The sequence below is a fragment of the Stegastes partitus genome, unplaced genomic scaffold (assembly GCF_000690725.1).
Source record: "Stegastes partitus isolate 25-593 unplaced genomic scaffold, Stegastes_partitus-1.0.2 Scaffold3639, whole genome shotgun sequence".
In the NCBI taxonomy this organism is placed as follows: Eukaryota; Metazoa; Chordata; class Actinopteri; family Pomacentridae; genus Stegastes; species Stegastes partitus.
In genome coordinates, this window is record NW_007581370.1 from 1 (window position 1) to 126,460 (window position 126,460).

At 39.0% G+C, this 126,460-nt stretch overlaps 6 protein-coding genes and 1 long non-coding RNA gene across 10 annotated transcripts; 2 read left to right on the top strand and 5 right to left on the bottom strand.

The window, feature by feature from the left end:
* Nucleotides 1–3,779: 3,779 nt before the first annotated feature.
* LOC103375958 (E3 ubiquitin-protein ligase CBL-like) lies at nucleotides 3,780–32,294 on the bottom strand. Of its 2 annotated transcripts, none has more exons than XM_008306275.1 (15): nucleotides 31,744–32,294; nucleotides 28,710–28,957; nucleotides 24,940–25,086; nucleotides 24,191–24,347; nucleotides 22,030–22,151; nucleotides 21,764–21,901; nucleotides 19,997–20,084; nucleotides 19,513–19,644; nucleotides 16,572–16,781; nucleotides 16,307–16,423; nucleotides 13,351–13,640; nucleotides 12,000–12,167; nucleotides 9,922–10,025; nucleotides 9,467–9,643; nucleotides 3,780–8,328 (listed from the first exon to the last, which is right to left on the bottom strand). In XM_008306275.1, the coding sequence occupies exons 1-15, from the start codon at nucleotides 31,885–31,887 to the stop codon at nucleotides 7,952–7,954; spliced, it is 2,619 nt and encodes an 872-aa protein (XP_008304497.1). In that variant the 5' UTR covers nucleotides 31,888–32,294; the 3' UTR covers nucleotides 3,780–7,951. The 2 variants fall into 2 exon arrangements, with proteins under 2 accessions (XP_008304497.1, XP_008304496.1); XM_008306274.1 differs by having other exon boundaries at nucleotides 9,922–10,028; nucleotides 31,744–32,293.
* A 2,779-nt stretch (nucleotides 32,295–35,073) lies between these two features.
* Nucleotides 35,074–39,234, bottom strand: alkbh4 (alkB homolog 4, lysine demthylase). Its single transcript, XM_008306276.1, has 3 exons — nucleotides 39,103–39,234; nucleotides 38,634–38,822; nucleotides 35,074–37,321 (listed from the first exon to the last, which is right to left on the bottom strand). Exons 1-3 carry the CDS (start codon nucleotides 39,232–39,234, stop codon nucleotides 36,800–36,802), a joined length of 843 nt encoding a protein of 280 aa, XP_008304498.1. The 3' UTR covers nucleotides 35,074–36,799.
* Nucleotides 39,235–39,945: 711 nt separating this feature from the next.
* Nucleotides 39,946–54,330, top strand: lrwd1 (leucine-rich repeats and WD repeat domain containing 1). Of its 2 annotated transcripts, XR_521275.1 has the most exons (17): nucleotides 39,946–39,990; nucleotides 41,452–41,538; nucleotides 41,896–42,130; nucleotides 43,771–43,890; nucleotides 44,067–44,213; nucleotides 44,303–44,386; nucleotides 45,495–45,866; nucleotides 47,696–47,804; nucleotides 47,959–48,062; nucleotides 48,281–48,491; nucleotides 49,783–49,855; nucleotides 50,432–50,575; nucleotides 50,754–50,860; nucleotides 51,303–51,464; nucleotides 51,896–52,005; nucleotides 52,667–53,878; nucleotides 54,068–54,330. XR_521275.1 is itself a non-coding variant. In XM_008306277.1 (16 exons), exons 2-16 carry the CDS (start codon nucleotides 41,459–41,461, stop codon nucleotides 52,817–52,819), a joined length of 2,211 nt encoding a protein of 736 aa, XP_008304499.1. In that variant the 5' UTR covers nucleotides 39,946–39,986; nucleotides 41,452–41,458; the 3' UTR covers nucleotides 52,820–52,822. The 2 variants fall into 2 exon arrangements, 1 of the variants encoding a protein (XP_008304499.1); XM_008306277.1 differs by lacking the exon at nucleotides 54,068–54,330 and having other exon boundaries at nucleotides 39,946–39,986; nucleotides 52,667–52,822.
* A 3,622-nt stretch (nucleotides 54,331–57,952) lies between these two features.
* On the top strand, nucleotides 57,953–79,024 carry bckdk (branched chain ketoacid dehydrogenase kinase). The gene is given in 13 exon segments (XM_008306281.1): nucleotides 57,953–58,186; nucleotides 58,188–58,305; nucleotides 58,308–58,571; nucleotides 62,335–62,403; nucleotides 62,500–62,610; nucleotides 65,661–65,708; nucleotides 67,982–68,101; nucleotides 69,112–69,210; nucleotides 69,750–69,823; nucleotides 71,600–71,728; nucleotides 72,737–72,826; nucleotides 74,013–74,168; nucleotides 75,141–79,024. Coding segments are annotated over 13 exon segments (1,449 nt in total). The 5' UTR covers nucleotides 57,953–58,160; the 3' UTR covers nucleotides 75,286–79,024.
* Nucleotides 59,973–77,557, bottom strand: LOC103375963 (uncharacterized). The gene is made up of 4 exons (XR_521276.1): nucleotides 77,484–77,557; nucleotides 66,861–66,870; nucleotides 64,172–64,173; nucleotides 59,973–59,984 (listed from the first exon to the last, which is right to left on the bottom strand). It is a non-coding gene; the product is annotated as an uncharacterized LOC103375963 (long non-coding RNA).
* A 3,707-nt stretch (nucleotides 79,025–82,731) lies between the features above and the next one.
* orai2 (ORAI calcium release-activated calcium modulator 2) lies at nucleotides 82,732–93,757 on the bottom strand. 2 transcript variants are annotated; one of them, XM_008306280.1, is made up of 3 exons: nucleotides 93,632–93,757; nucleotides 87,037–87,272; nucleotides 82,732–85,643 (listed from the first exon to the last, which is right to left on the bottom strand). In XM_008306280.1, the coding sequence occupies exons 2-3, from the start codon at nucleotides 87,265–87,267 to the stop codon at nucleotides 85,062–85,064; spliced, it is 813 nt and encodes a 270-aa protein (XP_008304502.1). In that variant the 5' UTR covers nucleotides 87,268–87,272; nucleotides 93,632–93,757; the 3' UTR covers nucleotides 82,732–85,061. The 2 variants fall into 2 exon arrangements, with proteins under 2 accessions (XP_008304502.1, XP_008304501.1); XM_008306279.1 differs by having other exon boundaries at nucleotides 93,405–93,757.
* A 4,325-nt stretch (nucleotides 93,758–98,082) lies between these two features.
* cldn2 (claudin 2) lies at nucleotides 98,083–98,904 on the bottom strand. Its single transcript, XM_008306282.1, has one exon. The coding sequence runs from the start codon at nucleotides 98,902–98,904 to the stop codon at nucleotides 98,083–98,085; it is 822 nt and encodes a 273-aa protein (XP_008304504.1).
* Nucleotides 98,905–126,460: the final 27,556 nt, after the last annotated feature.

A 126,460-nucleotide genomic window follows, 5' to 3' on the forward strand; every position in this document is an offset into this window, starting at 1 on the left:
CAGGAAGTGGCTCTTAACTAGGCCGCACTTGCTCCGATCTGCCCCAAACTCGACATGCAGGATCACAGTCCCGCCCGGAGCAGGTTTGCGCCACACCCCGCCGTGCGCGAAGGCCGACAAGCGTAGGGCGAGGACCCGTCCATCGCCGCTTGCGGCTTTAGTTCGAAGAAGAATTTTCTCTCAGAATAAAAAACTGAAAAAGATGCAGTCTGTAGATTATCCAGAGTAACCAGAGGTTTGTTTAATTAGGTTTACCAAATAAGCCAGGCTTATTTCAGTAAGTCCAACTTACCTAGAAAGCAAATTCAGCATAGCTCAAGCTCGATTTCTCTGTAAACTTTCCATTTTTTATTGTTTATACGAAGAAGATTTTTCTCTCAGGACAAAAACTGAAAACAATGCGTTCTTAAGATTATCCAGTGGCCTGCTCCATGAAGTTAGCTTGCCAAATAAGCCAGACTTATTTCAGTAACTCCGACTTACCGTCAAAGCAAATTGAACTTGGTTCAAGCTCAGTTAATCTGTAAACTTGGGAAACTAAACTAACATCTTAATTCAGTATCTGTAGTAGCGTACAGAGATTTACAGTCGTGCGATTTTGAGCTACTTGTACTTTACTTAAGTACATTACTTTTACACAACTTTTTACTTCCACTTCATTTCATTTCAATATTCAATTTTCTGCTCCACTGCATTTATGTAGTTACTTAAAGCTGTAGATTTTGAACAATTGATAATATAACAAGCTTTAAAAATGTAAGAGTTAAAGATACAACCAGTGTTTTCCAACTTTTTTGGCTTCTTACAAAAAGCAGGGTGCAGTCTGACTCACATTTCAGGTGTCCAGCAAATAGTGATTTTCTCTTGAATTATTCCATCTCAAATCATCGGGTTCCTTCTGCTCGACCTTCTCTGGACTTTATTATTATGAACTTTGGATACTTAAAATGGTATCTGTGAAATTTTAGCTTAAAATATCAACTACTTTCTGAGACTTTTTTTTTTTGCACATGAAATCTGAGGCTGCGTTTGATTGATGATATCTCAGGAACTATTAAAGAGCCTGAAAATGTGACTGTTAGTTTTGATCATGATATTAAGTAAATCAGATATTCTTTAATGGGTGAGTTGAAAATGAAGGAAAGTCCCATTTCTGAGCTCATAAAACCTGCAGAAGTCAGCTAGTGATGTTATGTGAACCAGATGTAGCTGCACGTCATAATAATGTAAAATAAAACGTATACAATGTTGTTGGTTTTTTTTGTTTTTTTTTTTTAATCTTGAAATAATTGGTCATAAAAAATGAAAAAAGTTATTTCCATAAGTGATCGAGCAGCTATGACCAGTTGTACCACAAAAACAAAAAGTGCAAGAAAGCACCAAGAAAATGTTTTATCAAATATGACTAAATGTTATTTTTTTTCATGTGGGCATATTTTTCATAGAGTTCAGGCTTTTATTTTACAATAGTTCCTGAGATATTATCATCCAAACAGCCTTAAAATTCAATTTGAGAGAAAACGTGAAGAGAGTGGGTCGACGTGGAATTTAAAAAATATATTATCTTAGAAAGTATTTGAACTATGAAGCTAAAAATAAGTAATATCTATAAATATCCATATTTTATGCTATAAAACTTTCAAGCAAATCCGAGATGGTCCAGCAGAAGTTGTTGTAAAACTTTGATGATTTGAGACGGACTCACCGTCCTCTGAACTGCTCACATGCTTTAGTGAGACACAGAATCACAAACTGAAACAGGGTGAAGGACACAGATGGAAAGAAGTCATTTCAAAATGTCACTTTTTGCAACTTTAGCGAGTGGGAGAGAGTTTGTCAGAAGAATGTGACGGCAGCATGACCGTGAGAACTGCACCTTGACGTATCAAAAGTCCAGTTATTCTATTTGATAAGGACGAACAGAAAAGCGACTCTCACGCCAGGAGAGATAATGACCGAACGCTTCAGTGGCCTTTCCATTTGTCTGGCACAGAAAACCTCTCAAGACTGTATGTAAAGTAGTTCAGACCTGCAGATGATTCATTATTTATGATCTAATGATGCCAGATTAATAAAATATCAGTCAGAGGAGCTAAAAAAGGATTTTTACTTTAAAACTTAAACTATATTTTGATGCCAAAACTTTACCTCAATTCAGATTTTTAATGTAAGACTTGTACTGTTAAAGTGTTCACTGAGGAATCTGAATGCCACTGAACATTTCAGTGTCATAACGTCGTAGAAATTCACTGGGTGACACCTTCAAACATTAACAATCACATATTTACAGTGGACAATAATTATATGGCTTTTTCTTGCATCTTTCGGTTCTGTTTAAGTTTTAGGAGCCCTGACTTCACAGTTTAGATTTAGTCTCATTAAGCTCACTTTAGGGAGCAGTTTTTAAACAAACGAGTTCTGATAAACTCGCTGTATGTCTCAGCTGCAGCGCTCAGAAAGCAGGGAGACAAAGTTATCCACCAGCTGCTGAACACAGCGAAGCATTTAGCAGGTACAGTCCCAGATGTTTCCTCCACGAGTTGGTGGACAATATTGGAATTACATTCATCAGGTAGCCAGAAACTCAATTTCTAACTGGATGCTGAACAGTGTAGCAGCAAAAATAAGGTTTGGATAGGCTCTGAGCTGGAATGAATTGAAGTTTTACCTTTTATAAACAGTTTACTGCTATTTTACAGATTTTCCCAGTGTTGGTAAATTACTTTAGAAAAATAAATTACTTTTACTAATATTTAAAAAAAATGTTTTAAAAAGTGTTAAGATAATTGTTTACATTAAACATAAAATAAAAACACACTACATAAACTGTACATAATATCAGTGTCAAAAATCTGTGTCTTTTATAAATGCTAATTTATTCTTTTACAGTTTTTGGCACTAAAATTGCTTTTTTTCTGAATTTAGATCAGCAAAAGTATTATTTTATGGATATCTGCTGTTATTTGAAAGAAAAAATCTATATTAAGGATTGTAATGCTATAAAGTTCAATTCAATTCAATTTTATTTGTATAGCGCATATTTACAACAACAGTCATCTCATAGCGCTTCACAAAGGCAGAGACAGAAACACCCAACAATCCAAAACATCTGGATTCCCTACAAGCTTCAGCAGTCCGCAAGCAGTCTGCAACAGTGGGAAGGAACCGAGAACCCCCACAGGGGAAAAAAAACCTCCGACAGAACCAGGCTCAGGGAGGGACGGCCATCTGCCTCGACCGGTTGGGTGAGAGTGAGATGAATTACACAATTTAGTTTTGTTTTTTAGTTTGTTTTGGTTAAAAAAATAAATAAAATTTAAATTTAAAAATTAAACAACAGTCCAAAACTACAAATATGTCCACATCAAAAATCTGTATTTTACAACTTTTTGTTGTTTGTTTAAATTACTGATAATATCTTTTAAATGAGTTTGTTCTTTGACAAAGTTAACAATAAAACTACAGCGTTACTGTATATAACTGCTAAAAAAAAATCATCTTACAGACTTTTACCATTTTTACAACTTTCAACTTTACAGTACACAATTTTTAAAGTTTTTTGACACCTTTGCTGCCAGATTTTCAGGGTTTTTTTCTCCTTTTTTAGTGTAATTTGATAATATTTTCAAGTTTTTCAGCTCTTTAGTCGACAAAGTCAACCTGATGTGGATTGTAAAGGACTGTTACTGGATCTAAGCATGTGATAATATTTCTTGAAAGTCTTAAAACTTGATGAATATGGCTGTTTATAAAGTCATTATAGACAAACCACACAGATCAAATGTTAAAGAAAATACAGTTTAATTAAAAATCTTAATGGCTTAGGCATGAAAACATGGCAACACAATGAATGCTGAGGATATTAAAAAGACAATAAATAAAATCGTATCTACACAGGCAATAACGAAGCAATGAAGACAACTTTTTAGTAGGCAAGTTCCTGTTGAAAAGGCGAGTTAACATGATTACACCACACGGATTAATCAGCGGATCTGAACCGACGCGCCGGCTGAGCTTGTCGGCGGCTCTAAGAGGGGAAAGCGAGCGAGACGGCGGAGCCTCTGGCAGTGATTCAGGCCTCGAGTGGATCCTCGACACCTTCACGGTCCAGGAGTCCAAACGCTGAGATCAGGTGAAACACGAAGCCGAGGGACCTACGACACATTCTGTCACTGTCCGGGGGCGACACGAGGAGCAGCACAGCGCTTTAAAAATGCTTTTGGTTTTTTTTTTGGAGGGGGGTTAAAGCTGCAAAGATTTCTGTGGATTAACATTTGTACGACAATTTCAGGCTGGTCCGAGTGTCTTTAGAGGTTTTAACGACACTGGGCATGCTTTTGTTCTCCCAAGATCGTGGAGGCAAAACAGACAAAAAAAAACACAACAGGAAATTAAAATCAGCCTGATAAATACAGCAGTTATCTGTGCAGCCAAACACTGCGCTCAATAAAAGACAGAAATATGACTCAGTGCGTGATGGATCTTGTAAGAATTAATGACAATAAATCAAAACTGCAACATAAAGTCTCTACTTTGTGTCTTCAGTGAGCTACTGGGACAAAAAAAACACGTCCGAGGTCGCTCAAACTATCCCGTCGTTACGCAGTTTGTCCACCAGAGAGCGCTGAAGGTCGTTTTTCTAACTGTAAAAAGTCCCGCTTGGTGTATATTTGGTCACAAGATCTTTCATTACCAAATTTAAGGGCTCCTCAATAATAATATAAAATTAAAAACACAAACTTCAACTGATATACTTGTATTTTTTTTTAAACTTTCAAATGTCTATATTGGCCTTAATAAAAAAAAAAAACAACAAAAAATAAAACTATCTACCAAATGCCCCCGTGTGGAGTTAGTGAACATAAATATCTGAGAGAATCTGCTGTAATTTCCAGTTTGTTTTGGTTTGCTGGCGTGTGCAGGTTGTAATTGACAGAAGGCACATTTACTGTACATGTTACTGCAGAAAGTTAGACATTTAGTTTGGAAAGGGAAGATAATGAGAAATAGTGCTCATAATTAAACATTTCCACCACTTCTCTCTAAAGCAGAACTTCTGTTACTATGAATCCGCCTTGTTGCAGCGAATCGAGCATCTTGTACGCTTTAATTGCACCGTTTGCCTGCTGTGGCGTCTTTCAATGGTCGTTCTGATCCTCTTTTGGGATACTGAGCCTCGTGTAGATATGACAAAAGGTAGAAGGTGCCTGCGAGTGACTGCTGCTCATTTTTGGTCCACTGGAAAGAAACTAGAACCTGAGCGAAACCCACAACTTTAGACGACTGTTTAGTTGACTCAGTTTCATTTCTACACGCTGCTTTTGTGGGAGTGTGGCGGGACTTGAGACCAGCAGGTAATAAAAGTGATTTACTGGAAGAACGTTGAACTCACCGGATGGTCAACAATCTACTGAGCAACTTTCAAGAAAAATGAACAATACTGAGAGCTCACGCAGACGACACCGATGTTTACCAGAAGAACTGAGGTTTTGAGCAGATTATGGCGCTAGCGGTTTATCCTACGAGGATCCTGAAAAGTTAACAAAGCATTTTACGATGGCACCACAGGAAAAAAACAATCACTGAAGTCAGCAGGATTAAAGATGGAGTTTGGATTCTGGAGAAAGATTGTTGATATTTAGATAGTTAGCATATCTAAGTAGTTAGCACATGCTAGATTTACTGTTGCTCCCATTTTCCTTCATCTCCCAACTGAATTTGATGAAAATTGTGTTGGATTAGAGACACTTACTCCACCTTTAATCAAACATAAGTGCCTGTACGAAAGGTTTATGTCAACGTATCTGAAGGTTTTGGAGATATTTCCATGGTGGACCGAGCAACGTGGCATCAAAACACCGCCAGCTGAGTGTAAAGCAACAGTTTACGCTGTTAAAGACCTGTGACTTCCACTTATGTTGAGCCCTGTAAAAAGGTGGCACAAGAGTTCACTTTTTGTCTTATTGATTAAAGTAACGCCCTGCAGCCAGACTAAAGATAGAAACAATCTCATTTGAACAGAGCTGCAGCCAAAGATTATTTCATTATCAATTAACCTGCTGCAAATTTTCTCAATTAATTGTAACTGTGAATGTCAGAAAATCCTGAAAAGTGCCTGAGAAGTCCAAATGTCATGTTCTTACCCCTGAATTATCAACTTGCTACGTCGCATGAGAGCAAGAAACAGCAAATCGACACGACAGAAAATCTGGAACAACTGACTAGAAATGAAAAATCGATTCACAAACTAGTTGCAGATTATTTTTCTGTTTATCGACTGATTGATCTGCAAAAGCGCAATTTGGAACAACTGGTCCAGGTTTGAGGGTGGTGCTTAAATAACCTATAAAAGTGCACTGCAGAACATGAATGGCTCAGATATGTGTTGGTGCCACCTCTAGAAAAACTGAAAGTCCGGCTGAGTCGGCTCTCGTATCTTATGAAGTTGCTCAGGAGGTTGAGTACCAGCTGGTGACGTCCATCCCATAATGACTTCTATAGACTGCTGAGATGTTCATCCAGGACTTGTGGATTGTTTTAACCATGTTAAACGTATCCAGAGTTTAAATTAAGGAGCGAATGAGTTCTGGGAAGCGTCGCAACATCGATTTTAAAGATGTTAATTAATGCAGGCAACTTAAAAAAAAAAAAAAAAGAATCCAATCACTGGAATGTTTCTGCAAAAGCTGAGGGAGTGCTCGCTGTATTACCATCTCTGTGTCCTTTACATCTGTTCATTCATTACATACAACCCTGGCTTATTACACAGTACCTGAGTCCACATGACATTGCACCACCTTCAGTTTTTTTTTTTTTGCTTTAGAGCGGAGTGTAAATCCCTTCAGTCTGATTTCTGGTGAACCCTTTGAAGCTCTACTGGGCACAAATGCAGAGATAAATTCTGTGATGCTGAGCCGTTAGAATAAAAGCCCACAGCTCATGTTAAAGTTCTTTCGGTTCTTACTATGAAACTAGAAAAGTCTAGAGAAGCGTTCGACTAAATAAACCAGCCTTCAGTGTCGGACCACCACACGGTGGCGTGAAATCATGGAATTAAATGAGCCCATTGTTAGTACTACACACGGCACAACACGTTATGAGAGTACTTAAACATTAAACTTGTTATTTCGTTACAGAACCATCGTTGAACCAGGAGCCGAGAGAAGATAATGGAGTTATTATGTTCAACTTGTCGAATACCATCGAAACGGAGCGAGCCACGACGACGACGACGACACGAAGCCCTGCGATACTGCACTGCAACTGAACGTTCACATTCATCAGCATGAGCACACGCGTCACGGAGTTCATCACTAGTTTTTCCCACCGCGCCGGTGTCGCTACATATTTTCGTACGCCACGATTTGCAAAGAAGCCCGTAAAGCACCAAACTGAACGGCTGCCAGCAGCGGGAGTCGAAAAGCGACGGTCCGCACGGGGAACAAAGTCAGTGTAGCTTCAACACTTAGCTTAATGAGAGACCGTACTCGGACCGAGGCGAGTACAGCAGGGTCAAAGCTCGGCTACAGAGAGCTCACCGTAAAGGCTTCGATTCTCCATGTATGCTGCGTTCAGGTCACATCGGCCTCTCAGACGGAGCTTTAACCAAAGTTTAAATGATGGATACCAACATCCCTGTGCTCTTTCTGTTTGGGCTGAAACCCTCGATCTCCAAGTTGAGGCGTAACAATAGTCCATGTAACCAAAGTAATCTGTTTTCACACCAAAAATCCTCTCAGAAAAGTGAGTAAAGCCTGACGCAGTTTGTTCACTGTCGATTGCAACTGACCTTCCGGTTTCCGATATGACGTGAACGCAGCATTACGCCTCACATTAAAGCCTTTTGACAAGCACTCATGGCCCTGCAGGAAAGTGCTTGGTAAATGCTATCCATGGTAATGGCACAGAGTGGAGACAGGGGCGAGACAGAGGGGGAGCGAGACTGGAGTGACTATGTGGCGATGTGTGCCGTGGAGGGGATGGAGACAAACTCGCGCAGGATGTTCTTGGCCGTCTCGAGGTTGTTCTGGGCGATCATCAGGGCTTTCTGGATGTCCTGGATGGAGTAGCCTTGCGACATCAGGCATTCGATCTCCCCGTTTAGAGCCAGGCTTCCAGGGCCTGCAGCAGCAGCAGCAGCAGCAGCAGGAGGAGGAGCAGGAGCAGGAGCAGGAGCAGGGGAGGAAGAGGAGGCAGAGGAGGGACCAGGGAGTTCTGGCAACGGAGGAGGAAATTCACGGTTCAACGGTCGAGGCCGTCGGTCAGAGTTGGCTCTACGAGGGAGAGGTTTGGGGGGGCGTTCAGGGTCGACACTTGCTGCAAACATACCTGGAAACACAGGAAAAGAGATGAAAATCAGTTAAAGTGGTGCAGTCAAGTACCTGAGGAGGACTGGACTGATGAGCCCTGGAGCACAGTGATCACAATCAGTACATGCTTTGTTTGGAACCTGCATCAAAAAGGGACTTTCCTTACATAGTGTTGTACCCTGCAGTGTATTCATGCAGCTCTGTGGAGATTTTGTGTCTCTTTCTCTTTAAAAATGATTTTAGATCCTCCGGTTTGCGTCTCATTTAGGACACCTGGGATCTTTCTGCGTGGAGTTTTATGTTCTCCCCATGCAGCGTGGGTTCTCTCCGGGTTCTCCGGCTTCCTCCCACACAGTCCAAAAACTTGCTGAGATTAATTGGTGATTCTAAATTGTCCGTAGGTGTGAATGTGACTGTGCTTGTTTTCTATAGTCTTCTTACAGCTTTGTTTGATATATTGTTAATAACTTACTGCCTATTCAGGAGTTCACCTTTTCACTTTGTCCACCTTCTGGCAGTGACAGACGTTAGTTATTTTTTTTACTGGTGTGTTTTTATTCTTCTGAGAATGAACGATGACGTTGAATGAAAATACTTTTCCTGCCAACTTGAAAAGCTCTAAGCTACACAACTGTCTAACATTCTGACCTCCAAAACACACCAGCAGGTTTGAAAGGCACGTTGTTTTAAAAAAAAAAAAAAAAAGTTGCCATTTATTAGGGCCAGAAACTGTGAAAACAGAAAGAAGTGTTTTTCCCCTAGACAACTGGGCATAAATACATTTTAGAAAGAAACTAAAAAATATGTGCTCCACGATGCAACCTTGATGCCACAACGGATTCAGCTGTGCCACATGATAATTGATCCTGATACTTTCTGATAGTGATCATTTTTCCCTTAGAGGAGCTCAAACTACGACAACTCCAGAAAAATACTTAACAATGCTTTATGAAACACAGTTTGTACACGTCACAGAATGATGCATGAATTTAACACATATGTGCTCTGACATATTAACTGCTTGTTTGATATGATGCTGAGATCCACCGGGTAAACAACATGCATGTAGAATCCCACAACTCATCTTTGAATCTGGCTGTCGAGGTGTTTTACCAAAAGACAGAGGAGTATTTTAAAACAACAATACAAATACATACTGGCATCTACTGCAGCGTCCATGCTGAGAGTGCTGAAGGCCGCAGAGGGACCGCTGATCTCTGACAGGGTTCTCCTGGTGGGGGCCGGAGGGACGACCGGCCGGGGAGTATCGTACTCGTAAATGTCCTCCACACTCGTCTCCTCCTTCTTGTCCTGGGCTGGATGTTGAGGGTGGTCTGCAAAATATCACAATGATGAGCACATGTAGCCAACATGCAATACGCACTTACAAACTGAATGATGAGGGAAAAAGTAATGTATCATCAGTCATAAAAACTCTGCTGACCTGCTTGTGCTAGGTAAGAAAAAAAAACTGAGTTACAGAGACCACTTTGAAGTTCTCTTTGTTCTGGCTGCATGGAAGTGAAACTGATATTCTTAACTGACTCCCTGTATGACAGCCACCAATAACGACTTCAAAAAACACTTCTGCAAGAAACTTGAAGAGCGTTACCCGGGTCAGAGGCCTGTGTCGTCTCAGTGGAACCAGCCTGGTTCTGGATATTACACATGGACTCGTAAACCTGGGGGTCCTCAGAGTCGCTGTCGCCCACCTCACTGCTGGGATGAAGAGAAAGAGATCAATCATTTTAAAGTGCTTTTATCTGCAGTTCTTCATGTCTCATCTTCACCAGACTAATCCTCTCTGAGAGGGTCAGTCTATTGTTCCTTACATCTAAATCCACAGATTGTTATTGTACCGGAAATTTTTTTAAAAGTCTGAATCAGTAAGAATCCAAAGAGCCCCAAAGCAAATATGAGGAAAATGAAACTGAATAAATCATTGTTGCATGCAGTACAGCAAAATAAAAGCTACTCTTTTAATCTGCTTCTTTCCAATTCTACCTTAAAATCATCTCCACTAATAAAGACACTTGTGCTTAATCATTTTAAGCTGAATCGACTGTGCCTGAACCCATCACTGCCACTGCTTACATTTACAGGTTCACATTCAGCAGTCCGGTTTTATCATTTAAGCAGCAATTCTGGTTATTTCTCCTTTGGTGAGTGGATTTGTAGTCCTGCATTTTACACGCTGTCATCATTTCATCAAAGAGGCGAGTTTTGATGAAAAAAGAAGCCGCACACTTCTTGAGCACTGCGTTTGCTTCAATTCCTTTAAATTATTCAAGGAGGTGAAAAGCAGAAAGTAAGTGAAAGGGTGGCATTTCTGGGCATAGGAATGGGATATCCATGCTAAAAAAAATGTGAAGAATTAAAAATAGTGAAGCTGCAGAGCCCCCTGTTGGACATAAAAATACAGTTCCAGATAGACCGTTGCAGTATTTAGCCCAGTATGTACAAAACAATCCAAGTGTCAGGAGTCAGTGAACACCTCACAGCATGTTTTATAGTCCAGTTATCTCCCTAATCATCTCACCTAGTCCACAACCTCACTTGAGGAAGAGGACGTTTCTAAAGTGATTACACACTATAACAACATCCGTGAATCTAATTCCAGATTTTACGTTAGTTGGTATCACACATGAAAATATATTTTCATTTTATTTCCTCTATATGTCTGTACACAAGTCACATTTTGTTATATGTTGCATGTTCACATCTACAACTGTGTTATTCTGCCACCTGCTGGTAACTTGTAACCAGTTAAAGCAATTTTGTAAAATTGGGAAAGAGATTAGAATAATTTCCCAGATTACATTACAGCCCCAGTCCACTGCAAGAACTTAACACATAGAGGAAGCTTCCAGTTATCTGATCTGAACAGGACTTTACAACTCTTTGATACAAAGTTCTTCTTTTTCACGCTGCATTTTACAAATCAACATGTGTTGACAAATGCCATAAATAAGACAACAGAGGCACCAATTGTGCCATTTTTATGTTGCCTTTGGCACAGATTTAGGTCAAATCTAGAGACACTGCTGGGCCTGACGAGCTCTCTGTCAACAACAACCTGCTCAGGGATTTCTTTGTTGGGCTCACACTGTGGTCCTTTTTGTTCTGTAATTCTGTATCGTCTTTTTAAAATGATTTCCCTGCACATTCAACTTTAACTTAGAAATCTTCTGATTCACCTTCTAGTCTCTGATCACAGAGTGCAGTGACTCTGACATCCTGGTTGCTTCAGATACTAATGCAGGCCCAAGGTCTTACTTCGTCCACAAGTGTTTGCCGCTGTTTGCTGAAAAAATCTTGGTTGCCCAGTTTAGGGTAGACAGAGCAGTAAAATGAGCATTTCTGTTGCTGTGTTTGTTGTAATTGTCCCTTTTGTGATGTAAATATCTGTTTGACCTATTGTGATCAGCAATAGAAGTAACCTGGAACCTGCATGTTGGGTTCTGTTAGGCTCCAGCAGCGGAGAAGGTTGTTTTAAAATCATCTACCTGAGAAACTTGTACTGGACACTGGTCTAAAAAGCATATGACGAAAATCGCAGCAGTTACAATCCAACACCTTATTAACAAGCCTGACATATTTTAGGATTCATTAAACTCCCACATTTCATGATAATTGCTGTAGAAGGAAAATCCCTGGTAGCCCTGACATCACCCTCTTTCTCATATTCACCTGATGTCATTGTGGTTGTTCGTCTGGGTCGGTGCTGGAGGTACCAAAGAGCCTGTAATGACCCAGGGGGCACCAGAGGCCGGCAGGGAGGTGGGACTCATGTACTCGTTCTCCTCGCTGTCAGACGACAGCTTCTCGCCACTCGACACCGCTGACGCTGGCAGAGACCTGAACAAATGTAGACAGAACATGATTTTAATATTATAAAAATCACACTAATTTCTGAGAAATCCTTGTCCGAAAAGTATAAAAGTGTAAAATAAAAACCAGAACTGTTTACAAACACAGGAACATGAATATTAATTTTTCACGTCAGATTCATAAAGCTGCACAAAAACCTGATTCTGTTTTAAGAAACCTCAATCACTGTGGAACACATTAATGAGCCCTACTTCCACTGATACGGTTTGTTCTAAACGGATGCAGAAACACATCTAAAACAAGTATTTCACCAAATGCACTTCCTCCCATTACAGGAGACGCTGATACGAATCTGTCCACTACAAATCAATTACACAAGGACTTTAGAACAACTTAAGTATATTCTTTTCCCCAAAACTCACAGCAAACTGGGATTTACTTCATGCTAGTTAAGAGATAATGATAAATTGGAACAAAAGCCAGTGTGCCTGTTACCTCTTTGTGCAGTAATGATACCAAAAAGTCTAAATTGTGTCATGTATTGTCTTTATCTAATATTATCTCCATCTATTTTTCACTGTTTATCCTAAACAGATGTAGAAACATTCTTTAAACATCTGTTTGCATTGGATACTACGATTCCACTCGGTCTCTCTCGCCAGTATAAATTGGTTATAAAAATATATCTTTGTCCCACAACTAACGTTATTGGCCCACAGCGGAGTGGAAGCTACGTTGGCTAAGAGATAATGTTTATTAAGACAAAAGCCAGTATGCCTATTGCCTACCTTAGTATGTATATTATCTCTATCTATTGTTATCTCTATCTATCGTCAGCTACAGTTGTACCTAAATAGATGTAAAAACACCCCTAAAACATCTGTTTGCACATAGACGCTACAGTTTTACCATTTCCAGTAGATGCTGCTAAAATTCTCCCCAGTACAACTTGGTTAATGGTTATAAAATTATATGTCTCTCCCACAAACAACTTTATTGACCCACAGCAGAGTGGGAGCTACTTTATTGTGGTTAAGTGCTAATGTTCAATGGGACAAAAGCCAGTATACACAATACCGTTCACTGCAGTAATAAAAACAGAAAGGTTTGGATACGACAGCACTAAAGGCTTTAATTCATCCCTTACAGCCATTTGCTCTTCCTCACTTCCTGTCTACCTGCTGCTCTTCACAGCACCAGAGCTTCGTACCTCGCAGCCAGACAGTAAACAGCGTTGGTAGCTGCCTGGGGTTTGCTTCCTTCTCCGCCGGTCCCGTTGCTCTGAGAGGCAGAGGACAGTACTGACGGAGCCTTGGTGGCAGGACGTGGGATCATGTAGTTGGCGGCCCAGGCAGGCTGGTCGGGGGTGGAGGGCAGGGGTCTCCTCTGGAGTCGGGAGTCCTGACCGACCAGGGAGGGGCGCTCTGGAGGGGGAGGAGGGGGCAGCTCTCTCAGGGCTGGAGGCAGAGGTAGAGGCTTGTCTCGGTGTGTGGCTGCCATCTGGGTGGAGGTAGGAGGGGATGTTGGAGTTATTAGTCGACAGAGATGAGAAGGCACATGCATGCATAACCTCCTGAGTGTATTGTGAAGTTTTGATGAGTGGATTTGACCATTAATCTCTGTTAAGACCAATTCATGCCTTCCACATTCGCGTCTCTGCAAGAATCCACGCAAATTTCATCATCTACAAAAGTATGCAGACTCCTCTGTGGACATCTACACACTTCACATGCGCCAGGAAAACACGCTCAAAAGAAACGCTTATCACAAGGAGATTCTCTGTCATTTACACCTGTATAATGCATCATTTAAGGAGCTGTAATTGAAAAAGTTGCTGCTGGTGCTTTGATTTTGACATGCTTTTCATCTATGGTGCCCAAACACATAAAGAAGTTTCAGATTCTCCAGAAATCCTGTGCTATGTCTGCCAAAAGTGCTTGAGACAAAAGAACTGGGAAAAAACTCTGCCACTTACACTGTGCTACGGTTCAATCTCTAACTAACCAAAAGAGCACAAAGTCACAGCCAGCCTTCTAGAAATATCTATAGAAGCCCCGTGTGTATATTTCTGAATTTGATGTGAGGGAGTATGGGGTACGGGGCCCTCTGTTAAGGGCTGTCCGTTCCCTGTACGACTGCAGCAGAAGCATGGTTCGCATTGCCGGTTGTAAGTCAGACCTGTTCCCAGTGCGCGTTGGTCTCCACCACGGTTGCCCTTTGTCACCGGTTCTGTTCATTATTTTTATGGACAGAGTTTCTCAGCACAGCCAGGGGGAGGAAGGGGTTCGGTTTGGGAACCACAGAATTTCATCTCTGCTGTTTGCAGATGATGTTGTTCTGTTGGCTTCATCAAATCAGGACCTCCAGCGTGCACTGGGGCAGTTTGCAGCCGAGTGTGGTGCGAGCGGGATGAGGATCAGCACCTCCAAATCCGAGGCCATGGTTCTCGACTGGAAAAAGGTGGCTTGCCCTCTCCAGGTTGGTGGAGAGTCCTTGCCTCAAGTGGAGGAGTTCAAGTATCTCGGGGTCTTGTTCACGAGTGAGGGGCGGATGGAGCGTGAGATTGACAGACGGATCGGTGCAGCGTCTGCAGTATTGTGGTCGCTGTACCGGACCGTCGTGGTGAAGAGAGAGCTGAGCAAGGGAGCAAAGCTCTCGATTTACTGGTCAATCTACGTCCCAACCCTCACCTATGGTCATGAGATCTGGGTAATGGCCGAAAGAACGAGATCGCGGATACAAGCGGCCAAAATGAGTTTCCTCCGCAGGGTGACTGGGCGCTCCCTTAGAGATAGGGTGAGGAGCTCGGTCACACGGGGGGAGCTCGGAGTAGAGCCGCTGCTCCTCCACGTTGAAGGGAGCCAGCTGAGGTGGCTCGGGCATCAACTTCGGATGCCTCCTGGACGCCTCCCTGGGGGAGACCCAGGACACGTTGGAGAGATTATGTCTGTCAACTGGCCTGGGAATGCCTAGGCGTCCCCCCGGAAAAGCTGGAGGTGTGAGCGGCTCGGGAAGTCTGGGCGGCTCTGCTCAGGCTGCTGCCTCCGCGACCCGACTCCGGATAAGTGGGAGAAGATGGATGGATGGATGGATGGACAATGTGACTGCCTGCATGCATGGACGCTCACCCTGTAATGTGTACACAGTAGAGTGGATCGGACCACGCCTGCCGTCGGTGTTCAAAGTCCAAGACGCATAAGCCATGAATTGGCTACAGCTGACTACTGTGAGTACCAACACTTAAGCATTCACATGGTTTCCAGGAACTTCACTTTCACAGTAAAAGCATACTTGAGTGAGTTATTTGATAGTCAAATGGACATTTGACAGAATGTATGATGGCTAGAAGGGCAGCAGTAAATGTAAACCAAGTTATACTTAGGCTCAATACACATCCACACAGGTAAGAAGAGGCAGAGAACACCTGAGACACTCACATCTTGGCCAATTTAGAATATGAAAGTATACAAAAATCAAAAAAAAAAAAAACCCAAAAAAGCTTTTTGTATCTGCCAGTGGGCTCTCGATGAATAAAAGTATAAAAAAAAAAAATATTTCTACTTTGTGGGGTTTTTTGCATTTCGTCACATGCTCACATATACGTTACACTGTTTGCCTTCGTAATTTAGAAGTTGGGGACAAAGTCAAAACAGTCAGTTCCCTTCTAGTGCATAATGTTCTTCTGGAGTTCAGCTGATTATAGCGTATACAAGGCTTCATCTGTCTCACTTAGTCAAATGAAGTGTGCATTTTCTAAAGTTAGCCTTTTTATAAACTTAAACAAAATTCCCCCTTCTTTTTCCTGCACTGTGTTTCCTTGTTGAGCTGTGACATATGGAGAGTAACACAAAGTGGGAGTTGTGTACTAAAAAGACTTCCCTGTTTACATTAACCTCAGTTTAACTTTTGATTTGTATGCATGTTTGCACAGACTGAGGATGATGGATTTTGTTCACCATTTAGTCCACTTAATTCTCATTAGGAAGGCGTCCTTCCACAGCCAGTACAGAGAAAGAACATCACAGAGACACAATAACTCTAAAAATGTCTATGATGAATCCAAATATTGTTCTAGGACAGACTTGAAAACATTTGGATCAGTTCTTTTATCCTATTCCATCAATAAGAAGTCTGTTGCTCTGAAGTGCAGTCATACATGGACCTACTTTGGCTGTGGCTCCCTGACCCAGTGCACTATGGGAGCTGGAGGATCTCTGCTGCAGGAGGTCCAGTCGAGGAGGCACCGGAGGCAGCTGAGACACTGGAGAAGGTGGGCGCTCGACCTACACACATAAAAACAAACATGTAGAGATGTTGATTGAAACGTCAGTACTGCAACCTGAACTAAAACAGTTAAGAACATTCTGTCAGCCGTGACTAAAACGATCTTCCTCAATTGTAAATAAATAATCACAAAGGCTATCGTCTCACCTTGGTGCAGGCCAGCCTGCTCATGACAAGGTGCTGGTCTTCCAGACGATCGTCTTCTTCCTCCTCATTGCCAGCAGCTTCTGCTCTGCTGGACCCCTGGAAACCAGCGAAGGAAGCCCCGCTGGCCTTCGGGTGGAAGGGGTCCACGACGATGGGCTCTGTGCCTTTAATCTCACATCGGCAAAATGGGCAACCTTGACCCTCCGACTCCTGACACACAAACACAGGAAGGTTGAAATAAGAGGAAGCAGAAGAATACCTTTTACCATACAAGAGACACTTTACTTCTGCTCAAATGCAAATTCAAGCTCAAGCATCTCTCTGAAAGTGTGAGAGCTTAAAGGGAGAAACGGGGAACTACCGAGGATCACCTAGACAGGCTGCAGCAATAAAAGCGTTGTTGTAAACAAATAGCAGCAATGGTAAATATTGAACTTCTTTATAGTCTTCCGTATTTTTTGATATACCTTAATTTACACGGTTTAATCATATGAACCTCAAAGCCTGCCATCGAGTTTGAGAGCATGTTATCTGTAAACAAAAAAATTGGCAAAATTACACAAATGATCAGAGCCAGAAACTGCATCAACAGAAAGAAACGCCGATTTTCAAATTTCCGACAGTCCTTGCTTTTCTTTTATCCTGAAGAAAAAATTAAGCAAATGTAAGGTTACGATGAGGATAGTTTCTCAAAATCTGATTATTTTATATTTTCACCAAAAAAGATAATTAAAATCTACAAACTCATCTTTGAAATGTGGTTCCATCAAAAAAAAAAAAAAGAACCCAAATGTGAGTTTAAAATCGTGACATTTCATCAGAATCAGTTTTTTCGACAAGACTCATTTACAGATGGTGTCAAAATTAAATAATTTACCAACCAGATTCTGCAAAAAAGAAAACCATTTGTGACCAAAGGCAGAATGACAAAAATTCAGGGATTTTAAGGCTGCAAGTATGAAAACCAATTTGAAATGTAAATTGCACAATATCTCTTGGATGTAAAGACACATTTTTTTTTTCAGTATTGGTAACATCTGTAGGCACTTTGAGAAATGTAGATACCATTTTTTTCAAATTTTGAAAAATAAATAATACAAGACTTTTCTTTTTTCTTTTTTAAGATTATTTATTGTATTATAACTTTGTAATTCTGAAAAAAAGACATTTTTGAGTTCTGTTTCCTTCCAATCATGGTTGTACTGCTTCCTTAGAGGCACAGGATTTTATGTTGCAGTGAAAAATGAGCCCACGGGAAGCAAAAAACTGCTTGAGGTTCAGAGAGTTGAAAGGAAAAATCCATGATTAAAACATATAAAACTCATGAAATGGAAGTGAAGAGAATATTGACCACCAAACATCTGCAGAAACTGCTGAATTGCAGTAGATGAACAATAAAGAATTCTGAGCTTAAGAATGCTTAGAATTTTTAGGTAAGAATCATTTTTCTATGTTGAAACTCCGACCAACAGAGTGTAAGTTTTAATGTGTGTGTTTTAATTACTATGTTAAATTTATCATGAGCCACAATCAACAAATACAAAGTCCATCAGTGCAACAAGATTAATGCCAACTAATGCTCTGATAGACTCGTCAACACTTCCCTTTTCTTTATTTTCCATGGAAGTTAAGCGATTGCCAATGAAGCTCATCATTTCTTGGGTATATTTTAAACAAAGAGTCAACAAGATCACCTTTGCCCTCTGAGAAACTTTATGCTTCCGTTATGAAAAATATCTGCAGAAGTGCTTGAGTTTCATTTGCAGTGGTTTGAAGGTTATATTAAAAAAAACAACACGGAGGAAGTGTTCGAAAAGAAACATGAAACTGTGTTAGAGGTGAAGACACAACTGGCAAATATTCAATTAGGTTTAGTGCTATTGCAGCTGAATGACAAAGAGGTACTATTTATCCGCTTGAGGATTTGTGGTAATCACATAAACAGATACACAGTGTTCGGAGCCAGTACTGATTTGCAACAAATGTTAATATTTTAGAGAGAAATCTTACAGTAAGATTGAATCCAACACAAAACTTGATTCAACCCGCTGAACCCCAGCAGTATCTGAACGTTTATTTGCTCCTGACACATTTTTACTCACTGTGGGCTCATTTTTCACTACAACACAAAAACCTGCACCTCTATGGAAAGATTACAACTATGGCTAGAAGTAAAGAGAACTCAGACATGTCTACTGTGCAGGGTGACACAGGTAATAATGCCAAAAATTATTTAAAAAATGAAAAAATGGAAGCTGAATTTCATTTCTTTAACTTTACAAAAAATGAGAAAACCTGGAATCAACATGTCCAGCAATTTTCCAAGTTTCCAACTCTGGGGGAAAACTGGTGACTCTATGCTATATACTGTATTTCTACTTATATTTTTTAATTTGCTTCCATATTTATCTCCCTTCTGCTTCACGTACAGATACACAGCCTGCAGTTTGTGTAAAAAGACCCAGATTTTTTGTCAGGTGAGTATTAGTCACAGCCGAATCACTAATAACTTCCTGTTTGTGCCACGGATCAAAGAATATTTTGTTTTGTTTTGTTTTGTTTTACAGAATCTGATTAAAGTAGATAGTTTGTTTTTGGTTCATTGTGAAATGAGCCACATAGAATAATGTGATTTTAATAAAATAGAATGATCTCAAACTTAGATTTGCCAAATTTTTGGACAGAATGACACATCACAGATGAGTAGTTTAAGGTAGAAAGGTAAAAATCCAATGACTCTTTCTGTTTTTACAGTTTACTGCCATCGTGATTCTCAATAGAACTTTCAAAAGCCGTCTGGTTTTTGGGTTCAGAGGGTTAAATGAATGTTTATAGCAGGAAGCAAAGCACAGATGAACTTCCCTTCTGGGGCTATCAGGAATTACAGAGCTGCTACAAATCAACGTAATTAAAGTGTAAAGTGTGCAGTGGTGAGCCTCACCTGCCAGGCAGTCAGACAGGAGGTGCACATCAGGTGTCTGCAGGGCTCAATCTTCACATCCTTGTCGTTCTCTGCACAGATCTTACAAAGCTGAAACGTGGAGCCCATCTCACAGTACAGCTCATACTGCTCCTGCAGGGACGAGGGAAGAAGAGAAGGAAACGTTTAACACTTAACAGTCATCTCATTCTCAACCTAAAAGAGTTTTATTCATGCATTATTAGTCACTGTCATTATTTATTTATTTATCCATATATTTATAATGAATGTTGTTGTCTTTTATTCATCTGTTTACATCAAGCAGTACAATGTACATTTCCCCAGCGAGGAACCTATAAAGTTTATTGTATCTTAATGGTCTCCATACTGCAGCATAACATGGAGGCACTAAATTGTCTTCTTCTTCTTTTGTAGACTGACGATAGCACATGGGCACTTGGTACTAAAAACTACTGACTGGTCCGTACATGAAAAACAAACAAACCTGAGTAACTTTGATGTGGTCCTGTGGAGAAGGTTCACACAACCCTGTGAGGTCTGGATTCTGCGCACGGCCATCTGGGAAAAGATAGCTGGAGAAGCACCGAACATGTGAGCATAAAAAGGAACAACACAGTGATATTATTTTTAATAAACATAAAAAATAAATTTGGTATCAGTTGAGAGTGAGAAAACCGCCTCAGGTAAAAAGTCTCTTTAACCTGTAACTCTTATTTTTTTTAAACACTTGCTGACTTTTCAATTATGAAAAGTATATATATTTTTTTTAGTTTGACCAGCTTTGTCCTGTTTGTTACTCTACAAGAAGTGCAAAGTTTGTAGCTTTAGACTCTTTCAATCTGATGTTCTGATCTATGACAGAGGATGAAACATGGGAGAAAATCTGTCAAGCTGTCCTGATGCGTTTTCTGTGGCAAACTACTCAAATGATGACACAAATTGCAACCTAAGCTCTTTGCAGACACGCAACATTCAGTATGTTAATTAGGCGAAGGTCACTTTCACACATCTGTTCCTCATGGCTGCATTCAGACAGATCACAGTGAAGGAGGGGGCCACAGTGTGAAAATACTAACTATAATACCAACTATAACAACTAACAGCCTAGTTTATTTATGATTTGCTAAACACTGATAATTCTGTCCAGGTGTGATGATAATCTAACTACTACTTTATAATAAAAATATACAGACAGCTGTGACAAAGCTCAGACCTTAACCTGAGAACAGCAGCTATGCAACTGATGATTTCGCTGCAGCTGTGACTCTGTAACAGCTCACCTGTCTGAGGTGAATAAAAGTAGATCCTGACCAATCCTGTCACAGTGTCAGGGTTTATTTATAATTAGAAGTAATTAGCAAAGTTACTCTCTTGCTTTGGCAATGCTCATACGGATCCTGAAGCTGCAAATATTTAATGAACTCAGAGGAAAGACTCCAACAAACAAAACCTTGGCATCTGTCTTGGCTTTGTCAAAATAAAAACTACATTCAGCACTGGCGAGTCTTATTAGTCTCTGCTTTATCACACTACGTTTTATTTTTATGGACACTTCTTTTAATAATAGAAGTGAAACTGTAGGGGACAGTTGATTGAGAAAGGAGTTTTATGATACATAAACTGTTTGATGCTCTCTGTGAAGTTTTTGGACTAATACTGGAACTGAAATGTAGAAAAAAAAAAACTTCCTCAAGTCACTTCCACCAACTCAAGGCAGGCTGCTTGTGTTGCCTGTATGCAGTTCAAACAGGAGCTGCGTTGAGGAGATGTTAGTAGGTCCGACCTAATAGGAGTGCTGTCGCAACTCTTACTTTCATTTAGACATGAAGCTGACGCATTCAGTTGCTGTCAGATTAATGGAAAGGGCTGCATGTCTCAAAGGGGCTCAACATGCATTTCTCTGTCAAATCTGAAAGCTGTGCACTTTTGTTCTTTGTGCATAATCATCAAAAAGTGCAACTGACTTCAGCGACTCTGACCTTCTGTTCTTTTGCGCTTAAATTATTGAACCACATTAATAACCTCTGTGTTTTTTGCTTCGCTTCAGTGAGCAACCAAGGAAAAGGGAAAATAAAGACACACACTGAGTGAATAAACTTACTGCTGCTATTGTTCACATAGTAAGAAACAGTAACATGCCTTCATATGTTGGCTAAAAATACACATCCGCAGAGGCTTTTATACACTTTAACATAATGTACCTTAAAATGTATAAACTGCTGCATTGACACTATGTTGAAATGTGACTCACAATCCCTCTCTGTATCCATCAATGAGGGCTTGAAAGAGTGGTTTGTTATGGGGGATGGTCTGCAGGATGTTCCCATCAGCTGTCACGTAGCCGATCGCCCACTGGCCCAGCCGAGTGCAGCTCAGTCTGAAGATGTAGCTGAGAGAAAGACAATGATGTCAGCCAGAAGGTACATACTGGTACTGGTGACCTATCCATCATGGATTTATCTAAAACAGATTCAGTGACTGCATGTGCCAGTATGAAGATTTGTCTGTGGATCTTACCTGCCAGGTTTGTGGATGAACCTGTGCAGTCGAGCTTTGACCTCGTCGTAGGTCAGGAAGGCCATGTAACCAGGATGTGTGACTGCCAGACTGTTCCAGTTCCTTAAAAGAGACGACCACGGCTACAAAACACACACACACACACACAAAGGTTAAAAATACAAACTGCTTAGTTTCACTACGCAAATCAGCTTTTTGATATCCAGACAAGACTCTAAATCTTTCCTCAAGTCTGCAGTAACAGAACATTTGGTGAAGTGCAGGCGTTTTTTTGTTGTTGTTGAGAATGTCAAAAGTGTCTATGATTTGGCAATTTTTAAGTCAATTCATGCTTTCTTTGTGTCCCCAACCTGTGTGAAGTGAAAATATCCTCTTCCATGTAAGTCAGAGAGGGTCCACATAGACTCATCTCTGCAGCCAAAAATCTGAGACCACGAGGACTGTGTGCACTGCAAGCAAGTCAACTGCACATGCACAACAAGGACAGCATGTGCTTAAAACAATCGCTTGTTATGAGGAGAGATTGTACGAGAAAGTTCTGCATCATCCTAACTTTTCTAATTCACCATGTTGCAGATGAAAAAGTCACTACTGGACTTTGGAGGTGCTTTGATATGAACATGCTTTCCCTTGATGGCGCACAAACCAACAGGAGGTTCTAAATTCTCCAGATATCCTGTGTCTGCATACTACTGCGCTCAACACACCCCAGGATTATTTAAATTGACAGGATGTTGCAGCTGAATCTCTCACTTGTTGCTATATCCGGTAAAAACTGCAAATATACAGCCTTTCAGAAACATTCACAGAAGCCCTGAGAGTTCTCTATGTTTGGTATGAGGAGCAACGCACACCAGCACATTATAGCAGGGGAATCAAGCTTGTTCTCCACCTGTTACTTTAAAGATCATTTCCGTACTAATTAGGGGAAAGCCCGGAGAGCTTAAGAACTTCACGTAGACAAACAAAGCCATCAATTCACTTTCATTATTCAAATCAGGGTTATGTTACAAATCAAACTCAAACAATAATTTCTCACAGTGAATGGCTCATTAAGTCAATGATATCCCAACTAAAAGTCAGAAACAGAAAAAAAATATTGTTAAGAATATCACAAGCTACTTAAGAAAAAAATGTCACTTCAAGAAATAAAAATTCAGTTCCCTTCATTTTAGAGCATTTTTGCTCAGGTCATTTCAGTGAAGGGTGTGAGTGAGTTTATGTGAAGTATGAGAGTGTTGGTGAGGGGCTAAGGAGGGCAGGAGAGGTCAGTGTAAAATAAATATTTACCTAAACTGAGGAGTGGGGAAGACTAGAAACCTGGAGGTTTGGACAGAAAATAAAAGGTGACTTATATCAACCAACAAAAGGTCCCAACGGCCAGGCAGCAGTCTGAGCAGCCAACAAGGTGGAATGGTGTTTATCCAGTCCTGCTCCTGGGATTAACTTAAGCACAGCAGGTTCTTAAGGACCAGAAAACAGGCACCTAACCAGCTGGTTCTCGATTCCAAAACTACTCCAAATACTTCAATATAATACTTTCGAAAGCAAAGTTGACCAGAAGCTGGAAAGTTCGTCTTGAACCTTTCTGGTCTTGTTGTTTATGCGACTCTCTGTTGTTCTTCATGTTTCTTTTGTTAGCAGCTCACAGGTGTGTCTGCTTCATCACCTCACTTCCTCCCTACCTGTCCTGCCAGCTAGAAGAAAGGGCTGCTCTGTCTGTTTTCTTTTCCTTTGTGCTACAGTGAATCTAATGAACTTTGTGCATGTATGGTGTCCACTTGCAAAGACCGCATTTGTTATGCAAAAATCATAAACCGGCCTTTATGAGTGGATCCTTTTACTATAAAAACACTGTTGAAGAATCCGTCTCATCTACTGCTGCATCTACACAGCAGAGACTCAGCTGGACTCCATGAAAAAGCCATGACCAAAGCTGAGATGTGGTGGGTTTGCACTATTGGGAAAAAACAATAAATTGATTCTAAAACCTCCAAACCCCATTGAAATCACAAATGTCTTCCCACATAGCGGAATTTTCGAATCTCTGAACTTATTAATGATTGAAAACTTGTGCTAGCATCTGAATCAGACTTCAGACTTACTACATGAACCTCTGGACTTTGACATCCCCACAATGCTCCGCTGCGACAAGCCTTACCTGGAAGAGCCTTGTGAAGATGTCAAACTCAAACACAGAGATGTAGTCGTTGCAGGTGAGGTCGATGGTGGATTTGAGGGCCATGGCCTCCAGACCTGAGCTGATGGGGTGAAACTCGTGGAGAGCCTGACGAAATGTCCTCCATGGCACTATGGTCCTGCACGGGAAGAAGTGGGTCAAAAAACAATACACTTTTTTTTTAGAAGAATCTGACTATTCGTCATTGTTTGAATGTGCTCACAAATCCAGAAGGAAAGGAAGGCTAACACAGAGAGAAAGAGGGCAAAATCAAAGTGTAAGTACAAACTTACAAAACTAGTTTTAATCGAGAGTTAGTTACCTAGATTTTCTACTTCACTTCACTTAAGTAAACACTCAACAATGTGCAATAACTACATATCTCTGTGCAATGACACACTATTTATTACCCTTTATACTTACATTTTATTTTCTCAGGAAATGTCCATTTTACTTTTTCTGCTTATGTTTATCTATATATTTTTGTACTGTTTATATTTCTAAGACTTTGAATGGGAGCAACTGTAATGTGTGGGAATAAATAAAGTATTTCTGATTCTGAATCTGCAGATGCTGATTTGCAAACTTAAAATCCAAGCAAACACCTATAGACCTAATGATATGAGCACACATAAATATATGCGCCTGTGATTCTAAATGTAAAAATACTGACCAGAATGTGGTTCATTAAGTCTTTAGTAATACTAATTACTGACTAAAGTAGAACTCACTTGTCCCCAAATGACCTTCTCCAAAACTCAGCTGCATCAGCTTTGGTGATCCTGAAGTTGTCGCCCTGAAACAGGCCATTGGGGAAGATGGCTTTTAACTCGGCCAGCATGTGACTGAAGATCAAGGACAGCTTGGTGAGGTTTCGCCTGAGTAAGAGGACATGACGAGAGAACGACAGAAACAAGCCAGTTACAGATATTATCAGAGTAATACTGTATTCACTCACTCGCCAGAAAGGTTACAGGATGTTTTTTAAGCACACTATGTTTTTCCCCCTTAACAAAAAAAAAAGAGGAAATCGCACTTCTATTTATTCTTTTGACAGCTTTTAAGCCATCGAGGACGTCAGTGGTGAAAGATGTTATTCAAATGTTGAGAAGTTCAGTATTACTAGGGTATGTAGGCTTAAAGCATCACATGGGTTGTAAAAATATTCAACCTGTATTGTTCATAAAAGTGAGTGTATTTCAAACCTAAAAACGTCTTTAGGAGGGTCCAAGTAGGAACAGCGGTGCATAATTACTAGTTTCTCTTAGAATTTCCCTTCCTCGTACACATTTTAGGCATTTTTACCCACATTTTCTCTCTCACACATGATTCAACCATATAACAAAAGGGCTTACATCTTCTTCTTTCTTTTAATAAGACCTTTAGACATCACGTCAGGCAACCTTTCTGCATTTTCCGTTTTGCTACCTACTGTTGAAGTGACACAGTTGGTGTTGGCATGTGCAGAGTATGTAATTTTCCTGAAACTGTAGGCTCAGTGGTTAAAGCAGCTACCTCCCAACCACGTTCTAACCTCACCGTCTAATTCAGATGTCTATTTAAAGCTGAAATGGTTAGGCAACCTACTGAAAATAGCTATTTGGACAACTGATTAATTGCTTCAGTCACTTTTCAAGCAAAAAAAACAATCGTTTGCTGACCCTCTAGAAGGTGGAGTCTGTTAATCTGGAAAGAGACTGTTGATACTAAGACAGTATATTTAGAAAGTTATCATGTACCACATTTACAGTCCCTTTCACCCCCACTGCCCCTTTTTCCTGTACACAGGACAGCTTAAAAAAAATGTTGTGTGGTTCAGTTCGAGCCACTTTGTTTGCCATTTACAGAGCCTAAACTGTGTACGAACACTAGCTAGCAGAATAAGAGGAAATATTCTCTGATTTTGATTAAAACCGTCTTGACTTTGAATCACTGACTTTTCTTTTAAAAGGTGAGAATTTTCTGCTTTCCTAAGTGTAATCCTTATAAAGCCTTTGGTTTGTTGGCTGCTCTCTGGGAAAGATGGGTGAACCATTTTTCAGTATTTGCTCACAAATAATCTGTTAATTCAGGAAATGATTCATTGTTAATGAAAATAGACACTTTTCTTTTAACCTTTACCAACCCTACAATCCACTAGTTGAATGATTTGAGAGGTCTACATTACACAGTATTTTTCACCTAAAGGAAGCCCTCTCTCTTCTAGTTCTTCCAGTCCAATACTTTTGGATCTTTAGTTTAGTGCATAATCTGGTGAACACAAGTGAACATTCTTAAAATGTTTCAGCACAGTTTAGGAGAACCACAACATCAGACTTTTTTCTGGCATGAAACAGGCCTTTTAGGGGTGACAGTCCACAATATTAAACATGACTGGTTCATCTACATTTACCTTTTACAACCAAATAGGCCTATTATGCTTGAGCAGATGAAACCCCCAATGAGCAAAACTGGTGAAACAAGTTCTTTTTGTTTAGTTTTGACTCTTTTCATTCCTGAGCTGGTGATTTTCCCTTGGATCTGGCCAAAAACTCTTTAGGAGGCACCAAAAATTCACCTGAACATTAAGTATGGCATGAAACCCAATTTATAAAGTCATTAAACCTCACAGAGAATGACAGCCCAACAACCATGACTTTACAAACATGTCATCATCATGTGGTCTGTCATTATGATCTGGCATTTTGACATTTCACTTAAAAGGGCAGTTCTTAGTTAAAGCCCTGGTGACTGATACATTTTGCTAACCTGGTTGCTGATGAGGAGATATTGACGAGGAATTGCTTGATAAAAAACAAAATGCGTCAGAGGAAGGATGAGCTTTTGCCTAGTAATGGCTTTCTCAGAAACAGAGGAAGTAGACGTGATTGCGACAGTTTCATTTTTTTTCTTGATCGTACATGTCTGTAAATTTACTTCTGCTCATGTGGCCGGTCTAGATTCGCCAAATGTCATAAATCTGATTTTCAATTAAGTTTGATGGATAGTGTAAAGTAAGAGAGAGAAAACTTCTTAAACTTGTTTTTTAAAGAAATTATTTTTAGAAAAAAAGAGTGCAGAGAAGTATTATAGTGCCTAAAAGAGCTTCTTAAAGCAAACACCTTTAACAGAAATACCTCAGGAAATCACTTTGTTAACTCGGAACAAATAAAATGGCAGCTGCCTTTAAATTAGCCACTGCAATTAAAAAAAAAGTTACTCTGACATATTCTCTTAACTCGGTTTTAACCTTTCTTATGACAAGAGAAACAACACTGTATGAAATCTCACTTTAACCCCACTTAGTCATGCCCTTCTTTTAGCTCATGTGAGCGTGAACCAGCACCCTGGTAACTTCTCTCTGAAAGTCACAACGAAAATCTTACTAGGTCAGCTCTCATAACATTTCCGATTCACTTTCAACACGGCACAAGTCTGAACTGCAACTTCAAGCTGTGTGAAGCCGATTTGGTGAAGGTTTTCTCCCCATTTCAGCGCTGACATTACATCCATTACAAACTGATATTTCCATAAAAATAAAACTTTAATTCTTTGAAGACAGCCAACTTTTACAGGTCAGATTAATGGGATTCATCAAACATGATTATAATTGAGGTTTTAGCAAATTGTGAGCAGGAGCTGAAGTTTAGTTTTTTGCTTCCAGCTGTTTGCAGGAGACTTTCCTTGGTGTTTACGAAATACCTGTGTCATCAGACAGCCGCAGGATCCATATGAGCATCTCCAAAGACAGGAAGTTGTACTGATTTAAGCCCATGGAACAACAGAAGTAACTTCATTAATTACTTATGATTATAAATTATCTCTGACATGGAGACAGGATCGATCAGTATCTTATGGTTAATGCCACAGTTGCACTTTTCTCTTATGCACAGAATCAACGCTTATATGGTGCACTAAAACTATTTGTTACATAGCTGATTTGGTTTGTTGTCCATCAGTGCATTATTTTGTAATATACGTCCCTTCATGTACTGTCCAATCTCACGGGTTTTACAAATATCACATGTGTACCGTGTCTCTCTCCTTCCTTGTATGTCTGCAAGAAGCCAGCAATGTTAGGTATCCCACATCTGAAAAGGACTTTTAACTTTGGATTTATCTCAGCTTGGAAATTGTTTGCATCTTTCATTTACTAAAACAGGCTGGATCAGTCTCAAAGTTTTCACTTAGCCTCATTTTAAACCAGCCAATGCTCTGTGCAACTCTGTCCTCTAAAGACTATAGCAACTATAGTGAATGAATGTTCAGATTGTACAACTTATATGACAGAGAGCGCTTCAGTCAACAGCACCACTGCTAGTGAGGGTATTATCATACACTCGTGATCTTAAGGGATTATTCTACTGGTCGGAAGCCAAGACAAACAATGATTAGCTCTCTATCTATACCATCTGTCAGTTACCCAAACACCTCTCTGCTTCACAGCTCTTTATTCTGGCTGCTTCCTGATACAACCGTGTGTTTCCGCCATCAGAATGAATGACATTTCATCAGGCCATACCTAGGCTGGGAGTTCTCCTCATACATCCTCTCTTTGGCCTCCTTAAAAAGGCTCATGGTCTGCTTCGTCTTGTTGGTCAGGTTCTCAATGACCACCCGAAAATACTCGTTTTCCCCCAGGATCTCCATTTTGCCCTCATATCTGGATAAAATGGTGCGTAAGTGCTGGTAGGTGTCCGGCAGCAGGTCCAGGATGTAGGGTGGACTGTTCTTCAATGCCACCTTGGGATTCTGGCACAAACGCACCACCTGGAGAGGAAAAACAAGGGCTCAGAGACTCTTAACATTCAAACAAAACCACAACGTGCCATGAAAACAAATACGATTAAAACACTCTGGCCTGGTAGAGCCACAGGCTGCAATGTTCACAATAAATCATTAAATAAAACCGGTTTAATCCTCGAGGAGATTAAGAATGCTTCACAAATTTCATGACAGTCTGCCAGTTAGATTATGAGCTGTCTTGCGTGCAAGTTTGGATTTGGGTTTTTTCCCAGTGACGGCAGTAGAGGAAAGGTCAGGAGGTCACCGGAGATCATTCCCTGTGCAACATAAATAGGATGAACTACCTGCAATCAGGCCCGTTGTTATGGAGAATCCTTGTTGTTGAACGACAAACATCACTGTCATTTAAAGTAGCACCATTTCATAGTTTGGATGCATACAATACAGAACTAAACCAAGTAATTTCTGAGATCTGAGAGCACAGAAACTGGAAACTTGGGCGATGATGGAACTTAAAAACAGACAATAGGGGTGATAACTTCACAGTTTGGCACTGTGTTCTTACATAAGTCCGGCTGACCTCACAGTTTGTTTACAACCTGTATGAACATCTGATTGCTGACGCGCTTTACCCAGTGAGGTTAGTTATACTGAACCCAACTATCAACTTTCAAGCACAATATACTGCTGCAGTAAACTGGAATTATTATGCAACACCTGGCACGAGAGGGGCAAATGCCATTTTATTATATTTAGGGCAATAATAGGAGTAGTGGAGCATCAGTGCAGTAGGGCTGGACTCGAATAGCCAAATAGACGACTATTTGTTCGCTGTGCTGGAATCGGGATATCAATTTTGCCCCCCCCCTCAGCGTCAGAAGAAATATTTACCCGTCACTTCCGCGCGGCACCCCCAAATATTCGGGATATTTGTCATGAATTGGGGCTGAATGTCCAGAGATCAGAAATTGCTATTCGGACCAGCCCTACAGTGCAGTAACATATATGGCGTACCAATATTTTATTGGCTAGGAGACGAGTTATAACATGCAGCGATTCACAACGTCTGCAAATGCCACATCAATAAGTGTACCAGGAGTTTTCATACCTGTCATGTTCAGCTCAGAGTGTGATAACATTTGTAACATCAAAATGTACCAATTTGGAATTTTTTTGGAAGTTTTCATCAAGAGTTACTCGACTTGGCCACCGTACAGTGAAAGAATCAAACCCTCCAACATGTGGTGGCGCTTGTCTTCACACCTGCAACAACTCAGACCTTCAAATGTCAATGTAGGCCACCTGCCTTCCTTTGTTCTTCCTTTCATGACACCAGCTGTGTGTGTGTGCCCTGTAAGCTTTATTTTGTCATTACTTGAACTGATCTCTAATTGGATAATTTATCCCCCCTGCTTAAATTATTGTTGTTTTTATACCACGTCTTTGCAAAGATTTACCAACATATAGAAAAAATACCACAACAGACAAACTGAAGAATTGTACAAAGTAATAAAAGCCTTCTGCAGTGCACGCATGAGTGTCTCATCCATCAACGGGTTTCTCAACATTACCGGTTCAACAAAGTACTGGAAGTGATGTTGAACAAAACAAGCTGCTCCACTTTTATGCACTGCATCTTAGGCTAAAGCATATGGAAAAAAAATCATATGCAATCATTTAGAGAGACATAAGTCACAATTTTAGTCATATTTGCAAAATACAAAACAGAAAATGGGGTTTTTGCTGTGGTCTGCACCAAAAAAAAAAGAGAGTATGATTTATAGGTCAGAGCATCTCTGTAGCACCACAAGGCCTCATTTGAAATGATATATTGTGACACACTTTATCAAAAAAATTGTGGCATCGGCACTTTGGATATTGCAATTTTGATATTTTGATTAATTGTTGAGGCCTAATTGCGTAAGATTAAACTGTTCATAAAAAACCTTTGACAACAAATTGTATCATTTTTATCACACTGTGCTATCACAACATAAGTCAAGATAAGATACACTAACACTGTATCACTACCCAGCACACGTGACCCAAATAGAAAAAGTTTTAAACCCCCAAACAGCGAAAGAGATCAGTCAGTGCTATGTGCCGTAAAGACACAAGCTGCAGGTGTACATGAAGCCACATCTTTGCACAACGCATTGCACATGCATGCCACAATATGCTGTACTCTCACTCTTATCTGATGCTGTCTTTCTCCTTACTCCGGCCCCCCCGAATAAATATCTGGTGAGCTCTTGTCTCACCATCTCTGCTTTCCTCTCATATATTTATCAGTTAAAGCTGACTGCAAAAGATCAAGTAAAGCAGAAGCCTTTTTTCCTCCCATTCACATTTACACCTCTCATGATCTAACACTAAATACACAGTGTCCTCTCAGGGACACTAATGTGACCTAATTCACTAGCAATTATCCCAGTTAGATAATGCAACAGGGACACTCTCTGGTGTTCTAATTTTGGGGGTTAAATTTTCTCATTAGGACAATTTTGGCAGCTTCACAAAAGTCAAAATGTATGCCAAAAAACCTTCCTATAAGGATGTCTAACACTCATTCTGATGCTAAAGGGATGAGTACAACTACTGCTTGTAGTACATAGTGTTTAAATGACTAAACGTGTAAATGATTTTAAAGTTCAGCCATAATTGTGGGTTTTGTTTTTTTCCATAAAGGAAAAAGAGGGAAGTGACTGTTTGATGATGTAGAACAGCTGAGAACTGGCAAAAGTGGCTCAGTTCAGGATTTACACGCCTTTTTAAAAAGACATTTATCACCCTAATGACATTGTCAATACCTTATCCATGAGTTTCCAGCATTTCTCCACCATTTTCTTATCGACCACTGCAGGTTGGTGCGGCTGGAGCGGCTGCTGGTGCGGCTGAAAGGCGTCCTTCATCAAGCCGATGAGACCGGCGCCCCTCCTCGGATTTCCGGCCATTAATTCGGTCGGTGACCGGGGGTTAGCCCCGGGGGCTGGAGGTTGACAACCGGGGTATTATTCCTGGCACGTTTCTCAACAAAAAAGACACAGATTTCTGCGCCCTGTCCGTAGTCAGCAGTGGTAATAATTGGCCATGCAGAGGCTGTCCATGGGCAGAACAAAAAGCCTGTGTGTACACTGTACGCGACGCAGCTAGCTAACAAGCTACATCTGAAAAGCCTCTCAGTCCAACTCCGAGCTCAGGACATACTCGCTGTGTGGTTGAAAACGCTGTCAAAAAGCGGCCTGTCTCTTCCCGGCGACGACAAGTGAAAACCCCCTGAGAAAATGAGCCCGGCTGCGATAAACTCGGGTGTTAATAAGCCACAGAGAGCGATCAACAAACAGGCTGAGCAGCAGCTTCAAGTAGCGGCAACAGCGGCTAGCATCTCCGCCCGCCGCCTTCAGCGTAAAGGCACCGACGGGGCGCAAGATGAACTGGAAAAATTAGAAAATAAGTGTCCGAAGAGGCAGTGTGGCCTTTTACTGACCTGCAAATAGCAGTACTGCAGTGTAAAAAATACTTTAATGCAAGTTAAAGTCCTGCATAAACAGGAGTTGTAAGTTTTCAAGTTTTAACTGTATTTAACTTAGAAATTTAAGTTAAACTTCCTGCCTTGAAATGAGTTTAATCAGCTGAACCTGAGTAATTAGGTTCAATAAACTATATATATTAAGTTGAATCAACCACTCACATAAATGATAATTGCATGCTTACTGTTCTTTGGAGAAAATTTCTTCTTCATTAGGGTAAAATCACTTTTATTTATACAGCACATTTAAAGTCACTCCTACAAAATAAAACTACACGTGGTAATTTACGGTGTGAAATGACCTGAGTAATGGAAACGTTAAGAATTAAAACCCTACCAAAATTAGCTAAAATACAGCTTTACTTGATGATAACAAGTATTGTTATTATGGATATTAACCTAACTAATTTAAATATTAAGGCTGAGACTCTACCGGATTATTAATTATGAAGATTAACATCACTAATTTAAATATTTAGTCTTAAACCCTGCAATATTGTTAATTATGGAGATTAAGCAAACCAATTTAAATATTGAGGCTAAAACCCTGCAGGATTATTATAAATAGAGATCAACGTACCATGGAAATAGCAGCGCTACAGTGTAACAAATATTTTAATGCAGGATAAAATCCTACATTATAGGAAGGCTAATTTTAAGTTTATTTAACTTAGAAATTTAAGTTAAACGTCCTGCCTTAAAATTAATTTTATCAGCTAAACATGAATAATTAAGTTCAATAAACTTCATATATGAAGTTGAATCAACTAGTCATATAAATGATAATTGCATGCTTACTGTCCTTTGGAGAGAGTTTCTTCTTCGTGAGGGTCAATCACTTTTATTTATACAGCACATTTAAAGCCAGTCTTACAAAATAAAACTACAAGTGGTAATTTACAGTGTGAAATTACCTGAGTAATGGAAATATTTGGGATTAAACCCTACCAAAATGAGCTAAAATACAGCTTTACTTGACGATAATAAGTATTGTCTCAGACCCTACAGCATTGTTATCTACAGACATCAACCAAACTCATTTAAATATTAAGGCTAAGACTCTGCAGGATTATTAATTATGAAGATTAACCTGAACTGCAACCCTACAACAAAATGATCTGACATGCAACTTTATCTAGCATAACACCCTACCATGTTGTTACTTATAGATTAACCTAAATAATTGAAATATTTAGCCTAAGACCCCACAATATTGTCAGTTATTCAGATTAAGCTATCTAATTTAAATATTAAGGCTAAAACCCTCCAGGATTATCATAAATGGAGCTCAGCCTAACATGCAAATAGCACTACTGCAGCATAAAATACTTTAATGCCAGATAAAAATCCTGCATTAAAGGGAGACTAATTTTAATTTAATTTAACTTTTTAATTTAAGTTAAACCTCCTGCCTTAAAATTAATTTAATCAGCTGAACCTGAGAAATCAAGTTCAAAATGACATAACATTAGAATAAATGCAGCGTCAAATAGAAAAACAACATGATATAAGTACAATACATAAATGAAATAAAAGTAAGCTTAAACAAGAAAAAGAAAAGTGAAAAGTGTTACTAGCAATCTCCACAACTAACAACACTGTAGGGTCTTATTATCATGGCGTAAGGTTGTATTTTAGCAACGCTTTGGTAGGGTTACAATCCTTAATATTTACTCTAATAGAAATGTTTGCAGTCTTTTTATGAATATTACAATGATATGAATGATATAGGAACAAATCCCTCTGTAAAAACCTTCTGAATATACAACAAATAGAGATAAATTCATAAAATAGAGAAAAATTCAAATTTGGTGTGTGCAAGAGCATTTTGAGCGAACAACCTTAAAAGATGTGTTGAATAATAAAAACTACAGATGCAAATAGACAAAGTGCAGTAAAATTAACACCTGAATGCCTATTTTGGCTTTTTTTTTTTTTTTTTTAAAACATGTATTCGTTATTAAACAATCTCCTCGATGATTCCTCCAACATGTTATTTTAAGTAGTGCTTCAAAACCAAACAGGAATAAACATCCGGTAAAGAAGGACAGTCCGTCAATCCTTGATCAAATATTTTACTTTCAGGCTCAGCGAGCTGCCGAGTCTGTCTGTCTGTCTGTCTGTGAACAGGAAGTGAAATTTACGCAAAGCAGTGGCGACCTGGTAAACAAATTTAGAGCTCTGCAAAAAATTGTAACACCATGACATGTTTTTCTGTTTTATTGAAAACCCTGATTAAAAAAAACAGTTGAGGTTTACACAAAAAAAACGACAGTTTTGAAAGCAGCTGGTGTAGCGGCTGAAGGCCTCTTTCTGCTTGTTTTTAGGGTCATGTTTGTGGGGAAAAATTGAGGAACTGGAAAAACTGGTGTTCAGTAATTAAACAGTTAAAACATTCAAGGACAATTGTTGTACAGGACTGTTTAAGGGGACAGATCTTATGTTTCACTTTAGTGGTTTTAAAAGTTTTTCATACTTGATATATTGCTTTAAAACACTGGCAGCCATTATATTCTTGCAATAAAACAATAAATATGAGTATGTATGAGGTGTCACATGCATGTCCATGTTGTTACCAACAATAACACAAGCATTTATGAGAAACACCAGGTTGGAAATTTAAAAAAAATAAAACTTTAATCACAACATTATTACAATTCTATCTGATAGAAATCTGTGTTTAGATTTCATTTATGATCACAGTTTAGATTTTGTCATCACATAGGTGAGGATGAAGAGTTTTGCACAAGTTAATAAAACAAGTTTTAAACTCTTGATAGTTGAGACAGAAATAGAATGCAGTTTAAATTACAGTTTATAATTTTCAGGGAGTAGTCCATCTTTTAAATTATTCTGATTACATAACTGGTAACTGGAACGGTCAATTAGAAAAACATAAATAAACAAAATAAAATTATATATATATGTCTTGACCATCACATTTACCAGCATCAGCCTGATAAAACACCGATGAGAGGCAGATTTATTCTCCTGTGTTACCTGCACCAGCAACCTCAGGACTGTGTTCTAAATCAAAACCCAAAATAAGAGAATATCGTTTGGTAAAATGAATTTCATCTCTTTATTACAGGTCCAAAGACTGAATGAAACCTAAAGAGCACAGATGTTTCTGTGGAGCCTCGTAGTGGAACAAGACTTTACTGATCAATGCAAATATGCTAAATTAACAATATTTTTACCCAAACTGAGAGGTGTTTTACGAAGCAAGTTTGACATATCCAGGCTTTCTTTCTGTTAGCTGCTGCAACTTTCTCTGTTAACCCAATTTTCTTCTTCAGACTCTGAGTGCAGCCACATAAAAATAGGTGTCTGATGCAATTTTGACCCTTCTTCCGCACAAACTGGATCAGTGATGTGTCATCTGTTTCAACCAAAAGGAACAGGTTGTTACAATGGAGAACTTTAAAAAATATAACAATTAATTACGACAAAATATCACCAACCATATGTCATTTGCATATGTTTCTGCAAATGATGTAAGAGAGGAATTCTGGTAGAAAGTGAATGTATTTATGTTACAACTGTCTCAATGGCTGTTGCCTATTTGTAATGTGACAGCTGCAGATTAGAGCTCTTAAACTGTCCCATAATGAAGGACAACAGCTTAGTTTTTGGCCAAATCAAAGTAAAATTGTAATAAATACCAAGTGACTAATCAATGTTGTAATCTGTCTGCAGTGTAAAATTTACTTGGCACCTAATCAGACCCACATATAAAATCACATTAATGCATTTTCTGCATCACCAACTGAATACATGAAGGTTACTGTGGCAACACAACGTATATAGCTTGCTTACTGTAACTGCACGGCTTCAGTCAGTGTTACTACTAACGCACAGCACAGCAGGTTGGCAGATATAACCTCAACGAAGAATCTTCATTGCTCATAGAGAATATTATCAGGAAATAAACCGGTGATACAGAGACGCTTCTTGCAGCTCATTTAAACCCCAAACTCTGAGCAGAGCCTCATCTGGCAGGTTTAAAGGCGCCTTTGTGACACTGAAAACTCTGGATTTAAGCTCAACATACCTCATTAACCACTTAATCTCACTTTTAGCACACCCCTCTGTTTTCCAAAGCTTGTGCACAATTGCATTTTGAAGTAATTCTGGACGACACACCACTCTGTAGTTCCACTTAAGGTGCAGATCTCTGACTTATCATTGCACACAAATCTTGAGGAGATGGTACAGTCCCAGCCTACCAGCCTTCTGCCCGATGAAGGACTCATCTTCACTGTTTATCACTTGGCCAGGTGATGTAGCCCCCAACTCTGGTGGTCCTTGTTTTCCTCTGCGTCCAGCAGCTTTGATTATATTGGATTTCCATGGAAGCTCAAAGCAATATCCAGCAGCTGAGCTCCCAGCTCTGCCTGCTGCCCTCCAGGTAGGAACTCTACAGAAAGCTCTCTGTAGGTGCTGCAAACTCTGCGCTCATGAACATCCTCCCTGTGAATGGCGTGTTTCCATCTGTGCCGTGCTTCCCCATATAACACCACCAAACACCTGCGAGGAAGGTGCACAGCTACGTGGACTTCCTCCGGCAGCCCCAGCTTGGGCAGCCCCTCTTCAAGAGACATGGTGAGGGTGGTGTTTGATAGCATGTTGACGGTGACCAGCCTCTCCCCCCACAGCCAGGAGTCGTCCAGGTGTGGATCGATGGACGAGCCTCGCTGAGGATGGTAGTCCAGGTTGCACTGCTCCACTGGCTGGAAGCCAGCGAGACTCGGCTCCTGCTGCATCCGGAGGACCAGTGTTTGGCTCAAAGCAGGAAGTCCGCTGAAGTTACTGATGCGCACTTTCCTTTTTTTGAAGTTCACCTTTGGCCCAAAGTCCTGCAACAACATGACAAAAGTTTTTTGTTTATTTCATCACAATACTATAATAATAAAAACAATGTAATATTAATGGGAAACTCAAGGATTTCTCATTTCAGGTCAGAGAATTTACATATAGCCTGCGATGTTTCTGTGTATTTCAATCTGAAACAGTCTCCACATTAAATCCTGCCCCACTATTGGCAATTTCCAATCAAAACTATTGTTCCACATTCCTTCAATTGCTTTTACTTCTTCCTAAATCTGCCCCAGTCATGTCAAATGTAGTTTCTTTTCATTAATCTGCTGTTTTGTACTGATTGGTTGTCTGGTTTTTACTAAGTTTTGTCTTTTACCCTCTTTTTTTAATGTTAAATTATTTGCATAATAATTTAGATTATTAATTAAACTATTCAACAATGATGTCAAGGCCATTCAGTTTTCCTCCTAAGGTTATCATGGACACCTAACTGGACAGTTAATGAACACATTGTTCGATGATGGCTGTCTTTCGCAACATCTCACAAATTTCTTCTTTCAGGCATTTTCATTTAGTTTGGAAAATCTGCCAACTTTATGCACCTTATAAACAAAACAACAGTGACCCAAAAATGTTTCAGCCATCTAATGTGAATTTTGCTATTTATACAGTCTTAATCTATCATATTTTTAAACATATTTCATTGTATTTATAGAATTATTCAAAAATGTTTTCATTTATTTTAGAAAATGCTGATAACCTATAAACCTATGTTAAAATGCAAACGAAATAATCAATGTTGGAAGCCTGTTGTGCAGTCTTTGTAAAGAAAACAACATTTGGTTTAAGAATTAGTTCCAAAGCTGCAGATAATGTGGTAAGGTCTTAACAATAATATTGTAAATATCAATTTTATTTCTTGCCGGTTCGCGTCCTGGTGGGGGCACCGGAATCTTTCTGTGTGGAGTTTGCATGTTCTCCCCGTGCAGCGTGGGTTCTCTCCGGGTTCTCCGGCTTCCTCCCACACAGTCCAAAAACATGTTGAGGTTAATTGGTGATTCTAAATTGTCCGTAGGCGTGAATGTGAGTGTGCTTGGTTGTCTGTCTCTAAGTGTAGCCCTGTGATAGACTGGTGACCTGTCCAGGGTGTCCCCTGCCTTCAGCCTAAGTCGGCTGGGATAGGCTCCAGGATTAAGCGGTGTATAGATAATGGATGGATGGAATTTTACTTCTCAACTGAAAAGCATTTGATTCAACAGCTGCTGTTTTAAATGTTCTATATCAATAAAACTACTTTCACTTCAGTTGAGTCTAAACAGAGAAACGGTTCGGTCATTTGTTGGTCATAACCTGTTTCCTTCGACCAGACTGCGACAGATTCCACTGGTCCTGGTCCATCGTGTTTATCAGCTCCTTCTCCTCCTCCTCTGATATAAAGTTCTCCCACAGAAAGACACCAGGGAACGGGAAAGATGCAGAATCACCATCTTCGGCAACGGCGAGCCTCGTTTCTGGGTTGTAGACGAAATGATTCACACCCTTCGTAGAAAAAACCCAACACAAAACAAAACAACGATTAGGAATTCTTCATTGCTAAAAATTAACCACACGTAGAGTCTAAAATACTACACTGACACATGTTTTAATGAGAAAAACTGACAGTAAACACGTAATAGCTCCGTAAACGCGTTTTTGACAAAGTGTAGATGTCCTGTGAGGGCTTCCGTAGCTAGCTGTGAACAGCAGTGCTAGCATTAGCTTCGTGCTTTTTCCGTTGGTAAAACAGAACACAAATACTGTTTCATTTAGACATGACTACCTGTGATTCAGTCGCCTCCAGTTGTACTGTCCTCTTAAACTTTTCACAAACGAGACACCGCCGGATGCCTTTACAACCACATGAAGTGCCACCGTCACTGCTGTCAGGAGCCATCATCATCTTCATCACCATCATCATCCTCCTGCATCTTCTTCATGTACAGAAATAACATGTCTCCTGAAATAGTAAAATACCGCCACCTACTGGAGCCACGGGTCAGTCGGTGTTATAGGGTAACTTCAACAACTAAAAAAGGATGAAATATTTTACTAACAATTATTTCAACACCATCACACAAACATTTCATCTGTATTAACCTGCAAATAATCTATTTTGCATCTTCTTCATGTGTTGGGACAACAACACATGCTGCTAAAATAAATAAATATTGGATAAACCTTACAAATATGTATCCGAATAAAAAATCCAAGTAATCCAAGCACAGCTAAAAAGAAAGCAAATATGAGCATGAATAAAATAAAATAAAATATATTAATAAAAGTTTCTGTTAAAATACACAGTCGCCAGTAACGCTGATATTGCTAAGTCAGGTTGAGCATGGTCATGATCATAAACATATTTGTAAGGCATTTTTTAAAATGACTTTTCTCTGAAATCTAAACTAAATTTTTTCAAAAGCTGAACATGTTGGACACAAATTTGTTTTTAAGAATGATATACTCATAGAGACTTTTTTTTTTTTTGCTGACATACATTCATCTAAAAAAAACAAAAACAAACAAACTACATTTTGCCTGTCAGGCTGAGCTCAGGGGTCAAATAACCCCGGAAGTCACACAAACCACGCCTACCGGAAGTACGCAGCGTTTCCCCGGGAAAGCTCAGTTTCTACAGGACGGTGTGTTGACCGGAGTCATTGAGGGGTTTGTCCGTGTTTTTTTTTTTTATTAACAAATATGTACTAATTCATTACTCTAACGTTATCTTGCGGCAGAAAAACTATTAAGATGAGCATTAAAGCTCAATAATGAGTCATTTATTGTTTATAATGTTCACTTTGTGAAGACATTCAACGATACTGCAGCCTGAGTTTCAACGTGGCGAGAACCGGGTGTTTAAAGGAAACCTTCTGCAGCTTGCTGATACAAATACTATAAATGTCCCCCAAAAATACAGTTTTGTGGGATCTAATATGTGTATTTAAAGCTATGACAGTATTACTGTAAATCCTGTGTTGTAACACATTCTGACTAAAACTTGTGAGTGTTGTTTGTGTTTTTGTCTTTTACTATTCTCGGTTGAAAACTCTTCTCTGATACACACTAACTGTAAACATGTGTTAGTGGAGGAAATCTTTTATTTATTAGGTATTCTTATTTATGCTGGTGACCTAAAGGAATCTAGTTTGCTAAGAAAACAAAGAATAAGAGGAAAAGGCCAAACAGAGGAGCTCACGAGGCATGTCAGTACAAGTAGCGCTGCAGCTTGATTAATCAATCAGTTTTATGATGAAGTGTTGGTCATTGTTTTCCAAAGCCTACTAGGATGTCTTCAGATGTCTTTTGTCCTAAAACTCTCGGGTTACTGTCATAGAGGAGGAAGGAGACCAGAAAATATTCACATTTAAGAAGCTGGAATTAGAGAATTTAGATTTTTTTTTAATCTTTAAAAAAATACTTAAACCAACTTATTGATAATACAAATAGTTGACAAATGTGTGTAATTGTTGCAGTTCTAAATGTTTGTGGGTTTGATGTTTTCAGGTTCATTTATCATGGATATGTGCAAATTTTAACTCATTAGGCGCAGCGCTGAATGCAATTAGTTTTGCAGGTATTTTGCTCTTAAACCAGAGTATTAAACAGCCACATAGTTGGCAGTTAATTTAATAGCTAACACCTAGTTGAGTAATCGTTGGAGCTCTAGTTACAAAAATAACAATTAAATCTGATCTGAAAGAAAGGCATTGTTATAAATTGTAAACATTATGTAAATTTACATGAGTCAAACATTGAGTGCAAACTTAACAATGACTTAATTTTACAAGGTTGCTCTGTTCAGTACTCTGTGTATTGAATACACTGCAGTCCATCTAAAACAGCTCCTGAAGTTTTTTAAATAAACTCATTGAGTCTGTGCTGCATAGTTTGAAATGCAAACAAAAATAGAACTTTCTCATCAAATTTGTTTAATATTAAAGTTTTTTTTGCTGAAATTTAGTCGTTGCATTGATCAAATTGTTGCATTAATGTGACCAGTACGACCCGACGTCACTGTTGGTGCAGATTATTAACACTAAAGAGGTCCCTAAAACAGATTTAACGCCATTTTTTCTTTTTCAGTTGTTTCTTTGGTTTGTTAGTTTCTGAATTGTGCTTTTCCCTGCAGATAAACAATGGAGAAAATAACAGAGAAGCTTTTACTGGAGAAAGGCTCTCCAAAAACCAACAAACTGGAGCAAATCAAAACCCTGAAGTAAGCATGCAAGTTTTTGTTTCCTTACAATGCTCTGCAGGTTTCCGATTGGAGTTAAAACTGGTCATAGCTGTTGGTGATACCTATGAAAGAAGGACTTGAACAAATGTACAGCCAGGGATATAGTTTTGAACTGGTGCTCTGTTCTCTTTTTCAAAAGAGAAATAAGTTAAGGCATTGAATGGCCTTTATGTGATATTATTTTTTGCGTACATCATTGTGTGAGTGTCAGTTTTGATATAATTTTTGCTCAGATTTGTTGTGGAGGTAATAAAATAACCCCTTCAATAAAACCTTTATATTTGATTTGATTTCGTGCCCTGTGGAGACCCTAACTTGAGCCTTTCTGCTGTTCAGTCTGTCTAAGATGGGGCTGCAGCTCCAGGACTTGTCTGTGAAGCTGCTGTCGCGCCTCCGGGCCCTGGAGCGGTGGGATCTGTCTGAGAACAGACTGCAGGGCTTTCACAAGAACCTGGAGCTGCCCATGCTCCGATACCTGGACCTCAGCGACAACCAGATGGAGGACGTCACCACTCTGGAGTCTCTCAGCGGCCTAGAGGAGCTCAAGATGGACGACAACCTTTATATCACAGTGAGGACGTGGATTTGTTTACTGTTTTAGGGGCGAATGTTGCAGCTGCAGCACGAATGCCAAATACATGAACACATTATATCTTAAAGGACCAGTGAGAGGGCTGCAAGGTGGCGCAGTTGGTAGCACTGTTGCCTCGCAGCAAGCAAGAAAGTCGCCGGTTCGGTTGGGGGCACCGGAATCTTTCTGCGTGGAGTTTGCATGTTCTCCCCGTGCAGCGTGGGTTCTCTCCGGGTTCTCCGGCTTCCTCACACACAGCCCAAAAACATGCTGAGGTTAATTGGTGATTCTAAATTGTCCGTAGGTGTGAATGTGAGTGTGCTTGGTTGTCTGTCTCTAAGTGTAGCCCTGTGATAGACTGGCGGCCTGTCCAGGGTGTCCCCTGCCTTCGCCCTGAGTCGGCTGGGATAGACTCCAGCCCCCCCGCGACCCTAGTGAGGATTAAACGGTGTATAGATAATGGATGGATGGACCAGTGAGAATCAGTTGTTTATCCTGTTTGAATATATCCCCTGTTTAAGGCCTTTGTGTCTGTAGTTTGCATATTCTCTTGTTGGGTTTCCTCCCACTTTTTAACACATGCAGATTTTGTGAAGAGGACACTCTGACTGTAGGTGTGAATGGTTGTCTATTGTGTCGACTCTGATAGACAATGTTTCTGCCTCTCTTGCAAAAGATAAACGGAGTGGCTTCTTACTTTATGTGATGTGTTTGATAGCTCAAAAACCTCCCGGCCTTCCTTCTTGTTTTGCTATCAATAAACCTAGTCTTTCATTAAAACCAAAATTATCAGCACAGTTGTTTAAGAAGCTTGAAAGGATACTTCAATAACTTAGTTTTGCTCCATTATAAGATATATTTCAACACTACTGACTATGAAACAAAAGGTCAAAATCATTTCTAACTTGTCGTCTTTGGCGTAGTTATAAAACACAGCATCTTTTACTTTGTATAAGTAATTATCCGTTCATTTATTGAGCCAAAAGACATGATCACATTATAATTTCACACTTTTAATATTTGCTTTCGATAATATTCACATCCAAATGGTAGAGAGTTCAAGCTTAGGTTTCCTCTTTTTGTGTGATTTCCAGTCGACTCGCTGGATTTGTAGACATCAGTCCAAAAAAGTACAATTATTTGTTTTCAAACCCCAATGCAGGACGGAAATGAAACATATCTAATTTTCATAGAGCTTCAGTGATTCATCCATCATTTGTCAACTAATAAATTAAGCAGCAACTGTGTTAATAATTGATTAGCTGCTTTGAGTAATTTTCTAAGAAAAAAAGTCAAACTTCTTTGATTCCAGCGTCTTAAATTTGAATATTTTCTCATTTCTTTCCTCCACTGCGACTGTAAATTGAATAGCTTTCATTTGAGGAAAAAGCAAGTTATTAGTCATCTTGGCCTTGAAATCTTGACATTTCTTTCTTTTTTTTAAAAAACATTTTCTGACATTTTATAGCCCAAACACCAAACTTATTTATCAAGGATATAATCGACGGATCAATTGACAATGAAAATTATTCATAGTTGCAGCCTTGACCTTTCGTGTGTATTTTCAGTAGTTCTTTCAACATTAAAGGCCTCCTCACTGGGTCTTAAACTTGATGGTTAATTTTAGTTTCCTCTGACAGGTGAGTGACAACTACAAGCTGATGGTGTTGTTGCCCAATCTGAGGATCTACAACGGTAAAGATGTCAGTACGACGGCCAACCACTTACGCTACGTCTACAGCGACAACCTGAGGACGAGGGTACGAAGCTGACCAATTCTTTTACTGTATTTTATGACATTAGAACAATGTCCCACGATTAGACTCTATGCTAACTCAACAAATAATGTTCTAGAAGTTTTTTTTTTTCTGCTGCAAATATAGCAGAACAGGTGGGTTTAATTTGTGATCGTTGAAACTTTTGTTCTTTATTTCAGGTTATTGCACTTTGGGGGAAGAGCTTCAGTCTCCCAAATCCCATCACACCAGAGAAACTGGCCGCCTTGGAGAGCAGCTTTGTCAACACGGCCCGTCAGCAAGTTAAATTCGGACCCAGTTCAGTCAGTGACTTCACCAAATGGAAGGTAGGTTCAGGATGGTAAACACATTCAGACCAGTTTTTGTGTTGCTTTCTGTCTATTTTCATTTTAACTGCTTCTTTGCCTCCGTTTAGGTGGAGATTATCGCGAAGGAGTATCTGCGCTCACTGACTGACCCAGATAGCAAAGAGGAGTCTGCTGACACTGAAGAGATCTGTGTAAGTTTCAGGCAGGTGCTCTGCATTAGCACCAAGTTGAGACCAAATAATAGTTTCTTTACATGTAGTTTCTTTACATCAGCGTCTTCCTGCACACTGCTTTGGTTAAAAATAGGTCCAATCTGGTGTTTTGATCACTGGGAAATACTGAGTGATTTCATTAAGGTTTTATTAAGATCCTGTAAAGTCAGTTTTATTTGCAACATGTATCCTGCCGACACATAACAGCACGATTTTGGAAGGAGAATAAATACATACAGGAAAAACATCCAGATCTTCTATGCTTAGGCGATGGATAGATTATTCAAAACTTTAAAAGTTTCCTGTGCTGCCATTTATTAATCTGATCGCACTATAAATAAACAAGTATGTGTAACGATTGCTAATCTTGATTGTGGATGGCGATCACAGCTTGAGCTTCACATTGAAGTTGTCTCCTTTCTGCCAATACAGATCAGTGCATTTCGATATTTAGAAACATCTTTGACTCTATGTAGGATTTATTGAACAGTTCTATTAAGGTTCAATCTTCATTAAATAATCTTAGTTTTCTAAGACTGCACAGGCGCTGCGGTCTCTTTTTGCGTAATCCTTATCTTAAAATCTATTTTTAAAAAATCAGCAAAAACTGGCCGTGGCATGTTTAGTTATATTTCTCAGGACTCACAGTAACTGTAGCATCAGCAAACTTCAAGAAATGACTGGTGTTATTTTTGCATGATGTGCAATCATTTGTATATAAAAAAAATCTATATTAATAGTAAAAGGACACAACATTGACATGAGCCTGTGGATGTAGACAGGAGAGATGAAAGGCTGCTTATTTTTCCGTTTACAAAAGTCTATGAGGGTAACATCATGGCCAAAACTAATTATTAATTCATTTGCTAAAATATGGGGTTGTATGGAATTAAAAGCACAACATAAATAACAGCCACCTTCCAAGTGCTGCTGTGACTTTGGTTCTCTTTTGGTTCTGGTATACTTATTATATATAAAGTCTAACAACAGTAGTGGCACCTGAAAAGGTCAATTGATAATGCAGGAAACTTAGAAGCTTTATTGAAGATGTTTAAACTTCATTTTAATACATATTTGTTTTAATTAGGATGTGTCAATGCCCAGCAAGAGGAAACAAACTGAGTCAGAAACCGACACCAGCATCAGTTTTACACCCTGCAAAAAGCTGCGCTCAGACCTGACAGCGTCTCTGGTCAAAGACAGTCCTCGCAAGTCCAGCCTCCGCCTCAAACCTCAGACCTTGACCGAGACTGCCGTGGCCAGGTCGAGCCCCCGCAAGACGAGCCAGCCTCCCTCCACCCCCACTAGAGGGCAGCTGAGAGCAGAGACACCCGGCAGGAGGAGTTCCAAAGCGCAGCAAAGCCAAGAGGATGGACCGCAGACCAAACAGCTGAAGGCCACACAGCTGCAGAGAGGCAACGACATGCCACCCGGGATGAGGAGCCTGAGCAACACACAGGTAGTGCAAATAAAGAAATAGTATACTGGTGCTTCTTCTGAGTCATTTACAAGTTGCAGAATCACAAAGAAGTCGCAAAGGATCTGCACATTATTAGTGTGGTGTTAATGCTCTGCAGGCTTTTTTTTGTTGTTGCAGTTTTTTAGGATAGTGATGTTGAAATGTTAGTGTATGTGTGCATTTTACCCCCAGAGGAATCCACAATATCTCCACAGCTATTGTCCAGATTGTCATAAAAGTTGCTCTGACTGTCACCGGTCACAGGCTACTTTTGTCAAGCATCTTAAATTAACTGTAAAGAGTGGATTGTAAGCCATTTAAGGCGATGACAGGCAGTCACACAGCACTTTAGGCCACTTTAAAACTGTTAAATATGCTGCTGTGAAATCTGATACAGACATTTATTGTTCCCAGAGTCTTTGGCTGAGATTCGCTTTTATGGTTTGAAAGTAAATGTCTCCACAACTATTTGATGGATGGCCAGACATTTTCTGATACACACACGCCCTCTCAAGATTAGTTTAAAGACTTTGGGGGTCATTTCACTTTTCATTTCTTTTGCTGAGGAGTAAACAATATGCAAATAAAAATTAGCTTAATAGATTTTGCTAAATGAGCCAGGAGTCAAGTGGGATTGGTCGTTTTTTCATCTCTTTTCCACTGATTTAAAAAAAAAAAAGATAGTGATTTTTGCTGCATTCTGTGCCTATCAACCATGTTCCTTGTCTGGCGATTATGATTTCTATCAATGGCTTTACAGTGCTTCATTTCTAATAGCATTTTTGGACACATTTTACTTTCATTAAAAGATTGCAGCTCCTGCAAGTTGGATTTTGTTCAAATTGCAATATGTTTAATATTTTAGTCGATTGTTCAGCTCTATAGTTTTAATCGCTATGATTAAACATTACAGGGTTGAGGGGCAAAAAAGTATCAAAAAAGATCATTTGTGAAAAGAAAGTCAGTTTCTTCAAAAGATTTCTTGATCTTGTTTCCTGTCGAATGTTTATCAAGGAAGGAGCTGATTTTGATCTGCTGGTCTCCTCTTCTGGATGTCGCAAAAGAAAAAAATAGTCAACAATTTTCAGATGTGCTACAGTTTCAGTAAAATGAATATATTTTGGGTTGTGGACCAAAGGAGGCATTTCAGGACGTCATTACTGGGAAACAATGATCAACATTTTTTATAAATTTCGGACATTTTATAGACCAAACAGCTTGAAGAGGCTAAGCCAATGCTTTAAGCCACTGGGAGAATCCAAACAGGAAAACTTACTTGATGCGCTATATTAACTATGTCTGATGAATTAAAGTCAAACTCCTATTTGCTTTACGATGCACACAGTTTCTTTATTTGATATCCAAATCTTATTAAAGTGGATATTTCCAAATCACATCCATACATGTGGTAACTTTCAGCGTGTTGCTCAGCGGTCAACAACTGGTTCGTCCCCTTCTGGTTGGAAACCTTATCCAGACAGAAAGGTTCCTATCATTTATAGGTAAAACTGACAATCAGCACATTATCGTGAGACCCATTTACACCAAACATAGCACAGCGTTTCCTGATCTGCTCCTACACGGCTGATCGATAAATCAAGATAATCGTGAACAGACTAATTGACAGTGGCAATGATCTTTAGTCGCAGCTTGTTAGAATGCTAGTGTTAGTGCTTGGTTACAGGGCTAGCGTAGCTGTGAAGTGTTTTTCTTTTTTATTTCCCCTGAGCTTCATATATGCAGCTGGTTTTGCTGTCAGGACATCGTGTCATTAATATAACCTTTTCTGATCACTCTCATCTTCCTTTTTGTCCACGTGTTTTCTGCAGCCGGTGCATCTGAAGCCGCTCCACGTGCTTCAGTGTCACAGCAAACAGGACAACCCGGAGGACTTCTCCACCCAGTTGTGGGCCTGCGCCTTTCAGCCGGACTTCTCTGGTACTGTTGAACTTGTCTAGAAACACTAATTCCCTCACATTTATCAGGGCATCCACAAGCCAGATGAGGCCTGGATCATTAAACAACAAGCTCTATCTGTAAAGTGATTTGTTGAAAACAGGATTAAAGTCGGTGTCTTTTCCTGCATCATCAGGTGGTGGAGGAAGCCGTTTGGTGGCTACCTGTGGAGGAGACTCTGTCTGTGTGATCGACTGTGAAACAGGGATGGTGATGAAGAAGTACAAAGTCTCTGGAGAGGTCTGCTCCATTTATTCAGATTAGTCTACAGTAATTTGGCTTTAAAGGTTGCACTTATTCTTGTGTCCTCGACTCATAATTACAAGATATGTTCATACTTAAGATTTGAAATGCCAATATTTACACATCAGTGGATAAAACTGTGGTCTGATCTTGGAAAACACACTGATGAGACATGGATAAGCTGCAGCTCTCTGTGTGTGTTGTTTGCCCCGCAGGAGTTCTTCTCTCTGGCCTGGTCCACGGTGCTGATGTCCAGAGGAGGCACAGCTTCGGCTCAGCAATGCAGCATTCTTGCAGCTGGCGGGAAGAGAGGACTGGTCAAACTGATCCATCCCAGAAACAACGTGGCGTACGGGGAGTTCAGAGGCAGCAAGAAGTCGCTGTCTGTCCTCCGCTTCAACCCCCGGCAAGGAAACTTCCTCTTCAGTGAGTTGTTAGTCATAGAAGCTTTATAACGTCAGACAGATTAGAACCTAATTACGCTTAATTACACGTCTTGGTTGCATGTTTTTGTTTATTATTTCTATGTATAGTAATTCCACCAATTGTAGAAAATAATTGAGAAGATCTGGGTTAATCGATAACGTGACGAAAAAGCAGAAGCAAGTTATAACTAAAGCGACAGTTTAGCTTAAACTCATAAAGAACAGAAAACAAGTACACTGTAAAATGATTATAAACATCCACCACAGATTACTGGTTAGCTTCTGCTTCAGCTGTGATGCTGCTGTGTAGTTTTCAGTTCAGCAAGGAATTATTTCTGTTTGGGTGAGAACACTTTCAGTTTTTCCTTCAAATGAATCAATCTGCTTTTTCCAGCTTTTCCAGGAACCTCATCCTGTTCTCAATCAGTTTTGTTTTTGAAGGAGACGACATACAGTCCTTTCTCTCATCTTAGCTCGTTGTGTAGTGTGCAGTCAGTCAGTTTTATTTATGAAGCACTTTTCTAACAAATCATGTGCATTTTAAAGTGCTTTACAAGCAACAACTTGGAGACTAATGCACAACAAAACAATAAAAGTGAATACAAAAGAATAAGAGACTGGTAGTTAAGATGATATAAAGATAAATAACGATAATTCAGGAAAATAAAACTATTAAAAATGATATAATTTGTCATAATTATGTGTATTGTTCATAGTAAAAATGGAACAATAAAAAGATAAATAACAATGATAAAACAATCAAACCTCTATAAATCCTAAAACCATAAACTTTTACAACACAACAGTCAGTCTGAATAGATGAGGTTTTATCTTTCAGCTTAATAATTATTATTAATTGTGATCTTAAGTGTAAAGACTCAAAGCAGCATCACCAAATCTTTTTGTTCTGTTTGGTGGAACAGATAAGAGAAGAACCGATAGATCTGAGAAGTAGTTTGGTGTAAGGCTATGTAGTGCCCTTGAAACTAACTTTTATATGAACATGAAGGCTAACAGGTAGCGAGTGTAAAGACTTTTGGTCATTTGGTCTTAGTCAGCACTCGAGCAGCAGCATTTTAAATGAACTGTGGTTGATTTATTGTAAATAAAGTCTTTATTTAGTCCTCACTCTGCCTGCTGCTGTTACCTCCTCATGTTTGCCAAACATTTCTGTACGACAACCAAGTTCTGACCCGTTGATCACCTGAGAAGGTTTTCTGTGCTCAGATTCATTTTACTTATCTTGACTAACTTCATTGGGTAATCTCACCATTTCGCTCTCTGTCCTCCAGCCGGATCATATGACAACAAGATCACATTGTGGGACATTGGTGGAGTGGACAGCCAGTACAACTTCAAAGTTGTGTGAGTGATTCTGCCTCGACGAGTCATTTTTATCTACAATATCAGTCTTTGCAATACATTTTCTTTTCCCAAAACCATCTTTTTTGAAACAAAACTGGGCACTATCCCGATTAAAATTCCAATCTGTCCTGGGTGGTCTATGGAGTTTTTAAGCAGCTTCATTAAGCTGAGTCAGTAGCTGTCCTTTTCTATGGACAATCCATGATTTGTCTTAATTTAAACTTCAAGTCTGGTGGAGATGCTTCATTTTTGGCCACACTATTGTGCTTTTAATTGGAAAATATTGGACATATCTTGTGTATCTTTTATAGTGTGTTCTTTATATAGCACATATAAAATAAGATATGCTGACCCAAAATGCCTACCAATTAACATGTACAACAAGTTTAAACATTAAGGCTAGGAACCTACAGAAATACCAGACTAAATTATGTGGTTATTTGAAGTTATTTGTAACACATGCAGTACATATTCAGTGCATTAGCAAGTTTTCTGCTAGAATTTAATTTCTATTCGCTGAGCTGCACATTTGCAAAACAATATTAATACTGAGAATATTTCCAATCGTCTGTGCAGTCAGCTGCTGGTGTTAGAGGTCAGTGCCACCCCTCTGCACATCTGTCTACCCCCGACTACCCCCAACACACACCTGCTGACTGCCTGCGAGGACGGACTGCACTGCTTCAACACGCAACTGGGAACCAACAACACCACAAAGAGGTAGACGAGTCCACTGCCTCTGTCTCTGTTCCACTTCTACTTTATACTGATAACAGTTATAATTACTGGGAGCAGTAAGATTGTTGTGTATTGTAGAGTTTTAATCAGTTTTAATCAGAAAACCATGTATATAATCATACATGTGGAATAACCTGTGTTGTTGTTTTTTTTTCCTCAGTAGGTCAGAGGAGATGGAGATAACTTTCCCCATTTATAAGAAAGAAGATGAAGACCACGACTACCACATCATCGATGGCTTGAGCTTTCTTAATGATGACATAGTGGGTAAGTGAGGCTCGTTACCACAGCACCACTGTAGTCTAAAGTGGAAACATTGAGTCACGTTGGATTTAATTAGTGTTTTTAGCTGTGGTTGGTGTTGTCATTGTCTACCAGTTTGGTTCCAACTGAACCTGAAGCTGGTATGAAGCTGAATTTCCAGGACCATCTGTGTATTTAGGGAGATTTTTTTGGAAACTTTAAACCTGATTTGAAAAAAAAAAAATACTTTGTTTGTGTTTGTGAATCATGTTAATTTGTATTTTTGGAACTTCACCAGCTGTGTTTCCTTCATTTTAAGTTTCAAATTCACATTTAAATCAACTGCAAGATAGTTTAAGATCCCAGAATGTAAATCCCAAAATCCCCAGCTCTCCCTTCTTTCTATACATGTCTTTATTGTTTCCTTAACTTTCTCTTCTTTTGTCTTTGTGCGTCATTGTTGTAGCCTCTAAGAACTGCATGCACGGTTCCATTTACTTGTGGAGCTGGAGCAGGACCAAGGCTCAGCGGCCGAACAAGAAGAACAGGACCGTGTGTGCTGTGGTTCTGGCCGAGCTGCAGTGGGCCAACACCGAGATTCCCTACCTGGCTCTCAACACTTGTCCAGGTAAGTCCACATCCGCTGATCAGCTGCACTGAGATGTGTTTAAAAGGTTTTGAACAATTTTTTAAAGAAATACTGAAATGTCACATTTACGTCTGTCGTCAAACCCTTCATTCAGTACTTCTGCATCAATTTCTACAAACTTTGCACACGTAAATTCAGGCAGTTCAGCCATTTCTTCCCACAAAACCTCATCGAATTTCATCAGATTAAATTGAAAACATCTGTAAACTGTCATCTTCATGTTTCTCCACACGTTTTACGGGATTTAAGTCTGAGTTTACTTAAGGACGCTCCATTGTTGTCTTGTCGGGATGCTTTGGGCCAGATAATGAGAATTTCCGGGTATTTCCCAGACGTAGTGTTTATAGCAGAGCACCTGAAACTCAGATAGATGTTTTAACCGCTGTTTGTTTTCATTCGTTTCTCTTTAGGTCGAGCGTACGTGGTGTGCGGTGACAACAGAGGCAGGCTGTGGACGTACCACGTCACTGACCTCCAGAAAAACAGTTTCCAGACGGGGAAGCCCATCCAGCCCACTGAGGTATCCAGAATAATCATCAAGTGTTGTGGCGGAAAGCTATTTAAAGGATGAATATTTTGTAGGTTTTGAACATTTGTCTTCTGGTTATGATAACTTTGCTCTTCTGGGACATTGTGTCATTACACCGAAGCAGTCACAAGAGGAAAAACACACATTGTTTAGCAAACAGGGTGTAAACAAACCTCCATATCTGGCAAACAGTGAGCAGTAGAATCACTCTCCAAGCTCTAATGCTAAACATCTGCTACAGTTTCAGACATGACATGTCATGGTTCAGTTTATTAGCGATGATTACTGACATTTTGGTTGAACTCATTTCTAATTTACCTCCAACTGACGTGGTTTAGATAAACAAATCTCTAAGAAGTAAAACTGTTTCTCAGCATTAATAAACTGAAATTGTCTTCTGACTACAGAGTTCTTCGGAATAATCTTAGTTACTAATTGCTTTACTTTTCTTCGTCACCATCTAACTTTATAAGATTAGATTAGTTCAGTTTATTTAATTCTTTCACCCCGATGAAGATGAAATCAAGAACATACAGAGATAAGCGTCTTGTCCTTTTCTTCACAACTCCGCATCCAACCAGTGAAACTTCTCCCCAGATGTGTTTTTGCTTCGTTTGCAGCTCGGCAGCTAACGCGTTGCTTGTTTTGTCAGGTGTTGGAGTGGCCGACCCCGATGAGGAACGGCCTCAGCCAGACAGAGGGTCCCTCCATCAACAATGTAGCGACGGACCCCGAGCTTCGCTACCTGGTCGCCCTCAGCGACAAGAACATGGTGATAGTATGGAAGAGAGACGAGTCGTCCTGAGTGACTGTACGAGCCAAGCAGATTGCTACAGTTTTTTGGGATATAAATTAGCCGGGCGTCACAGAAATGCAAATTAGTTTGGAACCTCTGAGTTGATTTTTGATTATCAAGGCTTCGACTAAAATGCCTCTGAAAGTCTGTTTTAGCAGGACGGGGCCCAGATTGCATTTTGCCACCGCAAATTAAACATCTGGTTCTCAGGCTACATATTTTTAGTAGCGTCAAGAATGAGTTCAACATACCAAATTTTGATATTTTTTTTGGTTAGATATGAAAATATTGAAGACAGGATGGTCCATATCAGCGTTAACGTCCATGCGAGATGTTTCCTGATAACGTTTCAATCTGTTTTCCTTTTCCTTCTCATTTTCTTCATAATCTTTGTGGGAAAAGTGGCTTTCATGGTGACGAACTGAAAGTAGAATAACAATATTCTTTTTAAGTGTAATACATAGACTTTGGCATTAAACTCTGTCACTTGCAGGGTTTTCGATGACACTTAAAGGTGTTTGTTGTTGCTATGTAACCTTTTTATCTGCTGATTTGTTGTTTGAAACAAAACACATTTACTCTATTTAATTCTAAAAAATTAATTGGCCCTGTGCATTTTTAAAAAAATCTAATTCCTTGTCAAAGGTTGTGTCTGTAAATGAGATTCTGCTCAGCTGTAGTGAAAAGTTGCTCGCTCTTGTTACCATGGTGCCACAACAGCAATGATGATGGTTTCTGCTTGATTTATTTCAGCATGAGGGCCCAGGTAGATGGATGAGAACCACTGAGATACTTAAAGTTGCTAATTTTCACATTAGCGATCAATATTTTAATTTTAACAATGGATCAAATGAATGTGTGTGATGTAAAAGAGGCCAACCGCAGTGAGGAATGGTTTCAGTAACAAGGATTCATTTGTGCAGACAGAGTGAGTGACTAGCAGGTGAACACAGTAGAGAATTTAGCAGCAACAGGAGACATTAACAGACAGAAAATATTTGTTTTGTTTTATTAGAAAAAAAAGCTCCAGGAAAAATGCTGCTAAACGCCTGAGGGATGTATGAAAAGGTTTGCTACCTTTAGGTCAAGTGGTTAAAAATATGTTGACGATTGTTTAATCAGTTAAACTGAAGTCAGCAGCCTTGTGTATGAAATGAAATGAAATGAAAAATACTTTATTCATCCCAGAAGGGAAATTCATGTATGTACCTTTTTATGCAATTTTGTACATTGTTGTATATTTTCCTCTATTTTCAGATGTAGCTGTGTTTTTTAACCTCTATGTGAGTGAGCCTTGTGCTGTTTAAAGGACAGGTTTGGTTAGATGTGCAGCTTTAGCAGGAAAAAAGCAGCACAATGTGTCTCTCCCTGCTGGATAATTATATTGATTTGAACAGAAACGTATCATTTACTGCCCACAGTAGTACAATACTGTGTCAACGTGCAATCCGCCGTGTTTTTATGTGCTGTGAAGCTGTACATTTACTTTCATTTCATTAAAAGGACATTTTTAACTTTCATTCGGCTCAAATGTGTTGTGAGGTGGAAGGACTGGATTTGAAAAAGAATGTGGCTTATCGTATTTCAGCTGTATCTGGTTTTGTAACAAAACCAGACTTTTCTGTATTTTTTTACAAGTCCAGATTCAGACCACATGGGACAAACTGTATGTTTCTTAACTACTATTCTACTATGATATCTTGTTTTTTTTCTGAGAAATCAAATTACATTTCAGTCACACCTTGAGTTTATTTCTCTAAAAGCTCCTTACTACTCACTCATATCTTTAAATATACCATAGCACTAAAAAAAAAAAGGTTGTATTTATCAAAAATACAGGATATAGGTAAATAAAAATGTACCGTTTGCAATCATATTCCGGGCTGCAAAGTGGATCGGTGGTTAGCACCATTGCCTCACAGCAAGAAGGTTGCCGGTTCGTGTCCTGGTGAGGAAACCCAGAATCTTTCTGCGTGGAGTTTGCATGTTCTCCCCGTGCAGCGTGGGTTCTCTCCGGGTTCTCCAGCTTCCTCCCACACAGTCCAAAAACATGTTGAGGTTAATTGGTGATTCTAAATTGTCCGTAGCTGGTTGTCTGTCTCTAAGTGTGGCCCTGCGATAGAATGGCGACCTGTCCAGGGTGTCCCCTGCCTTCGGCCTGAGTCAGCTGGGATAGACTCCAGCCCCCACGCGACCCTAGTGAGGATTAAGCGGTGTGTGGATGGATGGATGGTTGGATAGATCATATTCCTTTGTAGAAAAACATATTAGGTTTTTTTTCTGCTGATTCCTGTCTAGAATACCAAAAAGTAATTATTATTATTGTGCTTATTAAGTATCAGTATTGCTCGGTGGATGAATTTCTTGTCATTTTTTTTGCCTTTACTCATGGCGTTTTTACTTGTGAGCATTCAAGCAGACTCCATATTTTGTTAATTCCATGTCAGTGTGTCAAAGTGTGTCTCACTTCTGTGTAAAACAACCATCTGCTGGAGACTTCTGAGTAAGGATACCTCAGGTGCAAATTACCAAGACGTTTAGCTTTAATGACTAGAATTAACAGCAAATGTTTAAACCATTATCAACCACTATCCTTCGGGCATTTTGTTAGACTCGCATAGAAGAGTCCAGAGACTGTAACAAATAAAATGAACATTTAGTTTTGGACTAGATACCACATAATTCATGCAGCTCCCTCCACTCAACATTTCAGTGTCAAATATAGAATTAAAAGAAAATTGGGTTCCTGCAAAAGCAATTGCAATGCTTTTGCAAGCATTTATACTACATATGCAACTAATAACTACTGTATTTTCAGATTAATCTGCTGGTTCATTTCTCAATTTAGGAAATCGAAGTGCTTGTTCTGTCTGAGTCAGCAAATTATTTATATTCATTACTGCTATACAGCAGAGGAAAAAAATCATTATAATGACAAGCTGGAGCCAATAAACATTTCATTTTTTCAGTTCTATTTTATGCATAATGTCTCACTATGATGTGTCTTCGTCAAAATGTTTAACCAAAGTGCTAAATATTAACATTAAAACCCTACAATATTACATGCAATATACAACCGTACTGAGTAAACCCCTGTGCCAAATGATTCAAAGTTGTATCCACTCTCAATAATTATTAGTATTAGATAGTTGTATTTCTTCTCAAGAATACTTTATTAAGATTGTATTGAAAATACAGGCCCCAAAACTCAATACACCTGTGATGACTGAAACTAAACTGAGTACACCTGCGATTTACAGTCAATAACTGCATGAATGTGGTTCTACAATAAGCTCTGAACTCTAGAACTTCCTCAGTTTTGGGCCAATGTGAGGCATCTCTTTGAATGTCTGCATCATGGTGCCACATGGAAAAGAATTACTGGAGGAATGAAAAATCGAATTATGAAGCTTCACAAAGATAGAATGAACCATGTAGTACCACTAATCAGCACTGCAGTGGCTAAAATCACAGCATAGACAGTGTGAAACCTTCACAATGTAGGCCTTAAAACCATACAGGTAAGTGATTGAGACTTGGTACAGGCATTATCAAGTGAAATCAGAGTTTCTGTGACAGCTCAGACGGTGTAAAGGACACCGTAGAACCTGAATCTCTGTGGACAGTATCCAAGAAAAATCTTTGCTTCCTCTTTGGCATTAAACAGCAAGAGGAAGTTTTCCTAAAATGCATGGAAAGAAGCTTGATGAATGTCGGTGACTCATTTTTTTGGCCAGATGAGACCTAGATAAAGTAGTTTAATTAAAAATGGGGTCCAGTATGAACGTGGCCAGGACGTCCACATTGAATGCATAGTCCTGACAATGAAGCACGGAGGTGGAAGTATGATGACACTGGGCTGCATGGGTGCAAAAGGTGAGACTGACTGATGGCGCCGTGAAAACATGCGGACACACCAAAGTGCTGGTTAGCAAGATGACTGCCAGTCTGCAGAAGAGAAATATGTCTACTTGATAACCATCTAGAGCAAACCAACAAAGTCACATGACAGTTTCTAAAGAAGAAAAAAGTGAAAACTATGACTTGAGCAAATATTTTGCTTGGCTTAAATCCAACAGAAAACCTTTGGGGTGTTTGAACAAGTAAGGTAAAGCAGCACAACACCTCCAGTAAAAACAACAGCTGGAAGAAAAACAATGTGTCTGAAAAATGGCAGAAAGTCTCTCATGAAATTTGGAATCCTTCATGTCAAGAAGGATGAAGTTGTAAATAGAGCTGAGCTCACACTAGTACAAAGTGTACTGACTTTAGTTGCACTAACTGTGGGTTCATGGCTTAAGGTGATCTTTATTATACCCAAGGGACAATTTGTCTTACTGTCAATGGTACACTACTGTGGCACACAATTTTACATCCCTCTAAAACAGCACAACATGCCAAAAATATGGCAATAAAATAAAATAAGATGGATTAAAATAATAAATCCATCATCAGTCATGGACAAAAATATGATGATAAAACGAAACAAAATAGATTAAAATCATATAAAATCACATAATGCTGTTAAAAAGGACAGTAGTAGCAGGGACAAATACGTTTTTCAGTCTGTTGTTTCTGCAGCTACACAGTGAGGCCTGTAATTTTAATTTAGTATTTTATACAAGAGCAAATAACCTACTTAGAACTGATGATTGTGAGGTAATTTGATTTTAAAGCACCTTAATGTAGATATCATCATCATCATCATCATCATCATCATCATCATCATCATCATCATCAACAACAACAACAACAACAACAACTTTATTTTTATAGTAACTTTTAAAGAGTTTACAAAGTACAGTCAGTCCAACCATGGGAAAAGATTTTCAAAAATAAATTAGTACAACAATAAAATAATAAAACGCCACATCCAAGTGAGAAAAACAACAAGTGGAATAAAAGAAAATAAACCATAAACATGAGCCTAAAAATAATAATAGTCGTAATAGTAAATAAGTAAAATTAATACATAAACAAGTAAATATTATAAAAATGAATATAATAAATGAAGTAAATGTAGTGTAAAAGAGAATAAAATAAACAATGAAATAAATAAAGTTGAAAAAAAAAGGACAACAAAAATAATAATGATAAAAATATTAGATAAAAATAACAAAATGATCAAGCATACTGGGGGCTGTGCAGGTATTTTAAAATCTTAAATAATGTGCATATACCTTGATAGACACCACATGTAGAATCGTCCCCTGCAGCCACAGGTCGTGGTTGCTGAGCAGCGACCGGCCCAGCTGCTCGTTGCGGTACGGAACCGAGCAGGGCTCCGCCTCTGGCCGGCTGATTGGCTCAGCTGTCATGTCGTTGGCCCGGTTCTCTCCGCCACTGGCCAATGCGTACAAAGCCCTTTCTGTACCCTCTCTACTGTATTCAGATACGTGCCTTTGTGCACCAGTACGTTGCGACCCCGATGGCCTCGTAGCAGCCGTAGAACCTAGTGTTAGCTCGGGAACAGGGCAGCCCCTGTTCGCTCAACGCAGCTCGTCTCCAAATGCGTCCGGGACTGGCGGGTATAGCGGCGGAGATGCTGAGCGGTGTCACCGGCAGGGCCAGGCCGAGGCTCGGCAGCCTCTTGCTGGCCCCAGCTACCAAAACAGTGCCTCCGCCGCCTCTGTCAGCCGCGGAGAGCCGCAGATTTCGGTCCACGTCCTCGATGCAGGGCTTCTCGGAGTTGGCGAGGGAGCGGTCCAAGACTGTCACGTCGTTTTACAACCAGTCGGCCATCGACGTTTCCGCGGAGAAGGTGAGCCTTGATGCGGGGTTTCTCCTCTGGAAGGGTCCTGGAGGAGGCTAGCTGTAGCCTGACAGCTAACCGTTAGCTCGGGTTGTGCTGCCTTCAGGGACACCGAGTAGGCAGTTTAAACGACCCTGCTCTACTTTAACTAGCATTTATTAGCGTCCAAAGCTAGCATTTGATAAAATAATTTGCATTTGTGTAGCTGTATTAAAATATAAACTTCGTGTTATTGTCCTTACTTCCTTATTTTACCGTCACTAGCAAAGAAACGTCCCATTATATCGTCTCCCAGTTGACAAAATGGAAGCTGTAACGTGTACAAAAAGCACAAGAAGCCACTTTTGTATTTTTTTGTGACGTTATATTTTCAAAACTCTGTGTACAATTATGAGTCCTATCGTTAATACTCTAATCCTGCCAAGCCCGTTATCTTCTCATTTCACTACTACTACAACCACTACTACGGACGACGTGAACGCAGCCTTACTGTCGGGACATTATGTTTTGCCAGCAGCTCAGATTTTCAGACAAACTCGACAACACCAGCTGTTTTCTGAAACTGATATTGGCCAGAAAATTTGTCCACACCAAAGTTGTTGTTGTCGCTGTGAAGATTGAGCAATAACAGGAGAGTGTAAAGTTTCAGCGATGGAGGTGCAGTTGACCCAGTTAATGTGGAGTCAGCAGGGCTGCTTATGCAAATGCTTTACTTATTGGAAATATAAGTCCAAATAAACATACAACCTACATTTAAATTGAGTTTTGCATTTAACAATCCTAATGAGTCAATGTGTTTTAATAATCCTAATGCAGCGTAAAAACCAACATGCAAATTTAAAGTCTTATCTATGGATCTAAGCAAGTTTACTTACATAGCACCTTTCATCATACAGAGGCTTGTAATGGTAAAATAAAATAAAATGTGTAATAAAAATATAATAAAATAAACCAAAAATAGTAAACAAAAGTTTATTTTAATGGACAAAGATTTGCAAATTCACTACAACTGCTTAAAAAAAAACAAAAAAAAAAACAAAAACACACTCTTTTCCAATCCCATGACTTGCTTTGTGTTATTTTTTGGCACATCCAAGTGCTTTGATCCTTGACAGTAACTCTTTTTTTTTTTTTTTTTCTTGTCATATGCTTACCAAATGTTTTTTAGCCACAGTGTTCAGCTATTTCACTGGAACAAAACAAATTTCACAAGTTATTTCTTCACAGTGCAATGGGGAAGGAATTTGCAGCTGCATATTAAATTCAAATGAAGAAATAAAACACCACCGTATTACAACATAGATGAATACAAATGAAAAATGTCATCATATACAGTGGAGCTGGTGAAAGGGCTGCAGAAATGAGCAAAACTAAAAAGTGCCAGCACATTCATTTCTACACTGATCAGTGTAACTGCAGCTGCTGATCTACAAGACCACCGATCTGCAGACTGTATTCAGCTGCATTAGTTGTCTTGTGACTGGTAGTCACTCATTAATCTGCTGCAGTGGTTCCCAGCCTCAGGGAGGGAGAGAGGGGGCGCGAGATGATTAAAGGCACAAACTGGATAGATTAGTATTGTACTAAGCATTTTCATGAACCTGAGAGAAGTAGGTCAAATTTTCCTCATGTGCATTTGCCACTTGTGCATACAAGCACACTTCTGCTTCTCAGTACTTGTGCAAACCGTCTGTCGCTGCCGTATCAGGGTACACGCAGCTACAGCTTGTACTTTTAATGGCTGTTTGACTTTGGCGTGCCTGATCGGCCTCATTTACACTTGCTGTTAACGTCAGATCTGATCCCGGTGTGAGGCAGACCATCTTTAAATGCGGTCTGACCGGTACAGTCGTGTTCTGATCGCAGTCAGTTCTGCACATATTTACACAATGCACTTTTATCTTCAGAGGAAAGATACAGGTACAGATTGCATGTTAGTGAGAAGTGCAAATGACACGTTTACACACATGGAACACACCTAAAAAAGCTGCCATTACTGATGTTACTGAGAAGGGGTCAACCAGTATAGTTTATTCAGGGCCGATACCGAATATTAGTGATCAAGGGCACTGCTAACCAATATCACAACTGATATGCATCCACAATAGAAATAGAAATCTTGGTGTCAAGATTTAGAATACCACTATCTCCAACACAAAACCTTCCTAAAAGTTGTTTATTTATGCTTTACGTACATTCAAATAAAGAGAACTTTTTAACCTTTATCCTCCAAGTTATTTTCAGTGTTGATCAATCTGTTGATTATTTTCTCCTGTAGTCAATTATTGAAAAAATATTTGGGTTTTAAAATGTCAATGTTGTTGGTGTTTCACAAAGCCAAAAATGACGTCTTTAAATGACTAGTTTCATCCACAAACCAAAGAAGTTAAGTTTACTGAGAGGGGAAGAAACTCGAAAATGATCAAATTTCAGAACCCCGATACTGGGAGTTCTGATTTGCTTTATCTTCAAAAATTACTCAAACTGATTAATCAGTTATTAAAATAGTTGGCGATCGATTTATTAGCTGACAGCTAAACAAATGCTTCATCAGTTGTTGTGGCTCTAGTCTTCTAGGCTTTTATTTGCATGTAACCAGTCAGACGAAGCTGTGAGCAGGATGTCACTGGACACCAGTGATGGACGACTGCATTAGAGCCAAAGTAGCACATTTTAAAATCCTTTTATTTTCTTGGGAATCATTTAAAAACAAAATAACAATACTGATGATTGGAAAAGTGCTAAATATCATATCTGATAATGAGCTGGGCCAATAATCAGGACCCTGGTATTGACTGCACTCTTAATTTAAAGACATATTTAGAAGTTATTTAATGGGTAGTGTAGGTTTAGATTTTTTTTTCACACTTGGAATTCTAACATGACCTGCGCAGGAATCTTTTTGCATGGCATGTAGTCTTGTAGGTGTAACAGTTGGAGAGAATCTGTAATTTAATCCAGTCACTGCACAGTTATTCATTACCTACTGGTTTGAAACACAAGCCGGGTTTCTGTGCCACATAGTACATGAACATGATTGACTTTCTCTATCCAACCAAGTCAACTCCTGCACACAGAAATGTGTATTTGTACAATGTCTGATGGCTTTCAAATGTATATTTAGCCTTGTGGTTTAATGTGTGATAATTTAGAGTAATTTGTTTTCCTTGATTTTTATAGTTCTAAACTGTTTTCAGTTCTGCCTGGTAACGATACAGAAGGTAGAATTTCTTCTTCAGTGTCATATATTGATGCAAATCCTTTTTTTGGTTGATAAAGAAAATTGTGATTGTGACACCATGTTTCCTAAGTGGGACATTTTACTGCTGAAAACAAATTATGTAATGACAGTACAGATTCTAATGATCTTAATCGTATCTTAGATGATTTATGTGTTGACATGTGCTTATATTAATACTGTAGATCTGTCTTTTTGCCACTGTAAATGTGGTTAAATTTGTAATATTGTTTATTTGCTCTTTGATCACATAGTTTCTTATTTAAACCAAAAAAAGAGACAAATGTACAGTATTTTATTTAAGTAAGGCTTGTATTTAAATATGGAACATTTTAAAACTCATTCTGTTGTCAAATTAACCATTTTTTAAATTTATTGTGTAAGGCTAAATAATATTTTAAAAGAAAAGCATATTTATATAGGAAAAAGAAGTGTCTTTCTGGCATCAGGAGTTAAAGTTAGGTATGGTGTAAGCACTAATATGAATTAAATGAACATGTTTTTCATAGTTTATGTGATTTTATGTCACCACAGGCCTCAGTGCGACTGACCTTAGCAACCCTGCTGTATTCTGGGAAGTCTCCCGATGGACACCACATCCTGGTAAATATTTCAGCCACATTGAGAGAACTGCTGAGTGTACGTTTGATGGGAAACTGCTCGTAGTGACTCTTCAATATTATCTGTGTGTGATCCCAGAGCAGTGGCAAGTATCTACACAAGGAGCTGCCTGTACGAATCGCCCATCGCATCAAGGGCTTCCGTAGTTTGCCCTTCATCATTGGCTGCAACCCCACCATTCTGCAAGTGGTAAGAGCACATTTCTCAGGACACGCCCAGACACCATGTGGCCACGTTGTATGCCGCTATACGTGAAACAGGCCTCACATCACAGTCTATAATAAGAAGGTGATAACTAGGCCACTGCACGGGAGAGTCCTGACTGAATGAAAGGAGGGAAAAGGTCTTAACCCTCTGAACCCAGCAAGTTCTTGAGTCCTTTCTTTGCAGCTATCACATTTTTACTCACTTAAAGTTCATTTTTCACTGCAGTATAAAGTCAGCACAAACAGCACAACCATTGCTAGAGGTAGAGGAAACTCAAACGTTTATTTTCTGTTGTAGGACACTGTTATAGTGCCATAAATCATAAAAAAGAAGAAATAACTTATTTTACAAGAATTCAAAAAACCTGGAATCGACGTATACAACACTTTCCCAGTGTCTTTGTTTTCATCCTTGTCTCCAATCTGTTATGTGACATAACTTTCAGTATTTAGTATTTGGTTTGGCTTGACGTCACAGTTCACAGTTAGCCAAAGAACAGCAAACATCAAAGTTAGTTTTAAGAGTGTGCTGACATCACATACCTCTGGTGGTTAACCTAAATATTATCAATCCCAACACCTTACTGGGACACTTTATGTTGGTTTTTCCTGTAACCTGTCAACAATCCATATTTATTTAATTTGTGTGTGGTCCAGGTCTGTTTTATGAAGCTGTGATACTGATGTCATTTTTGGGGGCCAATATCGACTGCAGGAAGACAGGAATTCTGATATTGGCAGGTGTTGTTCATATATATTTTAGTTACATTAAAAGGGGAAAAATATGTGGTAAATGTTTATTACCTTGACAGTGATGTATTTTACAAACTAGTTAGAAATTTTGATGAAGACAAAGTTTGAATCTGCACCACAGTGTTTGGCTGTGATACGTACTCTGCTACATGTACTGCAGACAGTGCTGAGAGTGTTGTAAACAGTGAAGTTGGAGCTGCTCTGCTAGACAAACTATGTGATGCATTTCTAAATTACCCCAGGCATCTTTTTCTGTATTATGTTCTGTAGTTTACTCATCGGTATATATCAGACAGCGTACAGAGTGCCTGTAAAAATAGTATTACCCCTCTTGTACTTAAAACCTGATTGACGGTGTAAGAAAGAGACTTGTGAGCGAGGGCACCAAGACATTTATGACTCCTCTGAAGAACGTTTTAGCTTCAGCAGCTGAGATGGGCTGTGCATAGAACAACTGTTCTCATATTAAATCTTGAATGGAGTTCACAAGAAGGTATGTGGGTATACGGGCCTCCAAAGTCAACAGGAAGAAGGTTCTTTGGTCTGATGAGACCAAGATTGAGCTTTTTGGCCATCTGACTAGGCACTATGTTTGGTGGACACTAAACACTGCACATCATCACCATCACAACATCCCCACCGTGAAGCATGGTGGTGGCAGCATCATGATATGAAGCATGGTGATGAAAGCATCACGATTTGAGGATGTTTCTTGACAGCAGGCACTGGAAGGCTTGTAAAGGCAGAGAGTAGAATGAATGCAGTAAAATATGGATGAAATCCTGGAGGACAACTCGATGCAGTCTGCAAGCCACTGGGACTCAGGAGAAGATTTGTTTTCCAGCAAGACTATAACCCTCTCAGAGTTGCACTAAAATGGTTTAAAGACAACAAGGTGAATGTTATGGAGTGGCTGAGTCAGAGCCCAGATCTCAATCTAATTGAGAATTTGAGACTGGACCAAAAGGAGTTGTTCACTCACAATCCCTCTGTAACTTGACACAGCCTGAGCAATTTAGCAAAACATAATGGACTAAAATTGCAGTGTCCATATATGCAAGACTGATTTAAGACCTATCTACAAAGGCTCAGTGCTGTATTTGCAACCAAAGGTGCATCTTTTAAATACTGACTTAAAGGGGTGAACACTTATGCCAGCCCTTATTTTACATTTTATATTATTAATTAACTGACATTACCTTGTAGATCGGTTTTCAGTGTGACATAAAAGAGTCTCTCTTTTTTTTGTAAATTCTTGTCAGAAAAAAAGCCAAATTATATAATTAAGTATAATTCAGTGTTGAAAATTATTAAAAGGATAAAACTTCCAAGAGGAGTGACTGCTTTTTATAAGCTCTGCATTGCCGATACCAATATATCTGTGAGAGCCTGATATTGGCCAACTGATGTATCAGTCAGATCCTAACACTTACTCACTACACTTGTTTTTCTGCCTGTCTTCCTACTTTCATCGGTCTTCATACTGATTGTTTGTTCAGAAGGTCATTCCACTCAAATATGTCCTCAGGGAAGTCTGTGCTTTAGCCACATGACATTGTTCTTGCAGCCACATTGCAGTTAAGTTCTTGAAATGCCATTTGGGACAAACAAAATTACTTCAAACCCACTTGTACAGAGATGATAGTGGCACAAGGTTCACAGACCGTTGCTCTGAAACCAAAACTATTTTAATGATAGTAACAAGTACTATAATATCGAAGTCTGCATCAACATGTGTCATGTTCTTGGTTTTCTGTCTCAGCCTATTTTCCCCTGCAGGCCCTTTGTAACTGCTTCGCGTTCTCTGCATGTCTCGTAGCTGATGAACTTTCACCCAGATTCCTTCCTTTTGGAGCTTCTCTGCGCTGATTGCATAAAGCGAAGCTCCTTTTGTGCGCCACCAGTTGTAATGTAGGTCAGGATGGATTTACTTGCAGAATTTGCTCCTCAGTCAGAAGTAAAGTAATGTTTGGAGCAGATTGTGGTTTTTAATTGTTAAACATCCAGATTATGAGCAGCATTTTGATGTAGTCCGGTCATTTAAACCTGAATTAAAATGGGAAACAAAGCAGATTTTCTAGGAAAGTGGTTGTATAACTCAGCTGTTAATCCTATGGAAGCTTTATGAAATGTTCCATAGCGTAAACCACATGTGTGCTGGGGTCATTGGTGCCATGAGGCCCGACCAGGGGCCAGTTCATGTCTGGGTTGATGCTGCCTGGTTGAACCACAGACAATCAGTCTAACTATAGCCTGCACCTCTGCTCTCCTTTCTTACAGCATGAACTGTATATCAGAGCCTACCACATGCTCATCGACTTTCCACAGGTGAGTGTCCCACACAGACATGAAACACATAACCAACCTTACACAGGGTCATGAGTTCAAGTTTTGTGGGGAAGCGGGTTTATTCATGACCAAAAGAAGAAGTGTGACAATGCAGTGTCATGTAGCGGCTCCAGGATTGGTTAAACTTTGTGTATTAGTAATATAAAGGCTCAAATAAATTATAAATTAGGTCTGCTTAGAGGTTATTTGTGTCGGTTTATGTAAAATGAGACATACTGACATCTAAAAATCTGCTTCATTCAGAAAAGATACATATGGAAGAATAGAACAATAAATATGGACAATGTGGCAGAATATGTGTATTTTTTTGATCCAAATGGAACTCGTTGTGCAGCTCAGTCATCAATCACGATGTTGTTGACAGCTAGTGTAACCTCAGTTTTCAGGTTCAGGATGGGTTCAACACAGTGTGGAATGCAGGTCAGTTCTTTCCAGTCATTCCCTGTTTGACAGTGACCGTGAACAGCCTTCGCCTCTGTGCTTTATTTAATTCCTTTTTCCGTTTTTAGTTCTCGACAAAGGAGACAAATTGCTCTTCTGTCAGTGCAGTTGCAGATGGCATCAGACCTGCTAAACATGTTTTCCCTTCTGCTTTGTATAAATACAGGCACTCATTTGTGCTGGCATTTAGATCTGAGATGGTGCCCTCTCTGATTTTCTATGCTGGCTGAAACAGACTCGTCAGATTAAGTAAAACAAACCTCTGACCGTGCATAGAAAGGTATGAGCCTGTGTATGTTCAAGCATCCTGAATCACTGCACATGTGCTCTGCTTTGGCTTGTATAAACAGATTTCAGAAGAGATGACTCAGCCACTTGGTTAGCTTAAACTACAAGAGCCTTTCACTCTCTGATTTGAAAGGAGCACCAGCAGGAGAGAACCATTTTAAACTCTGAACAGTAATGTGGGTTGGCAAATCGCTTTTTAATTATCAAAGGCTAAAGATCAGAGACTCTCGGGTGGAGTTAGCTGCTCTATAAAAGTTAACAGTAAATTATAATGTCTAAAATTGTCCACAGTGCTAATTCAGTGAGACAACAGTCATGTATTTCCCACCACTCTTACCTGTGTGCATTAGGCTCACATTGTTTGACTGCTGACATTTGAAGTGTTATCAGCTTGTCAGTCACCTGTGAAATCCTTTTAGCTGCACTAATCTGCATTAATAGTGCTGTGCAAGTGAAGTTTGATAGATTTTTTCCCCTCACTGGTCTGATCCAGTTGCATATGTTTTGCTGTTTTGATCGTTCTTCAGCCACCATCCAACAATGTAAACATTCCCTGCTGCAAATGTTTAACATTAGAAGTCCAAAACCCCGGAAAGGGAGAGAATATGCCCTTTGAGCTGCGGCACAGCTTTAAAAGTGAATTATCTATGCAGGAATCGAAGAATCTAGAGGCTTTTTTTCAAACAACAACTTAACAGTGACAGGAAAAAATAGCAAAGTAGAAGCAACTGGAAAGATCAATAAATCAAAACAGCATTCTGAAAGAACTCCTACACTGAAGCTGAATTTGTCAGAGCAATGGGTAAACATAAAGGAACAGCTGAGGTTGCTTTTAGATCAAAGTAAGACAGCAACAAGTTACAAAACAGTGACCCTCTGTAAATCACAAATATACCATCCCCACAGTGAAGCATGGTGGTGGCAGCATCATGATGTGAAACATGGTGGTGGCAGCGCCATGATGTGGGTATTTTTCTTGGCAACATGCTCTGGAAAGTTATAAAGGTAGAGGGTAATGTGAAAGCAGCAAAGTATAAGGAAATCCTGGAGGACAACATGATGCAGTGTGCAAGAGAATTGCAATTGTTTTTTTTCCAGCAGGACAATGACCTGAAGCATACAGCCAAAGCCACACAGAAATGGTTTACAGACAACAAGGTCAATGTTCTGGAGTGGCTCAGTCAGACTTCAGACCTCAATCCAACTGAATCTGTGGCTGGAATTAAAAAGGGCTGTTTACTCACAGTCCTCGTGCAACCTGACTTTTAGAAAGCTTTGCAAATAAGAATGGGTTAAATTACAGCATCCAGATTTGCAAGGCTGCTTTAAACCTATCCACACAGGTTCAGTGCAGTAATTGTAGACTTAAAGGTGCACACTGACTTGAAAAAGGGTGAATACTTCTGCAGTCAGTTTTTTGAAGTTTCAGATGTTTAATTAATTATACAGTTACATAAAGAATAGGAACATTAGCTCAGTCAGGGTTTGCAGGTTTGATGTGAAGTGTGCTCTTCTTTCAACAGATCAAGGATCAAGATGTGGAGGCTCGTTTCTGTAAACTGGTGCAGCAACTGTTGGACGACCACAAAGACGTGGTTACCATGCTGGCTCAGGGCTTCAGGGAGTGTCGCAGACACATTCAGGTACTGAGCACCTGGAATACTCTCTAAATGAATGGTCAAAAAGCCTACCTTTAACTGTAGGATGGGTTGTGATTATGTTGGAAATAACTCCTCACTGACTGACTTTCTGTGCCTGTGTTAGGTAGTTTATTGCTCTTGTTTCATTTTTGTCTTTAGCATATTTAAAGGCCTTTAAATTGTTAGAAATTGTTTTGTTTGTTTGTTTTTTTAAATTTATTTTGAAAGATTAATTAAAGTCCCTCTCTGGTCATTGATTTAACTCCTAAAACTCATCTCCATGTATCATAATTACATATTTAGATTTTTTTTTCTCCATAAAATTATTCCTCCATGACTTAAAATGGCTTAAAGGTAACTTTGCACCATTGCTTCCTTTAGTATGTTCAGATCCATGAAGTCCCCACCCGTCTCTCCATGCACCCCTCTGCCCCTCACTGCAGCTTGAGCACACCAGCTCCCCTGTTACTCAGACTCTGTAAAACTGCTCTACACAACACAATAGCAAGTTGTAATACTGGAGCAATTTTCATGACATGTAAGAACCTGAAACCAATTCTGAAGAACAATAATGATACAGAAAACTCTCACCCTGCAAGGATTTGTTCCTTAGAGTCGTTATGAGTAAACCCTGCAAGTCTGGATCCGTGTTTTTATCTTCGATTGTATCAGCTTTAATGTTCGCCACGATGTTGGCTGCTTATTTTGCTCAGTAAACGTCTTCTCACATAAACACCACATGAATACGTTAACAAGGTAAAAAACTGATTTTTTACTAGAGTAGATCTAAAAATAATGACAGGCTTCAATCTGTGCACTTACTAATTAAGGACATGCTTATGAAACCTTTCAATGTGACTTTTAAAATCTCAAAGTGTAGGTATTATTCAAGGTTTTTGTTTTAGAGTGAGTTAGTCCTACCTCCTACCAGATTTAGTGGGTGTACTCAGCTGTTTTTCTGCCACTGTCTTGACTTTTTAAGTGCCCATGAACAGTTTTTCTTGCTCTTACAGGATGAGACGATCATCCGCAGCTTCTTGGACACAACACTCTGCTCTCGTCTGGGAATCCGCATGCTGGCCACGCACCACCTCGCCCTCCACGAAGATAACGTACGCCGGACTGTTTCTGTGATTGACATGGCTTGTTTTTTAACTTTTCAACTGAGTTGTTTGCATAAGGACATATTAGGGGAGGGTTGGTTGTTACATTTTCTTGTCAAACATAGGTTTAACATTGATCCAGTGTAATGTTGATGTTGGACCAAAACCATCTTTCTGCTTTCTGACTTTACACCTTGCCTGTGGCTCTCAGCCCCGAGCAAATCAGAAGAAGAAATCTCTAACAAAAGGACACAGTTAAATAGTTTCAGACTCAGTCGTTTTCTTAAACAGCTACGGCAGTTTTTAGCAAATGTTCTTAGGTGCATTAGATAAATTTGCAAGTAAATGCCTGGTTTATTTTGTGGTCGGTAATGTAAGATTAAGGTATTTTAATGTATTTCAGGTGGGTTGATGAATTAAATTTACAGTTTATATTTAGAGAATGACAAGTAGAAGTGCTGCCAGAGACAATTAAAGCTTTTTTAGATAAATGTTAAATGTGATTTCAAGTAAATATTTAAGTAAAAGTATTCCTGTTCTTGTTTCAGCCTGATTTTGTCGGGATCATATGCAGACGTCTCTCTCCCAAAAAGATCATAGAGAAGTGGGTGGACTTTGCCAGGTGAGTGTTTGCAGCGGCTTTGTTTGTTTAACACTTTCAGATGACTTTTCTGCTTCTGTATGAGCTCTCTGATGATCGAGGCGAGTCAGAGTTCAGCTGATAAACCTTCAGGAACATGCGTGTTTCAGCGCTGGGACCTGTGAATGAGATATGAGCTATCATTCCTGTTTACTTTCTCTAATCTTATCAAACGACCTCTTCACGCTCAATTACCTGGACTGAGGTCAACAGAAAGCTACTACTGTGTGCGACCTAATAATCAGTAAATTAGCGAGAAAATGATGCAGTTGTCTCTTGTCTGGAGCAGCTAGTAAGCACATTACAATTGCAGCATCTAATACTTGTATCGACACAATTATCCATCCATCCATTATCTATACGCCACTTAATCCTCACTAGGGTCGTGGGGGGCTGGAGTCTATCCCAGCTGACTTAGGGCGAAGGCAGGGGACACCCTAAACAGGTCACCAGTCTATCACAGGGCCACACTTAGAGACAGACAACCAAGCACACTCACATTCACACCTACGGACAATTTTGAATCACCAATTAACCTCAACATGTTTTTGGACTGTGTGGGAGGAAGCTGGAGAACCCAGAGAGAACCCACGCTGCACGGGGAGAACATGCAAACTCCCAGCAACCTTCCTTCTGCGAGGCAGTGGTGCTAACCACCGAGCCACATTGCAGCCCCTCGACACAGTTAATGTGCAGATATTCATGTCTCTCTCAGAATCAAGTGTTAAAACTTTGGTGAGCGCTTAACTTTTTACCTAGCAGCATTATCAGGTTGACATTTTAATGTCCAGTCCTTTGCTTTATAATTATAATAACAATAATAAACTTTATTCATATCACAGTTTTCAAAAGCAAAGTGCCTCATAAGACAAAAATGAAAAAATGGTATTTAACAATAAAAAAAAGCAAAGGTTGACAACTAGTTTACATTAAGCAACAGTAGCTACATATGAGGAGGAAACAAAAAAGCAAAATAAAATCATTACAATAATTAAGAAATGTGAGAATGTCTTTGGATCAATTAACTGTAAGCAGTTTCTGAATGTTTTTTTTACTCACTGTGGGCTCTTTTTTTTTTTTTTACTGCAGTATAAAGTCCTGCACCTCTATGGAAGTAGAATTAACTCAGAAATGTCTCTGGGACACAGCTATAATGGTATAAAAAAAATTTTTTTTTAAAAAGAGAGAAAATAAAAGTTTCATTTCTTTGATTAATTATTCTGCAAAAATATAATAATTAAAAAAAAACCCTGGAAATAATATGTAAAACTTTTTTCTAAGTGCCCAGAAGTGTTACTAAAACTGAAAGAAATGGTGACACTACATACTACAGATATTTTACTACTTCCATATTTTTTGTTTCTATACTTTCCTCATATCTGCTCAGTGTGAACACAACCTGCAGTTCAGCCGAAAAATCCCTGAGTTTTTGTCACAGGAGTTGTAGTGTTTGTCACGGATGAGTTAATAATGGCTTCTTAGTTGTGCCAAGGAGTGGAGAATTTTTAGTTTTTTGTTTTTTTTTGTTTTTTTTTTTACATAATTTGGTTTGTGCAAACTATTTATTCTTGGTGAATTTTTAAATTTTTTATTTGTATTTTTTTTTACAGTTCCCAGCTCTGATAAATAACTTGCCAAAAACAATAGCAAGTTGCATTTCTGTCCAGCCATTTATTGTGTAAGAACATGTGACGACACACATATGTTTTATCATGTTTAGTCATCAGCATTGTGACGAATGTTCCTCGTGTCCAACAGGCGTCTGTGTGAGCACCAGTACGGGAACTCTCCCAGGGTGAGGATCAATGGGCACGTAGCAGCTCGCTTCCCCTTCATCCCTCTGCCTCTGGATTACATCCTCCCAGAGCTCCTCAAGAACGCCATGAGGTAAACCCACCACCAGCAGTCGTCTCATATCAGCTACTGCCTCAGGATCTGGAGGAGGAAATTGCAGAGTAGCATCCATCTCCAATTGTTTTCCAATTTTCTCAGTTATCGCTCAGGCTGACAGCTTCTGCCATTCAATGCGCCTTCTATAATTATTTTGGAGTCTCTCATTGTGCCTGTGTAGCTACTGTGATGACTAATGTTGGCTCATGACAGAGATTGGCATAATTTCCGTACGTTTCTCACAGTTTTTAATGAATTGTTTGTGAAATTTGATCTAGTTTTGCTGCTTTTCTGGCTTTCAGCAGTGAGAATGATGTAAAATTAGACCTTACGAATGGGTTTGGTCTTCTTTGGAAGTAAGACTCCACTTGAGTCTTTTCTGTCCAAAAGTAAGCGATAAAGATTTCATTGTATACTGTTGCTCGGTGTGAGTTAATCCTTCATTTTAATAAGAGCTGAGAGCGCAGTTTTTGGCTGGAGTTGCTCTGCGCTGGCAAGATTCTTGTCATGGTTACTGGCTTGGAGGATGGAGGCGAAATGAATTGTGTCTTTGATTTATATTTTAATTAGTTTAGAAAATGTTGATGAATTCCAGTTTGGACACAGAAGCAGAGCCCAGGTCAGTGTACTCACAGGCCCTCTTTATTTTTTTTAAATTAGGCCTGACCGAGATCGGCCAGCATTCAGAAAACCTAACCGCTAGTGTGATTTATTAAGCTGGATTGAGGCTTCATTCATCAGCTGAGTAAAGCAATCATTTATGAGGACTTTTCACCAAAAAAAAAAAAAAAACAGTATATCTGTCAGAAAAATGTTCAGCAGTCTAGTCCACCCAAAACATATCTGACAGAATGAACTGAGCTGTAGGTCATCAACAAAACACCTTTTAGTGTCTGTTTACATGCAATAGTTAAAATGTTCAAAATGAGGTTTCATTTTTGTTTATTTACTACTGATTGTTCCACATGTGTTTCTAATCTATTTTCTGTGTCTGTGTCTCCTCAGGGCCACCATGGAAAGCCACCTGGACACTCCATACAATGTGCCCGATGTGGTTGTCACCATTGCCAATAATGACATTGATTTTGTCATCAGGTGGGTGGCAGAGAGTGCGTTGTACTGCTGTTATTTGGAATTCCAGGGAAGATTCCAACTGTGATTAGCATTAAGAGATGCTAAGGATTTATTGTTTTGCGATTATTTTCAGTTAATATTCGCGTGTCAGAAAATGTCTCTTACTGTTTTATAAAATGAAGCTCCAGGTGTGTTTGCTGACACATGCTAACGCTAAACTAGGATTTTCAAACGCTAATACAGGCCGAGGTTTGAGTGTACATTAGAAGGGAGTAGCTGTTGACGCTGCTAACTTTCAGGAGCAACATTTAAACTAACACATTAATAACATTGCAGGTTATTTACTGTGGGCGACTGCAGCTCGTTTGCTGTGTTTTATTACTTTTTTTTTGTCAAGCCTGAAATTCAGCCATTTTTTTGTGTGTTTACTTTATCTGTTCCTCAAATTCCTAACTTAAGAGTGTATTTAGTGGTAAACAGTAAGTGTTTGCAGTTAAAAAGAGTTGATAAATCATCAACTGTATTTAATTCATTTTAACGATCATTCGGCGATCTGACAAGCCGCCTATCACCTTAGGAGGGTGCTTGAAATTTGTATTTCTGTCAGCATTATGAAAGGATTTGTTGCAATCTGTAGGAGATTAAATGTCTATTTTGCTCGCCGATTGTGCGTTTTCAGTATCCCTTCATCAGTCCATTGACTGTCGCCTATTCTGGATGAGGATATGCTTACTGCAGGCTAAGCAATGTAGCACTGATTGTCTGTCCTAGTTGTGTCATTTATCTCCTTCTGGGACCAGGTGGCATTCTCCTCATTGTGTCCTGATGTGTCTCTGGCTATAACTCCTGGGTGTGTCCACTGTACCCTCCACCTACCAACCCAGCTGGCTTCTTTCAGCATGTAGGACCTATAGTAGTAGTAGTTCAGGTGTTTGGTTCTAGTGTCAGAGCTCCTCACCCTGTTGTAAAGAAAGGTGTCACTGCTGCTGCCGTGACAGGTACAGACAACTTCTGCATCTCCTGGCACCTTCACAGTGAAGTCAAATGTGACTCCAGGCCTTGAACCACCCACTAAACAAATGTTCCTGCATGTTGGACAATTACAGGTTTACCAAGTCTGTGTGGCAGCCAAGTTAAAGAACAGAGAGTTAAGAGAGTTACAGTGGTTCCAGAGCTTCCAAATAACTCTTTTCCCTCTTTGATTTAGGATTTCAGATCGTGGTGGCGGCATCCCTCACAACATAATCGACAAAGTGATGGACTACCACTTCAGCACGGCCGAGGAGAGCGCGCAGGACCCCCGCATGAGCAACCTCTTCAACAACATTACCAACAGCGGAAACCAGTCCAACCCTATGCACGGGTGAGAATTACAAAGTACAGGATTAGTTACATTTTCAGATGTACTCAGGTTTGTGTGTCAACATCCCAAAATGTGCTCACGAGTTTGAAAGGCACCATTTACCAGAGTATGACACAGTAAAAACAGAAAGCATAACTTTCTGATGGTCTGTAATCTACTCATCTGTGTCGTGCTATTCTATAAGAAATGTAACCAATTCTGAGCGTAAACTCAGTCATTGTTTCATTATGTTTAAAAAAACATTCAAATGACACACTTTTACAGAACCTAAAACTGTGAAATCATTACGTCTTGAGGTTCCCAACAGTCCTTGAACTAATCACGTGGAACTGTTGGTTTCAATGAAGAAATTAAGTCAGAGTTTGTTTGCTAAAAATACACTATTCGCTCAAAACTGTAAAAAATAAGAAAATGGCAATACTCATGAAAACATAAAGCAGAATGAAGAACAAATTAGAAATGTAAATTGTAAATATTTATAGTATGTAGAGTCAGCTTTTTTGTTGCAGTATTGTTTGTGGGTTTTTTTTTTCCTCTCACTATTTATGGGATTGTAACCGTCTCATATGGCACAAAAAAACATTTCTGAGTTCTCTCTACTTCCATCCATGGTTGTGTTGTTTTCATAGAGGTGCAGGACTTTATATTGCAGTGAAAAATGAGCCCACAGTGAGTAAAAAATGCGACGGGCACAAAAACACCCTGAAACAGTTTGTGGTTTAGTGAGTTAAAGAGGTAAAGGTAAGAGTTGGGTTGTTGGTTTATCAAATCATATCTTCCAATGACAATGTGTGACTCCTCCAGGAGGTTTGGCAGAGACCCAGTAAATATGTGTCATATTTAACTGCAGTTGGCATTTCACAGTTCACTTGTTCACCACTTAGATTCACATTTTACCTCCAATATTTCATCTTCAGCCAAGCGTGAATCACTTCCCTTCATCGGTAAACCTGTCCTCTGCGTCCTCTTCAGGTTTGGTTTCGGCCTGCCCACGTCTCGGGCCTACGCTGAGTACCTGGGCGGCTCCCTGTCCATTCAGTCAATGCAGGGCATCGGCACCGACGTCTACCTGCGTCTGCGCCACATCGACGGCAAAGGAGAGAGCTTCAGAGTGTAAAGCTCCACACCGATAAACCCAACGTAGGAGTCAGGCCATGCAGGAAGGGTTTCCCACCACGAAGGCTGACGAGGACGAGGTCGACACAGTGAAAGCATTCACAGTGTTGCGTAAGAAAGCTCCTAAATTTACCAACCCACTCACTACTTGTTCTTTTATTATTGTTTTTTGTTTTTTTTTTGCCTTAGACTGATTATAAGCTATGTTAGCTCTCGAGTTGATGATTTCAGTTGTTTTCCTTTGTGTTTTGTACCCTGTGGTGTGTCGTCTTGAAGTTTTTAGAGGGCGTATGAACTTTTGAATGTTTGGGTTATCGGGACAAACTGTGCATGACAGTGGACATTGATAATGATGATTAGAGAGAGAGAGAGGTGACGAGGAAGAGCTTCAGTTTTAAAGAAGTTCACTTTGAAGTTAGCGATCGCATAGCCTCAACATAGAAGCAGACATTTTGATGATTAATGTTTCAAATGAAACTTCTGAGACACTCCAGCAACCCTGTCAAAATCTCCTCAAAGTGCACAAAGCTGTTACACGATGATCAACACAACCGTAGTTCCAATTTCCACTTCCTTTTTTATCCGCTTGAATGAAAATGTGCGAGGTAGAACAGTTTGCGTGGGACACACGTTTTTAGCTTATCGACAAACCCTATGTTATTCCTATTAAATCCTTCTCTGAGTTTCTGATAAACGCAGAAAAAAAACTGCCAAAACACCGAATGCTCATTAACAGATTTCTGTCTTGTTCCGTTTTGAGAACACTCGCCGTGACGAACATCTTCGTTCAGCAGTATTTTTGCGGAGCTTTCGGGCAGGGAGGCCAACCGAGATGCTGAGCTGCCTTACTGTGTGACACTAGTCCTTCGACTGCATGCTGGCTTTTATTTTCTTCTTCTATTTTTCTTGTTTTCTCTTTTGTTGCCTTTACTGCCTCACACGGGTGCACAATGCGTCAGTCAGCCTCATTAGTTGGATGTTTTTTGTTTTCTTTTTTTGCACAATGAATAGATTTCTCATCGTCGGGCACCGATCATAGCAGTTCTTTGACTTTATTGTAACAGCTTTCCAAGTAACAATATACCAGAGAAGTATTGTCTAATGTTGTCTTCTTTGTTTCATTTTATTTGACTTCTTTAGATTTTTTTAAGGATGTGTGTCAGTTGTATTTCAAGTTTGGTGTCTTTTTGAATAAGTTTTTTTTTAAAAATAAGATCACATTTCATGATGGGTCAACAACAGGGTTTCTGAGCTGTGAGTTCAGGCTGACTGAGGTTTGGAATCCTTTTTTTTAGGTCCATTTTCTCCAGATCACAACTTGATTATGTCATTATCTTTAAACAGAAAATATATCTAAACGTTTAGTTTACTAACGACAAATCCATCGAGCAACCACTTCTGAAGGCAGAAGTCTAAGAGCAACCCTGCTCATTGCAAGAAATCTGTGAGGAAGCATCCATGGAAAGCTGTTCTAACATTTAATAACCGAGTTTGACTATCTGGAGTTAAAATGACAGAAATCAACGACATCATTTTGACTTGTTGTAATAACACTGTGACTAGATTCATTCCTGATATTCAAAACATCATTGTGACCTGTCAAAACAACAGATCTGTGTGACTCAGTTTCGATCAGTCAAAATAATGGCTGCAGTTACATCAAAGGTCATTATGACTAGTCAGAATTGTTTTACATGACTAGAGGCTAGAACAATGTTAGCAGAAGTAATGGCAGCCATTGTTAGAAACTGCTGTACAATAAGAAAAGCTCATCACGGAGGAGTTTGTGGAAAACCAGAGCTTCGTTTATTAGAGGCTTGTTGTCAAAATTTGCAGCATTTCATACAATCGTCTTCTCCAGACACACCCGTGCATCTGCGACGAAGCCTGGATGGTCTCAGGAAACTGATTTCCCATTCGGAGACAAAAAAAGAAGTTGTGTTTTTTTCCAATCGCAGTGCCATATTATGTCTGAAAAGCAAACCATCTCCACCTCCTGCTTGCCGTATTTTCTGATCTAAGTACACATTTCTGCAATGTCATTGGACTAGTTCAAACCTAATTTAAGATCTAAACAGGTCAATGTAGATCTTGAATTTAGATGAATTGAAGATAATTAGAATTATGACTTCTCTGACTTCTAACCAGAATTACAACTAGTCATAATTTAGCTGCAAATAAACACAATTTAGTGGATACCCACATACAATGGTGGAAGTTGCACCATTTATCCTGTTAAATATGACTATAGTGGATATCTGGAATGTTTTTTTTCCTAGAAGGAGCTGAATTACTGTATTGACTATACATATCCAGTCTAGCTGCAGTATTACATAGTTAAAGGGCTCCAGATGTGCTCTAGAATGAGGATGACACTTGGGATGCACAGGTGAAAAGAAATGGAAGCATGAAAACGAACCTGTTGGTTTCCAGAAATTCTGAAATAATCAAGTTGTGATCTAAATATATGTACGAGAAAATAGACTACCAAACCTTTGCCGCTCTGAGTTTCCAGTGAGAAAATTCAAATATTATGACATTATAGAAGAAGGTTCAGAAATTTGCGTCGTCACCAGAAGCACTCCTCACGTTGTGTTGAACATTCCCCAGCTGTCCAGCAGCAGGTCGACCTGGCTGTCAACTGAATGTTACTGTATTAGCGTATGCTGTTATCTTTTTTTTTTTTTTTTTTAATCTGAAGGGGCATTAGGAACATCACACCGTTACTAACAAGACGGGAAACCGATGAACTCTGTAAACCATCAGAAAATGAAAGCAGTTTGTTTCTTGTTTGAACTCTTCGTGGCCTGCAGTCGTTTTCTTTTATATTTTATAGACTACCTAATGGGACGGTTCTTTGCGTTTTAGAAAACATAAGAATCACACGAGACCCTAACATGTTCTAGATCTTACAAATGAAGTCACAGGTTCACATAGATTCGCAGCCAGAATGTCTCCTGAGCTTTATTTTTGCCACTTCGTTTACATACAAATGAGATGAGATTTTAGCTCATGAGGCATCGTGAACTTGTTATTTACGTTGTAAGATTTTAGAAACATGATCTGATTTCATTTGTGGAAGGCCCATAGCCCATATTTATTTTTTGTGAAAGGAAAACAACCCCCCACATAAAGAACTGTTGAAGAACGTTGTTGTGTGTACCCATATTCTCACTAAAGCCGTCTGTATGAATTCATGTGTTTATTGTAGCTTCAAAAGTCTTGAAGATGTAGAACATATGTAGCTTTTGCATGTAAAGCAGAGCAGAGTGGAACATGGTTTAAGGTTTGTGCTCCAGCCTCCTGAGGTTTCCTTTTTTTTTTTTTTTAAATTCCAAAATGTTGAAGGTGGTTTGTACATTTTTCAATCCGGCAGCCAGCCTGTGGCTTTTATCGAGCATAAAATGTGCACTGTACGCCCCCTGCTGGCCGACAAAAGTGAAGGCAAACTGGAAAATAATGTTCTATGTGAAAATATTAAGTGAAGCATTTTAATTTTTTTAAGGAAGACATACAAGGTAATTTCCCTTTTCTAGGTTTCTGATTTTTCTAATTTTTGCAGCTCAGCAAAAAAAAAAAAACAAAAAATAAAAAATGACCTCCAATACAACGCAGAACCTTGTTACTGACTAAATGTGCTGCCATGGAGTGTTTTGTCTCCTAGACTGAAAGTAGTTTCTCCCATGTGTTTTCTGTTGTGTTCAGGACTTTGTAGTTATTAAAATTTCATTTGGTTGGAACTTTGAGAGTCGTTTTTTTCCTAATTTCAGATTATCCATCAGCCTCCATCCTTTCATTAATCAATCACTAAACAATTCAGTCCATACAGGTCAGAATGCTTTGCGCATAGACTTGTTAAAAACAGAGAGACCTGTGAAGAAAACATGTAGTACAAGCCAAAACCAAATACACATGTGAACAGAACACTGGTTACACATTAGAAACAAATGCTTGTTTCATAAGTTGTACAAGAAGAATGAAGAAATGCTCTAACTTTGACTCTATGATGGAAGCACATGTGTTATTCACTATTAGCCTGCAAGTAAGCTGTGTTGAACCGGATTCTTGTGCACTTGCTGAACTATCTGGACTGTCCAAAGACTTTTGTGTGTTTGGGAAGAAGCTGCACACATTAAGTTGGCCATTAACAAATGAGTTTGTTTACTGACCTGAATGATCCCAGACCTCATCTTCAGCTATGTGGGAAACCAAAAGTGCCAGAAAACTTTACAAACGTGTCACATTTTGTGTCACTCTCACTGTAGCTTGAAGTGTTGTAAATACTGCCATCTGAATCACCACGAGGTGTTTAATATGCTTTAAAACACTTCATAATGAGCTCTACCAATATATTTTAACTGTAATCAATCAGTGTTGCTGCATTCCAATCAATGATGATCTATTTTGCCTTTTCTGTAGCCATGCTTAAGGTTTTCCTCCTTCACTGATGGGATGAGTATAGTTTTGTGGCCAGAAAACCAAATTCCAGGGATCAATATCATTTAAGAAAACAGCGCTTTTTAAACCATATTGGCACCGAGTGACACAAAAAGCAGCTTTTAATGACCATATTGAGGCTCGGGGTTTTTTTGTTGTTTGAAAACTGAAAGTGGTGCTTTTTACGCAGCTTTAAACATCCTACACTGTAAAAACAGTGTCTTGACAAATGATACACAACATTATGCTGAACAAATGCATTTGAGAAGTCACAGTTTATGGCACTTTGGGCTTTCCATATGTCCAACACATTTGGTATCAAAGGAAATGCTGTGAAGCAGGCAACAAAAATTGTGTTTAAGATTTTTATGAATTGAATAAGGAACAATAATTTAAAAAATATGTAGTATTTACTATTTTCTGACAATTTCTAATTAGACTATTAATCTATTAATTGAGAAAATGAACAAGGAAACAATTATTAGCACTAAAGCTGTTAAGTTCTATTTATTTTCTGTTTTAAGTCTAGATCAGTGATGCTCAACTTTAATAAACAAACAATACTCATCAGATGAACTGAATGAGCATTAAAAGGCCCACAACTCATTGTCTTTGAAATGGTTCATTTTATAATTCACTGGGTAATGGACTTTAAAATCAACAAGAACATTTCCAGTGTCACAGTATTGTGACCCTGGTTTGGGCCGCGGGCCGTAAGGTGAGCATCACCGGTCTCGTCAAGCTGCTGCTGTTTTAAGAGTCTTCCAGCTGACTGAAGGAGAACTTGTCAATATTTGCAGATTGTATTTACCTGTGCAGGTGAGTTTTCTCAGGAGTGGAACCGACGTCGAGTCCTTTAGAGAAAAGCTTCCCTGTTGCTGTTCACAGTCCACATGATGGTTCCACAGCAGCTTCAACAGGACGACGAATTCATGCAGTTCACACACATAACACTACAAAAGCCTAAAACAAAGTGTGAACAAAGGGGTCTCACACAATATAATACAATCAAAAAAGAAGAAAAGGGAGTTTAAACTGAGCCACTGAGAGAACCTTTAGTCTCACGAATATCTGATTTAAGCTGTTCTTCATCTAAAACAATAAAACAAAGAATAAAACAAAACTAAAGCGAGCTGCACTGTACTGGGATTGTCCCAGTTTGTTAGATGGCAGATAGTTACTGGTAAAATCACAGAAAATCGTATTAAATTCTAAATATTTTGACCGTCGACAACAGCCCAACATTATGCATAATGTCCACATCAAAAATCTGTGGGGTTTTTTTCATTGTAATTCATCGTATTTTGAGATTTAGGCCATAATTTGCAAAAGGAAAAAAAAACAAAAGGTACATTGAGGATTGAAAAATGCTATTTTATAGATATGTTGTTTATGTATAGATACTACCTACAGTAACATCACAAAAATAAAGAATTAATTTACAGAATAAAGCTAACAGATTAAAACTGTACAAAAATATATTAGAAATATATTTTTTTACAAATAGTATTTGACTCTTAAAATGTGACTAAAGTACTCTTTCAAAAACGCTATAAAAAGAAATGTGCAGATATATGGTGTGATTTGCACCGTTTACAGTTGAACACTACAGCATCTCACCATTTTTTAACTTCTTTTTTTTATTTCACTGTTTTATTCAGGATTGTTTCTTTTGTCTGTCCAGCTGGATGAACCAAACCAAAGTCAAGCTACTTTTTCATGTTCTTTCTCGTGTCACTTCCTCTTTTTGTTCTCTGAGGACACAAACTGCAGAAGAAATCTGTGACTCAAGAAGAAGCTTCACACCATCTCCGCCTGTTGGACAGTTTTCTAAAATTACATTACAGGGGTTTAATTTTCTCATTTTTCACTCACACTGTTTATACAACAAATGGAAGTCAGCAAGCTTTTGGTTGGCTGGTTTCTCTGAATCTTGGACAGAGTTGTGTTTCTCTCACAACACTTTGTTCTGTCAGAGACTCTTCAGAAGATTCATGATCATGTGGTTCTAAGGCAGGTTCCTTACTGGTGGTGGACGGGTGTTAGATAAGAGCTGGTAATCAGACTTCTAAACAGATTACTTCTGTATAAACTGTGCTAAAGCATGTTCAAGTTGAATTTACATTTCAGGAGATACTTAAGTCCTTGTATTAAATGCCTGTCACACCACTATCATATTTATCAGACGGTTAAAAGTGATTATAGCCTTTGACCTCACATAATCTGGTAACTGTCGCCGTGTACTTATAGCTTTAAAATCAAAGACTTCAAGTACTGAAGCCTCACCACTGCATCGGCAGTCTGATGTGCAAAAACAGACTGCCACATCCAATGGTACGCTGTATAAAAGGATGTTACACTACTGTTTTGAACAAGTGACTAATTTAACAGATAACACCGAGTAGAATCCCAGAAAAAAGTATAATGAACAAAAAAAATCAATATTTTTACAAATAATTAGTTTTTTAGTTACTTTTTTTTTAACAGCTTGACCGCAAAATGAGACAATATTTACTGCATTTAAATGTGCAAAAAATGTATATTACTGGTATTTGCCTTTATTTGAAAGAAAAGAAATTTCATATTAACACTGAGAAATTATTTTTAACTGTTTGCAATTTTTCTATTTTGTTAAATTACAGATAACTTGTGAAATCATATGAAAAAAAAACTATTAATTTACATGTTGACTTAAAAAAATAAAAAAATAAAAAAATAAACCAAAACTGTAAATAATGGCCACATTAGAAATTTGCATTTTTTACAATAGTACCTGAAAACCTGTAAAAATAATTCCTGTCAACCCAGTGAGTAATCTTATTTGTTGCATATTTTACATATTTCATATTCTTATAGTCCTTATTCACTTCAGTCAGTTTATATTATTTACTGGGCCTGAACTTGCATATTAGCTCTAAAATAAATAGGATGAAGTCAGAAAAGATCATTTTATGGCAAAGGGAGAATAAGTAGTCTCTGGTTTGACACATGACGACCATCACAACACTCATTCACGTGCAAAAGACAATGAGAACTTTTATTTTGGAAGTCTGTTGCAGGGTGTGAATTCCATCCTCCTTGACCTCAGCAGTTTAAGAAGCACAAATACACAAATGTTAAACAAAGCAAGAACATTCTCTTGATATGAACCCGGCACCAACTCGCTGTACAACTAAAACTACAAGTGCACTTTAGTCTCTTCTGAACAGTAAGAAATAACTGAGCAACACTTTGGTCAGTCATCTTATTTGGAATGTGATAACAGGTTGGTGCGTTTTCCATCTTTTTTAAAAAAACACAGTAACAGATTCTGCCCTCCGCTGAGAAGCTGTCGCTTCTCTCAGTTAACCCACATTTACTGAAAGGTCTCCAGTGTTTTAAGTACAGAAACTGGAGGTTACAAAGTCATGCTGTTTACAAACGGCCCATCCAGAGAGCGTCTCCTCCACCACTTCGCTCCAACCCTCGGGCCTTCACCCGACGTTAAGCTTCGTTGGTTTAGACTTTGTCATGCTTAGCTACACTTTCAGTAAAACGTGTGCTTGTGTTGTGACCTTGAGCAAAACAGCAGTTCAGAAAAAGGCCATAATTCTGTAAGGCAGAACTATATTTGGACAGTAACACATTCATATTAAGCAGCATCAGTATGCAGAGTTGACTGGTTTGACAGATATGACACAGGCTCCGTGGTCTTTAAGAAGTAAAAGCTTTTCAAATGAAGTTGATGACAAAGTCTTTGAGGCTTTCGTGAGCTTTTGGATGTAAAAACACAGTAATGCCAACTTTCACGCTACTATGTTTTTTTAAGACTTTTTGACACGTGCTCACCATGCTGCTCCAGACACAGACACACATGGTGGAGAAACAACCTTGGTCGCTCTCAAAACTTAAAAACCAGACAAGAAGGTTGAATGTAAACAGTGAGGCCTGAACTCCTCACATAATGCATGAGAGTTGGGGTTCAGTAGCATTTTATCGAATCTGAATCAAGTTTTCAATCTGCTTAATGTGTCCAGATCTTCTTGAATCTCTTATAACATCTATGAAACATTTGCAAGTGACTAAATCTATAAATAAACTCTAAGGTTTGTTGGCTGAAGGCAGGAAACACGTAGCTATAAGAAGCTACAGCGTTTCTCGTAAACATTTATTTGCACATCCTGGTTTGAACTACTAAATTGACTACCTTAAATTACTGATCATATAAATTACATTTGAACTAGTATATTCCCATTATGGACGCTGACATGGCACATGTTTCTAATACAACTGAAGTGCAAATATGCACAGAACACTCCTGATCAACTGCTGTTAAATTGGTTCCTTCTTTAACAATCAATCTTTGGCTGATAATAGAAAACCAGCTGACACTGAGCCCAATAATCCAATTACAGATTTATCTAATACAAATCATAAAGCACAAAGAGATGCTTAGGATCATTTAGAAAATGTGTCATCACAGAGTTTGTCCAGCAGAGCAGCTCCGACTCCATTATTACAACAATCTCATCATAGTCTGCAGCACATGCAGCAGAGTCTGAGCTGAGCACACAGCGGTGCGGAGTCAAATGGTCTTTATGTTAAGTTGTAAACAGTGTAGTTTGTGAGACACACTGCTAGAAATTGATTGGTTGAACTGCAGGTACGATTTCAGTCGACCAAGACTTTCTTTCATGGAAGGTAGCCCTAAAATGAACAGTAGTGGCTTTATGGGAGTTACTTCATCCTTATAAATGGTATCAGCATTGGGCCTAATATCAGTTGGGATCTATAAACAGTAGTCAACTTCCATTATGGCAAGTTACTGAAGGCATTAATATCAATTAGGTCAAGCTTCAAACATCAATTTCTTTTAAAAGAACTGCAGATTGAAAATGAGAAGCCTGCAACTCAAATAATCTCTATACAGTTTGCTAATAAGAACTGAGCAGATATAAGAGATTCAAAAGGAGAGTTTTAAGGTAATTACGGGTATTTTGGCAACAGATCTAAAATGGAAACCCTGTCGGGACTGAACCCAACCGTTAAAACGTAAACAGAGCAGAAATGGCACAGCGAACATAATAGCCCTTTTTGTGTAAACCTTTTTCCTTGACCAACACAGACTACAGAGCTAAAACACAGACCAAGTCACCGCACAAATCCTACAATGTAACTTCACCTTAAGAATAAGTTGGCAGTCTGACATGTATTGGCTGTCTGTACTGCACAGTGACACGCTTTAAAGTTCACTGCTTACAAGTTCGAGACTTTAGCAATGACCAGAACAAATGTCAGAAAAGGGAGAGGGCTTGATAAATATGTGACACAGAGAAAGTCTTTAAAGCTGCCGTTGGGTTTTCACACAGTCTGGAGGCCTCTCTCGTGGCCGTCCAGCTGCACCTTTATCTTGTGCAGTTCCTCGATCTCCTGGTGGTGGCGCTCTGTCTTGTGGCGCACCAGAGAGCGATAGAAGTGGATGGTGAACACCACAAAGATCACCCCCACTGGGACCATGATGATGGTGGAGGCCAGCGCCGCCTGCCAGCCGCTGTCCTGCACTGAGGGGGTTGTGGACGTCACCTGAGTGGCGGCGGTCGTGGTGCCGCAGACGGCGGCCTTTTTGAGCCCGCCGGAGTCCACGGGTAGGAACTTGATCCAGCAGAGCAGCACCACCTCTGCTAAAAACAGAAGGATGCCCAGCGCCGTGGAGAAGCCCCAGGCCAGCTCGATGTAGTAGTGCATGCGTTCGTGGGGCGACTCGCTGACAGAGTTGAGGTTGTGGATGTTGCTGACGGCTTCCACGTTGGGCAGGATGCAGGTACTGATCAGCAGAGCGAAGAGGTGCACCGCCACCAACACGGTGGTGCACACGCTGAAGGCGATGAGGAGCACCCGAGGGTAACTGTACTGCACCTCCAGCTGCACCTCCACCATGGCCACCTATGACAGGAACATCCAGGTCATTCAGTCAACAGGGCGAGACAAAGATACTGTGTATGTGCGACAAATCAGACAATTCAACACATTTGAGCTGCAAAGAAAAAAGTATTATTTGGGGAAGTTCAGTAAGTTCCCAGCAAGCACAGCTACTTTTTCAGCTCTTGGATGGTCTTGAAACACTTTTGGTTAATTTATGAGTACAAATGTTCTCCAACAATATACTGTTTGCAGTAACAAGATTTTGTTTAAAAAAAAAAAAATAAATAAAAATAAAAATTTAATAAAATCCTGTGCTTCTCAACCTAATTATATATATATATTAAAAAAAGAACCAGTAACTCAGCTACGACCAACAGTCATATTACAAAAATTGAGCAATTTTCCAGCCGAACTGCAGGCTGTGTAAGTAGTAAAATATCTATAGAATGTTCAGCTAATGTTGTTTTTTCAGTATTGGTAAAACCTGGGGGCACTCTGAAAAATGATGAGCATGTTAGTTGGAGGTCTTTTTACATTTTTGTAAAAATAAATAAAACAAATTCCTTTTCTTTTTTCTTTTTTTTTCAATGATTTATGGCATTATTACTTTTTAATACTGCACAAAAGACACGTTTGAGTTCTCTCTCCTTCTAGTCATGGTTGTGCTGTTTTCAATAGAGCTCCAGGACTTTATAATGAAAAATGAGCCTGCAGTGAGCAAAAATCTGACAGAAACTCCTCAGGGTTCAGAGCGTTAAGAAAGTTTAATTTTACATTCAGTAATGATGGATGTGTTTTGTTCCCAGCTGCAAAGTTCTCTGAATTTGACTCACATCTCTCACTGGTTTATTCTCCATAGCAACAGTGGCTGAGGCTTATGAACAGCCACCCGCAGGAGCAAACAAAAACCCCCAAACACCCCAAAAAAGCATGAAGCAGAGAGAACGAAGAAATGCTTCTGCTGGATAAATGACAGAAAGAATTAACCAGCAATACGACGGTTTTGTTGGTCCAACATATTTTAGTGAAGCCTGTTTTTTTGTGGTAATACAGTTGTCCCCAGTCCACCACAGGAAAGAATAAGCATGCTTTGCTATTTGAGAACTGATATTAACTACCATAAATCAATGTAATGATGATTTATGTTGTCAGAAAAATGTAATCCAGAGGACAAACTGTAACCATAAACACTGATGTGCAGCAGCCAACAATGACATTTTAAGTGCACAAACAGGAAATTGAGAGGTATTTCCTGCCCAAATTACCATGTGACACATTGGCTACTGTGGTGAATTATCTTTGTCACACAAGATCTGTGGTACTGAAGTGAACAAGCATCATCAACTTCCTGGAAAAATAAAATCTTTGTTGAGGTTTGAAACACGTAAAATGATCAGGTGAAAAACCAACTAACCATTGCAAAGCCGGACAGCAGTGCGGAGGTCCTGCTGGAGGCCTTGAGCTTGGCCCGGCTCAGGTAGAGTTTCCTCCAGGACAGGGCCTGCACTGAGTGGTGGTTGGAGCTCACCAGCTCCAGGTAGCTGCGTCGCACCCAGTCCCTGTAGTCCATCCCGCCGCTGTCCGGAGCCCGCTCTGAGACCCCCGGGGCCGGGGAGCCCATAGGGACGTTCAGCTCGCTGCTCATGGCACCTGGGGGAATAAACAGGACAGATGTGAGCTCCTCCTCACCAGGACTAGACAAGAGACTGATGCAAGCTGTGTGGATAAACCAGAATCACATAACAGGCAAAATGCTCCCCCTATCAGATACTGTATGTGCCTGGTTATGCAAAGATTATGGTAAATCAACAAGACAACCTCAGGTCGGATTCAGTTTTAAAAGTTGTGCAGGCATTTCATCAAGGTTATGCCGAGGAACGCTTACAATAGGACAAGTGTGAACAATCATTTTCATTATTTTCTCCATTATTCAATAAGTTGTTTGTTCTATTACATGTCAGAAAGTGGTGAAAAGTGTCCATCAGTGTTTCCTAAAGCCCGAGAAACCATCCATAAATGTCTTCTTTAGTCCGCAGCCCAAAGATGTTCAGTTTACTGTCAGAAGAGTAAGAAAACTGGAAAATATTCACATTTAAGAAACTGCAATCATAGAATTTAGACTTTTTTTTACCCTAAAAAATTACCCCAACTGATCAATCCAGTGTCAGATTAGTTGACAATTAATTTAAAAGTTGACAGATAATTGGTTAGTTGTTGCAGCTCTAGTCTAAACTGCATGTCATCACATTAACATCAGCCTACAGCAACATGAGATAAAGATAAAATCGGTGTAAATGCATACCTTTTTAAAAGCACTGCAATTAATTAGTCAATTAATGACAATTCCTTGGCAATGAGGTCATTTAAAAAGCTTAACGCACCATAAAACACTGAGAATGAGACAATTTTAAGTTGGTGTACAGGCTGCTATTTCAAAAATTCTCAAATAAGTTATTGAATTTCTGTAATGAATGACACATTTTGTAAGAGAAGAAGAGCTTCCTGTGTGGTCAAAATAAGTTAAAATCCCTGATGCCGACAAGCACTGCGGCTCTCAAGTCACTTACATTTGAACAATGCTGTGACATTTACGTGATTTAATGTGTATTTTTGTACCGTGGACCAACGCCACATATCAGATAAATGTTGTTTGCCAGCTTTTGCCCCTACATGGGCCTTCGAAGATATACACAGCTCAACAGGAAAACACAATGATGGAATACGATCCCCCAGTTTGTTATCTTAGGTATTATGATAATAACCCAATAAAACACTATAAAAGAATCTTTATATGAGAATGTGATCTGAGTTGTTTTTCCTCCTGCCCATCAATCACTGCAGCGTCATGGTTTTATTCTTGCTGAACAGTGACTTTGTCAAAATATTCCCACAACCCAGGCTGAACTTTTTCGGGGGACATAACATTTGTCTGCCAAAAGACTGTTCTACTGTTGACAAAGAGCCAGAGGAGCTGAGGAGGGACTTCTGAGATGGGAACAGCAAAGGACTTTTATGAAGAAAACGAAAGGCAATAAAGCAACTGTCAGAAGTCCAGCAACTGATAAATGACAGCACCATAAAGTAAACAGCTGATAATTTGACTCGTTACACTTCAGCTTTTATTACAGGGGGGTTAACGTCAGCTAATTTAGCAATATTTAGCTATTTTGCTTCCATACTTTATGGACCCCTTGTGTAGACTTTCATGGATTTTTCTCTTTTATTTTTCTTCAGGTTTGTTTCCATGGTTGTGGCCCCAAAACTCTTCATGAAGCAGCATACAGCAGTATTTTGGACAATAGTGTGCTTCAGACTTTATGAAAAAAGTCTGATCCACTGAGATGGATTTACCACTTTACTGGGGAAGAACTTGACTTCATTGCTAATTATTCTGCTAAACATTTTCTTGATTATTCAGTTTGTTGTTTGAGGTTGAAAATGTCAAAAATCTGTCTCTACCAAAGCCCAAAACGACGTCCTTTAATGTATAGTTTTGTCCACAACCCAACGATGCTCAGATTACTGTCATCGAGAAGAAACAGGAAAATATTCACATTTAAGAAGCTGGAGTCAGAGGATTTACACCTTTTTTCTTGAAAAAATAAATCTATCATTCAATTATCAAATGTACATTGATTAATTTAATAGTTGACAAATAATTGCTCATCCGCTTGCTATTTTAGCTGCAACTGTGTCCCAACACCAGTGAGATTATTTGAAATGCTGACAGTGAGCCAGGTTTGATCACAAAACGTCACCAGCTAATGTTTTTGTTGCTGATCTGAAACATAACGACGCACACAGCTGCTACAGAACATAACGACGCACACGGTTGTGGAGTGATGTGCTCAATAAGAAAATCCTACAACATGTGTAACAGAGGCACTTCCGCTGTCTGTTCTTTATAATTAAATAAAGTGAGGTGAGCGTGGTGGTGCCACTTCTTCTCTATGGGAGGCCCGAGGAGATGTTGAAGGTCTCACTCTGTTCCCAGGCAGCGTGGTTTGTGTGGCCACATGGCATTTTATGAGGGGCTCACTTTGCTGCTGCATGGAAGAAATATGCCAATGTAGCAGCAAATACTTGACGTCCAAACTCTGTTTCCTGCCGTCTTTATTTAGTACATTTTGTCTGTAATATGTGTTTTAGTCACGTCCCTATTCTGATCTACTGCGGGGAATCGGTAGCCTTATTCGTTAGTGAAACCCAGCTTGTGCATTGGTTATACCCACGAGTGAATTCATCTCAGTGTCGTTTAACGTGCTGTGTGACAATTCAGGGTGCAGTGAACTGTGATTTGCGACCCCTCTTGGGTTCTCACTTACAATTAAGGTATTAGTGTTAGAGTTAGTCCTTGTAAGATGAACAGGAACAAAGGCGTAATCTTCAATCAGACATTGTGGGGGCACGCAGGTTTATTTACCACTATTACACTACATTATTAAAACGCTAAAATGTCATCTTGTGCGTCATCACAGGCTTATCCTTATAAAAAACATGCTGTCAGCTCTGATGGGGCTCAGGAGGATTCAATCACAGGAGCTTTAACATAAATAACTCCTGGAATCTGTGTAATGTGTGTTCCTGAAGTTACAGCTGCTGTGCATAAATGTACACATCCCTCGTAATTTAAAGAAGCATTTATCCTCTCTGCTGTCTCAGGGATGCAGCAAGTCAAATGAAGGGATCAGCAAATGGAACACAGTAGATGTATTGAGGTTTCTGCAAAATCCAGAATTGCTTTCAGTGACACTTTAACACCAAAACTGTTCAGACATTAACCTGACACGATTCAGATCTCAGAGTCACACTAGTAGGTGCGTTTTGACATGTCAATATGATATGTAATAGACACCCATGTGTGACATAGTGCTACGTGCTGAAAGACCAGAAACACCTGATGAACCCCGGAAACGCCACTGATGCTGCATCCAGACGCATCAAGTGGATTTCCTGTGCGTTAATAGAAGTGTAATAGATTGCCTATGATACAAGAGAGAAGCAAAAGAAGCAAAATGCATCTCTCCATGTGTACGTCTGCTGACTAAAGATGCAAACAGAGGTTATTAAACTCCCTGCAGGTTTCATTCTTACAATTTGCAATTTCATCTAGCAGACACTTTTATCCAAAGCGACGTACATCTGAGACTAGATACACATTCATACACCAATGGTGACAAAGCTGCCATGCAAGGTGCTGCCTGCCATTGGGAGCAACTTCAGGTTCAGTGTCTTGCCCAAGGACACGTCGACTGTGGAGGGGCGCAGGATTGAACCACCAACCTTGCGATCAGAAGACAACCGCTCTACCACCTGAGCCACAGCTGCATTAGTGCAGAAATATGAAGTAAAGCCTGAAACACTGGAAACTCTTTTGCTCATTGAAACAAGTTCCTTCACTGCCTGTAATATATTCATTAGCTGTAGGCATCTGGTAATGTGCAACAACATGTTCTCCCCTCCCTTCGACGCTCTACGTTAAGTTATTCTCTGTTCCATTAGATTTGAGGACCACAAATATGCAGAGTTTTAGATATTAAAGGGGAAGGATCAGTGGCCCCCAGGACCTACAGGGCAGACCCAAAGCTTTGTCACTGTGTTCACTGCTGCTTCATGGGTGCAACCAAGTAGAATTGGGATATAAATGGGAATTATTGCATAACTGGGAGGGATGTCACAGACTTCCTTACTAAATTGTATTAGACTGACAGGAAATAACAACATGACAAAGTTCATAAAAGGCTATCTAACATAATTTCCACTGTGCATTGTGGGGCACAGATTGGCCCTAGAATTGGACCTCTTTACATGATGTTACCTGCATTTTTTTGTTGCAATAAATATCGTCACTCACGCAGCTACATTTCCCTGTCAGTAATATTTAACGTTTGGCATCAGCACCTGGACGCTACAGGGTTGTGTGATATCGTAGTTATTGTTACTATTGTTGTTGCTATTATTCAAATGCATAGGTTTATTATTATTGTTCTCCGGCAAATTGAAATGCAAATTAGAGGGCCTAAACATGCACGCTGGATCAGAGCCTCGCCCAGAGCACGTTTCTGCCAAACCCTGATGTGTGCGAAGGTCGACAATCGTACAGCAAGGACCCGACCATCATTGCTTGCAGCTTTAATGATTATTACCATCCTTTTGCACAACACACAGTTACTTCTGTTATTTACACTACATGCTGGGGGATTTTGCAGTTGGCTCACTTAAATAGGCATTTTTATGACTTTTAAAATGGCTTTCTTTTGCTGCACTTTTAATTCAACTTGTAATATTTGCTTTTTATATTATTTTATCCTTGTTTATTTTTATGATTACCATTGTTCACAGCCATGCACCACAAAGGGAAAAAAAAAAACTACATGGTCATAGTTCTCTGATGAATCTGATGAAATGTCCATGCAGTTTTGATCAGATAGTGCAGTTCCTGCTGCAGCACAGTGTTTGTCTATGTAAAGTTCTGACACTTTACTCGCTCCCTGCTCATCTTACATAATGTGCAAACACAAAAACACTGGTTTTCCGAACGAGCTTTCGCAGGTAACCACAACAGCAAGCCACACTGGTAGAAGTGAATAACCAGTGCATGACTGCAAGAGTATTATGCATGTAGGTGAGAGCTTCACAAATGATGTACAGTGCTTAGCAAATGTATGACCACCTGTCTAATTTGTCAAGCACTGTATATATATATATCTAAATATAGACCATCCAGTATCATGAAGTGCTTCAATGCGTACTCAGCTCTTGACGTTTTACCATTTTGACTAGGAATGAGGAACTTCAAACTGAATTTTTATACCCACATTGAGCCACTGGGCTTCTCTGAGAAGTCCGAAATTAATCAAGTATAACGCTCAACCACTAAAACTAGTATTTTCTGTTCAGGAATGCGAGTAAATCACTAAACAACTACAATTTGGCACCTTAGTCAAGAAATAATAATGTGCTTTACTATTTTTTCAGTTCACTTAATTCCTGGATAACAATTATAACTATATTTTAGCATTAAAAATATCATTTCAGTGAAAGAGCTTCTACATACTGGTTTATTAACCATTACAGAAAGGTAAGAAATGATTCTGGTAATTACTAATGCTGTTAATTTAGGGCATAAACCTTGCTTTGGGTGGTGGTCTAACAAAGTTGTTAAGCATTGTATAATCCTAAGAGCTTCAGTAAAAGCAGTTGGACCTCCAAGATCCTTCTTAAATTGTGGAAGTGAAAAAGCCTTTTAGATATGAGAAGATGAGATGAGCTGGTTTTTACTGAAGTTCTCAGGATTTTTATGACCTGGATGACTGAGAATCTACACAGATGAGTGTTTGTAGTATATATAGTTAATATGCAGAGCTAAAGTGATGCATTTATAAATGTTAGGTATAAATGTAACACACTTTGGGCATCTCCCCTGATTGGTTTTACAGCGCCAACAGTTCAGCACCTTCACGCCTCCGTGTATATTTAGAAAACTGGCAAGTTAGCAGGATCCGTTTACCGAGTTTAGCTAACAAGAGCCGGTCCACCGCCGGGCTGCGGCTATTTCTGTCTACGTTAGAGGCAGAAATATGAAAGCTAGCATTTCTACAAACTGTCCCGGAGCTTTAAATTACACTGAAATCCAACTCGGTCACGGTCAGAGAGTTTAAAGAGCTAAAACAGCATCCAGACAACGCAGGACTCCCCAAAGCTAGCTAACTTAGCTAACGCAGCTCCTCACCAAGTTGTCCGAGCGCTAGCACTTAACTTGACTTTATTTAAATATCTCACCTGTCTGCGGAAGTGACTTTTCAATGAGAGACTCCTCACAGTCTTCTCTCCACGTTTCAGGAAGGTAAACAGATTAATTTCAAAAAATAAAAACAAAAAATGAACCTCTGCGAGTGTTTTTTTTTTTTCTTTAATCGAGCAGCTTCAGCTCGTCGGCTGCAGGTGTCAATAACGTCCCGGTTGAGCTCCAGAAGCAGAGCCAGAAACGGTGCTGCTCTCCTCCATACCTCAGAAACCCGCAGGACGGCTGAGCTCGCTGCCGAGTGACTCCAGTCGGTTCACCTGCCGTAGTTTTTGTCGGTTCGGGTGGTGCTGAGCTGCCGAGCAGAGAGACGGAGAGGAAAACTACATCCTCATCTGGAGGCTGCAGGCTGGGGGAGCGGCCTTCAAAGTAAAAGCACGCAGAGTAAGGTTTCAGAAAAAAAATAAATAAATAAAAGTCCACATCCACGGGCGTCTTATCACAGGGGTGGGGCAACTAAATATCACGGGATGGAAACCAAAAGACAGAAAAGATAAATTAATTCGGGAATTCTATAATGCTGCTGTAGAATAAAGGCTGGTCGAGAACTATGTTAAGTGCAAAGAAGGGGGAAGTGAAAAAAAAGTCTTACAGTCGTCCTCAAATATATTAGTGGACATTACTGAGTGAAGTGAGTAAAGTGAATACAGAAATGAATTATTCTGTCTCAGTCAACAGCAGCCTTCTGCTAGTTTTTGAAACTTTATTTTACATTAACTACAGATATTAAGAAAAAATCTGTCTCTCTCTATACACACACATATATATATACACACACATATGTATATAGGATAAACAGAAACTCGGGAACATTGTACTAAAAGTGTAATAGAATGTAATGTAATAGAAAAGCACTCCTTATTTGTTTATCAAATTAGTTCAGGCATGTGTTTTGTTTTACATACTGAGACCATTTTGTCCGTCTTCTTTCATGAATGTAGTCATTTGCTTGTTTCCTATAATTTATCTCTAGTTTATATTCAAGGACATGATATTTCTACTTAAAAGTATCAGACTGGAAGAGTTCTTCAAGAGTTAGTGTATCTCTACAAGTGCTAATCATGCAATATCAAAATAACATGCAGTTATACTTCTTATTAATACATTTTTTTCAAAATCAAACAATCTTTCTGAGGTTGGATTTTTAACACAGTCAGATAGACGTCCAGGCGCAGCAGCTGATATTATAAATCCATGTGCTCACATTTGCTTGTTTAGTTGAATAAATCGCCACAGAAGAGACACAAACAGCATCAACATGTTCAATCTATCTGCTGCAGTGCAACAGGGAGGTCATGCATAATGCTTTTTAGTGGCTAAACTCAGTGTTTGTCTTCATTTGGACACTGGGTGGAGCTGCTCAGTCATTCAGCTTAGTTTGCTTTTAAAGACAGACTGAAGAGAAGGAGGCTGACACTGAATGAAGTTTGATGATGAAGATATAACACACAACGTCACTCATTTTTGTCTTTTTAAATTTTTTATCAATGTACCGCAGCACTAAGGAGGAAAAATATAAACTTGCACTCACTTTCTGCATCATTTAAATTAGGTTTTAAAAAGTTATTTTTCTACAGCATCACCAGTAAACCCAGCTTCTGCATGTTTTATGGGCACTGAAATTTAAGGCTATGTTTGAACAACAGTATCTCAGGAACTATGAAACTTTTTTTCCCATCAAGCCACTGATTCAGATATTTTCTCAACCATGAGCAGTTACCCGCCACAACTTCACAAAAGAAAACATATAGAATACATTTCATTATGAAATATTTCACAAAAAGTAAAGAGAAAGTTTGACAACTGATTGAGCAGGTATGTCAAGGTGTAAGTCTGTATGTCATGAAAGACTAAAATATTGCTAAATAGTTTAATCCAAATAAGATCAGATTCAAAATGCTTCTTAAATATAACTAAGAAAAAGATATTTTTACATGGCTGTGATGATTTAAGATGAAATAACCAAAAAGTGATTTACTGTCGCTCAAATATCTGAACTGACGGTCTTGATGACTTCCTTTAGAAATCTCGTGGGGATTATTGATCATTTGATGCTGTTGCCTTCTTTTCAGAACATGAACTTATTTCAACAAGCCAAAACAGCCGTAAATTAATCTTTCAAGTTTAGTTAGACTCTAGATCAATTATAGGTTGTTTGGTTTTGGTTTTGGAGCCTTTCTTTTGTTTAAATGTTTGTTATATATAATACTATAATGACTGTTATTGTCCTTGTTTATGAGTTATTTTGTCCAAATGAGGAAATTGGAACCGTTTATTTGGCTCTGCAGATTGTACAGACTCTTTATGTGACAGAAGGTGATCAGGAGAATTTACTGTACTTTTTTAAAATTGTATTTGTCTTTCTCACAGCCTCAACGTTTTTGTGTGTGTCCATAACCCACTTATCTGTGTTTTTCTTTCGGTCAAGTGCGTGTTAGTTAAACCAGTTCAATGGGTTCAACCACCTCGTCTCAATGGGTCAGTCCATTGACTAGAAAACTGTATATACTTCAGCCGAAACAGACAGGAATGCAGTGCTTTTATTTAGTTGTAAATTCACATCTTGGATGTTGTATCAAAGGAATGCAACTGCACATAAACAGCATGCTAATGGCTGGTTGCACGGATCCAATTTAGTTCAAGGTGAACCTGTACCACCAAGTACTAGGTGAAACAGATAAAGAGTCAATACTGAGCGTACTTTTATGTTTTAAGAACATCCTTTCAAATCTCAGATCTCAAAAGCGTTATCTCAGTTGTGTGGCTGTAAACTGACCCAGTAAGCATTTGAGTCTCACGATCCAACTGTGAGTTGAGCTTGAACTGCGTATTGATTGGCATAAAGTGAGAGCCATGTTTGTTTAGGTCTGTTTGTGTCGATCTTCTGTTTACCTTCAGTTCAGGGCTGTGATCTTTTCCTCATTCTGGACTGTAAAAACAGCAGCAACCGAAACTCAACTGCAACACAAACAGTCTTCAAACGCCAGCAACTGCTCTTGAACTGACAATTCGTGTGTCAGTTAGTAATTTGATAAAAGACAGATGGAACGAACCTAAACATCTTTAGAAAAGCAAGTTCTTAGCAATAAAGGTACCATATGATGAAAATGAACTTCTACTGTGTAATCTGAAGGTGTAAAGTAAAAGCTGTTACCATATAAAGCTTTTCACTTTTGCCATTCCTCAGCCTGTCTCAGCAACAAGCAAAGTTCACAAAATGTTCTGCTGTTGGCCACAAGAGTGAACACAACTGTTTTTATGCACTCCCAGCATCTGAGGAAAAACCCTAAGTGTTAGCATGCTGTGCCACTAATGTTATCAGAAGCTTTGATGTGCCCACAGGTCAGAAATCTGTGGAAGCTGTAGAGCCGAAGGACATTCAGATGACTTATTTGAAATCAAAAACAAGGACTGTGTGGGTTACTGTGTTTAATTTCACATGTGTTTACTTCTCTCCTGTTCTCTGTGCTGACATGCTGCATTTTAATACAGCTGTATTCCTAATAAAGTAGTTACCATTTACATATTTTTAATAGTGACTTCATTCAGCAAGGAATCTTCCTCAGCAAAAAGACTATTCACCTGGAAGCTTATTGTCTTATTCATGCAACAGTTGTGTTAGTTTCACCTCAGATGTCTATGGGGTTCACATGATGGGAGAAAAAAAAAGAGTTCAACAGACAGCATGTAGAAAAAGTCTGCTTTATTTCCAAATAAAAAATAAACTAGATACAATTTTGGTGCTTTCTCTGAATCAGTTAAAATGACATCAAGTCGACTCACTCGACTGGTCTCACAACTGCATATGGATGATGAACTGCAAACACCAAATTTTCACACTTTCATTTTAAGGCACAATACGATTTTGGAAATGTGTCTGAACTAGTATTAGGAGGATATTTTGATTTGGTTACACGTCACACACGGTGGTGCATCAGCTAACAATCAACAGACTACAATGAAACATCAGATGATACAGTACAGTGAGAGGTATTGTAGAGGACTTAGGTTAGATGCGTCAGTGTCGGCTTAGCAAACAGTGGACATTTAAATTCTCTCACTTGATCGTTGAGTATCAGCATCAATAGGTTTCATATCTACTCAGACACTTTTCAAACATGCCAATATGTCTGGTCAATCCTAGCATATAAATGAATGGATTTACAACTTGTATTTACATTTGCATCATGTTTCTATACAGTTTTCATTTACAGTCTCTCCAGTTATCTTTCTCTTATATTTGGTATCTTACTGTTTTTATTGGGATAATGTCACAGACTGGACTGAAAGCTGCAAACAAGACAATTAAAGGGTATTTTTGAGTCATTTTTAACAAATGTGCACATTTACGTGACTTTCCTACATGAGTTGCTGTCAGGGTGATGTGAATGTGTGACATCCTATACGTTTGAAAAACACACCATTTGTAGAACACATACAGACAGATAACTTTAACAGTTTTTCGTTGTGTAATTGTGTTGTGGTTGCCATCATTTTTTGCACCTAAAATGCCACAATTACAGTTTAAAAAGCTTAAAAAATGATCAGCACACTCTGACAACAGATATATTGGTTGAATACACTGTGAGGATCCATCTAATTGGATTTAAGCAGTGAGGGAGCCATATTTAAAGGTGCGATGGAGTGACAGTGACCTCAGACATATCCTGTGATGTCATATCCTGCTGCTGCCGGTTTCTTAGCTCCCTGGACTCCATGCGTACTCGTTCCTGAGCTGCCACTTGCACTGCGGATCAGTGTTTGCCCCCTGCCGCCGGTGCTGGTGCCCCCTACCTGCAGGGTGGGGTTGCGGTAGGTCTGTGAGGTGGTTCGTACTCCTGCGCTGGAGATGCCGCCTCCTACTGGATATGGATATCCGGCGCCATGTCGCCTCCCGCGGCCGCCATCCTGCTCATCACAGCAGGACACGCACAGCATCCCTCCTCCCAGCATGGTAATAAGTGCGGAGGCCAGACCGACGTACAAACACTCTCCCAGCTCAAACTTCATGCTGGCTGGTACGTTTGGGCGATAGAAGGTCTGGACCACCTCGTGTGTGGTCCACGCCACAGGTATGAGAGCCAGAAAGCCGGCAGCGACAAACAACCCCCCGCCGGCACCCGCCACACGGCTCTTAACAGCACCCGAGCCATCCAAGCAGAGAGTGCACTGCATCCCCAGGACGGACATGGCGATTGCGAGGATGGACAGCACCAGGGAGATGACCATGAGGGCCCGAGAGGCCTGCAGGTCAGAGGGCAGAGCCAGCATGGAATTGTAGGTCTCACACTGGAAGGCCCCGGTGCTCTGATAGACACATTCCATCCACAGGCCCCTCATGTTGGCCACAGCAGTGACGATGTTGGAGCCGATGTGTGCAGAAATCTGCCAGTAGGGCAGCACTGTGGCAACCAGGGTGCCCAGCATCCCCAGCAAGCCCAGGAAGAAGCCCATCAGCTCCAGAGCTGCTGATGCCATGACCACAGCTGTGATAAGACCCTAAAGCAAACACAGGGAAAGAAAAGATTTTAGATATCGAAATATCTGGCTTGCAAATAGCTTCCAAGTATTTATTGCCACTGCGTAAACAAACAAATACATATGCTGTCAGTAGTTCAAGATAATCAAATCCACATTTTAATTGAGGCTGTTAATATTTTCAACTATTTTAGCCAACTTTGCAAGCTTTCAGTGTCATAAAAATGTGATTCATGCCCATTGTATTGGAAGATCACTGTGAGTAAAACAAACTCAGATAAGTTGTTAGCCATTAAAATATGCAAAGATGATGTAATACAGGATTTCAGTTACAACTTTGATTGTTGATCCTAACAGTTTGCCTTGCAGTGACTGTTTATGAATAATGCTAAATAAATGCAAACTACACCAGATAAAGAGCAATAACTATTAAAAACAGCTCTACTGTGGTCAGCATATTATATTATCGTCACCAAAGTAGTTTTATTCCATAAAAAACTGTCAAGAGCTTAGCTAGCCTTAGCAACAGCTTTGTTAGTTTGCTAACTGTCAGGAATGACAAATAATAAAACAGCAGCTACTACAACAGACAACTGTTCTGACATTAGCCGAATATTACACCTGATAACCTAATATTTGGTATATTGCTATAAATAGCATCACTGGTATTCTGATTGGTCATATTAATTCTAAATGTAAAAAAAACAAACAAATACACATGCTGTCAAACTCAGTGGTTTGAGGTGATCAAACTCACTTTTATTTGACGCTGCCAGTATTTGCAACTTCTATGACCAAATTTTCAACATCATTCAAAAATGTGAATTTCTGCTTTAACATGAATGCCCGATTAGATAGCTGTAAATGGATTAAACTCAGATGTTAGCGATTAAAATATGGTAAAATGATTTAATTAACAATTTCAGTAACGACTTTGCCTTGAAATGATTGCAAATAATGCTAAATAAACACAAACTACACCAGATACAGAGCAGTAACTGATAAACACAACTGTATTTTAGTCAATATATTATAGCGTGTTCACCAAATATTCTGTTAAACACGTGTTTCTTACTGAAATGAATACTTTCAAATAGTGTCTAAAATTGTAACTTTAGCGAACCTAACTTTGTTAGCTTGCTAACTGTCAAGCACGGAAAATTAATAAAACAGCAGCTACTATAGCAAACAACCATTCTGACTTTAACCGAATAATACACCTATAGTATAATATTAGGTATTACATTATGAATAACAAAGCTAGTTTTCTGAGTAGATGTGTTTACTAATTATTAATTACCAAGCTAATGTGCTGTCAAGCTAGCTCTGAAAAGTGGATGAAATTATTTTTTTTCTTTTGAATATTCTCAGTTTGTTTTCCTATTTTATTAATCTATATTTCAGACTACAGTCATTCAAATAGGATTTTATACTTCATCTACATAAATAGAACAGAAAAACAACGCTTTTTTTTCATTATTTCCTCAACTACTAGCCTTGTATTCACACCTGAATTAACCTTGTAGTCATCACACAAGAGGCAAACTATACATTTCAATGACAAATCACATATTGTTAATAAAGGAGGAAGTGTGTGCAGCCAAACATTTGTCTCTGTTTGTCATCTAATCAAAATCTCCACCACTGATTGCCAGACATCAGTAAAAACTTACATCTAATCCAGTTTCACCACCTTTAATATAACTTACCTGCATATTACATTCCGTTTGCTGCATTCAGTTTCACACTCAGATCACATTCCATCTGGATATACACAGTAATATGCAAAACCCACAGCCCACATCCATGCATTACCTGAGAGCGCTGCAGGTTACAGAAGTGCCAGTCGATGGACCAGTCCAAGATTTGATTATGTTTCTTTTGCTGCAGGAGTTGAAGTTGCAGCTTGAGCGGAGGAGGGTGAATATACAGCACAGCCTGTACAGATTGTATCCAGCGCTGGTATTTCTGCTGCTCCTGCTTCTCCAAAGTAGAAAATGTTTCTTTTTTTTCTTGCTCTATCAGACTCTTACTGCTTCCTCAGACCTTGACATAGTCGCAGCTCATGTGCTTCTGCTGCTGCTGCTGCTGCTGCTGTACTTTTTAAATTATTATTCTGCTGGCTGGATTGAACCAAGGGAGCCAAAAAATACTTTCAGAACAAATGCCGTTGAAGAAGAAATACAGTCCTTTGAGTTCAGTGTTGTGGCTGTTGCAGGATATCCAATTAGAACAACAATAAAGCAGGACGAATGCTGCTGTTTCTGCTCTCCGTCTGGGTCAGATGCTCTGCTGTCTTTGTTCAAATGAGAGTCCGTCATCCAGACCTTCACCTATTATCCTGCACACACTGACATCTCTGATAGTGACACACATCCCGGTTGCCAGCCAGGTTAATCATTCTCTCATCCGTCATTTCGCCAAAACAGACCTTTGGTACATCGATGGCAGCAGGTCGGCCCAAAAACAGTTCAGCAGACCCCTGTGAGAGAATGACATTTTCTGGATATTAGTTTTCTGTACAGTAGAGTGGGAAAAAAGGTTTAATTCAGCAAAAAATATATAATCATCACTTTTCGTTGAGCTCAAATCAGGTATCCTTTCATGTTTTGGGGGAAAAATGTCTCGCACTCTGCAGAAATCCCCCCGAAAAACTGCTTGTGAAGATGTTTTCTTTCAGTTCTAATTAAAATCAGCAATGAAATGAAACACCCTGAAGAAAGGAAAAGAGGAAAGCTGAATAATAAAATGTTTTAAAATAATTTGCTCTTATATAATAGAATTTGATGACATTTTGTTGCAGTCACCAAGGAGTCAACAAGGAGTTAATTGGAACATTGCAAACTCAGTCGTGACTGTCTTCATTAAACCAGATTAACTAGTTCAGTCATTAGTTGTTGTTTTATTTCACATGTTGATTTCGAGTGAGATTTCCGTCCACTTGCATTTCAACAATACTGAATAAAAGGCTATCCTAGGATTACAGACAGATTTTTTATTAAATTCACAACTTATTCGTCTATAATGAAAATCCTCCATTGTTTTAAAAATTCCCTCCCATAGAAAGCGATGTCTTAATCACAGGAAATTAGCATTATTCTAAAAATAAAGTACATTTTAAAGCTATGTATTGGTGTTTTTTGCCCATCAACAAGCCATTTTCATTTTAAAAAAAATTCTTTAAACACTCTTTATGCTGTATTTCACCTTTCTCTTTTTATTTATGCATTTCATTCATTTAGTGACATAACTGTTGCATAAAAAGTCAAATTTAAAGATATTTGTGTCAAATTTGAACAAAATTACAACTGAGATTGTGATGTAGTGATGAGGTTAGATGATGTTTTTATGATTGTGTTAACTAGAATGTGCCACAGGAGGGTATTAGGGCCTTTTACATGGTTTAATTATGATCAGTGACTAAATTAATATATTTTAAAAGGCTATTAGGAGGCTACTTTGCTGCTCTGTGTGCAAATGTATCTTAATTTTCATCTGTTTTTAACTGAATAGAGCTGTATTTACATCAAACAAATAAGAATATAAGCTCTCAATCTCAAAACAGGAAATACATTTAAAAAAAAAAAAAAAATTTAAAGGTCTAATAAGACCTAATGTAATGATTTTTAAAATTATTTTGTTTTTTATTTTTAGTTTATGGATATATTATATTTTTAAAATGCTTATTTTGTGAGTTTGTAGTAGTTTTTAAAGCATTTAATTAACCGTAAATGTCTCAAATTATTTTCAAATCACCTTGTTTTTCATCTTAGTCTGAGATAATTTATTGTGAATTTATTGCTCTGTTAAAGTTTCATTAAAACAACTTATTCTTCATAGAGGAATACCTTCTTTGATCCTATTCTACTTCTTTCTCATCCTATTTATACATTCAGCTAATTTTTTAACAGTCAAATTTAAAGATAAATTCTGTGAAATTTTAACAAAACTACAACTGAAATTGAGTTGTTATGAGGTTTGAAAAGTATATATATTTTTAAAAATTGAGTCTGCTAATATATTTTTAAAACAGAATTTTATTCTGTGAGCTTGTAGTGATTGTCAAAGCATTTATTGAACTGTCAATATCTAGAATTAGTTTAATGGCACCCTCCAGACTCCATACTCTAACCTTTTTTAGCTTGCCATAATATATTGTGAATTTACTGCTCTGTTAAACTGACACCAGACTTGGCTGCCTCCACTATGTGCTCATTTTTCAAATGTTTGCAGGGCTGTCAATTTAAAAAAAAACAACTGCTGCTGCATAATAAAGTTAGAAAAACAAACAATACATACCATGTCAGGGTGTCTCTGGATGACAGACAAGCAGATGTGTCCTCCCTTGTTGGGCGGTGTCATCTAAACTGTTTACAGCCATCACAGCCTGAATCAGTGTCAGTTATCGGCCCATTTGTGGCCGATCCGGTCGTCAAACTTGAGCCTTCAGTTTTTAATCCTTCCAAGCGGCCCTCACATGGCAGCAGCATCATAATGGGATTAGAGTGTAATCCAGTCACTTCCCCTACAAAGCAGACTGAGAGGCCAACGTCCACACACTCAGAAACACTGAGCCATTATTGTGAACCACAGAGGGGCTTTATCTGGACACGCTGCATATTAATGAGGCAGCTCAGGTTGGCCCGTGACCCTTTGTTATACTGTTGTGGTCAGTTACAGTGAATGAATGAAAAGAAACAGAAAATATAAAAGTTTTTAGTGTTGCAACTTTGAAAATCACTCGAGATTTCACGATATGGTCAAATATTGTATATGTGGCCATCTAAACATTGCACCCTTATGTAAGTGTTAAACATGTCATTCCATAACCAAGAGTATTAATCTGTTGCTTTTACAGCCTCCATGTTTCTGGGGAGGTACAAGATGTCACAACCTGGGATTTATTCTCATTCACTGGCTGCAGATGTTGAGTCACTTCATCCCAAATATGTAAACGGGGTTAAACTTGGGCCTGATTGCTTCTATCCATCCATCCATTTTCTATACACCGCCCAATCCTCACTAGGGTCGCGGGGGGGCTGGAGCCTATCCCAGCCAACTCAGGGCGAAGGCAGGGGACACCCTGGACAGGTCGCCAGTCTATCACAGGGCCACACCCAGAGACAGACAACCAAGCACACTCACATTCACACCCACGGACAATTTAGAATCACCAATCAACCTCAACATGTTTTTGGACTGTGTGGGAGGAAGCCGGAGAACCAGGAGAGAACCCACGCTTCACGGGGAGAACATGCAAACTCCACGCAGAAAGATTCTGGTGCCCCCACTGGGACGCGAACCGGCAACCTTCTTGCTGCGAGGCAACAGTGCTAACCAACTGCGCCACCTTGCAGCCCTGATTGCTTCTAGGTGAAGTTAAATTAGAATACAATTATGTCCATTTCTGTACTGACTAATTAACCTTCCAAACCACAAGAAGTTTCTGGACCTTATTAGCCATGGGCTCATTTTTCACCGCTATATAAAGTCTTGCATCTGTATGGAAACAGGAAGCACAATTGTCCTTTGTGCAGTAAGACGCAGGTATAATGTAAAATATAAGAAAGAAGAAAGGTGAATTTCTTTCGTTATTCATTTAAAAATGGAAAAAAAAAAAAAACTGGAATCAGCACATCTTCCAGGCGCCCACAAATGTTATTGATAATAGAAAATAGCTGTACATGCTATAGAAATTTAACAAACTCATTTTGATTATGATTCCATACTTGTATTTTATCTGCTCTGTTTAAACACAGCCTGCAGTTCAACCCAGTTCCTGAATAATGCTTCAATACAAGCAACTGGATAGAGCAAACAAAACAGATCTTTTTTTTGCATTTTCTTTGAGTGAAACATGTAAAATAAAGTAATATTTATGAAATATTAGAATTTGTCTACATTTTTCCTCACTGTGGGCTCATTTTTCACTGTAATATAAAGCCCAGCACCTCTATGAAAGCAGCACAACCACGACTACAAAAATATCTTTTGTGAAGTAGGACACAAGTATAATGTATGAATCATAAAAAAGAAAAAAGTGAAAGTTGAATTCATTCATTTGCTTGCTTGTTTTAAAAAGCTGGAATCAACATGTACAACATTTTCCCTAGTGCCCCGAGATGTTGTCAGTACCGGAAAAAAAATGGTGGCCCTACATACTAGAGATATTTTATAACCTATTTTTAATTTGTTTGTATACTTCTATACTTGAGCTGCAAGGTGGCGCAGTTGGTAGCACTGTTGCCTCACAGTTCGCGTCCCGGTGGGGGCACCGGAATCTCTCTGCGTGGAGTTTGCATGTTCTCCCCGTGCAGCGTGGGTTCTCTCCGGGTTCTCTGGCTTCCTCCCACACAGTCCAAAAACATGTTGAGGTTAATTGGTGATTGAATGTGAGTGTGCTTGGTTGTCTGTCTCTAAGTGTGGCCCTGTGATAGACTGGTGACCTGTCCAGGGTGTCCCCTGCCTTCGCCCTAAGTCAGCTGGGATAGACTCCAGCCCCCCGCGACCCTCGTGAGGATTAAGCGGTGTATAGATAATGGATGGATGGACTTCTATACTTAACGGCTTTGTGTCAGCACAGTTCACCTCAGTTCAGCCGAAAAGTCCCTGAATTTTTGTCGCATGACTGTTGGTCACAGCTGAGTCACTAATAGCTTCACAGTTGTGCCAGTAAGTTCTTTGTTTTTGGACAGAATCTGGTGAGAACAAATGAAATATCTTAAATGAGATTTGTTGAAAAAAGGGATTTTGATGAAATCTTTTTTTGCTAAAGTGTGATGAACTGTAGGCTGTGCTTACACAGATTGCAAAGGATTATTATTTTTGATTATTTATTTTACAAAAAACAACAAAAACAAAAATGTCATGTACATAATTTTTACTTTTAAATATGTGGGCTCCACATAATAAGGATATTTAACTACAGATTCAACATTTTTCACTCGGACAGACAGAAACATAACAAGAAACAAAAAACATAAATGCATCCTTTTGGGTTTCTCTCACTGAAACCAAATGAGATGGCGAGAAACAAAAAGTCTGCATATCTTTGCAGAAGCATCCACATGCTTTTGACTGTGTAGTACACAAACTGTCACACAGGGACAAAAGAGGGTCTCCAAAACTTGCAAATTTGTTGTTTTCAGGTTTGTTCTTTCTCCAATATCTCAACTTTTTAATTAAAATAAACCTCCATCTATAGAAAAGCATTCTTCAGATTGCTTTCATAATAAGAAACAAAGCACCTCTATTTATGTTTTTAAGTACTTTATCCTCATTTCTGGCTTCTGTAGGGCTATCTACAGGTATTTAAATGGTCATTGTTGACTGACGATAACAGGTAATTTTAACATGTTAAAGAAAAGACTTGAAAATTGTTGAAGTGGAAACCTGCAGGCTCAGAAAACTGTCTGGTTGCAGGAGGTTACAGTTTGTAGCTCAGATGAACATACAGAGATAAAACATAGAGATAAAGAGCCAATCACCTGATTTAGACACTGTTTTACTTAAACTTGCTGTTTGGATATTTTACCTCATGTGAGAAAGAAAATCTAAATGAGTCAGAAAGTTCACTGATCCAGTTGTTGGTTTTATTTTGCTTAACTTTATGTCATTTTAGAGTGTTTAATTGTTGATCAAAACGACTATAGAAATCAGTACTATCCTCCATACTGGGTTTAAAAATGTCAGTGAACACTTTTCTTTACCATGTCTGTTCAGAGATGTTTTGACCCAGAACCATAACTTTGATCCCACACTCGGTCCTTTCCTGCAGCCTCTTTGTGATCTGATGCCTGTTTATCATTCAGAGGCTGTAGAGTTCAACCTCAGGTCAAAGGTCACTTTGTTATCCGGTGATGTTGGACGGAGCAAAAAGGAGGATGTGGCGCCTTTGGATTCATGTGCAGCTGAGTTTCCATCACTGGCAAATATTTTTTCATGTTAGAATTTTTACTGACTTCAAATTCCCATGCTGTTCTTCTGTATCACATCCAGGTTTACAGACAATTTTTCAACAAACTTTTTCTTTCTGCCAAAACATCATTTGTACAGTCAGCAGCACAGTGGTTCAGTAGCTACAGTCAATTTAATTTGGGGACATATTTTTTTGCATTTTTCTTCAAAATATGGAGAGATGGAGAAAGACCAAATCTTCAGCTTTAAATTTTATTTACTTTTCCTTATTTTGTTTCTTTACTTTTTGCTGCTGTTGTTTGACTTTTCAACTTACTGAAATAAAAGTTACAGACAAGAAAATAGATACCAGTGAGCAACATAATTATGATTTTGGAACCTTGCATCATTTGCAGCACTAGAAAAATATAAACAAGTGCATATATTTGCTTCATTTTACAAAAACTTTATAGATGTTTAAGTACTGTAGATTTAGTGTGAACATTGAAGCATTAAATCCTGTTGTGGGGTGTGACAGAAGTATGGTAGGAAATAAGCTGTTTCTAGTTGTATAGGTGGGTTCATTTCTAAAATCAGCACCTCAAATTTATCACATTATAATACAACAAAAAATGAAAATGGTTTGTTTTTATCTCACCACTCAGTCCCACTTTAATTCACACATTTGCTTCCTTTACTGTCATTTAGTGACATCTAGTGGTGAATAGAAGAAACTGCATTTTACTGTCACTTACAAACTACAATCGTGACTTGATAATCTGACCCTCAACAATCCGAAAACTTTGCTATCCATCAGGTCCAAACGGAACCCATTCAAAATAGCCTTAACTGCTATAGCTCACTTGGTTGAGCTGGCGTCCCATTTACAGGGGCTATAGTCCCCGATGCGGAGGTCATGAGTTATCGAGTCACGACTGTACTCTGTTGTCATTTTTTGTATTTTTTATTTTTTTTTGCATCACATATTAAATAAAATAATTTGCACACAGTTTTATGTCCTACACAACTCTGATGCCACTTCTGGTTCTGTATTACTTATTGAAGTTTAGGTTTCTTCACTACAGGCCCCCAGTTGATAAATTGACAGAACTGTTTCTTAACTTTGGACAAAAACTCAGAGAAATTTGAACACACACACACAAAAGCTTCCTCTGATGGCCAAACTGACTTTATGGACATCAACAGCCTGCTGAGATTTATGTTGGTCTGTGGTTTGTGATAGAAATTTCAAATTTGATTGCTTATATTCACATACTTTTCTTTCTGTATTTATATTATTCTGTACTGACTGTTTGTTGTTTTATGTGAAGATGTGTTTCTCATCCAGCTCTCAGTTTCTACTGAGGAGGCAGCTTGACCTTGGTGTGCAGAGGAGTTTCTTATCTCGTATCTCTTGGATGACAATCAGAGAAACCCAGTTTCAGGGAAGAAAAAAGGATCATAAACCCACACAAATAATTATGTGACATTTCAGTTGACCTCATTAGTGATTAAAACTAACATTTTGGCAAAACCCAGAAAGACTCACCTCCATCTGTTTATAGCCTGTTGAAAGAGGATTTAAAAAAAGATGGAATGTGACTTTATACGATTTGCTTTTGTCTCAGGAAGACATGTGTGCATATGTTTACTTTATTGCAATAAATAACCCTGATGGACTCTTTCACCTGACAAAAGTCTTTTTGCCCAGTTTTGACCAGGCCTTGATATGATGTTACTGAGAAGAAGAAAAACAATGCAGAATAGCTGCTGCTACGTGTTCTTTACTTGCTAGTTGAGCAGTAGGAGTCCCTCAAGGCTCAATTTTAGAACCACTGTTATTTTGTTTATGTACTTTCCTCAGGCGTGTCCAGATGTTAGCGTCCAGATGTACGCTGATAATACTGTGATTTTTACTGACATGTTGCAGCCAAACTAACAGCTGCAACATGTCCAAGGTGTCAGGCGGACTAAATATTCTTGCTCGACTCTTAGTATAAGTAAAACATCATGTGGTTTGGTTGTGTTGAGTTTCATCCTTTGTTTAAGCCACATGCAGTTTTAAGTTTACATCTATTCCATGTCTGTCTGACTGATTTCTGAGTTGCCATTAATAAATTGTCTCTGTGTGGATCTCCCTTCTTTATGTCCTGATTGAGCCAAAATACCATCACAGTGACGTTATCAGAGCTTTTTCAAAATCAGTTCACTGCGGTGGCTGGAAATGAATCTGAGACCGAACTGAGCTGCAGGCCATGAAACTAAATGAGGTGAAAGATGCTGAAGTGTTCTGTAGAACTGATGGTGATTCTCTGTGGGTTCATCATGGGCAACATCTTTAACGTTAATGGTGTCATTTTATACACCGTTAGCATGATAACATTGGTGGGTGCAGCTTTAAGATTGATTTACAACAAGAAAAAGATCAATACATTTGCGTTTTTTTCGAAGCAATTGCCATGAAAACAACCTGTTATGGGTTTATATGGGTTCATTGTGAATGTATCAACAGTTTTCACTCTTCCACCCCAGAGGATCCTTTGATGCCACCAGCCAATATCTGTTATTAAAACGCAAAGTGCTGCCATTTCTAGACTGTTGCGCATTCAGTGAAGAGGCCACCTGATGTTACTGTGATTGAAACTGATGCAGCATTTGGTGTGCTTCATTTCTGTAGCATTAAATTTCCCACTGAGAATTTTTTAAAACGACTTCACCAACATCAGTGATTACCGACTCGTTTCATTAAGGATGTTATTTACTCTCCGAGGAGTTTTTCAGAGCTCACTGTGGCCTGAAGATGGAGACACAGAGACTTGTTTTTATTTCAGAATTCTCCCAAATATCCCAGATTTATAGAGCACTAGGGTTTTCATTTTGGCCTTAAAGTTGTGGGATTGTTACTGACTAAATTTAGATGTTCCGTAGCAGCTGGTCTTGCTTGACTTTCTTGAAGACGTTTCACCCCAGAGGCTTCATCAGTTCTGACTGACTAGTTGGGAGTTCCACATACTTATATTCTTTAGGAGCCATTAAGCCATAAAGAATAGAAGTTGTTCCAATTAAACCACGAGAATAACCATGACCTGCTCATAGTCATTATCATCCAGACTGCAACTTATTATGCCCTTTGTTCGAAGGCAAATATAAACGGCATATTTGCCATTAAAAAAATCTTAAAGAAAAAAGTGATGTAGTCTAAACTCAAACTCCCATCCAGTAAATAAATGCCAACATAACACTAGTATACTTTTAACTCTTTGGCAAATTATGACCATATGACAGTAAAATTATCAGCCGGACCTGAAACAAATAAATGTAAGTTGTATAGGAAAATGTAAAGCTTGAACAAACAGTTAAAGCTGTGGTCATACAAAAAAACAACATCAGCACCATCAATCAGCATCAGTTTAATTACAACTGAAATCCAGTTTTCTTTATCCAAGTGTCTGAAACATATCGGTGCAGTTTAAACACCTGAAAGTGTACATCCACGTGAATTAAACTGAAATAGAGCAAAATACTAAACTTTTATGCTAACCCTAACCCTAACCCGGAACACCTATTTTTGGGCTGTACCCTAACTTAAATGATATTGTAATAGTGTTTTATCAATTTGACAGATTAGGTATAAATGAAACTGAAACTACAGAAAATGTTTCATAATGTCAGTATTTCTAACAAAAAATAAAATAATTCATAGCACTAACGATGAATTTCATTAGGTTTAGTGTATTACTGTGTTTTTAGGAATGTCACTTAGACTACTGGCATTGAGGAAATGTGTTCTGTTCCACTACACTAAAACAAATACTCATAAAAATGTTTGTGGAAACATCTGATGCTTATAAATGTACCAAACTGCATAGAGGAGAAGATTAATTTAATTGGCTGTAATGCCACACCTACATTAACTGCTTTTTTTTTTCTTCTCCTCTAGGTCCTTTGGGTAATTCATGTGAGTTCTACATCACTTCAATATTACATTTTTCAACCACTGTGCTTGTTATGTTCACCGTCTTCATGCTGTTCAGTTTTTCTTTTCCTCATCCATAACATTGTGCTTCTTATAGTCTGTGGCAAACATTTGGCAAAACTTAAGCGCACATGTGTTGATTAGCATACACATTCTTAAATCTGTTATGAGAGCTATAAAAATCAAAGTTGAACTGAAATCAAAAGTTACTTTTGGGATATGAAATCAGTGTATCCATCGTTGGTGCTGGTTTTGAGGAATCTGTTTTTGACCTTAACATTTGTCCATCTGGCACTAATGAAATTTAAATTTAATTTAAACAGAGCAGCTTGTGGGTCATTCTCTAAGTTTTGGGACTAAAGGGTTATTCTGACTTTGGGATCTGGCTGAAGAGTAGGACGTCCTGCCCACTGACACCATCAACCAGCTTGTGGACAGTATGATACCAGGTCTTAACGCATTGATCTGTGTCAGGGGTTGCCATAGTCCATATTAGTGACTGACATTTGAAAGAGTAATAGTGGATAGGGTAACCATATTTTGACACTTCAGCTTCTCTCTTAACCCCCTTGTGTGATGTCGTCCTTTAAACTAGTTTTTAACTGTTTGTCCTTTTTGTATATTTTCATTTTTTACGGCGTGTATTTACGTGTTTTCATGCATTTCTTATTGTTTTTTACTTGTATTTGCCCTCTCCTGTCTGATTTTTTACCTGTATTTTATGTTTTATGTTCTACCTGTCAAAGCACTTTGTGAATTGCTGTTCTTAAAGGTGCTATACAAGTATAGTTATTATTGTTATATTTGAAATTTATTCAAAAATGCCCTTTTAATTTCAATACATTTAAACCAGGACATTTTCATCACTATATAAGAAGCAACCAGGACGGCCAGGACAGGACTTGAAAACAGGACATCTGGTCACCCTGACATTGTACATTCTACTGCATGAAATCCCAATGAAATGTGTTTCCTATTACATGACCATGGTTGAATAATTGAAATAAAACCCCTAATCCTATTGTTCAATACCCCCAATTTTGTTTAAGCCTGAATCCACAGTTTGTAAAAGTTAAATGTTTCTAAATTTTACTGTTATGTGTATTGTATGTATATTGTGATATCAATAAAATTTTGAGAAGTCATACACTTTATCAAGAATAAATCGCATTGTCACACTCATTTCATGAGAAGAGGTAAAAAAAAAAATCCAACTTTATGAGCAACAGTGTACATCTATACAGTTGAAACCAGACATTTACATACACTGTATAGAAAGATATATTACCTTTTTTCTCACTGTCTGACATTAAATGTGACTAAACTTTTCCTGTTTTAGGTCAATTAGGATTACCAAAATTATTTCTATTTGCTAAACATCAGTAATGAAAGAGAGAATTTTAACTCAAACATTGTCAATTAACCTATCAAAAGCTTCCATGGCATCCTCATCAAATAGTTTGAAGGCATAGTAACCTTAGTGTGTGTACACTTCTGGTTTCAATTGTATATGAAAATAATGCTAAGTAAGTAATAAAAAAAAATCTCTAAAAAATGCTCTCTCTCATTATTCTGGCAAATAGAAATAATTTTGGTAATCCTAACTGACTTAAAACAGGAAAAGTTTAGTCTGATTTAATGTCATACGGTGAAAAAAAAAAAGGTTTTATGTCTTTTTATACAGTGTATGTAAACTTCTGGTTTCAATTGTGTGTAAGTGTGTATATATATATACACACATAAAGCACCATATAGTCATGTTAACACGGCACAAAAACTTGATATTCACTGGAAGACGTTGTTTGACATATAAATGTCTCTTTTTGAAGAGAAGCTGACAGCTGTTTTAAAAAATAAGTTTGTCTGTTTGGTGACATCATTAAACTCTCACATGTCCTTATCTAATCCAGTAAAAGAACTATTCAGGTGTTTTTCTGAGACCTTTGAAAGGAGGGAAATGTCTGCAAAACAAACTGTGATTAAAAATCTGACTGAAGGCATCTATGTTTCATTTATGTCTTCTTTGTTATAGGGGCACGTTTTATAAGACTTGTCTTCCTCGTACTCCTATTCTGCCATGTTTTCTTGTTGTGATGGACAATACAATGGCTATGTAAAAAAATAAATAAAAACATGGATGAATAAATAAATAAAATGAAATAAAATGAATGAAAATCAGAGTAAGAGCTGTTAGTTTGAATCAAATGCCACCTGTCACGTTGAAGTGTGACAAGATCTCTGGCAGATGTGGACTGGATCAGTGTGTTCAGCAGCAGAGGTCTCTGTTTCGCGGCACAGCTGTCAAACTGGACACGCCCAGCTGCAGACCATCTGACCAATCACAGCGGCTTTAAAGTCCACTGTTGGCTCCACTGACCAATCAGAACGCTTTGAATCCGGCCTGAAGAACAGACGTGTACCGTATGAACCGGTTTGGCCCTGCCCACTCCATCAGAAAATTATGAGAATGTAGTGCCCACGCGTGTCACAGGGTTCACGTGTTGCCCACGGCAGGCCTTAGTGTCCCTTCATACCTACTACACGTATCAGACATCTCACATCTGTCGGTGTGCTTTCTGCACCTACAGCTGACCGGTGCTCGGCCTCAAAGGCACCAAACTTCATTTAGAATTTACTCTATTTAATATTTTCCTACTTTTTTGTTAAAGTTTAAAGCGCCTTGTAAGAATTAGATATTATTTTGAAGCAAAAGAATCCCACTTTTAATTCGGCATATGTATAATGGTTCAAACAACACTTTATTTGTGCGAAAATTAACTTTTACGCGTGACTCCCTGTTGTATACGTGCACCGTTAAAGGTGGCAAAAGAACACAAGAAGAAGCTTCATAAATGTGGAATATTAGCACAGAGAGTGGTGCTTTGTGGGTTTTATGTATGCCGAATATTAGAGTAGGCCAAGTGATTGGAAACAGCACTGAGTCAGTCTTTGTGAGTCATTCATTTTGACGGATAAGCACGGTTGAGGTTAGATTGGCATATTTTCAAACGGAGATCGTTGCAGAGATGAGCAGTCTGCCCTGTCTTTCCCCCAGGAGGCTCTGCTTCCCAGCCCCTTTGTTCAGTGTAGCCGGTGGGTTGAGTCAGAGGGAGGCAACAAATCCACACTACTGTGGGAACACCGACAAGACCAGAGGAGAGGCCCCGGAAAATATCTGGAAATTCACGTTTAGCCGGCAGTAAAGTTGCTTTTTGCTGATGCTGACTTTCGTTCTCGGAGACGCTTCGGAGCTGTGAGCCAGAGTTCGTCTTGTGAAGCAGCGATAGACGCCGATTATCTTCGCTCTTGTGGCCGCTTCAGCCTTCATCATCATCCTCCTGCTGCTGGGAAATGAACCGGCAGGCTACATGCTAAAACCATCACCGGCGCGCCGCTGACTGTGTGCAGTTGTTGCCATCATCCGCTGATCCACGCTGACTCTCCCTTTCAGTTTCTGCTCAGCATCCATATTTGCATCCCAGGGAGTGGCAGCGGCTAAATCCCCCCCAGTTTCTACCCCTGGCAGGACACTGAAAGTTGCCCGACGCCCCTCGGACGCTGAATTTTCACACAGCAAGGTGAGGTTTTTTCGTGCGTTTTGTGCGCTTTTCATTTTGTGCCATTTTCACTTGGAGGTTGAGCCCGCAGAGGGTGGAAGTGAAGGGCAGTCTAGACCACGTTGCCGCAGTCGCTACAACAATGGATCAAACTGGCGTTGTGTTACATTTTTGTTGAGGTGCGCATTATCATCCTTCCAGCCTGTTTTCACTGAAATCAGGTGTCGACTGGGGGGAAAAAAACGAAGCCAGGCCTTGATGCAGAAAAGCCACCAGACACCACTCACTCAGGGGCCTTATTGTTATTTTTACTTCATTTACCATCATTCACCACAGGTTTGGGGTATGATGGTGTGATTGATTGCTCTAAAAATGAAAAATCTCCTTTTTTTCCATCACCTGGATGAGTGTAAATCAGATGGAAAATGAGCTGAGCTTTGAATCTGGCTGCCTTCTCTTCTAATTCCTAATGTCTAGTTTCAAATCCTCAGCCAGATGTGCGTTGTTTATTGTAGCTCTAACAGCATTATATCTTCTTAATGGGCTCTGGGCCATGAATTGTAGGCCATGCTCCACTTGGGCACCGGCCTACATTGGCTTTCAGTCATATTATTACTCTGCTCAAATTGATAAGTTGACCAAGAAAGGATATATAAAGCACTAAAGCGCAATTATTAATAATAAATGAATCTACTGTGACACATGTGACGACAAAAACACTTTAAATTGTGCAGCTGGATGGTTAAACTTGTCCAACAACTGTCAGAAATAGACTGAACACAGACATGATGTCAGCTATGATCTGTGGGAGTTTCTCTGTGCAGCCATGTTTGGTTCATAGTCAATGAGATGCTCCACGGTTTGCTCAGCAGCACTAAGGCAGCATTAGTAGTAGTACGGCAGCATTTCTGTGTCCTCTGGTGGACATATTCATAGCCAGATAAGTAATCCAAGGAGTCTATTCCCATGACTGCAAGATAAATATGCTAATTTAGTGATTTAGGTAAACGTTTTTAGTTGCCATCATTATTTTGGGGTTGCGATGACTAAATAATGTTGCATTAACTCAAAAATATTTAGTGTAATTTGAACTAGTTGAGGCAGCTTAATGAAAGTAGCTTGATAAGTCAATTTTTCTTCATCTTCAGTTCAGAGCTTTAAATCTCCTCCCCAGACTACTAATCACGCCTGCACATTTTTTGTCGGCCAAGACCGGTAAATAAAAATAGCTTTAATGATGGAGGAAACAGTGGTTCCCATAACACAGTTTAGTTTGTTAGTTGAACATAATTTCATTAGAAGTTATCGTGATTTTAAAAAAATATGCAAATGTAGAGTGCAATGTGAAGAAACTGTAAAAAAATAAAATAAAAGTGCATCAAAATTTTGAAAAAAACTAGAAAATAATTAGTTTGTAAATAGACTGTAATTTTAAATACATGCTCTAGCCTTGATTTTAAATGTGATCATGTGTATTTTGTGACTTAATAATGAAATATTTACATGTACATTGTGTGAAGCAGTGAACTTACCTATAATATGTAGAGAGAAAGAGCGATAATAGCAATAAATGATATGTTTATAAGAATAAAACTTGTTTTGACAGATTACCAACGCTTATGAAAACACATTCAGTCAACTTTTTTGTAGTGAAAACTTCTAGTTGTACAAGATTTCGTAAAATTACAGAATCAACACTACTTTTCTGTCAATTGTCACTAATTGCATCTAATTTCAAAACCATATTCATGCTGAAATTTAACAGTTTTATCTGTTAAATAAACAGGAAGTATTTGTGAAATTCCAATTTTCTTTAAAAACAACATAAGGAAATGATTTTACATTTGTTTACAGTGTGTTTATGCGGTTTTGTTAAGATTTTGGGGTGTTAATACGGAAAAATTCAGTAAATAGGTAAATTCTGTAAAATTACTTAAAATTTTTTTTTTTTTTTACAATGATTATACATAATATGTTTTATGCTTTACTTACCAGTAAAGCCTCTCTCTATTATTGGTCCTCAATGGAGATGTTATGGTGGAATCCTTCGGATTCTTAAATGTCAATAAATCCCGGTAGGATGATCAGTCGTATGAATGGAAGCTGCATAAAATCACATCAGAGGAGCGAGGTTTCGTCTCAGCCAGTGGTTCTCCATGTTTTTATTCTACTTGTGGCCCTCTGTGGGCATCAGCTGTTCAGGATTTTTCAACCAAAATGTGATCTTTTCTTCTCGCACTGTTTGATTTTCAGTGGTTTGTGGAGTCAGAATTGTCATGTATTTCACAAAAAAACGAAGACAGATATCTCTTGCAACACCTCAGATTTATCTTCTGGCTAATAAAATACTCTATGAATGGTTGCACAGGTCTAAAGTTAGCACACAGTTTGAAATGAAGCAACGTTCAAGTCATGATAAGGCTGTAAGTTGCACAAATGTTTGAAAACCTTTGGATAAACACTCCTGCATTGTTATGCTGCACTCTGTACAATCCGCTACCAATCCCATGCTCCCTGTTATAATTCCCTGTTTTTGACCCTCTACATTAATGAAGCAAAAAAACACCAAATGTTCTGCTGTTGGCTGCAAGAGTGAACACAAGAATCTTCGTGCACTTCCAGCATCTGAGGAACTGAAGATCTAGTGGATTATTTTTAATGGCCATGTCCCCACAACAACAGGAAAACCCTTGGCGTTAGCATGCTGTGTGGCTAATGTGGCTAACGTTATCATAAGTTTTAATTGTATGTCCACAGGTCAGAACTCGGTGGAAACTGTAACGCTGAGGGACATTCAGAGATGGTGAAAACTTTTCTCTGAAACCAGTAATCAAGGACTGTGTGGGTCACCTGTTGTGCTTCAGTCAAATCTAAACTATTGCTTATCTCCTGCTCTCTGTGCTCACTTATGTTATGTTTTATTACAACCAAATTCCCTATAAAGCTCTTCGTATTTACATATTTTTCTGTGTCTGCCATCAGACAACAGACCAAGCATGTAATAGTGACTGAAACACAGCCCTTTAAGGCCACATGTTAACCAGCAGTTGCTTCAGAGCCATTTCCAAGATACTGCTCTCCATCACTAAAACTCTGATTTTATCATTGCGATGTTGTCAAACAAACTCATCAAACACGAGTGAAAAACAATATCTGGGCTGTAAATTGAGTAATATGTCCTTCAGAGAGAAAGTTAAATACATCAACTGTTTTGCTCTGCGCTGTCAATCAGAGAGGATCTACTTCCTGAAGGGGGCGTGGCCAGCAGCAACTCATTTAAAGCTACAGACAATAAAACAACACATTTATAACGGGGCTAAAACCAGGAGTTATACAGTCAAAGTGAAATTAACTATCTTTAAAGTATTTAGAGCTGAAAAATTGAAAAACACATTCCAGGGACATGTGAGACTTTCAGTAATTCGCGGCAAAGTGGCTCAATATGGGACCTTTAAAACACTAACAGCAGCTCTCTGACAGTAAGAACAAAGCTGAGAGTGTTTAAGTAGAATAAAGTGCTGTTGTTCTTGTGGTTGTGAGTTGTTCTACTTCAACAGTCTGGTTCAGAGTTGGAGGTACATTTGCAACACCTCTGATTACCCCTCGTTTTGTTTGTTAGTCCTTCCTGCCTTATCCCTCCTGTCTCCTCCCTGCAGCTAAACATGGAAAGCGACGGCCGCCACTCCCTCGTCTAGTGCCTGATCCACAAGCCTTCATCTTCCAGGGAGGAGCTCTCAGGTCCCGGCGTCTCCCTGCTACTGTAGAATGAACATGCTCAAGTCCAGTGGACTGAAAATCCCTGGCCGCGGGCCCAAACATTCCAGCCCGGTGGGAAGGACCTCGGCGGGTGGAACATCCAGCCCCGTTGCCCCTAAAGACAGTAAGTCACTTCCGTCTCCTTGCCCCCATGGAAAAAAGTTTTCTTTCTCTCAGTTATTTCTTCTCATCACCGGAAGAGCCTGAGACCATTTATTTGTGTAAATGACTCAGTAGACACAGCTGCAGTCGATTACATGCTCACGCCATTCAGTGTTCTTTATGATACAAAAATATGTGTAGTGAGGACTGTTTAGCGTCTTCTTTTAAGGGAATTCCACCAGTTGGACCACATTTTGCACATGGGAAGGGTTTTTCTTTAACTCCATCTTCCAATGAATTTACCAAATTCTCCAGTTCCGTTTTTTTTTCTTGCCAGTTTTCAGTAGTTTGGATAAGTGCGTGTTTATTTATACAAGACATAATGAATGATTATGTTGGAGCCAGAGACTCTTTCATTAGACTTCATTGAACTGGGCCAGTTTTTGTTTTGTTTTTTCACTCTTATCTGTGGATTTCATACTTGGTTTTCTGCATTCTTTCTCTTGCACAGTCTTTTTTTTCCCATTCATTTTTAACGCTGTGTTCTTATTTTTTGTATTAACCCTCTGCGCTGTCACATTTTTTTACTCACTTTGGGCTCATTTTTTACTGCAATATAAAGTCCTGCACCTCTATGGAAACAGCACAGCCATGGCTAAAAATAGGGAGAGCTCAGAAATGTGTTTGTGCAGTTGAACAATATTTGAATGGCATAAATCATGAAAAAGAAAAAAAAAAGGCTGAATTCTTTGATCATTTGTTTCTCGGAAATCCCTGAATTTTTCCCAGGCGACTGCTGATCACAGTTGAGTCACTCATGGCTTTATGAGGGCGCCAAGGAATGCAGAATTTTTATTTTTATTTTTTACAGAAGCTGGCTTTTGCATCTGGTTTATTTTTGGCAAATGTTTGAATGAGACATGTAGAATAATGTGCTTTTAATGAAATTTCACAGATTTCAGCTTTGAATATTTGGGAGGTTAAACATCTGATGATTCGTTTTAATTTTACAGTTTCTGGCTCTGATAAGTTGTGTTGTTTGTTTTGTAAGTTTGGCAGTATTCATGAAGATAATGTTCCTTGTAAACCCACTGATGTGTTTGGGGCTGTAGAGGGTTAATAGAGAATTAAATGATGTGAAAACATGGCAGGAGTCCCACAGAGAATTATCACTTGACTCTGCACTTGCTCTCAGCCAATCTGAGCATTTTAGTGACTCTCAGTTTAATATTTTGGCTTTACAACTTTTGGTTGCTTTACTCTCAGGTCCATCTCCAGCTGCAGCAGACGACAGTTTTGTTTTTTTTTAATTGAAAAAGCTCTGATAAGCCATCAAATGTTACCTGTCGAGTACTAAACTGAACTAGCTGGTCGACATAGTGGAGCATTTAACTGCTACATAGATATTCTGCTGATGGTGGAAACTAAAACCAGAGCTGAAAGAAGATTAAATACTGCACTTAGATTGATTCCAGTGGCCAAAAACATGACCCCACAAGACTGGTAATGTTGTTGTTTCTTCAAAATGTCTACATAATCGAGTCTTGATCGCATTTTTGGCGTATCAGCTTTATAAGATTACACTCTGTCTGTGTTTGCAGACCCCCAAGCAGCAACAAATTCTGTTAAATCAGCTTTAAACAGACAAAAAATGCATTTGTTATAAGGCAGATTCATCACGTTTAGACATCACTTCTAGTATAAAAGAAAAGATGAAGAAAAATCACTTTGTAATTTAACGTACGATCTCAGAAGGCCTTTTAGAAAAATGTAATTTATGACCCACAACATCAAAACACAGCAGTTAGAATCATCTGCTTGCACAGAAGACAAGGTGGGAAAAAGCAATACAGCTTTATTATAATGAAGATGAAATGAATATTACCTTGTAGTTGACTAGTGTTGTCTGTGTATCTACAGTCTGGTATAATTCAGTCCTTTGTGCTGCAGAGCTCAGCTGTTGTCCAAAAACACATCAATGGACAATTAGTGACCTGTTCCTTCATTAGTGTGAGCGCACATGTTGTATTGTGTCCTACATAAACCCTCCTGCTGCAGTAAATACTCACTCACACCGTAAAAAATACACATTTTTAACTGTACTTTTTTCAATTTTCCCTGTTTGGTTAAATTACAAATAAAAACCAATACAATTACAATTACAGGAGAAAAAAAACCCAGTCACTTACACAATAACAGGCACAAGAACAGGCAAAAACTGTAATTGAAGTCCACATCAAAAATCTGTGTTTACTGATAGTAATTTGTTCTTTTACAGTCTGTAATCATACTATATATGATAATAGCATAATAGTATTGAAATCAGCTAAAAAAAACAAAAACAAACCCACATTATTTTACAGATATTTATTATTTGAAAACTATATATATATTGAAAACCATAAATTATTTTAAAAACAGTTGTACAATAGATTTTAACCTGTCTGTTTACTTTACAGACTGTAAATCATAGAAAGAATATTTATTTATTTGTTAAATGTAAAATAAAACAAAACCAAACACAGAAATGTCTAAATCTTTATTTTTCACAAAATGGTAATGTGATCAGAAAATTACACTGTGTGTCTGTATTTAAACCAAATAAAAATATTACTATTTTTGCTGTTACTACAGTTTTTGAATGTTACAGTATTTCACCATTATTAGAAATGAAATGAAATGAAAAATACTTTATTTATCCCAGAAGGGAAATTCAATTAATTAGCACATTTCTTCTGGCATTCTTGATGACAGTTTTTTTTTCTTTCTTTTTTTATGGGTCAAAAAAATTTGCTGTCTAATGATGAGAGACAAAAAACAAAACCACATTTTTGGACCCCTTTCTAAAGATTTATGTCTTCAGTCGGAGCTGGTGGGCTTTTAGCTGAGTGCCACAGACATGTACAGTAGTAATAAATATTACCAGCCTTATTCTTTGAACCAAATCTGAAATAAAAAGATGTAATGTGCATACAATGTATTTGTTAAACACAACTTGACCGTGCAGCTACTGAACTGAATAGTCTGCTAACCATTACAAACAGTCAGTGACACTAAATTACAACCTCTGTCTGCACAAAGTAATCACAGCTGTTGTCGCCCTTAAATGCAACCGCACTGTTTATCGTCCCCAGTTTTAGCTCACATGACATCCACATCTCAGCAGCTCCACATGTGAGCTCTGCTTCTGCTAAATTACAGCTTCTGGCTGAGCTGCAGCGAGCAGAATAGAAGAATAGCCGGCCTTCTCTGGCTGATGGTACGCTTGTTTCTCATTAGCATCAGCGTGTATGGGAGGCCTTTTATCAGAGGCAGCTACCAGTGTGTCATGGTTCGCACTGATTGTGGAATTGCACGAGAGCGAGGAAGGAAAACAACAGCTTTACAAGTTTGTCGAATGTGGATTTTACTGAATCTGAAACAAATGATTAAAGTGAACAGCGATCAGTGTTCATGTAGATAGTTTTCATAGCTGAACCCTCAAACCGCTGGCAGCTTTACAAGGAAAAATCACTAAAATTATACCATTTATCAGAGCTAGATACACAAAACAAAAAATGTAAAAACAAAAGGAATTGTTGGATTTTAAACTTCCAGTGGTCTTTGAGCTGCTCATCTCTGTTGTGTTGTTTCACTGGAAAAAAAATAAATCTGAGCTTAAAATTGCGATATTTCTTTAAAATCAGTTAAACAACTGCCAAAGCTGAACTTTCTGCTTAAACCAGATTCTGTAAAAACTAAAAAAATTTCCACTCCCCTCCGCAACCATGAAGCCACTAACCACTCAGCAGGGAGCAACACTTACATAACAAAAATTCAGAGACTTTTCAGCTGAACTGCAGGCTGTGTTCACGCAGAACAGCGAATACACAAGTATGGAAGCAAGTTTAAAACGTAAGTAAGTAAAAATGTAAAAGTAGTAAGTAAATGTAAAAAGTAGTGAAATATCCACAATATTATAGAGTTAACATTTTTGTCTCCAGTATTGGGAACACCGGTGGGCACATAGAAAAATGGTGTACACGTGGATTCCAGATGTTTTTTTTTTTCAATTTTAAAAATATTAATATTCAAAGAAATTCTGCTTTTGTTTTTTTCTTTTTAAAGATTTATGCCATTGTAAGTCTGTTATACCTCACGCAAGACATTTTTAAGTTCTCTCTACTTCTAGTCATGGCTGTTCTGTTTCCATAGAGGTGCAGGACTTTATGTTGAAGCGAAAAATGAGCCCACAGTGAGTAAAAATGTGACCGGAGCAAAAAAAGCCAAAAAAACGGTTAAAAAGTTCAGAGGATTCACTGTTGCAGATCAAAGCTGCCTGCAAGTGACTTTGATCCTTCTTAGGTCATATTTGTTCAAATGTGGAGAAGGTTTTTGCTGACAGAAATTACAAAAATTACTAGAAATTAAAAGCTGCATCGTTCCTTTGGCGATAGTGAAATAGTCGTGTGACATAAAGAGCAGTCTGCAGTTTTTACTATATCGGCAAACAGTGTCAGCACAAGATTCTTTATTTGGTTTGTTGAAGCCACTTAAATGCATTTGGAACGAGAAAAAACAAACATCTCTTTCATTTATGTGTCTGAGTTCGGCCTGGAGGTTGTTCCTCTGTACATGGAAGGCAGAAGAGCTCATATTGTGTCTGAAATCATCCCGAAAGCGTCCATTAGCAGCTCAGAAAGCTAATCCTTTAATGTTGCAGCCTGGAGCCTGTCAGCTGCTGCTGGAGGTAGCTGCCCCATGCGGGACCAGCGCTCATCCAAATTCCTGCCTGTGGTTTTAAACAGTTTGTTTCCACTGAATGTGAACTCATTAATTTGCTCACATCCTGTTTGTGCACTTAAAGAAAACACACAGTAATGATAAATGCCAGGGCTGCTTTATTTTCCCACCAAACTGTTTGTGGAAACGCTGCATCACCGCGTCAGTGGGGGAGATGTAACCTGTAGTAAGCAATTTTGACAGCTGATACAATTCAAATGACCATCTCCAATTACATTTGTGTCTCCTGTGAATGTGTGTTGACTCGTCCTAAATGCAGTGTTTAGTCTTTCGTCGGTGATGAGATGCTCTTTACAGATATCCACGTTTCATTTATGCCTAATGACAGTGTGATTGTTACGGTTCCAACTTGTCAGACTGTCATTGCATCCTAAACGTTTGTTTTGACAGGTGTAATTATAGCGTGTCAGAATTTATTTGTAGATACATGACATGCAATTAGAATGACTCAAACGCAAACCTTTTTATTTCCACGTCCGTAAATACACTTTTTAAGATATCTCAAACTTACAGACAGGACCTGACATTTGAGATATCTCTGGTGTAGTTTTGAATGTTCCAGATTCAGATAACTACAAGTTTTACATGTCCAGAAAAAGTAATTATGCTGAATTGGTTGGAACTAGACAGGAGACAGCTGGAATAGTGATACCTGACTGAATATTAGATGTCTTTTTAATAAGATACTCAAAATGTTTTATTGCTACTAGGTCAAGTTTTATTAGAATAACACTGCAGGACACATTTATATGCTTTTTTTCGCAGAATGAGATTAAATGTTGCTTCCACTCTCGTGTCTTTACAGTAAATATATAAAAGTAGCACTGTAGCTTAGCATAAACACAGTATATGAAGGGGACCACAGGTTTTCTCACAAAAAAATCCTCCCTTCAGTCCCTCTGAGGTTATTAATATTATGTTATTCCTTTTAATTGAAGCTTTGATGAATCAGTAGTGCAGTGCAGATATCTTTAAAACTGTAAACCTCAAGCGCTGTGTGGGTGTTCTTTGCTCCATTCACATTTTAATTCACCGTAGACAAATTTTTCACTACAATATAAAGCCCTGCATCCTTATAGAAAATGGTACAGTGATAGCTAGACATAGAGAGAACTTAAATATAATTATAATGCAACAAATTATAGAAAAAAAGAGCAGAGGTTCACAGTTGAGTAGTTCAAGAACTGTTGGAAAGTGGAAAATATGGTGATTCTTTCTGTTTTTTTTACTGTTTCTGGCTCTGATAAATGGTGTGATTGTGGTGTTGAACATGCCTTTCAAACCAGTTGGTTGGTTTTGGGGTTCCGAGGGTTAAACCTGCGGTCTGGACCTTTTGTTGCCCCTTCTGACAATGATCGCACAAACATTGTTGACTCGTGCTTGTGACGTACACGTAATAGCTGCTGAGATTACTTCAAATATTTTACCAATACCAACCTGTCCAGTCGCAGTAAGTTTCAAAGCTCTCCAAAGGGTAATAACAACACTAATTAGTGTTTGTCCTCATCATCGATTACTGTCTTATTTAGCTTCAAATTGCACAGAACAGGGCAGCCAGATTAGTTCTTTGTTGCTGTCTCCGTGCCAATGTGTGGAAGATGCATAATCGACTATCTTGGCTGACTGTGGAGGCTAAGTTAAAATCTAGTCTTTTGTTGCTTATGCATACCGTCATCCTGACAAACACACCTCAGTTCTTTGGTGATAAACTAGTATATAGTGGTTTTTGCCATGGGTGTGTGACACGCCAAGTAAGCACTGGTCTTCTAGTGTCACCAAGTTTATGATGAGAACTGTTTTTTATAGAGGGGTCTCAGTTTGGAACATGCCCCCTACCAGTATTAGACGGATTAAAAATAGATATTCCTTTAAGAAGTCACTAAAACTAAAATTGATTATGGCAGTTCTGGAACTTTTTTTTTTGTTGTGAATTTTATTTTCTTTATTCGGTGCTGTGAGTCTGTGACAATTTTTTATTTTTTTTTCAAAAATTTTCTTGTCTTGACTTTGGGTTGATATTAAATAATGCTGTCTCACTGATATTCTGTGATTTTAATTGATGTATTTTTAATGTTGTTTTGTGAATGGACCCCAGAAAGACTAGCAACCACCTTGTGGAAGCTAATGGGGATCCAAATATAGAATGAAGAATGAATGGATGAATTATATACAACCTTCCTCAGATTGTTGAGTTTCTTTTTTTTATTTGGAGCATCAGAAACATTTCTATGCCTCTGAGGTTTTTCCACCATAGTCTTAGTTGCTGTCGCCACGAAAATCCAGATTTAAAACTCTGGTATACTGTGAGAGACAGACAGATTTCCTTGGCACCAGTGGTAGGGGCTTGAATGCAACAGATGTTCATTATCTGTAAAAGTCGCACACTCTAGCTTCAATTTGTCAGATTCCCTTGCCACGCTAGTAAAATCGAACCTCAAAATTTGTCCCAATCCATCAGTCTAAAATTCAGAGGTCATGCAGAGTAGCTGAGACCAAGTCAACCCGATATTCTGGTAGGACATTGGTCATGTAAGAACCATTTATAAGCTCAGAGGTTACAGATATGACCAGTTTTTGGTGCCTCTGCCTGGTTTTCTAGTCAGACTACCTCTTTTATTATTAAGATGTCTTGTGCCTGTGATTATGTCCTTCTTACTACCTCAAGTTGGCTGTAAAACACTGATAATATATGAGTGGAGCCTCAGTGAGCACATGGTGGGATTAGTTTCCTGTCCCAGATAGTATTAACACTGACCTGGCCTCCTACTCCAAATCTCAGACCCCTGTTTGTTGGTTTTTTAGCTGGGAAGACTGTGAGAAGGGGCCACTGTGTCGGAAGTTGGCAGAGTTTACTTTGCTAAATTTAAAGAACTGTTTCGGCCTCTTGAGGAAGCCGTAGTCGGGGAGTGAATAGAGGAAAGTATCCAAGCCTTCCCCCTCGCTGCTTTTGATGTGAAAATAACAGAGCTGTGCCACCTCGCACGATGCAGCGTCTCCAGTGACCTTGGAGGCTGGTTTTTGCTGCAGAAATATCTCAGCTGTACTTGCAGGCTGTTGCATTTTATGGAGACAAACTGACTGTTTTTCCCATTTGTTGGAATCTGACGTTCAAAGGTTTTCTGTACGAAATGCAGACGCTATTTGTTCACCTTCTAGTTTAGGCTGTTGAAAGTAAGTAGATGACATATAGTAAAGGTTCTAAAGTGGATTAAAAGCCAGAACATTTAGGGAACGTTGCATATACTTGATGTGTTACACCTGTGAGGGAGATAAAATCATACTTCCCAAGATGTAAAGTATGTTTTGGACATTGTAGGAATAGACAGAAACTGTGTACCTCAAAACTGTTCAAATTACTTGAGGTGAATGTTGACAAATTGAATGTCATGCCTATAATGAGGTTCTTTAAACGCTGTCCAGTTAACAGTATGATAAAGATTTTATGTTGGGGCCATTTTCAGCAGATCAATGAAAATCTCATGTCCCC

What these genes read in the sequence shown, in the direction of transcription:
- LOC103375958 (XM_008306274.1), bottom strand. Translation starts at nt 31,887, where the DNA reads ATGGCCGGAAATCCGAGGAGGGGCGCCGGTCTCATCGGCTTGATGAAG. An exon ending in GATGGATACAGAGAGGGATT is followed by an intron (nt 20,085 to 21,763) that starts GTGAGTCACATT and finishes GTGCTTCTCCAG; the next exon opens with CTATCTTTTCCCAGATGGCC. An exon ending in GTTTACTGTCTGGCTGCGAG is followed by an intron (nt 12,168 to 13,350) that starts GTACGAAGCTCT and finishes ACATTTGTTCAG; the next exon opens with GTCTCTGCCAGCGTCAGCGG.
- alkbh4 (XM_008306276.1), bottom strand. Translation starts at nt 39,234, where the DNA reads ATGGTGATGAAGATGATGATGGCTCCTGACAGCAGTGACGGTGGCACT. An exon ending in TGGAGGCGACTGAATCACAG is followed by an intron (nt 38,823 to 39,102) that starts GTAGTCATGTCT and finishes TTTTCTACGAAG; the next exon opens with GGTGTGAATCATTTCGTCTA. An exon ending in AGTCTGGTCGAAGGAAACAG is followed by an intron (nt 37,322 to 38,633) that starts GTTATGACCAAC and finishes ATGTTGTTGCAG; the next exon opens with GACTTTGGGCCAAAGGTGAA.
- lrwd1 (XM_008306277.1), top strand. Translation starts at nt 41,459, where the DNA reads ATGGAGAAAATAACAGAGAAGCTTTTACTGGAGAAAGGCTCTCCAAAA. An exon ending in GTGACTTCACCAAATGGAAG is followed by an intron (nt 44,214 to 44,302) that starts GTAGGTTCAGGA and finishes GCCTCCGTTTAG; the next exon opens with GTGGAGATTATCGCGAAGGA. An exon ending in ACCAACAACACCACAAAGAG is followed by an intron (nt 50,576 to 50,753) that starts GTAGACGAGTCC and finishes TTTTTTCCTCAG; the next exon opens with TAGGTCAGAGGAGATGGAGA.
- orai2 (XM_008306280.1), bottom strand. Translation starts at nt 87,267, where the DNA reads ATGAGCAGCGAGCTGAACGTCCCTATGGGCTCCCCGGCCCCGGGGGTC. An exon ending in TGCTGTCCGGCTTTGCAATG is followed by an intron (nt 85,644 to 87,036) that starts GTTAGTTGGTTT and finishes TTCCTGTCATAG; the next exon opens with GTGGCCATGGTGGAGGTGCA.
- cldn2 (XM_008306282.1), bottom strand. Translation starts at nt 98,904, where the DNA reads ATGGCATCAGCAGCTCTGGAGCTGATGGGCTTCTTCCTGGGCTTGCTG.